The following is a 144,179-nucleotide window of genomic DNA, read 5'->3' as shown; positions in this document are numbered from 1 at the left end:
AAGACACTTTAGACATATTTAGGGTTTAGAAAAGAAACTTTTGCAGAGAAATTTGAATAGGATTTGAATTTGAATTGAGTTTGGAGTGAATTTGAGAGAAACGAAAAGATAAGGTTGAACAAGAATAGGAGTAGATAAGAAATTTGAATTAGGATTTGGGTAGAATTTGAGAAAGAGGAGTGATTGGCTTTAAACAAGAATTTGGATAAGATTTGAATTGAACTAGACAAGGATCAGGTATAATCAAAAATTGAATAGATGATGAATTCAAAGATTTTGATTTCCAACCATTAAGATCCTTAACTTATTCACTACTGAGTTTTGTAAAACCTTTTCAAAATCTTTTTCACTCAAAACACCAAAGAGAAATAAAAGGAACTCTAATGCATTTACCTGGCTCCTAACAAAACTCAGCATGCAATGCACAGAAAATAATAACCTATGTTGATTGATTGATTAAGAAAATAGGTTTTAAACCTATACTACTAGTGAAGCTATTCAATACTCTTGGAAAATTTTAGAAATTTGAGAAATCTGAAAATCAGGATGTTACAAACCTACCCCCCTTAACGGAATCTCGCCCTCGAGATTCGGGCAGATCGAAAATGAGATAAGGGATCTTGATCTTCAAGTTTTCTTCTCGCTTTCCAAATTGCTTTTTCTTCTCAGTGTTAACCTCATTGCCCTGACATACTCTGCTCACTTTGCTTTTGACGGCTTTTGCAACTGTCTCGACAAATCTTGATTAATTACCTTGAGTTTGTTGGATTTTCTCGAATATTCCATTCCTGTTATCTTCAACAGTTGTAGTTGTCTCTGATGTACTATTCTAACTTTTTTGACCTGCGTCATATAGGACCATATACTTTGCTACACCACTCTTGTTTCCATATTACTGATAACAATCCTTGAGATCATGATACATCTTAGTGCTTTCTTATTCCTGAGAATTCCGTAGCTTTAGCACTCCTGATAAGTTTTTTTTTTTAAGGATCTTCTCATCTGTTGATTGACCTTGGCAGACCTTCTTATCCTTGATGATTTAGTAAGCCATATCCTAATTCCGAGGAAAGAGTACTTATTCTTAGCAATCACTTCAGTTGTTGGAGTGCGGCTTCCGTATACTGTCCTTCCTTTAGCACGCTTTATTACCTTATTACCTTTGCTGACTAGCCGTTTCTAATATCTGTCTTGAGGTTCCAGAACCAAGAGATTAGCTAGGAAGACTACCCCCCTTAAAAAGGAGCGGACTTCTCTTACTTATATTTCCAGTTCTTGAGAAGTAGATAGACATGTAGCCTTTGACATGGAATATATCCTCTCTTTTTTTTTGTGTTCCTACTGAGCATCTGTGTGCTTGATGGGATCTCGTCGATCTTAGCTATCTTGAGTTACAACTTGAAAGTCGTGATAGTCTGAATGTTGAACTGAGATCTTCATATGGGGTTGACGATTGATCTGATTCTGAGCAAGAAACTCCTTGGGACATCTTTTGACCCAGCGTGTAGGTTCTCCAGAGTGGACACACACCTTCTTATCGTTAGGTACAAGGATCCTCAGGGGACATCGATTGGCGTAGCGTCTTTCTTCTTCATAGCAAAAATATACCTTCATTGTAGGGGTACTCTATAAATTTTCTCTCGACCTATGAAACTTCGTGGTTGACAGAACAAAGTGCTTGTTCAAGAGTGGAACGTAACAGATAACTGTTGTTTGCTTGATGTCTTCAAAGACTTTCTTCTTCTTGTTGTTGTTGTCTTGCTTTCTATGCTCATCTTCTGCACTCAGAGCTTCAACGGTCTTTAACAGACTTTCCATATTCTGAGCCATGCCTTAAATGATCCGAGTCTGTGTCTCCAAAAATTGTTCCTTGTGGCATCTACTGGATGTTGTTGTTATTGTTGTTGGTATCTTTACCAGGCCGATCTTTCTTTGTGTTTACCATCTGATCGGGATTGAGGCAGAAGGCTGGGGCAAGAAGATAAGGGACTAGAAAGAGAAAACCCAGCTATACTATCAACTATAGAGATATATAAGGAATGCAGCTGTTATCAGATGCTAAAGCATCACACAACGCATTCCAGCACTCAAACAGAAAAGCCGAATCACACAAGGCACACAACACAAGCACACACTACTAACAGCGCTCTAACGATTCCGAAGATTGGGGAAAATCCTCCTATGACTCAAAGAACTAAAACTGGGAGCGGCGCGGAGGTAGACCTTCATGTCTTCAGTGTTGTGGTAGATGAATCTTCCTTGTCATGATGGATCTACATCTTTATCATATAAATCTTCACTCAAGGTAGGAGCGCCAAGAGATCTTCAAGTGCATCCACCTCGTGCAGAGTAACTGGGATGGTTCAACAACTAATAGTTTGAACAGGGGAGTGTTGGAAAATCATTTTTCTCAAAAGAGTAAAATAGGTAAGTAGAGAGAGAAACTGAGAGGTCAGAAAAGCACAGGGATGAGTTTTCAAAATAGGATTTTAAAATATGACCTTATCACAACCATTCTATCTAGGCTTGCGTCCTACAGTCAGTATGGCTCTGATACCACCTCTGTCACACCCGGTTTTAACGGCCAAAACCAGATGCGGCTTATGTGTGCCCAGGATGTTCAACACACATAAGGACGTCACAGGTGAAATAACAAAAGCAATACTTTTATTAAATAAACGTTAAACTCTTACAGCAATTGACATATATTGTCTTCTATGAAGATATCTGCAGCGGAACAGAAGCACTGGTGCCCAACAACACCGCAGACAACTGACCGGGAGACACGCGCCTAGAACGTCACAACTTCGTCTTGATAGTCTTCAATATCTTCACTCACTGAGCAGCAGCATACATATCGCATGGTATAGGGAAAATAGCAAGTGTGAGCACATAGAGTACTCAGCAAGTGGGGAAAAGTAATGATATGCAGGCTTATATCAAGAATAGGCTAACACAAGGGTTTATTTGCGTAAATGCGAGTAATGAAAACATATTTGGACTCAAAAGCATTAAGCAATTATTAAGTGAATGTAACCCACACAATCCAACACACAGCATACAAGGCTCCCCACCTTGCATACCATAACCGCCTAGTACTCCCTGTACTATCACCAAAACCATCTAGTACTCCCTGTACCAGAATCATAACCACAACCATCTAGTACTCCCTGTACCAGAATAATAACCACAACCATCTAGTACTCCCTGTACCAGAACCATAACCAAATCCATAACCACAACCATCTAGTACTCCCTGTACCAGAACCATAACCACAACTAAATCCATAACCACAACCCAACTAATCATGTGAGGATCCAAGTCTCTCATAACCGTGAGCACGGCTGTTATAACAGTTTTACACTCTGCAGAGGTTGTCCAACTTTCCCCACGAGTCAGTGAATTCCATGTTGCCCTGTTCGCGAAACACTTAACACACGCCAGTGGTGTGCCGCCAAGAATCACTGTATGACACTTTCCACTAACCAGAGACTAATCCAGTGCATGTCTGCCCACTAGGTTTCACCGCCAGGCTTTACGCAAGCAACAGCTCCTACCCAGAAGCCCCCTTTTGTGCTGACCCAACACACACTGGACAGACTCTAATCAGTATGTCACACTTTACCCATATTAGCCTCGTGGTTGGTACGTTACTTCTTGGGTTGTCGCTCCACGAACCGGTCCTTACTTAGGTTACTTGAGCAGACACTAAACCAACATCATAACCATGACAACCATCAAAACTAATTTGCTCAAGGCCTAAGATTCCATGTTGCTAGACCGTTAACAAATTAACCATCAATGTTGTATATGTTCATTACTCAAGATTATGACACTTCTTAACATCCCAAAAGCATGGCTAAGCAATCTACCCATAAAAGACACATAACCATAAACCATCTAGGTTCCAAGGGATGATAAGTGAAAATCTAGGGAAAAACCCTAACATAGGTGACTACCCATCATATTGACACTGCATGCAATTTTGTAAAACAAAACATTTAAAAACATAGGTTCAATATGATCAAGGACACTTGCCTTTTTCCCAATGCTGCTCAGTGTTATCAAAATCTTGGTCTTGAAGTCCCTCGAACTGCTCTGGAACGTTATCGACTAATCGCGAGAACTACCGACAAACAACACAAAGGAAACACTAAGAACAACATACCAAACATCATCAAAACACTTTAAAAATACTATGGTTGGATAGGGATGATTTTAGAAACATTTAGACGCAAGGATCGCCTAAATCGGAGTTAAGATAAAAAGAGAATGACTTTCGGGAGATGGATTAGACTGAAAAGGAAAAACTACTTTACTGGAGTTATCTTCCTATGGGAAAAGAGTTTATTGCACAATCACTGTGTTAGGCTTGACAACGTCATTGCGTAAGATTCAAGAAGTGTATGGCAGACCAGACTTCGCTGACTAGGCTAAGGAGAATAATGTGGCTCTGACTTGGCATACTATGCAAGTACCATCTTGGATTAAAGAAAGGATACGCTGAGATCCAGTATCGATCACCTATGATGGATCAAAAAGGCTAAAGGATGTGCTTCTAGGTTAAGGATACTACTGGTCACTCTATGTAACGGTGGTGGTTCGGGTTTCGTCGGAGATGACGATCGGGCATGTGGTCACAGACATCAATGTCGGCTTCAATGGTGTTTCAGTGAAACGAGGGAAGCATGGCGTAGAACGCAGAAAGACTAACTCAGCGGTATGGTTGGTTTTGGAAGGGGTCATCCGAGATAGCGGCAAAACAGCGATGACTGCTTCTAGGTTTGGTGGTGACCGCGAACAGATGTAGGAACGAAGACACTCGCGTTCCAGGAGATTGGCTATGAAATTTGAGGAACCGTTTGAACAAGGATGTTCATATAACCCGGGAACACAATGCTATGGCATGGGTTTTGGTAGATCATCCACTAAGAGGAAGATCGATCAGCACAGATGAAACGGTTGATGGCTGTGACATACTGGGGTTGGCATTGGCGTCCTGGTCATGTCGCTGCACAAACGGGGATGGGCTCCTAGGGTAACGTAGAAGACTCCATGGGACACGTCGTGACACGGTTGGTGCATCCATACGGCTTTCGGGTTGACGGGGAACGCGAATGCAAATCCAGTGCGCGTGCTGAACACGTGCAGAAACCGGACAGCGGGTATGTCAACCTTGATTGCGGTAGTTTGGCTAATCTACTGGCCAAACGGGTTGGTGAGGGCGTGGGGAACATCATGGGGCATGCACCGGTGAAAGGGCTTGGTGATTTGACCTCTGATCGGTCGGGAACATCGATGCCAATCAGCTACAGCGCGGCTGTTTTGCGGCTGTCCGCGACGGTGACGACCATAGCGGCATAGATCGGGCTTTGATCGGGGCTAGGGCTTTACTAGGGACTTAGTATGATGCTAAAACAGTAGTAAGGGAGGAGAAGAAGAGGTTCTCATGTTGCTTTGGTGGTCGAGGAAGAAGAATTCGCGGAGAAGACGACGTAGCGCATCACGGGCGGCGGCGGCGGCGACTCCGGCGAACGGCGGCGCTCCGGCGACTCACGGACAGAGCAGCAGCGACTTCTAGGGCTTGGGAACATGAAATAGAGGTAGGAGAGGGTGTGCAACTCATATATATAGGGCTAGGGACGGCTGGATGAGGTAGAGTCCAAACCGAACACGAGTTGGATTCGAGTCCGAGTCGGTTACGATTCCTTTTTCGCAGCTCTGTATTGCGAGGATGATATCTCCGTCGTCCGGACTCCAAATTGGACGTTTCTTGATTCTAAATTGTAATACTCGAAAAGATCTACAACTTTGGTAGTCATTGGAACTTCTGAAAACGTCATCTTGATTTCCAAAAATGCGCCACAAGATAAACTGTCTCAACTCGGACTTCTCTGCGCAGCACTGATTTCGGGGGCCATAACTCCCAGCTCTATTATCCAAAAGGTGACTTCCATAGGTTCAAATCGAAGCTCTCGATGAGACCTACAACTTTGGTATTGTCAAGATTTGTATTTGAGGCCGTTTTGAACTCCAAAACGTCACGCGAAGATGAGACTGTCCAGGAGTCCGCGAAAATTTACTGATTTCGTGGATCCTTTGTTGGGCCATCTAGAAGACTTGGCTAAGGGTTTGGACTTGAGCAAGATTGAGCCCAAAGACACTTTAGACATATTTAGGGTTTAGAAAAGAAACTTTTGCAGAGAAATTTGAATAGGATTTGAATTTGAATTGAGTTTGGAGTGAATTTGAGAGAAACGAAAAGATAAGGTTGAACAAGAATAGGAGTAGATAAGAAATTTGAATTAGGATTTGGGTAGAATTTGAGAAAGAGGAGTGATTGGCTTTAAACAAGAATTTGGATAAGATTTGAATTGAACTAGACAAGGATCAGGTATGATCAAAAATTGAATAGATGATGAATTCAAAGATTTTGATTTCCAACCATTAAGATCCTTAACTTATTCACTACTGAGTTTTGTAAAACCTTTTCAAAATCTTTTTCACTCAAAACACCAAAGAGAAATAAAAGGAACTCTAATGCATTTACCTGGCTCCTAACAAAACTCAGCATGCAATGCACAGAAAATAATAACCTATGTTGATTGATTGATTAAGAAAATAGGTTTTAAACCTATACTACTAGTGAAGCTATTCAATACTCTTGGAAAATTTTAGAAATTTGAGAAATCTGAAAATCAGGATGTTACAGTAAGGCCATTGTACTATCTACTATATATGAAAGCTAGGCTAATTCTAGCACTTGCATATTGACTAATGTGATTATGTTCTTATGTTGTCAATGGTTAGTCACAATTTCTTGCTCTAAAATATCATTGAACACATCCAAAAAATTTCATTGACTAATGTGATTATGTTCCATATCATTATGGATTTTTGGTTTTGTGAGCGATGGCTTAATAGTACATTAATAATTTGTAATGTTGTGGACGGCTTTATACTGCATATTGTAAGACAATTTTGTTTTTTTGAATGGATATAAAACCATGATAATTGATACTTGATGCATGCAATACCATTTTTTTGTTAGCTGGTCCATATTATTTTTTAACTAGCTTATGAATCACATTAACTGGTTTACTGCATATTATTTTTTAACTAGCTTATGAATGCAATTGCATCTATGTTTTGGATAAATAAACTTTATTATTCTGACTAAATGAGACACGTGTAGGTAAAGTTTTCTGGTAACATGTTACTCATGTGCATGGCAATCAAGATTAAGTCCATGGTTGTCTGTGCTCGTGTTAGTTTTTTTTCTATGGAGTTTGGTTTATTAATTCTAATAATTAAGAAGTGGCCGGTTAAAATTTAAATCTTTCTCAAGTCTGGACTATATGACCACTGTACTATATATTGTATATGAAAGTTAGGCTAATTCGAGCACTTGCACGCGGAAAATAAATGAATAATTATTGAAACTTTTAGAACAAAAGAAAAATTGAAACTATCAGAATGTGAGTACAGACTAAATCCAAGATATGAGATGTTGTACCCTTTCTGGCCCAAATCAACTACCCTATTGTTTTTCCCTTCCATCTTGCTATTTTGCTATCTGAATCCTTGACATTTGCTGTGTTCTTTTGGGGCCTATGAGATTATGTGGTCTGTTTTTGTACAAACATATAGCCCTATGGATCTTAGTCGAAAGAGAACATATGCAAACTTGTTTCACCAGACAGTGGTGCCTAGGTGCATTTATATTTACCTATCAACATGTAGCTAAAATAAATTAAAAACCAAATAAGGCTAACATGTAATTTTATATAGATTCAAATTATTCGATGACATTGAATATTTGGACTTGGAGAGATTATGGAGTGTTGTTGTTACGTTAGATGTCAAGTTCTCGATCCTCTCTCGCCATCGTGATAGCTAACACTTCATTAGTGACGTGTTGTAATCTTGACCCGTCACTAATGACTGATTTTGCCAAATTTTGTTGAGGGTTATAATTTACATATAAAGTTTTTCTTCATCCATATTTGTACAAATATTTTATGAATTTCTGACTATCTCATCCAAACGATCGCAATTTGATAGGAGACCTACAGTGCATTCAGTAAAATGGGCATAACTTTTGCATACCGACTCTGATGTTAATGTTTTTTTGACTCTACGGACATCTATAGAAAAAGTTACATCTGTTTCTCTTCTACGTCATAGGACCACAAGGCAAGCGTTAGCACGACATATGATAATCGGCTCATTCATCTCATAAGCGACTATGTAGAAGTACATAAAGTGCTAAAGCCAATGGCACCAACAGACAGTTCTTAATCGATTCAAGCAAGCCTATAGCATCCGAGACTCCCTTCTCGAGCCATCCCTATCACCCGCCCAAATGTCACCTCATCATCACAGTCTCATACATCCCAACATCATCATTACCTTTGTGAACATTAATAAGCCCTAAGCTCACAAACAATAGTCGAACCACTGCTCGACTTCTACCAATGACCTATGCATTGCTAAGTATTTTGGATACCTTTTAAGTTTGATAGCAACCCTATGATACCCAAGTGACAAGGATAGTAATCATCAATTTCAAGGTTGGAACAATGCATCAACATAGGTTCTACCCACATAACCCAACCTTGAAACACTAACATGCATAACATACATAAAGCGATAACTTATCATATTGACTCTCCAAAGTATATGGTGAAATATGCTTAGATGCCTGCCTTGTTGCTCTGATGCTTCGCTTACACACGAGACCGGTTCGAAGTTAGCCTCGATCACTGGAATAGTTGGCGCATCACTCGCTAGACAATTCAAGAATGCATCCCATAAACAAACGAATGACAAAAATGTATGTTCATGATGCATGCTCAGGAACAATGTTAAGGGAGTCGTGCTTCAAAAACATTTGCATAAGGATGCTAGGCGATTTGGGTTAGAAAAGTTTTGAACCTCGAATACGACAACCTAAGCTCACAAAGTTCTGAGAAGCTGGCAGTCAGACTGGACCAGGCGGCGGTCACACCGTCAGGCAACAGAGAAGAAAAATAGTACTGGATAGGTCTGGTGGTCAGACCGGCCAAGTGGTGGTCTGAATCCTAATTATGGACTCTGAAACAAGGTTTGAACCGACCTAGTCTCAACTAGCAGTTAGACCGGCATAACAGTGGTCAGACCACTGGACCTTGTCGGCGCAACCTCAGCTAGGTCGTAGTGAAGGATCCGGCATTGCCTTCGACCATCAAGGGTACCAAAATCCTCAGCAAGACTAGAGGAGTGTTTCTAGGGTGGTTTGGATGACATGCACCAGGTCAAACTCGAAAAGCTCCATGGATAAGATCTAAAGTTAGGGTTGAGCTTGGTCTAAATGAAACAAAGACCGATTAGAGCTTGGGAACAACAAGAAAATGGTAGGGGAAAGCTCACCTCAGCGTGAGGAAGCTTTGTATTGGATTCGACAACTCTGGGGAAGCTCTGATTTATAGATCGAGCTCCAGGGTGGTTGATGGCCTCGAGGTGGGGAAACTCGCATGAAAACATCTCCAATGATGGATATGAGGGGGAGGAACTCGAGGAAAGCTTCGAGGAGTTTGGGAAAGTCCTCTCTGTCGATCTCTAGCTGTCGGGGACGTCGAGATGGTCTCTCCTTCTCTCTTGGGTTTGGGTGTGGAAGAGTGAGTGAGAGTGAAAAAGAAATGAGAGAGATAAACTACGTTCGGTCGGCGGGCTTTAAGTTAAAAGCCTCTATGCTCTGGCGATCAGACCGTGGGGATTCCTAGTCAGACTGCGGGAATGGTTCTTGTGCTGGAAGCCTCGTTCTTTTTCCCGTTTCTTCCTTTTTCCTGTTCTTCTTCTTTTTAGAGCTATGATTATATATATTATATATATATACGCATCAATCCATAATGTATAATTTTGAAACATGTTTAAATACTCAAATCAAAATTCATTCACGCAAAACATGAGGCATGATGATTATGCATGCTTAAAGATGAGATTAAGATTTTGGGGTGTGACAACCCTCCCTCCCTTAGAAAGAATCTCGTCCCGTGATTTGGTGACTCAAGGGGGAAGGTAATGACGACTCAAGGGGGAAGGTGATGGTGATTATACATCACAAATGATGATTGATAGAAACCGTGGTACCTCTCTATGCTATGGCGGATAGACTGTGGATCACATCGGTCAGACCGCGGCACAAAGGTAGTTGGACCACGATCATGGTGGTTAGACTGCCAATCGTATAGAGAGTTTTGGCTCTGAAAGATCTTCATAGTCAGACCCCCTGGGGACATAGACCAAAATTGGTATGGCACGCTTTTGGCGGTCACACTAGCATGGGTCCTGTTGGACCGCCAGGAGTGTATTTTCCTGGTTGAAAATGGTTTTTAAGCGTGATCCTTACGGAAGAAAATTTCCAACTAGCAAGATGATGCACAACAAACATATGAGATGCCCATAGATGCAGAATTGGAACGATACTCATAAGTTTTCAAAAAGATCAGGGAAATCGGAGTGGATTCGATCATCACGCTCCTAAGTAGCTTCTTCTCCTGTGTGGTTACTCCATTCCACCTTTACAAATTTAATGGAGTGGCGTCTAGTCTTGCATTCTACTTCGTCCAAAATTCGAATTGGTCTGTCGCAATAAGATAGATCAGGTTGCAAGTCTTGGTTTCGATTTCAATGACTTCAGTTGGGACTCGAAGATATTTCTTTAATTGCGAGACATGAAACACATTATGAACAATAGAGAGGGATGGAAGTAAATCCAATTGATAGGCAGACATAGCGAGGTGCCAACATTCCTTTAACTCGAAAGCATTGCAGCCCTTTGAGAGGGGACACCTTGAGGTAGACAAAATCTCCAATTTTGAACATTAGCTCTCGTCGGCGATGATCGGCATAACTCTTCTGATGAGATTGAGACGTGAGAAGACACTTGCGAACAGTTAGGACATATTCTTCTGCCTCTTTGACCAAATTTGGACCCAAGAAAGCTCTTTCACCGGATTCAGACCAATTCAAAGGCATTTGACATCTTTTTCCATAGAGAGCTTCAAACGGAGCAATTTGGATATTGGATTGATAACTATTGTTGTAAGAGAACTCTGCAAATGGCAAGCAAAGTTCCCATCTCTTCCTATATGTGAGTGCACAAGCCCTTAACATATCTTCCAGGATTTGATTTACTCTCTCAGTTTGGCTTCCAGTTTGGGGATGAAAGGTTGTACTATGGAATAGTTCGGTTCACATAGCTTCGTGAAGGCTTCTCCCAAAGTGAGAAGTGAACTGAGTGCCTCGATCAGAAACGGTCTTCTTTAGAATCCCACGAAGGCAAACAATTTGTGAGAGATTAAACTTAGCATAGTCCTTTGCACTATATTGAGTCTTCACATGAAGAAAGTGTGCATACTTTATGAAATGATCCACGATGACCCAAATAGAGTCATCACCTTGAGGATTCTTAGGTAAACCAATGACAAAATCCATGTTGAACTCCTCCCATTCCATGATAGAACAGACAATGGTTGCAGCATACCAGCAGGTTTGAGATGATCTATCTTCACACACTGAAAGACATCACATTTTGACACACAGAGGAAAATTTCCCTCTTCATGCGATTCCACCAAAAAATTTGCTTGAGGTCTTCATATATCTTGGTGCTTCTAGAATAGATAGACAACATAGATTTGTAAGGTTCATCCAATATCTTCTTTCTCAGCTCAGAAACATTAGGAACCACTCGATATCTTCTGAACCACAAACTTGGTCATCCATGAAAAAACATCTAGCTTTCCCTTTCTCAATCCTGTCATGAATTTTCTTCATGCCGAACTCTTCTTTTTGTGCCTCCTTATCTTGGTCGAGGAGGGTAAATCTTATCTCCAGGTTGGAAAGGAATCCCTCCTGAACCATCTTGAGTCCAAGCCTTTGGAAATCATCACAAAGCATGGTAACTCTAGGCTTGAGCGAAAGACAATTGCATTGAGCAATCCGACTCAGTGTATCAGCAACAACATTCGCCTTGCCAAGATGATAATGAACTTCCAACTCGTAGTCCTTAATCAGTTCAAGCCATCTCCTCTGTGTCATATTCAGATCGGCTTGGGTGAAGATGTACTTGAGACTCTTGTGATTCGTGTAGATATGGCAAAGGTTGCCTAGTAGGTAGTGACGCTAGATCTTCAGGGCGTGCACAACTACCACAAGCTCTAATTCATGAGTTGGGTAATTCTCCTCGTGTCACTTCAATTGGCATGAAGCATAAGCCACAACTCTGGCTTCTTGCATAAGGACACATCTGAGACCTATGCGAGAAGCATCGCAATAGACGTCAAAACCATTGTCCATTTTAGGTTGAGCAAGAATGGGAGCGGTCATGAGCAGACTCTTCAAAGTTTGGAAAGCTGACTCACATTTTTTGGACCACTTGAATGTACTTCCTTTCTTCAGCAGCTCAGTCATGGGATCAGAAATTTTGGAGAAGTTCTCGATGAACCGGCGGTAGTAATCCGTAAGCCAAAGAAAACTTCGAATGTCGGTGACACTCTTGGGTTGAACCCAATTGAGAACCTCTTGCACCTTGCTCGGGTCAATGGCAACTCCATTTTCATATAGGACATGATATAGGAAAGTGACTACTTTGAGCCAGAACTCGCATTTGCTAAACTTGGCATAAATACAGTGATCTCGAAGTCGTCCAAGAACAACTTGAAGATGCTCTGCATGTTCCTTTTCAGTCTTGGAGTAGATGGGAATATCATTGATGAAGATTACGACAAAGGAATCCAGCTCTTTCATGAAAAATATGTTCATTAGGTACATGAAATAGACTGTCATATTGGTCAAACCAAAAGACAGAAGGCCATCTTAGATATGTCTTTTGACCGGATCTTGATTTGATGATAACCTAACCTCAAGTCAATCTTGGAGAAGACACGTGTACCAGTCAACTGGTCAAACAAAATGTCAATACGAGGAAAGGGATACTTGTTCTTGATGGTGATAGCGCTAAGTGGACGGTAGTCAATGCATATCCATAAAGTGTCATCTTTATTCTTGACAAAGAGAATAGGGCATCCCCAGGGCAAGGAGCTTGAGAGGATAAATCCTTTCTCTAGCAATTCATTCAGGCTTCTTTAATTTTACTAACTCGTTGGGAAGCATCCAATATTGGAGCTGTCCCAGGCATGAGCTCAATAACAAACTCGATATCCCGGTCGGGTGGCATCCCCCAGAACTCTTCTGGAAAAACATCAGGAAATATGCGCACCATAGGAACATCTAGTAGATCCGGGGTTGTGACACTTGTCATGGAATATAGGTGGGGACCACCCTCTCCAAGGTGAAGGGGAATTCGCACACCACTTAGATTTTTCAGAGAAATAACCCTCTTCGTGCAATCAATAAGAGCACTATATTTGGTCAGTCAATTCATTCCCAAGATAACATCAACTCCTCTAGTATCAAGCACAATTAAGTTCATAGAGAACGAAACTCCTTCAATGAGGATCTTGATCATACAAATGACTCGATTAGCTTTCAACTTGGTATCAGGTGCATCATGTGAAAGGAAGAAGGTAGGGTCTCGGTGACCATATTGTGACACAAGATGTAACCCTCCTTGATGAATGAATAAGATGCTCCCGAATTTAAAAGTACAACTACAGGGAGAGAATTCACGAGTAATGTACTGACGAGCACGCTGTCATCCTCTCGAGGTTCTTTAGTGGTGATATGGTTCACTCGGCCATGCTTGGGAACTTGTGTGGTCTTGGAAGCTTGATGAGGGGGTTGCACTAGTAGTGATGGTTTTGGAGCAATCACTGTAACTCTCAACGTCAAAAAACAACATTCTTGCGCGAAGTGACCGACACACCGACAATTGTAGCATGGGCCTTCGGGGCCACTAGTCACGCTCCCTTGGGATCATGTTGGTCTTGGAGGTTGTCCTTGCAAAGAGGAAGACGGTCATCGCACCACTCACATCGGTCGTGGAGCAACCAAAGTCAAAACATGAGATGGAGGGTGATTCTCTGTACGCAGACATTGGGAGTTCCTTCTCACCGAAGGTAATGGGACCCCCTTGCGCTTCTTCTCCTCCCAACGGTTCTTCATCTTGTGTTAGATTGTGAGAGAGGTGTTCACTAACTTGTTAAAGTCGGCAAACTCATGAGCCGATAGACGATCTTGCATCTTGGAGGAGATATCATTCACAAAATGGTCTTGCTTCTTCACGCTGGTATTAATCTCTTCCAGTGCATATTGGGCCAATGGTTGAACACTTGCACGTACTCCATGACAGATTTGCCTCTCTACTAGAGGTCTAGGAATTCCCGCTTCACAGAACTCTGCCCAAGACACATGGTGATTGGTGGCATGCATGGTGAGATAGTTGGTCCACCAAATGCCAACAACACCCTGAAGCTGATGGGCATCAAAGAGAGCACACTTGCAGTCCTCACACCTAAGAAGCACTAGCTTCTGCTCAATGATAACGAAGCCAGTGATCTGTGTCGAGGGGATCCTTAGCATGCATGAAAGTAGGCAGTTAACTTTGAAGGAAGTTCGAGAAGTCATCATGGCATACGGCTCCACCTCATCCACGAGGGGCTGTATTGCACACGAGAGCTTCAAGAAGAGCGGTTTGATCCTAGATGTTCTTCTCTATTTGCATTAGCACATTTGCCATGCTCGGTGGTAGAGGCGGTACTGGATTGTTCTCGTGGGAACCCTCAGGAAGATCACCTAAAAAATTGGTGCAGGTCCTCATCCTACTAGAGTAGGCAAAGATAGAAGAAGACTAAAGGTCAACTCCACTTTGCGGAAACAACATTGGTCAGACCAAGGCAGGTGATGCACACTAAGGCATCATATAATAGGGAAAATGCATGAGCAAAGGTATGGTACAATGCGGGTATAAACGAAGCCTAGGTCACTGCTCTCAAAGTGTTATGTAGTAGTGTCATTAGTCAAACCATAGATTGGCGGTCAGACCGCATGCACCGGCAATCGTACCGCTGCATGATGGTCAGACCGCTAGAAGGTCTAGCACAATTAGTAGCCTATCCGCCACATTCCAGGCACAATGAAACTTATTAACCATAACATCGACTTGATTCAACATCCATGATCGTCATCTTGATAAGTTTACATACACATTACACTTAGGGGCATAATATTGCTAATTCTATCATTCAAAAGTTTACAAAAAGAAGCTACACCCTTATTACACGAGTCATAACTTAACCAATGTAGAATCACTTGCGATACGGATCCCGAACAAAGTCCCCTAGAAATTCATCCAAAAGATGAGCTTGAGGAGAGCCCATATCATCAAGGGCAGTGGGGTGCATGAGATGATGTGATTCACCTAACAGCATTTCCCTCATGACATCCAAACTATGGAACTAGGGCACTTGCAATACAAGGGATGCTCTTGCACCTCGGCCATGGGGACGTGGTACGCGTGTGCCTAGCACCACTGGGAAGTGATGAGACTGAGGTGCCATGTCATACGGCATCATATCGCCCTCTCCATACAACACCTCACGGTTCACTAGTCCGTGGTGCACTTGCAACTCCATCTCGTGTTGCAGCTTGTTGTATCACCCACACACCTCCCAAAGTTCAACCACCACACAATGGTACGATTGGTCCAAAGAGCGAACCAACTCCACCATGCGGTGCTCATTCAATGGGGCCGCAACCAGAACATCTTCAAAGTTGTTGATGTTGCTACCCCATGAGGAAAAATAGATAAAAGGTCATCCACGTAGAATTCACAACTCACCACGAAGGGTAGCCATCGTCTTGTATGCCACCACTTGAACTACATTTCCTCTGAAGTTCCAATTGCCTCAAAGTAGTGTGGGTTGGCTCCTCCTTCAATGATACATGCTCGAAAGTCCATAGTTGCCAAATAATCTACCAAGTTAGGCCCAACTCCTCAAGCATACACTGCATACTCAGGCGCAACGGTGAAATTTGCGTGCCACAACATCTCATGGAGGAGTGCATGAAAACCTTCCACACCCTCGGCACGAGTAGCCATCACCATAGCAAAAGAGATCATCCTTAACCCATTAAGAAGGAGACGAGTTAGAGATCAAGATTAAGCATGTTAACAACTAGAAGGGGTATGAAAAGCTCTAAGACAAGGTGAGGAATAAAATAGAGCAACACTTAGGATCCAAATATAAACTTTAGTGGTTTGTTTAAGTGAGGTTGACAGGTTTTATTAACCCATATCCTATGTGTTTTAGGCTACTTCACTAAACCAAGCTCTGGTACCACGCTGTGAGGAACCGTTCAAATTGTATTCTAATTATTCATTAGGATGATCATTCACATAATCACGATCAAAATGATTAACTAGAATCAAATTCTGGTAGTCCCGGCAAGTGTTTTATAACCAAGATCGGAACACAAGCCCTTACAACATGCTTCATCACATCAAGGCATAATAAAGAGCGAATAATGAAATTATATTACAAGTCTTTAAGTGAATACAGTTTTTCATCCACTTACCATAAATGAATGCTAGGAGGACAAATGATAGCTGCACCTCCTAGCCATTTAGAGATACTATGCTGCGAAAAATAAAGTCTATTAATAACAAGAGATGGGTGGATCCATTTTCTATGAGACACCACCCCAAAACGACATCCCACGAGTAGATAGCACAACTCTTTCCCATCATCAACATCGACAGGCATGAAGTAACTGAATTTTAAATCTTCCTCACCGGCAAATCTTGTTAAAAGCAAATGTGAGTACGAAAGTACTCGCAAGACTTAATCCATATTGGGTACATATAATAACCTGACTCCAAGGATAATGCATTTGGATGAATTAGTAAGGAATCGACCACAAGGTTAAGTGAATTTGTATGTGAAAGCAAAATTTGACTCAAGTGTGTGAGCATCTACACTTAACCCATTTCACCCTATCCTGAGATCAAAATAACCTGAACATAGCTGTAACTTGAACCATATCAATTCATCATCAACCACTTCCCAACATACCATAAACTCAACATCGAAACTCTACGACTGATGCGGATGAACAGTTTCATTTTCATAACCAAGAGATCAATACAAGACAAACACGATATAGAGTTATTATCCTAAGGGAGGCCCAAACCTATCTAAAACCCGTCTGTGTGTTCCTTTGATTCATCTACTCGAAGCATCCCTCATCTATTCTACAAATTTGTAAGATTGGTGGTTCACCAATCGTTGACAGTTGGCGTCGTTTGTGGGGATCATGATAATAGGCCTTGAAGATTATACACAGAATATGCCATCGACTTCACCCAAGCTTGCAACGAGGACCGATTTTTTGGATGAGGGATTCTATGACAACTTCACCCCTCCCACTGACAAGCCAGTGATTGATTAGGTGAACTTCGACTAAGATCTTTCCAGCAACAATTCTAGCGATTGGGTAACTCACTTTATGGATCAATACGCCAAGGACTATGACATCGAGTTCGAACCATTCGACTACCAAGACAACCGTGAACATCCTATTCACCGCAAGTCAGGATCTTTCCTTGTAGCTTCTAACAACATAGATTGTTGTGACACATATCCGGGAAAAATCCAATGAAAAATCCCTCCTCTAGGGAGGTTACCCCTAAGATGTCTTTGCCATAAAAGATAGGGGTGATGATCTGGACAATCGTGATAACGACCCTGCAAATGTGCAGGGCCCTCCTACCCCAAGTTCGGGTGATGGCCAGCAACTGCTGAGCACACCTCCGTAGAACCTAAACCCTAATGGAGCGTAGGGTTTCCCGTCTCCTAACCATTAGCAGGGGGCTCAACGCCATAGATCTGCAATAGCACAAAAAGTTCATCCTTCTACAAGAGGCTCTAGCCCTCTGACTACAGATATGAGACCCCCCCCCCAGCAAAGACTGGATGAACTCCATGACTGGCATGACCAAAGAGGTTCTTGTCCAAGCCGAGAATTTTCACTTGGCCCTCAGTGAGAATAGGTCTAATCAAGAGAAGTCGTGCAACCCTCCTTCTTGAGAAGGATCAGACTTAGAGATATGTGATCCCTAGAATAAGGCATCCTGGGACGACAACCGAGTGCCCAGCCACCACAAAACCTCGCCAGTCAAAGATCATTCGATCAATGACTTGTGTGAGGTTATTGATCGATGGAGGCGCCCGATGACACCGAGATGGCATCATCTGCCCCTAAGTAATTTGATCAGAGGATGTCCCGACACTGGTCAAGCTGAGGCCGATCACTAAATCTCATGGTTAAAACAACCAAGACCACTGGGACCAAGCACGACACCATCAAGGGGTTCCTGGCCTTTTCTCCGGATCTGCAAAACATGAGCTAGCCAATAAGGTTCTACCCCATGTCAATTGAGAAGTACAATGGGAGTACGAATCCTATTGAGTTCCTCCAGATCTAAACCACGGTCATCCAAGTGGTTAGTGGGGACGAGAAGGTAATGGCAAACTACCTCCCCATAGCCCTTAAAGGGGTGTCTAGGACATTGTTGACCAATCTATCACCAGGGATAAAATACTCGTGGGAGCAGCTTCACTACTGGTTCCAAGCTAACTTACATGGTACATACGTTCGCCCTGGCACGAAAAGTGATCTCTAAGCAAACGAAGAATGAAACCATGCGTGTGTTCATGTGCCGCATCAACAACACCTGAAACACAAATCCCCAAGTTCAGCGACTATGATGTCATTCAAGCGTTCACTTGGGGGCTTAAAAGCCAATGATGTGTTAAAGACTTCACTCGAAAGGAGCTCGAGGTGGTCAAAGAGCTCATGAAGATTGTCGATAAGTCTGCCAAAGTTAAGGGCACGCTCCTCTTCATTAAGGAAACAGCCTAGGGCATCAAGCGTCCTCAACCCAAGCTCGACGGTGACATGGTTAAGAGCAAGCGCAAGAAGAACACCAAGGGATGTAAGGGGAAGAAAGTAAAATCTGATGAAGCTTTTACAGATCTGCCTGAAACCCATCCCGACAAGCGCTCAGGTCCTTCTTGGGGCAAGAGCTTTACACCAGGCTCTGGCGAACGCAATGTTAAGCCTTGGTGCAACCTCCACCAAATTAACAATCGCAGCCTCCATGAGTGCCGCCTCTAGAAGGAGATGGTCAAAGCAGAGGTCGCAAAAACATCCAAAGGAAAGAAGACCCAAGTAGTAGCCTAAAGTAGGGACTCCAGCTCTGGCGGTAGCATGGATGACATGAACCTAATGTCATTTTAGATGGATGAGAGGATGGTAGACAACATATTTGGTGCTTCTGCTTCCTACAAGTCCAAGAGGCAGAACAAGATGGTGGCCCGAGAAGTCTTAGCTACCGTCCCCAAGGGTTGTCAGGCCATCAAGTGGTGGAATGTCGAGATCTCCTTTGGCTAGAAAGGATGACTACCTAGAGAACTTCGTATGGCCAGAATGTTTTTCGATAGTTGTCGAGCCTAGATCAACAACTGTAGGGTCACAAGGGTGCTTATCGATAGAGAGAGTTCCCTGAACATCCTCTTCGTGGGCATGCTCAAAGTGATGCAGATCTCCTGATCTGCCATCAAGCTAATTACACAAGCCTTCTATGGCATAGTACCTAGATCTTTGATCACTTCCATCGGCTAGATATCACTCCATGTTACCTTTGAAAAGCATGACAACTTCCAGATAGAGAAAATTTTGTTTGAAATGGTTGACTTTGAGACAGCGTACAACGCCATCCTAGGACGGCCAACTTTGGCCAAGTTCATGGTCATCGCGCACTACGCCTACCAGTGCATGAAGATCCCAAGACCCGAGGGGGTCATCACCATCTTGGGTTCCTCCAAGGTAGGTCTCCGCTACGACAAGAGGAGTCTCAACATGGTAGGACAACACCAGCCAAATAAGGAACCTAAGAGCTCAAGGATCAAGGTGAACAAGAAGCCTTAATCATGACCACGACCACAGTGCCTCGAGGCACAAATCTAGAAACCCAGGGCTTGGTTCCATGACTAGTTCAGAACCCTTGTAGCAGCCCTTACGCTACCCCTGAAGTAACATGGTCCCTTCCTGTCAACTTAATCCAGTCTGTGTTGTTTAAGTTTAAGATATAATGTCTACAATAGTTCATGGGTCATCAATAAGCTCTGTAAGTCCTAAGTGTAAGTACTAAAAGTACCTTTGTAATAATAAAGATCATATTGCCTAGGAAGTCGCTTGAATTCTTTTCATGCCTTACTTGTCTTTCTATGCATCCTCATTCCCGATAATAGAATAAGCTACTTCTTGGGTTCTTCATACCAAATGAGTACCTGGGGCGGCAAAAATCTTTTCTCAACCCAAACTGCCTACCTGGAAAAAAATATTTCTAAGCAGACAGTTGGGGACTTAACAAGTACTTGGTACTGGAAACCAAAAATGACATATTGTGTGCACTCTAAATGCCGATTCTAACAAGAAGGGAAGGATCATAATGTTGCAAACCCAGGGTTGTAAAAAAGGCTCCTTATCACATTCCATGAGTGACTGGGAGCTATGACGTCTTCCACTCAAGCAGACCTAAGGCTGGCCATAATAAGCATTCCGACTAGTGACTAATGCATCTTGAACTAATCAAAGGAGGAAGTAAGTAACGAAATCACGATGTATTGCCGAATGCATCAAGCCTCGAGTAGTTCCATCGAATGTGAAAAGTATTTAAGATAACAATTTCCTACGAGTCTAACAAAGCTACCAAGTTCTTTATTATAGATTGCATGGTGAAACAGTAACTGGTAGGGGAGTGGGTTTGGCTTGTTGCTACAGTACCAGGTGGGGAGTGGGTTGTCCCCGATGCTACAGTGTCTGAGGGGTGGGTTGGGTCAGATGCTACAGTACCACGGGGGGAGTGGCTAGGTTGTTTTATTGGTCGGTTGGGTTAGACCAGGTTGGGTGTTGGGCTCTAGTGTGTAGAATACTATTCTACACTATAAGTCTATGCCCAAAAGGAAGAGAAGAGTTTGAGCTTCGTATCTGTAATAGTGGTTCTCTCCCATGGCTTGTTCCAAGCTTGGGGAGGAGCCCTCACCCTCCTTTCTTTTAGCTGCAATTTTGTCTTTTCAACAATTGTAATTTGCCCGAGCTTAGAACCTAATGCTAGCAACGAGGTAAAGATTTAAGCTTTGGGAGGTTGTTTTGGCATTTGCATCATATGCAATGCTTCGGGACCTAAATGTTTTGTGCAATACTTAAATGCTTTGATTCGAGTCTTGATGATGCCACTAGCTCTTTTAGGCCCCACGGTGCAGAGTAGATAGGATGGTTTAATTGTTTTTCATGATAGTTTCTACTAGCCTCTGAACTTATCTTATTTATCATCATGATACTTTGTCTTGCTTTGTATGAAAAACAAAAAAAATGCATAAGCAAGCAATATGGCAACAAAAAATTATGAACCAAAAATAAGCAAATTGACAACAAAGACTTGGCAATAAAAAATAATATATGTCTTTTCATGCTAATGGGAAAAATGCAACACTTGTCTAATCGAAATGGTTGAATGAAATGCATGTTAACTCTCCAAAGAAGAGGGGGAACCCACAACCGACGATGAGTGAAGGCAAGCTGTAGTGATGACACTACCTTGCTACTAATATGTCACGCCTAGTTTTAAGACCAAACTTGCCTTCTTTTTTTTCTTTCTTGACCATGAGGAGAGACTCCCCTGGGCATTTTTTAAATTTAAGGTAGGGAAGTATTGAACCTTGGCTGGCTAAGGAACTTGCTGAAACCAGTTTCTCAGGGAAATACCCATAAACCAGTGCACCTCAAGTTCGATCCCAAGTGGACTTCCTCTCTACTAGAGGCACTAACCAACTGAGCTACTACTTAGTTCACAACTTGCCATCTTGCTCAGCGGGTTCTTTAAATTCTTGATTCAGCGTCTAATCCCCAGAATACAGCAAGGTAAATAAACACTAAAAGCCAAGACAGAACCAAATCACTCTCAAAGCAGCATAATTAATTAATTCAGGATTTTTGGTGAGTTTTTTTGTGAAGATACTAATTAAAATGGAGCTACTATGACAAAGATATGGCTTTAGGGATATGAAACAAGGCAAATAGAATAAAGGACATATATTATATAAGAGATATGAATTTTCTAGAATTTTACGTAGTGGTTGAGGATTTTCTGGATTTTGTTGGGAATTAAACTGATTTATTAGTAATTATAAGAGCTTTAAAAGAATTAGAAAAGATTAAAAAATATTTATTTTATTCAGGAAAACATTTATGAAATATTCGCAGAATTATTAGAGGGTTTTCCTAAATTTTTCCTATTACAAAAAAACCTTATTTTATATTTTAAACTAACCGAGTTGTTTTCCTATGACATCAGCGAGTCAAAAGACACATAAGCGCTAACCGAACAGAGATAAGGCTGCCACATAGGATGAAAGGGGTGACATGGTGCTGACGGGGTAATCTGATTGGATTAAGGCTTCATTAAATATGGAGTGTCAGATTTGGATTGGGCGGCTAGATTTTAATTGAACAAAGGGGTACAATCTTTCTAATCTAGACTGTAAGTGAGAGATCGGTTGATATCTCTTTTACCTAGCTAGTTTCCAGTGTGTTGTGGTGGCGACGATTGCTGCTTGGGGTAGCGCATGGTCAAAGAAGATGGATTCGACATTACCACGGCAGGGGATTTGTAGCGAGCGGCTAGACACGACGTGGACGCGGTGGCATACTCCTATGGCTCAGATCCAGATGATGGGATGGCTTGTAGAGGCACGACGATGGTGAGCAACTATGGTAGGCTACAGTTGTCATTGGGAGCGTAACTTTGGTGGTAGATTGTCGCCAAGGATGCCCAGAGAGCCTTCTTTTGTCTTCTTGATGCAGTGGAGCCCCAAGGTGACTTCAGTGTGGCTTTTATAGTGGAGAGGGTGTAAGGATCGGTGACGTCCTAAGAGAGGGGTGAATTAGGACACTTAGAATTATTCTAGCTAAAAAACAACACAAGAATTATTCTGGCTAAAAAACAACACAAGATAAAGTTATATCAATTTCTATCTAAATGTACTCTAGGTTTATCTAATATGTCTACTCTACCGATCAAAGGGGTTGCAACCTATCTAAGAAGGTAAATTGCAACTAAGTAAATGCGAAAACATAAATAAGGTAGAGAGAGCAAACTCGGCACAAGGATTTTTTTTCCCGCGGTATCGATGGCATGAATGCCACCCCTAGTCCACATCGGAGCTTCACAAAGAATATGCTCCTGGTGGGTATCCGGTCACAACCTTTGAGCCACCAAGTCACAAAGACAAGGCTTCCACCCAGATGAGCCATAAAGTCACCAAGGCAAGGTCTCACCACTAGCCTCTCTTCCGGTTTCTCATCGCCATGATCACTTTGGAGCTTGAGCCACAATGGCAAGGGTTTCGAGTCCCCGCACAATTGCCTTGCCGCCACTCCACACCAAATCGGAGGGTTAACAAGTTTGCCGGTGAGTCACCAAGAATCTAAGGTGTCGACGTACCAAGAGGTACACTATTAGATCACTCCTTGATCCACTCTCTAGGCAGCAATCACCTAGCAACTCACTCCCTAGACCTATAACCACTAATCACTCAATAATCTTATGCTTAATCACCTTGGATGATCACTTTAAGCACTTTAGTGGCTTGGATGTCTTCTCAGGTATATATGAACTTCTCTAGACTTCAGCACACTCAAATGACTGAGTGGAGGGGTATTTATAGCTTGAAACCTGCCAACTAGTTGTTAGCCCAACGGTTCTAAAAAGTTATTAACACTGGATGATCTGGTGAAAACAATAGTATAAACACCGGATTATCCAGAAAGTACATCCTCAGAAACTAGCCGTTGGAACCCCACTCAAACCTCTGTGAACACCGGATACTCCGGTGTATACTTCATCTTCATCACCGGACTTTCTGGTGAGTATACCTTAGCCATCTGAGCCAACATCTTCTCTGTGTAAATTGCTCTAGTGCCTTCTCCGGTGCTTATCACATCATCACTGGACTATCCGGTGGGGTCACTTCATTCTCCCATTTGTCAACAATGCTCCGGTTCCGGTGTGTTCAAATCAATCACCGGACTATCCGGTGGGGTCTCCTGCTTCTTTTTCATCTTTGCACTGTTCATTGTCCGATGTTGCCTTGCTTCATCACCAGACTATCCAGTGAAAAAGCTTCTATCCCCCTTAGATTGAGATGCTCCGGTGAGTGCAAATATCTGGAGCACCGGACCATCCGGTGTAGTCATTTCTCCTAAGACTTTTTCAATTCAACCAAACTTTGTCCTGACTTCAGTGGCTTCTTCATGTATTGCATCCATGAGACTTACCAACATATATTCTTGACAAACATGTTAGTCCCAATGACTATGTTATCATTAATCACCAAAATCACAATCATGGCCAAATATGGCTATTTTCACTACAATCTCCCCCTTTTTTGGTGATTGATGACTACACAACCAAAGCAACTAGCAAATAACAAATGATTTCAAATGTAAAGATCATAATGAGCACAAAGTCTTACCATATTGCTTGGATGCATATTCTTACCCTTTTGTTGTGGCTCCCCCTTTCTCCATTGTCACTATCTCCCTTGGTTTGACCTAAGCAAGAGCATCTCCCCCTTTGTTAACCTTAATGTATCTTGCACTTGCTACAATCTCTCCTTATTTTTCATCTTGCATTTCTTGTTTTGGTCATCAAAGTTCTCCCCCTTTGTCAACGATCTCCAAAAAAGACTATGTGCACATGTTGTACTTAAAGGGAAAAATATTAGAGCACATGGGAGAGAGCTTCACAAATCATGATCCAATTAAAAAGATACCAATTGTAATAATACCAATTGTAAGAATCTCACTACAAAAGAATGATACCAATTGAAAGCTACGAAAGCACATGGATCATAATTCATGAAACTCACATAATATAGTCTAAACTCCCCCTATATGTGTGCATATATATGATGAAAAAGAAACATATGCATAACTAGATAATATGTTAAGATAGGAAGTTTAAGCTATATTATGCATGGAGGTAGTTTAAATGAACAAAGATTTAACAATGATACCAATTGAAGCGTTTGAGCATTGCATACCTCCGGGGACATATTGATTGCTCCATGAGACTACAAAAGATATCACTAGCAGCACATGTTAGTCTCAAAATCATAACCTATAGGATATACTCCCCCTAAATGTGTGCATACAAGTGTTGGATACTTGTGAGACTTATCCTATAGATTGGATCATGGTACATAAAAGATATCAATTGTAAAAGTAGTGCTATAAAAGAAACCTACCACTAATAAACCATGTAGCTTGCTCATGGATTAGAGATAAACACAATCAACCTACCATATAAAAACCTACATTAGGCATTGCAATAAATTGAAATAAGCACAAGCAATCCTAGATGAGGTAAACAAGAATAATTAAGAGGTTTTTTGCATGTAGCTCATTTACCTTAAATACCTTTGGATGGGGATTTGGGTATGTGATGATTATAATCTTTATCAATGCACCCATATTCTACATTTGGCTTCTTTGCTTGAATTTTCACTTCATCTTGTAAGCTAAGCCTCCAAATGCCCACAGCCGCTTTGAGCTTCAAGTATTCTTTGAAACCCAAACCGATTGAGGCCCCTTCATGTTGGTGATGACTTACTTAAGCACCCAAATGGATTGGTTTCACCCCCAATCCTTTCTCTCAATCATGTGTGCAACCACCTTACCATTGTTCTTCTTCTTGAACTTGTAGTGGTTGATTTTGATCTTATTCTTGTAGTTGGGCTTGGTATAGAGGTTGGAGGTCTTGTTGGAGAGGTTTGCCATCTTTTTCTTCTCCTTGGTCTCCTTCTTAACTTGCTTGCATTACAAGGACTTGTGGCCTTCTTGATGGTATTTGAAGCATATCACGGTTGACCCCTCCGCAAGCTTCTTCACCATGAAAGCACGATTATCTTGAAAAGGTTGGACATGTCCTTTGCCCTTTAAACACGCTAAGTCCTTCTTGAGTTTCTCCACTTCATACTTGAGCTCATCATCTTCTTGTGCAATAAGGTTGTTAGATGATTCTACAGCAACATTCTCAACACAAATCTCATTGCAAAGGTGTGAACTAGATAAATCAATTAAATTATCACAAGAAGTGAAAGCATCTACCTTATGATTGTAATTAAATAGAGAGCTAGATTACTTCAAAGAGACCTTAGTTTGAGATTCAATGCACTCAAATTTAACTTTAAACTCTTCATGCTCCTTGTTTAGCAAATTAAATTTGCTCAATAATTGTTCATAATTAGAAACAAAGGTAGCATGAATATCATTAAGTGCATTAAATTTATTAAGCTCTTTTGATTGTTTTTTAAGGGTCATTTGTTGCTCATTGGTCAAACGAAGGAGTTCATCACAGGAAGGAGAATCCTCATCGGATTCCATCACTTGAGCTTGACTCTTCATCATCGCTCACCCATATTCCTATGCTTGCGAATGCCTTGGCTCTTTCCCTTGTCTCCCTCTTATTCTTGGTCTTCTTCTTCTCCTTCTTTATATGATCAATTGTGTTGACCAAGTCTTTAATAGAGATAGGATGATCAACTTTGGCATTAATCTTCTTCATGTTCTTCTCTAACTTTGAGAAGAGCTTGGCCATCTTAGGATCAATTTCTTCATCACTTGATGTGCTTTGATCATCCTCTTCATAGGTCTCTTCATCTTGATCACCATCATCTTCGCTTGAGCTTGACTCTTGCTCTTGCCTCCTCATCTTCGCCTTCATGTGTGGGCATTGAGCTTGCTTTCTTGTGAGAGCAAGGTTCTTGGTGTCGGATGAGGAAGAAGTTTCCACCCCCATGTTCATTGTCATCTCATGGGCGGTGATCTTGCTGAGCAATTGACTTGGAGTCATCTTCTTGATATTATTGTTGTTGTAGATGATGGAGACTGTCAACTTGTACTTCGGAAGAAGAGTTTGAAGTATTCTTCTCACCACTTGATCATTTTTAATTGACGTCAAACCTAACCTATTGATCTCATTAACAAGAATGTTAAAATGAGAATATATATCATTAGTACTTTCATGGGGTAGTTGCTTGATGCTATTGAGCTTAGTAACAAGCACATGATATTTCTCATTGCGCACATCCTTTGCACCTTCATGTATTTCAATGAGACTATTCCAAATATCATGTGCATTGGTGAGAAAATAAACACAATTAAATGCATCAATACATATAGATGATAAAAAGATACTCTTGGCCAACGCATCTAATTGACATCCCTTCCTCTGTGACTCTCCAAACATCCAACCCTCAGGCTTGCAAATAATAAGACATTAGAATTTTCCAACATGGGAAAATTTGTGTCATCGAAAAGTGGAGCACTATGAAAATCCATCCTAACCCCGAACGTCACAACTCATTAGACGGTGAAGCCTAACCGATCACAATGAGACTAAGGCTCAAATGCCACATGAATTGGCCAAACTTTGTGATAGATGTGAAGCTCTCATACAAATTGAAGAGCTAGATGTGAGCCCTAGCTCTGATACCAATTGTAAGGATCGGTGACGTCCTACAAGAGGGGGTGAATTAAGACACTTAGAACTATTTCGGCTCCAAAAACAACACAAGATAAACCTATATCAATTTCTATCTAAATGTGCTCTACGTTTATCTAATGTGTCTACTCTACTGATCAAAGGGCTTGCAACCTATCTAAGAAGGTAATTTTAAGTAACTAAATGCCAAAACGTAAATAAGGTAGAGAGAGCAAACTCGACACAAGGATTTTTTCCCGTGGTATCGATGGCATGAATGCATCCCTAGTCCACGTTGGAGCTCCACAAAGGATATGCTCCCGGTCGGCACCCGGTCACGGCCTTTGCCCACCAAGTCACAAAGATAAGGCCTCCATCCGAATGAGCCACTAAGCCACCAAGGCAAGGTCTCACCACTAGCCTCTCTTCTGGTTCCTCACCGTCGTGATCACTTTGGATCTTGAGCCACAAAGGCAAGGGTCTCTATGTCCCCGCACAATCGCCTTGCCGCCGCTCCACACCAAGTCAGAGGGTCCACAAGCTTGCCGGCAAGTCGCCAAGATTCCAAATTGCCGACGTACCAAGAGGTACACTGTTGGATCACTCCTTGATCCACTCTCTAGGCAGCAATCACCTAGCAACTCACTCTCTAGGTCTATACGCACTAATCACTCACTAATCTTGTGCTTAATCACCTTGGATGATCACTTTAAGCACTTTGGTGGCTTGGATGTCTTCTCAGGTGTACATGAACTTCTTTAGACTCCAGCACACTCAAATGACTGAGTGAAGGGATATTTATAGCCTCAAACCTGCCAACTAGTCGTTGACCCAACAGCTCTAAAAAGTTGTTAACACAGGATGATCCGGTAAGAACAATAGCACAAACACCAGATCATCCGATGAGTACTTCCTCAGAAACTAGCCGTTGGAACTCCACTCAAACCTCTGTGAACTCCGGATACTTTGGTGTATACTCCATCTTTATCACCGAACTTTCCAGTGAGTATACCTTAGCTATATGAGCCAACATCTTCTCTGTGTAAATTGCTCTGGTGTCTTCTCCGATGCTTATCACATCATCACCGAACTATCCAGTGGGGTCACTACATTCTCCCCTTTGTCAACAATGCTCCGGTGCATTCCTCCGGTGTGTTCAGATCAATCACTGGAATATCCGGTGGGGTCTTTTGCTTCTTTATTATCCTTGCACTGTTCATTGTCTGGTGTTACCTTGCTTCGTCACTGGACTATCCGGTGAGGCTTTCATGCCTCTGTCCCCCTTAGACAGATATGCTCAAGTGAGTGCAAATATCTAGAGCATTGGGCCATTCGATGTAGTCATTTCTCCTGTGACTTTTTCAATTCAATCAAACTTTATCCTGGCTTCGGTGGCTTCTTCATGTATTATATCCATGAGACTTACTAATATATATTCTTGACAAACATGTTAGTCCCAATGACTATGTTGTCATTAATCACCAAAATCACAATCATGGCCTAATAGGGCCATTTTCGGTACAGAGGGGTACGGCGATGGCATAGTCAATGGAGAGGGTTCAGTGAGTATCGAGCGACATCGGGCAGCAATGGTTTCACAGTTCTACAATGTGGAGGAGTGGCGGTGTGCTATGAGAATCCTTTGTAGGGGCTCACAGGCTCCTTTTATAGTGAGAGAGAAGAGGCAACCGAGCCCCTCTGGTTTCTCAGCGATGCAACTTTCCTCAGATTAGTTTCCAAGCTACAGTGCATGATTTTCACAATTGATTTAGGGTTTTACTACGGAATTGATTTTTGGGAATTTAGTGCACTTGATTTTGGTCGAAACCAAGCGAGATTGGTGTGGGGAAATTTGTTTGCGGCGGTGCTCGAAGAAGGAAGAAGCAAATCTATAGGTAAAAGATGCTTCTGACGAATGGGCCCCGCATGGTAGAGAGAGAACTGAGAGGGGCATGAGCCGTTGGCGAGTTGGGCTAGGGTGTGTGTGGGCCGAGGGAGAGGACAAGCAAGGTGCAGCTCAAAAGCGGGACACGGTGGCCAGCAGAGCGGAGGGAGAGCAGGCCGAGCTACACATGCCGAGAGAGACAGAGAGAGAGAGAGAGAGAGAGAGAGAGAGAGAGAGAGAGAGAAGAGGGGAGGGGATTATTCGTCCTGGGGATGAAGGAAATTTTTGCTTTCTCTTCTCTATTTTCTTGTATTCCTTTATATACTTGTACACATGTATACATACAACATATACGTATTATTTGCACACTATAAATCCAACAATATATTTAAACAAATCATGCAACTAAGAACCAAGTATTAGCAACCAATTTAAAAACCTTTTGTACATATATGTAATCATTAGGTTTCACTTGTTCTATTCCTTTATTTTCCTTTGTTTTCCTTCTTTCATTTCTCTCATTTTCTTTCTGTACATCATTTAGTTTAGTTAATTGATTTATCTTCAATTAGAAAACATTGGTCCAAGAAACAACTGGTTTATATAAATAATTTATTACTTGTTTTCCTCAAAACTTTTACACCAGGTATTTTCTATGAAAATGGGTTATTACATAACATGATAATAAGCCAATCCCAACCTTTTCTGAAATTTCAGGAATAAACTTTGGCAATGCTTCAATGGTCGGTTTAATTATTTATTTTGAGCACTATCGCTATGCCTCGGACCTAAAAAGTCATAACAATAAGCCTAGGATAAAAATAATATGATTTTCTTTTTGTTTTCTCTTTCTCCCTTTGGCATTGTTTGACATAGAACACTAGGGTTGCTCATATATTAGTTGTTACTTGATGGAATGCATGATAACTTTATACCAAAAATCTCTAGTGGTATAGAAGATAATGAAAATCTTGATAACTGAGCGATTGTCATCTTGTACATGTTCATTATATTTTTAAATTCCAGCATTTTATATTTCAATAATTTGATAAGATCTCACATTGTGATTTCTTGTTCTTGCCCAAGGGCGAGCAAGGTTTAAGCTCCAGGAGGTTGATGTGCCCAAAATATGTACACATCATAACTATGCTTTTAATGTAAAATGCTTTCATATGCCCCCTTGCTAAATGCGCTTTCATAGTATACATTGTTTAAATCTCAATAAACACGTTTAACACATTGAGCATTGCATATTTTATTATTCTTATCATATTTGAATAATTTATAACTTTTTCTCTAGAATAAAGGTGTCCGTGAACTCCCAAGGATGAACCACGATGAAAGACCCAACTCGGAGCCAGACAAGAGTTACATATGTCCAATACACTATCTGAAGCTTATATTGCTTATTTGGGCATCTAAACGACTTCTAATTGTTACACCCCAAAATTCCGGTTTTGGGTTGTGACCATTTTAAAACAATAAAATAACATTTGTCCTGAAATTTGAAAGCTTTTCCAAAAACATTGAAAGTTTAAATAGAATTTTTTTTGTGTGATGAAAAATGTATTTGTAAAATATTAGAATAGGTTAAGGAATCTCAAGGTTGGATAAATCCTTGTTCTATTTTCCCAATATAATCCAAAATCTCTATATCAATTTCTTTCATTTTATATCTTGTCATCATTTCTCCAAAGCTCCAAAGTTCTTTATCTTTATTTCTCCCTAATTTCTTCCCATGCCTAAGATGGCCCAAGCTACCCTATCCCTTCTTCCATCTCCAAATCAAGAGGAGGACATGAACAACGCCATTCACCTTCCCGACTTCATGATTACTCATTGGAGCTCCCAAAACCGATGAATTCATTGAGCACACATGTCGTTTAATTGCCAAAATTGAATATGCTGTTGTCCTCATTCATCCCCTCATCAATTACCTCTTTATTTCCCTCAATTCAAGGTCATAACCAATGCTTTAATTGTCTCTAATGGCCATTACTCCAGCTGCCAGTTACTCCTTGTCGCCCAGCCTCATCTTCTCATGAAGTTTCGGAGTTCAACACTGCCTCAAATGCAAATCTTGACAATACCAAAGTTGTAGGTCTCGTTGAGAGATTTGATTTGCACCTATGGAAGTCCCCATTTGGATTATGGATCTAAGAGTTATTGCCCCTGAGATCAGTGTTATGCAGATAAGGCTGAATTCAAATAGTTTATTTTGTGACACATTTTTGAAAATCAAGATGGTATTTTTAGAAGTTTCAATGAATACTAAAGTTGTAGATATTTTCTAGTACTACAAGATCGAGCCCAAAAACGTACAATTTGGAGTTCTAACAGTGAAGTTATCATCCTTGAACCTATGTTGTCCATTTCATCCTCCTACACCCGTTCGTTTCGTCTTCCTACGCCCGTTTGTTTCATCTTCCACTATCACCATCCTTTCACCTCCCCTCATGGATATCTCTCTCCCTCGTTGCACCTGTAAAAGACACCCTCTAGGTATCTTCAAGCAACACACCTCTTCCCCCACACCGAAAGGCTACCAAAATGCCTCCCCAACACCATCTACCCCAAGTCCAGCGGAGTGCCACCCATGCTCGTTCACTGGTGACCCTTGCGCCCCATCCTCACTTCCAGAGCATCAAAGCAATGTGAGACACTATCCTATGTCCTCATCTCCCCTCCCCATCCACCGGCGAAGCACAATGCTGAGACTCTTCGCCGACCACCGTCGAGCTCCGTCGCGCCGGCTCCTCGCCGCACCTCCTACCCGACCGCGCCCGCCTTCAGCTTCACAAGGGCGATGTGCTACCGAGGCATCTACTACTCGCCACCCCCAAGTCCTCTGTCATCAACACTGCCAAGGATCCTCTCCACAACCATGCCCCACTAGACTGTGTCGTTGTGCTGCCACTGTCGGTGTCGTCTCATCTCCGTGAATCCTTCATCCCCGATCATCGCAGCAAGGTGAGGACCCCGGACAAGCCCCTTCCCCTCCTCCTCTCCCCTGTATGGATGCCATTTGTGATCCCTAACTGAACCCCCAACCCCGGCCAAAGCCCAATCTATGCCACCACGCTAGTCACCATCGCAGATAGGTGCATCGTCGTGGATGGCATCGGTGTTCCCCAGCCAATCAGATCTTGGATCGCCATACCCTTTGACCAGCACATGCCCCTAGATGTTCCCCATGCCCACACTAGGTAGATCTGCTATTTGAGCCTTGAAGCCACCAAGATCATAATCGGCATTGCTGCTGTCCCTATCTAGATAAGTTTTGCGCATGCAATGTCGGTTTAGTCTACATTCCCTGTTGATCTAGCGACTGTATGGGTGCACCGACTGCATCACGGCATGTCCCATAGAGTCTTCTACGTGACTCTAGAAGTTCTTCACCGGTTGTGCAGCGACACAACCGGAACGTGGTTGCCAACTGAAGCATGTTGCAGTCATCACCCTTCCCATCCCTGTTGTTTGATCTCCTTTTCAGGTGTATTGCTATCCAAACCTGCACCCTAGCATTGTGTTCCCAAGATATATGAACATTTCTATTCAATTGATTTCTCAAAGTTCACAGACAATCTCCGGGAACACGAGCGTCTTTGTTGTTGTGTCTGTGCGCGGCCACCCCCGAACTTGTGAACGCTCGTTGCTGTTTTAACGCTACCTCAGAACTCCTGTGCCAAAAGAAACCATAGAATTAAGCTTGTCTTCCCGTGCTCTCCTTGATTTGTTGAAACACCATTGCTGCCCAACGTCAACATCGGTGATCACCGCCGCCGTCCCTATCTAATCGTGCACCTCGCTGCCATTAGCTCACCGATATGCGTGTCTTTTTGTACCGTAGGTTAAACTGAGTTCTCCATGAGTTCACGGCTGTGCAGCAACCCCGTCTACGCCATCTCCATCAACCCCAGGCCTTTCCCCCATCGGTGACGCCGAGAGCCCACCACCGGCCGACTCCACCATGCCAAACTCCCTTGCTCTGCTCTCTGATCTCTCTCTCTCTTTCTCTCTCTTGGTGAGAATCCCAAACAACTAGAAATCTTTTATTCCTATCTTTACTTTCCTGTTTAGGATGTTTACAGGTTATCCCTTGCCTTCTATAGTTAATTTTGTTCCAACTCTTATAATTCAAATAGAATTCATCTTTTCAAATCTTGTTCAGCGAATTTCATTCAAATCCAAGCAGCACTCCTTGGTTCATCTAATCTCTGTTTGATGTACTGTTCTTAGTTGTTTATATTTTCTCTTTTGTCGGTTGTTCCTGTGAGTAGACAACTACGTTCTGAAATAGTACGAGGATCTCTGAGAGCAACAGTTTGAGATAACTGAGCAACATCATGAAGGCAAGTGTCCTTGAACATTTTGCACCTACTTTTATAAAGTTTTGTTTTACAAATTGCATGTTCGTCAAACATGATATCCCATTAATAGGGTTTACTAGTTTTCCCCCATTTCCCTTGTAGCCATAGAATGGTGATCATGGTTTGGGTAGAAAATTCTTAGTGTCACTTACTCATGGGTAGAATAGGCAAATGATGCTTTGTTTAATAATGCATGATGATAACCTTGGTAAAGATGCTTAGACTCATGGAAGTTAGGGTCTGGGCAAGTGTGGCATGATGGATGGCATGTGGATGTGTTCTAGGAAGATTGTGGGCTTTGTCGGATATTGATTATCTCCCTGTGTTGGTTGATGGCGGTCTTGCCAAGACCATATTAAGGACTGGTTCATGGAGCGATCACCCATGAAAATAGTATAACCACAAGCCTGGTATGGGATGAGCCTAGCTCAGTAATTCGCTTTTCTCTCAGCATTGTGAAGATCATTTGGTGGTATGAGGATGGAAGGGTGTACTTCCTGGAACCGTAAGGCGCAAGAGGGGGCTTCTGGGGTGGAGGGTGTACTCCACTTATGTACGCAGTGAAACCTCAGCGGTCAACATGTGTTGAGAGAGGCATTGGAAAGGCTTTGTAGTGGAATCCTGGCCGCACACCTCGGAAGTGTGTAAGTGTTTGATCGACACGGGCAAAATGGAGGACACATCTTGTGCGTAAAGTGTATGACCTCTGTAGAGTGAAAACTGATATATCACGTGTCCTCTTGTGCGTAAAGTGTATGACCTCTGTAGAGTGAAAACTGATATATCACCCGTGCTCACGGTTATGAGTGGCATGGACTCCTCACATGATTAGTCAGGTGGTTTCTGATGGTTTAGATGGTGTTTGGTTGTTTTGGGTGGATCACAATGGTGGGAACTGTGATTTGACCTTAGGTTTTTGGATAGAGGTGGATGGAACCTCAGATGAGAAGCAAGGTGGTTGGAACCTTGGCTCAAGTTTTAAAAGATCTTTCACATAGTAAATATGTTGCTTTTATAACTGTTTTACTACTAAAATGACATTTATGCAAACAACCCCTGAGTTAATACATTCTTGATATTGGCCTCATGTCATACTTTCCCACACTTGCGAATAGGATATGTACTCACACCTGCTATTTCCAATAATAAATGCTGCTCAGTTGGAGAATACTACAAGGTGATCAAGTGTTCTAGGTCGTGTTGCCCCCAGTCGATTGCCTGTGTTGTGCCCAGAAGATCCATAGAAGTCCTCTTTTGTTCTTCCACCGCTATCTTGTAAACTCTGGTATTTATTTCAATAAAGTTGTTTTGCTCAATATAGAACTGTATATCACTTATATGTCATCGCATGTATGATAAAACTGATCTTGGCATACATGTGGAATGCACCTAGTTATTCTTTTGAAAAATTGGGCGTGACACTAATGCATCAAGTCACAAGAGAAACATTGTAGATCTCATCGAAAGCTATGGTTTTCATACAAGGATCATCCCCATCCAAGGTGGTATGAATTTTCTATCAATTTCCGAAGACGAGTTGCACTGAGAAAAACTTATGCATTGTAGGATCGACTAGATCCTTCTTCTTAGGCAGAACTGGCTTGAAGTGTGCTTACACTGGTGTTCACTATTTTCCTCAATTCCTCGGGAGTTTCTTCTAGCTGCTGAGGTGGTGCAGACATCTTAGGTGGTGCCTGCTTCTTAGATGAAGTGATTTCTGAGATGAAATTAACTTCTTAGACGGTGTAGGTGCTGGCAGTGGAGGACTTGGACTTATAAGTGGTGCAAATACTGGTGGTGGAAGACGCAGACCTCTTGTTGGTGCAGGTGTTAGTGGTGGAGGAGTTGGAGATCTTTTGCGTGGAGGCAACTCAAGGGTCGGAGATCTTTTTGGTCAAGGGAGGTATCTAGATGAGTCCATCTCCTCTTCTTCATCATCTATGTCTTCGCTAAATAATATGTAGCGCTTGTGCCACATGTCTAACTTACCAATATTTGCTCCCAGTTTCTTTTGCCATGTCTTTCCAAGGATATCCATGTCCATTTTGTGGTACCCTAGTAGTCACTATCCACTTGGACCATGACGTATCTCGGCAGTACCGGGCGATTGTTGAACAAAGCCCTAGCTTCCACGCATAGTCAAGCCAAGCCCAAAGCCACCTTGGTGGTAGCATTTGCAGTGGGCATGACAAGCTTGTGTTGTGTGATTTCTTTGATATTGTCCATGGGATAATGGCATAATTCATCTTTGGGAATGCTCGTGGATGTGCAGCCACTCCGACAAGCACCAGGGCTATGGAGAATGTCAGCATTGTCTTGTACTTGATGTTAGATGATGGCATCTTGTATGGCTTGCCGTATACGGGCTACCACCATCTTTCTCTCTTGCTAGAGTTCTTCTCATACAAGAGATAAGACATCTTGCATTTTTTTTTTACTTCTCTTCTGACCCCTACAACTCTCGGAGACGTATTGGAAGGAGTCTTTCCAAGGCCCCAAACCTTGGACTTGCGTGCGGCCAGGGTGCTCCTTGTTTCCCAGTGCCAAGGTTAGCTCGTCCTTCTCCCTATCTACCATGAAAGAGCCTTGTGAACTCTGGTAGTGGGCATCCATGATACTTTGCCTCACTTCTTGATCTTTTTTGTTTCTAAAGCATAGTTGTCCTTCATCTGAAAGAGTCATCTCCTCGTGTACAAATAATGTTTTGTGGAATCCACTAAGTTGTCATAGGTATAACACTGTTGCAGGCTAGTTCTTCTTCCTTCTCCCAGATGGGTAATTTTTTCATGTAACCGTGCGTACCTAGTCTTTGACGGTAAATGTTCTTTTTGGAGTTGGCCTTGTTTCTCACTTTGCTTAATTGCTTCCTTTGATTTCTTGTACTGCATGAATTCCTTACAATAATCTTACAACTTAGGGTAAACATTAAAGTTTGGTGTTCAATATACCTTTGAAATTCCTCACATAACATCTGTACAATATACCTTTGAAATTCTTAAACGAGTTAGCCATTACGTTTAATGCACAGGACTTCACTCGCTCAAGGTTGCACCATTTAGGGAACTCGAACTTATCTATCAACTTCTCCCACAAAAGGTTCTTGATGTCATTGCGAATGACCCATTGGCCACCTGGGCAGCCCCTCTAACTTCTATAGCTGATTGGAATATGATCCCTGACGAGAACCCCACATGTTTTCATGTATGGTCCTATTATATTCAATGGCTTCAGAGGCTCCCCAACTCCATTAATATCCATGATGACAAAGCGCCCCGTATGCAACTTGCTGGGACTTCAACCATGCCTTATCTGTACTTGAGATGTCTAACCATCTGTAGCAATAGTCGAGGTCTGAACCTTTAGATCGTCAAGGTGATCCAAATTGAGGTACTCACTCAGGCTTTCACTTCTTGGGCTCTCATTTCACGTATATACCATGTTCACGTTCCCATCTCCATTCAAGATTGCACCCTAGTTCGAGGAGGGGTGACTTGTTTTTGGAGGTGCCATTCCTACATACAAATTTTCATCTTATGGACTACTTCATGATAGCAAAAAAAATACATTTATAAAAACAAAGACCAAGGATTGACACCACAATGTCGACAGGGAGTTTCACTTGATATATGCATGCCAATGTGTTAAATGTGAACATAAATTATAAATATGAAACTAAGACCAAGTATTGACACCACAATGTTCTTCACTTTGTGAATTGTACAAACTAAGCATCACATTTGAAGACAATTTCAGATCTCTAATTCAATTCTCCAAGTTTTTTTGTACAAATTCTGTATTAAATTAAATTCTTAATGAATGAGACTTGTACAGACTAAGCATCACATTTGAAGACAATTTCAGATCTCCAATTTAGTTCTCCAAATATTTTTGTACAAATTCAATATCAAATTAAATTCTCAATGAATGAGACTTGTACAAACTAAGCATCACATTTGAAGACAATTTCATATCTCCAATTGGGTTATCCAAATTTGAATCACAATGAACTTAGTGAATCACATTTCACACAATTCACATCTTGCCGCGCGAAGGGAGGACATCTTGGTCGAAGCCCACAAAGAGAAGAGGCCTCACCTGATGCATGTTTGCTCAATCTTCCGAAGGTAATATGATAAGTCGGTTGATGGAGTTTCGACGTTGATGATCCTAAGTCTCTGACCATAACAGACTAAGAACTCTCGCAACCACTGCACCACTACTCCGTGGTTATCAACCGCGCCAAGACGCGGTTGAACTCACCAAGAAGGCTTATCCTGAAAGCGAATCGAGAACACAAGCAAAAACAAGTAGATGCAATCTGAATATTGCTAATTACCAATAAAATGCTCGAGTTGGGGTTCCACAAACCGAACAAGTGGCGAAACTATATAAAATAGAATAATCTAAGAAAAACCTAAGCCTAAACTATAACGGCTACAGTGTATATATAGGGGACGTGACGACGTTGACCTAGGGTTGTGCAGCCATGGAAAGAGGCATGCACAACCTGGACTCTGACCCCGACACAATTACAACACCCAACAGTGTCCAAAACAGTGACACAACACCTTATTCCTTCGACTCTGACTACACTATAAGGAATATTTGGTTGAGCTCATATACATTAGAAAGGGCTCATCGTAGGCTGTCCAGAATGTCAAATATCACCTAAAACAGTCTTCGTATGAGAGGTATGCTCATTTTACTGATGTATTGTCCTGAGACTCAACCACAACCACGACCACGACTTTGACCACGGCCATGACTAGAGCTCAGCCTCGAGTCCAAGTAGACTTGACCTTCGAAGGGTGACATCCAGATAAGGTTGTGGTGCTTCTCACATGTTCCTAAGCAATAAAATATCATAATAATTTAGTGGTAATCTATCCAAGGAAGCATGAATAGTAAGATACGAGTTCACCTGGTAGTCTAATTATCGTGCATGTGCTCTTATAATTGAACCTTGTATGATTTGAGGAATATTAGTAGCATTGATCGTATCTGAAGGAGCCACAGGCTCATCATCACCGAAATCTTGCAGGGGCGAAGGAGAGGCAATTGGGGCGGCGGTGGGGCATTAGGGCGGTGGGAACCGGAGAGGCAGTGCGGCGGCGAGGCACCGGGGCGGTGGAGCACTGGTGCGGTGAACGATGGGGTGACCAAGCACCGGAGCAGTAGCGGTGAACGGGCGTCGAGGTGACCAGGCACTAGGGTGGCGGATAAGCGGCAAGGCACTGGGGCATCAAGGCGGTGAACGGGCGAAGGAACATGTCATTAATTAATACAATTTAAGCAAATCCTTAACAAATACATCAAACTATTTTCATTTAATGATTAGACCTTCATTATGATCATGGCGTATGTAAGTAGATTCCTCAATGTCTTCTATTTGACTTAGGTCGACATTCTCCAAAAGGAGGGAGGTCGTCGAATTTACTACAGTCTTCCTCATCGGTAATATTTTCAACTTCGACAATCCTTCTTTAACCTTGAAGAACCACGTGGCACTACTTGTCAGTCGGGTCCTTTACATAGAAGACTTGTGTAACAATATTAGCAAGTATGATTGGTTCTTCTCTGCAACCGACAAGTTTGAGGTCCATGTGGTGCTGCTTGTTAGCACCGTATGCAGCTTTGTGTGCTCATCCTTACAGTTTAGGAACAAGGGTGTTTTAGAGTTCTCTATCATACACTGTAACTTTTGATGTTGTCTCTCACTGGTGTAGGGATCGATAACATCCTATGAGGGGGGTGAATTAGGACATTTAAAAACTAACCTAATTGGCTCTAAAAACTTCACAAGATAAACTTATATCAATTTATATCTAAATATGCTCTAGTTTATCTAGTGTGTCTATTCTACCGCTCAAAAGGTTTGCAACCTATAGCCAATCCTAGCAAACTACTCTAGGAAATTAAATGCACAAAGGTAAATTGCGAGAATATAAATGCGGAAGCATAAAGACAATAGAAAAAGCAAACTCTGCATAAAGGATTTTTATCTTGTGGTATCGATGGCAGGAATACCAACCCTAGTCCACTTTGGAGCTTCACCAAGGATACGATCACGGTTGACACCTAGTCACAGCTCTTGAGCCACCAAGGCAAGGCCTCAAGACGGATGAGCCACCAAACCACCAAGGCAAGGCCTCACCACTAATCTCTCTTCTTGTCGTTTGCCATCGTGATCACTTAGGAGCTTGAGCCACCAAGGTAAGGGTCTTCGCGACCCTGTACAAGTGTCTTGCCGTCGCTCCACACCAAGTCAGATGGTCAACAAGCTTGAGAAACTCTGACTCAAGTTGCCGGCGAGTCACCAAGACTCCAAGGCGCTGGCGTACCACTTGGTACAAGCTAGGATCACTCCTTGATCCCTCCTTCAAGCTGCAGCACCTAGCTACAACTCACTCTAGGCCTATAATCCCTAAGCACTCTCTAATCTTATGCTTACTTACCTTGGATGATCACTTTAAGCACTTTGGTGGCTTGGATGTCTTCTCAAGTGTCTTTGTGTTTCTCTGGACTCCAGCACATTAAAATGACCGAGTGGAGAGATATTTATAGCATCAAACTCGCCAACTAGCTGTTAACTCAATGGCTCAAAAAAGCTGTTAACGTCAGATTGTCCGGTGAAAATAGTAGTACAATCACCGGACAATCTGGTGAGTACACCATCAAGAACTAGCTGTTGGATTCCACTCAAAGTCATCATGAACACCAGACACTTCGGTGTATACATCATCTCTATACACTTCGGTGAGTACATTTGAGCCATTCGAGCCTCTGAACCCTCTCTGTGTAAATTGCTTCGGTGTAAGCCTCCGGTGTACATAGCACCTATCACCGGACTATCTGATGAGGTATTCTTCGATCTTCAACTCTTGTAAACGCTTCTGTAGGAAATACTCTGGTGTGAAGCATCCAGTGTACAACACAGGCACCAAACCTTCTGGAGAGTTGATCTTCATTCTTTTGTGCTTGGATTCTTCTCTGCAAGAATTAGTTCAGCGTGATCCTCCGGTGATAACCGGACCATCTGGTGAAGCCATCTGCATTCTCCTCTTTGTCAACATGCTCTGCTACTTCTGCCCATTTGACACCAGACCATCCAGTGAGGTAAAGCTGCCTCTGAATACAAAGCTCCAATGAGTACAATTCTTTAAGTACCAGACCATCCGGTGAGAATATTTTTCTTGAGACTTCTCCAATTCAATTAAGTTTTGTCCTGGCTATGGTGGCTTCTTGATGTATTGCATCCGTGAGACCTACTAACATATATTCTTGACAAACATGTTAGTCTCAATGAATATATTGTCATTAATCATCAAAATCACAATCATAGCCTAATAGGGCCATTTTCACTACAATCTCCCCTTTTTAGTGATTGATGACAACACAACCAAAGCAAGTGGCAAATAATAAACGATACCAATTATAAAGAGCACAAAGCCTTACCACATTGTTTGGATGCATGTTCTTACCACTTAGTCCCTCTTTTGTTGTAGTTCTCACTTTCTCCGTTGTCACTACCTCTCACTTAGTCCCCCTTTTATTGTGGCTCCCTATTTCTCCATTGCCACTATCTCCCTTGAATGACCCATGCAAGAGTTTCTCCATTTGCATGCTCTTGATGCCAAATATAGATAAGTCACCCTTTGTCAATCTTAGGCTTCTCCCCCTTTATGAATCTTGGCATCTCTAGGCATCTTCTTTCTCCACTAGGCATGCCTCTTGATTATCTTGTTTCTTGCTTTGGTCGTCAAACTTCTCCCCCTTTGTCAACAATCTCAAAAAGAGCTACAAACACATGTTGAACTCGAGGAAGAGCGTTAGAGCACATGGGACAGAGATTCATCAATCATGATCTAACGAAATAATACGGATTGAAAAGATAAACAAAAATCATAATTCATAAAACTCACATGATATAATCTAAACTTTCCCTATATGTGTGCATAAATATAATGAGACTCACTAGTGAATACCACTTGTAGGAATGTAGCAATATATGCACATCTAGACAATAAATAGAGGTGGAAAGTTTAAGTCATATCGTGTATGGAGGTAGCTTAATATAGAAATGAATTGACAATGTGTAACACCCTGATTTTCATATTTCTCAAATTTCTAAAATTTTCCAAGATTATTGAATAGCTTCACCAGTAGAATAGGTTTAAAACCAATTTTCTTAATCGATCAATCAATATGGGTTATTATTTTGTGTGTATTGTATGCTAAGTTTTGTTAGGAGCCAGGTAAATGCATTAGAGTTCTTTTTCCTTTTCTTTCTCTTTGGTGTTTTGAGTGAAAAAGATTTTGAAAAGCTTTTTACAAAACTCAGTAGTGAATAAGTTAAGGATCTTAATAGTTGGAATTCAAAATCTTTGAATTCATCATCTATTCAATCCTTGATTATACTTGATCCTTCTCTAAGTCAATTCAAATCTTATCCAAATCCTTGTTTAAAGTCAATCTCTCCTCTTTCTCAAATTCTACCGAAATTCAAATTCAAATTCCTTATCTACTCTTATGCTTGTTCAACCTCAATTTTTCGTTTCTCTCAAATTCACTCCAAACTCAATTCAAATTCAAATCCTATTCAAATTTCTCTGCAAAAGTTTCTTTTCTAAACCCTAGATATACCTAAAGTATCTTTACCTCAATCTTGCTCAAGTTCAAACCCTTAGCCAAGTCTTCTAGATGGCCCAACAAAGGATCCACGAAATCTGCAAATTTTCGCGGAGTCCTGGACAGCCTCATCTTCTCATGATGTTTCGGAGTTCAAAACGGCCTCAAATGCAAATCTTGACAATACCAAAATTGTAGATCGCATCGAGAGATCTGATTTGAACCTATGGAAGTCCTCTTTTGAATAATGGAGCTAGGAGTTATGACCCCCGAAATCAGTGCTGCGCAGAGAAGTCCGAGTTCAAACAGTTTATCTTATGGCGCATTTTTGTAAATCAAGATGATGTTTTCAGAAGTTCCAATGACTACCAAAGTTGTAGATCTTTTCGAATACTACAATTTAGAATCAAGAAACGTCCAATTTGAAGTCCGGACGATGGACATATCATCCTCAGAATACAGAGCTGCGAAAAAGGAAATCATAACCGACTCGAACTCGAATTCGATTCATGTTCGGTTTGGACTCCATCTCAACCAGCCACCCCTAGCCCTATATATATGAGTTGCACTCCCTCTCCTACCTCTACTCCATGCCCCCAAGCCCTAAAATTCGCTGCTTCCCTGTCCGTGTGTCGCCGGAGCCACCGCCCGTGATGCGCTACGTTGTCTTCTCCGCGAATCCTCCTTCTTCGACCATCAAAGCAATGGGAGGACCCCTTCTTCTCATCCCTTACTACTGTTTTAGCATCATACTATGTCCCTAGCCAAGCCCTAGCCCCGGCTAAAGCCCGATCTATGCTGCCACGGTCGTCACCATCGCGGACAGCCGCAAGACAGCCGCGCTATAGCCGATTGGCATCGATGTTCCCGATCGACCAGAGGTCAAATCACCAAGCCCTTTCACCGATGCATATCCCATGATGTTCCCCACGCCCTCACCAACTGGTTTGGCCAGTAGATTAGCCAAACTATCAAAATAAAGGTCGACATACCCGTAGTCCGATTTTTGGACGCGTTATGCACGTGCACCGGATTTGCATTCGCGTCCCCTGTCAATCCGAAAGCTGTATGGATGCACCAACACGTCACGACGTGTCCCATGGAGTCTTCTACGTTACCCTAGGAGCCCATCCCTGTTTGTACAACGACACGGCCAAGACGCCATTGCCAACCACAGCATGTCACAGCCATCACCCGTTTCATCTATGCTGATTGTTCTTCCTCTCAGTGGATGATCTACCAAAACCTATGCCATAGCATTGTGTTCCCGGGATATATGAACATCTCTATTCAAACGGTTTCATAAATTTCATGGCCAATCTCCTGGAACGCGAGCGTCTTCGTTCCTGCATTTGTTCGCGGTCACCACCAAACCTAGAAGCAGTCATCGCTGTTTTGCCGCTACCTCGGATGAACCCTTCCAAAACCAATCATATCACTGAGTTAGTCTTTCCGTGTTCTACGCTATGCTTCCCTCGTTTCACTGAAATACCACTGAAGCCGACATTGATGTTTGTGACCACATGCCCGATCGCTGTCTTCGACGAAACCCGAACCACCACCGCTACATAGAGTCACTAGTATTATCCTTAACCAGAAGCGCAACCTTCGGCCTTTTTGATCCCTTCTTTAATCCAAGATGGTACTTGCATAGCATGCCAAGTCAGCGCCCCATCATTCTCCTTAGCCTAGTTAGTGAAGTCTAGTCTGCCCTATACTTCTTGAATCTTGCATAAGTGTGTTGTCAGCCTGACACAGTGATTGTGCAATAAAACCTTTCCCATAGGAAGATAGTTCCGCAAAATCAGTATTTCCTTTTCAGTCTAATCCATCTCTCGAAAGCTGTTATGTTTTCATCTTAAGTCCGATTTAGGCGATTCTTATGTCTAAATGTTTCTAGAATCATTCCTATCCAACTATAGTGTTTTTAAAGTATTTTAATGATGTTTGGTATGTTGTTCTTAGTGTTTCCTTTGTATTGTTTGTCGGTAGTTCTCGCGATTAGTTGATAATGATCTGGAGTAGTTCGAGGGACTTCAAGACCAAGATTTCGACAACACTGAGCAGCATTGAGAAAAAGGCAAGTGTCCTTGAGCAGCATTGGGAAAAAGGCAAGTGTCATTGATCATATTGAACCTATGTTTTAAATGTTTTGTTTTACAAAATTGCATGCAGAGTCAATATGATGGGTAGTCACCTATGTTAGGGTTTTTCCTAGATTTTTCCTTATCATCCCTTAGAACCTAGATGGTTTATGGTTAGGTATTCTTGTTGGGTAGATTGCTTAGCCATGCTTTTGGGATGTTAAGAAGTGTCATAATCTTGACTAATGAACATATGCAACAATGGTTATTAATGTGTTAATGGTCTAGCAACATGGAACCTTAGACCTTGAGCAAAGTGGTTTTAATGGTTATCATGGTTATGATGTTGGTTTAGTGTTTGCTCAAGTAACCTAAGTAAGGACCGGTTCATGGAGCGACAACCCAAGAAGTAACGTACCAACCACGAGGCTGATATGGGTAAGGCGTGACATACTGATTAGAGTCTGTCCAGTGTGTGTTAGGTCAGCACAAAAGGGGGCTTCTGGGTAGGAGCTTTGCTGCGTAAAGCCTGGCAGTGAAACCTAGTGGGCAGACACATACTGGATTAGTCTCTAGTTAGTGAAAAGTGTCATACAGTGATTCTTGGCGGCACACCACTGGCTTGTGTTAATATTTCGCGAACACGGCAACATGGAATTCACTGACTCGTGGGGAAAGCTGGACAACCTCTGCAGAGTGTAAAACTGTTATAATAGTCGTGCTCACTGATATGAGAGACTTGGATCCTCACATGATTAGTGGGTTGTGATTATGGGTTGTGGTTATGGTTCTGGTACAGGGATTACTAGATAGTTGTGGTTATAGTTCTGGTACAGGGAGTACTAGATGGTTGTGGTTATGATTCTGGTACAGGGAGTACTAGATGGTTTTGGTGATAGTACAGGGAGTACTAGAAGGTTATGGTGTGCAAGGTGGGGAGCCTTGTATGCTGGATGCTGAATTATTTGGGTTACATTCATTTAATAATTGCTTAATGCTTATGAGTCCAAATATGTTTTCATTACTCGCATTTACGCAAAAATACCATTTGTTAGCCTATTCTTGATATAAGTCTGCATATCATTATTTTTCCCACATTTGCTGAGCGCGTCATGTGCTCACACTTGCTATTTTCCCTACACCATGCGACATGTATGCTGCTGCTCAGTGAGTGAAGATGTTGAAGACTATCAAGATGAGGTTGTGATGTTCTAGGCGCGTGTCTCCCGGTCGGTTGCCTGCAGTGTTGTTGGGCACCAGTACTTCTGTTCCGCTACAGATATCTTCATAAAAGACAATATATGTCAATTGCTGTAAGAGTTTAATGTTTATTTAATAGAAGTATTGCTTTTGTTACTTCACCTGTGACGTCCTTATGTATGTTGAACATCCTGGGCACACATAAGCCGTATCTGATTTTGGCCGTTAAACCGGGTGTGACAGAGGTGGTATCAGAGCCATACTGACCGTAGGACGCAAGTCTAGATAGAATGGTCGTGCAGTAAGGTCATATTTTAAAAGCCTATTTTCAAAAAATCATCCCCGTGCTTTTCTGACCTCTCAGTTTCTCTCTCTACTTACCTATTTCACTCTTTTGAGAAAAAAGAATTTCTAACACTCCTCCTTTCAAACTATTAGTTGTTGAATCATCCCAGTTACTTTGTTCGAGATGGATTCACTTGAAGATCTCTCTTGGTGCTCCTACCTTGAGTGAAGATTTATATGATAAAGATGAAGATCCATCACGACAAGGAAGATTCATCTACCACAACACTGAAGACATGAAGATCTACCTTTGCGCCTCTATCAGTTTTAGTTCTTTGACTTATAGGAGGATTTCCCTAGTCTTTAGAGACGTTAGAGCGATGTTAGGTCGTGTGCTTGTGTTGTGTGCCTTGTGTGATTCGGCTTTCTGTTTGAGTGCTGGAATGCGTTGAGGGATGCTTTAGCATCTGATGACAGCTACATTCCTTATATATCTATATAGCTGATAGTATAGTTGGGTTTTCTCCTTCTAGCCTTTTCTCTTCATGCCCCAACCTTTCTCCTCAACTCCGATCAGATGGTGAACTCGAAAGAAGGTCATCCTGGTCAAGGTACCAACAACCAGTATGCCACCTCAATTCAACAAGGAACAACTTTTGGTGACACAGACTCAGATCCTTCACGGCATGACTCAGAATATGGAAAGTGTGCTAAAGATCGTTGAAGCTCTAGGTGCATAAGACGAGCATAGAAAGCAAGGCAACATCAAGAAGAGGAAGAAATCTTTTGAAGACCATCAAGCAAACAACAGTTCTCGGTTACGTTCCACTCATTAACGAGCACTTTGTTCTGTCAACCAGGAAGTTTCATAGGTCGAGAGAAAATTTGCAGAGTACCCCTAAAAGGAAGGTGTTTTTACTGTGAAGAAGAAAGACGCTATGCTAATGGGTCCCCTAAGGATCCTTGTACCTGATGATAAGGAGGTGTGTATCCACTCTAGAGAACTTACGCGTTGGGTCAAAAGATGTCCCACGAAGCACCCCGCACAGAACTGGATCAACCCCAAATCCCATATGAAGATCTCAGATCAACATTGAGACTAACACGACTTTCAAATTGTTACTCAAGATAGCCAAGATCGACGAGGTCCCATCAAGCTCACAGAAGCTCAGTAGGCACACAAAAAAAAGTGATATATTCCATGTCAAAGGCTACATATCTATCTACTTCTCAGGAACTGGAAATGTAAGTCGGAGAAGTCCGCTCCTTTTTAAGGGGGGTAGACTTTCTAGCCAATCGTTGGTTCTGGAACCTCAAGATAGATATTGGAAACGGCTAGTCAGCAAAGGTAATGAGGTAATAAAATGTGCTAAAGGAAGGACAGTGCCAAGAAGATGCACTCCGACTACACAAGTGATTGCTAAGAACAAGTACTCTTTCCTCGGAGTTAGGATATGCCTTACTAAATCTTCAAGGATAAAAAGGTCCGCCAAAGTCAATCAACAGATGTGAAGATCCTTAAAAAAATAAAGGAAACTTATCAGGAGTGCTAAAGCTACAGAATTCTCAGGAATTAGAAAACACTAAGATGTACCATGATCTCAATGATTGTCATCGGTAGTATGGAAACAAGAGTGGTATAGCAAAGTATATGGTCTTATGTGACACATGTCAAAAAAAAGCTAGAATAGTACATCAGACACAACTACAACTGTTGAACATATCAACAATGGAATATCCGAGAAAATCCAACAAACTCAGGGTAATCAATTAAGATTTGTTGAGACAGTTGTGAAAGACGTCAAAACCAAAGTGAGCAGAGTATGTCAGGTCAATGAGGTTAACACGGAGAAGAAAAAGCAATTTGGAAAGTGAGAAGAAGACTTGAAGATCAAGATCCCTTATCTCGTTTTCGATCTGCCCGAATCTCGAGGGCAAGATTCCTTTAAGGGGGGTAGATTTGTAACACCCTGATTTTCAGATTTCTCAAATTTCTAAAATTTTCCAAGATTATGCACTTGTTTTTTTATAACAATAGGGATTTATCCTATAGATTGGATCATGACACATGAAAGATACCAATTATAAAACCGGTGTCATGAAAGGAATCTACAACTAATAAACCATGTAGGTTGCTCATAAAAAAGAGACAAACACAAGCAACCTACCATATGAAAGACCTACACTAGGCATTGCAATAAATTAAAATATGCATATGCAAGCCTAGGCAAGGAAACTAACTAAATGCAACACAAAATACATGAACAAGAATCTAGTTAGTATTACCTCTTTTACCTTTGGATGGGGATGTTGGGTATTTGATGATCTTGATTTTAATCAATGCGCCCAAACTTGTATATTTGGCTTCTTTGCTTGAATTTTCACCTCATTTTGTGTGACAAGTCTCCAACTCCCCTAAGCCAACCCTTGGGCTTGAAGTCTTCTTTGGAACCCAAATCAATTGGAGCCCCTTTATATTGGTGATTACTTTCTTGGGCACCCAAATAGGTTGGTTCCACTCCTATTCCATTCTTCCAATCTTATGCGCAACCACCTTACCATTGTCCTTCTTCTTGAGCTTGTAGTGGTTGTTGTTAGTCTTGATCTTGTAGTTGGGATTGATATAGAAGGTGGAGGCCTTGTTGGAGAGGTTCATCACTATCTTCTTCTCCTTGGTCTCTTTCTTGACTTTCTTGCATTGGAAAGACTTGTGGCCTTCTTGATGGCATTTGAAGCATATCACAGTGGACCTCTCCACAAGCTTGTTCACCATGGTAGCACAGGTATCTTGAGGAGGTTGAACATGTTTTTGTCATTTAATTTTGCCAAGTCCTTCTTGAGCTTGTACAGTTCTTGCTTGACCTCATCATTTTCTTGTGCAATAATTTCATTAGATGGTTCTACAAGAATATTCTTAACACATATCTCATTGCAAAGGGGTGAACTAGATAAATTAATTAAATCATCACAATAAATGCAAGCATCTACCTTATGTTTTAAATTAAATAGAGAGATAGATTGCATCAAAAGGACCTTAGGTTGAGATTCAATGCACTCAAATTTTGCCTTAAGCTCTTCATGCTCCTTGTTTAACAATTCAAATTTGCTCAACAATTGTTTATAATTGGAAACAAAGGTAGCATGAATGTCATTAAGTGCATTTAACTTCTTAAGTTCTTTAGATTGTTTCTTTAAGCACTTTGTTGCTCATTGATCAAATCAAAAAATTCTTGTTCAGAGGAAGAATCCTCATCGAATTCATCATCACTTACATCGTTATCCATACCTTTTGCTATGAGGCACTTGTGTGATGGCTTGCGTGATAACGACCTTGAGGAAGAGCTTCTCTTGGAGAAATAGGTGGCGAAGCTCTCATCACTTGAGCTCAAATATTCATCTTCACTCAACCATCTTCCCATTCTTACAAATTCCTTGTGTCTCCCTCTTACTCTTAGTCTTCCTCTCTTTCTTGATATGATCAATTATTTTGACCAAGTCTTTCACGAAGATTCGGTGATCAACCATGGCATTAATCTTCTTGATGTTCTTCTCTACTTGTGAGATGAGCTTAGCGACTTCGGGATCCATCTCTTCTTCGCTTGAGGTGTTTTGCTCATCTTCTTCATCGCTCTTTTCATCTTCATCTTCATCTTCATCTCCATCATCTTCGCTTGAGCTTGACTCTTGATCTTGTCTCCTCCTCTTCGCCTTCATGTGTAGGCATGGTGTTTGCTTGCTTGTGAGGGCAAGGTTCTTGGCGTTGGATGAGAAAGAAACTTCCACCCCCATGTTCATGATCATCTCATGGTCGGTGATCTTGCTAAGTGCTTGACTTGGAGTCATCCTCTTGATGTCGTTCTTGTCGTAGATGATAGATACTATCAACTTGTACTTTGGAAGAATAGCTTGAAGTATTCTTCTCACTACTTGATCATCTTCAACTTGCATCAGACCTAACCCATTGATCTTACTAACAAGAATATTCAAACATGAGTACATATCATTATCATTTTCATAGGGTAGTTGTTTGATGCAATTGAGCTTAGTAACTGGCACATGATATTTCTCATTGCGCACATCCTTTGTGCCTTCATAAATTTTAATAAGACTAGTCCAAATATCATGTGCATTGGTGAGAAAATAAACACGATTAAATGCATCAAAATTTAAAGATGATAAAAGAATACTCTTCGCCAAAGCATCTAATTGTCTTTCCATGTTAGTGATGCATTGATCATCCCTTCCTCGGTGACTCTCCAAACATCTAGACCCTTGGCTTGCAAATAACAAGACATTAGAATTTTTCAACAGGGGAAATTTGTGCCATCGAAAAGTAGAGCACTCTAGGTGTTGGGGGAAATAGACTAGCCTAAGGATAATGGTTGATGATCGCTATCAAAGGTCCCTCCGGAGCCTTTAACCTCCTGACTCACAACAGGAGGCTAGCCCTCAGAGGCTGCGGACCCCTTCGGACCACCTCTCCGACACATATGTGGCCTTCTGAAAACTCAAAGCTACAGCAAATCCCTTCAGAACCTTCAGCCTTCGGACTCTCAGCAGGAGGCCTGGCCCTCAGAAGCTGCGAACCCCTTTGGACCACCTCTCCGGCACATATGTGGCCTTCTGAAGACTCGGAGCTACAGCAAGTTCCTCCAGAGCCTTCGGCCTCCAGACTCTCAGCAGGAGGCCTAGCCCTCAGAGGTTGTGGACCCCTTCGGACCACCTCTCCGGCACATACGTGGCCTTCTAAAGACTCGGACTTACAACAAGTCCCTCCAGAGCCTTCGGCCTACGGACTCTCAGCAGGAGGCCTAGGCCTCAGAGGCTGTGGACCCCTTCAGGCCACCCCTCCGGTGCCCATGCGACCTTCCGAACCCTAAATATGCAGCCGGCCTCCAGAGATAATATCAGCGAAGAAACTGACACCCCCTGCAGCCAACCTGACGTGAGGTGATGGGCCATTACTGTCAGTGCAAGTGGTGCTTATCCTGACACCCCAGTGTGATGAAAGTCGTCCTGACACCCCCGACAGTACGGCGTCGGGCCGCAATTGGCAACTGGCTCACCCCTCACGGGGCAGGCACCACAATAGTTACCACGGTAGATATTTATCTTCTCTGTAGAGTAAAAAGTAGTTATCTAGGATAAGGACCAGTAATTCGACCAGGTCCTAGATATTTGTACATCGTGATAACTTATACACTAAGCTACATACCACCCTATAAATAGGGGGCAGTGGTCATCTAGTAAGATAGAGGTCACAAGGAGAACGCTCAAGGCAACACACAACCCAAGCGCTAAACCATGCTGTGGTACTCCCCCGCAGACCGATCCATTTTTCTACTATCAATATATATGTTGTGTTCCTTCCTCTCAAACTTCGTCTCCAAGCTTGAGTCTCCTCCTTAGAAAAACTCTCACCGTACTTGTTGGGGCAAGATGAACTCTTTCACCAACAGCACGCCGTTCTTGGAGATTCGAACACAGAAGTGCTAAAGAGAGGTAGGAATCCACCAGAAAAACCACCAACGCGCTAGCCGTCATATCCACCATTTCAACCATGCAACCATATGCGTGGTTGTCTCAGCCATGCACACCACGTGTACCCTCTAGCCCCACTGTCGTATGGGACGGCGTTCCTCCGGCCTTGACTGACCCAGAACCTTGGGTCGGTACGGAAACTCCAGATGGCACGGAGCCCTTCTAGCCTCTGCTTGGCGAAGACCTCACGGCACCAGGAGGAGGTCGCGGCCGAGGTCGTAGCCAGGCAAGCCGCTTTCCAGTGGTTCTGAGCAGTCGAACCCAAGAATGTTCCCACCTGGACTTGGTCCCAAGGTATCTCCTTCGACAGCACCTGGGATGCCCTGGGCGAGCCAACATCTTCGGAGAATCTGTCTACCCAATGTCCTCCTTGGGCCCCTCCGGTGAAAGAGGGTTCTAAGGAGGCACAAGACTCCAGAGTGCGCAGACCCCACCAGCGCCCCTGACCAGCCCTCATGACGCCAACCGCGCGTAGGGAACCCAAAGTCCACCTGGTCCAGGGTGGCGTAGTAGGAGCCACTCCAGCTCTGAAAACCGTTCACCAGATGAACTCAACGGTCTCCCCAAAGGCAAGGAGGCCCTGGGGAAACCACAGGCTCCGGGGCACACGTCCCTCGGCAGCGACCTCAACGTCAACCACAAGCTCATGTACCCCCAGAGGCATACGGGTGTATCCTGCATGGACCAAGGCGCGACCAAAACACCAACAACTACCGAACCATCATGACCTTCGGGAGGAGTACCTCGAAAGGGAAGCAGGATACCTGGCCATAGAGGGAATCGGTGAAGGACGGCACAGGAGTCGGAAGCCTAGAGCAAACTCCTAGGCAAATCACTGACCCTCCGACTGCTCCGTTGCCACCAACCCCACCACGAACAGTGCAATATCCTAGCAACGAGGATTGAGTCAGAGAACGCCATCGCCAGGCTCCGACGGATTACCTCCGGAGCCAGGCAACGGCTAAGGGTTGAGGGGGTCAAGGACCACCTCTCCCGACTAGCCTTCGGCTCCACCTCCGACACACGCCGTCACCAGGCTCAGGACGGATTACCTCCAGAGCCGAGCAATGGTTAAGGGACGAGAGGGTCGAGGACCACCTCTCCTGGCCTAGGCGTAGGCTTCGAGACCTTTAAGCCTCATAATAGAGGCCTTATTCTGGCAAAGGTACGCCCACTACTACCTATCAATAGTTTACCTAGCTAGTCTATCTTTCATACAGTATGACCAAAATATGTTGGAGGCCTCCAACCTTAATGCTAGAAGTTTTTACAATAGATATCCATTAGATAGAAATGGTAGATCAAGATTACGTCCCTGTTTGGAAGTAAGCATTAGAACTTAAGTTACATCCTCATTTGACATGAGTTCTGAATAGTCACGTGACCTAGCTATGTCTTACACTGCAATTAGCTGCTTATTCCCAACAGTAGACTGCAAAACTTAACTAGTACATAACCATGCAAAACCCACGTCTGTAGCCATGCCGCATGCCTAGCTCACCCAGAGGGCAGAGTATGCCAAGGTGTCCTAAAAGGCATTGCATAGTCTCCGTAGTGTTGAAGCCACGCCCCGGGGGATGTCCTTGGAGGCGGACATGCGATGCTCTGACGAATGCTATCACAAGGAATCCTCGTTGCACGACATGCCTACACACCGCGGGCACAGCAAGCCTAGGTCACCGCAAAGGCAACAAGCCTAGGTTTCCTGGAAGGCGTTGCATAGCCCCAATAGTTATCAAGGGACTTCCTTGGTAATGTAATTGCGGTGCCCCCGAAGAATTTCTTCAGGAGGCGTGACACGCCCACGCACCTGTAAGCATTGCTTGCCTAAACCTAAAGTCACCTAAAAAGGTTTCTCAGAGGGTAGGCTTTGCCCTGGTAGGCAGTGGACCCCACACACCTACAGCAGCACAGCGTGTCTAGGTCACCTAAAGGGCAGATTATGCCAGGGTGTCTTGGAAGGCATTGCGTAGCCTCGATAGTGTGGACATCGCATATCAAGGGATGACCTTGATGTGAGGATGCGGTGCTCCGAGGAATGCTGTCGCAAGGAATCCTTGTTGCACGACATGCTTACATACTAGGAGCGCAACACGCCTAGGTCACCGTGAAGGCATCAAGCCTTGGTTTCCTGGAAGGTATTGCATAACTTCAGTCATATAAATGCCACGCGCGAGGGCACACCCTTGGTGTACAGTGTTGCGGTGCACTCGGGGCGTTTCTTCGGGAGCACGACAAGCCTACACACCGCGGGCGTAGCATGCCTATGTCACCTAGAAGGCAAGACTGCCTAGGTTTCCTGGAAGGTATTGCGTAGCTCCGTAGTGTGTAGGGCCTTCAGCATTAATACATGCCAAAGGGGATACAAAACCTCTGGCAAAAACGGAGAGATCAACAAAACCTCTGGCAAAAACAGAGAGACCTACCAAACCTCTGGCAAAAATAGAGAGATTTACAAAACCTCCGTCAAAAACGGAGAGACCTACAAAACATCCGGCAAAAACGGAGAGTCTTACAAAACCTTCAACAAAAATGAAGAAACCTACAAAACCTCCAGCAAAAACGGAGAGTCCTACAAAACCTCCAGCAAAAACGGAGAGTCCTACAAAACCTCAAACAAAAACGGAGAGCTCTACACAATCTCCGGCAAAAACAGAGAAACTTGCAAAACCTTTGGCAAAAATAGAGAGTCCCGCGAAAGCTCAAGCAAAAAAGGAGAGTCTTACAAAGCCTCCGACAAAAATTGAAGACTTTCAAAAACCTCCATGAGACAGAGTGTCTTACAAAAACCTCTACCAAAATGGAGAGCCTTACCAAACCTCCGCCAAAACGGAGAAAACTTCCAAAACCTCCGCAGAATGGAGAGCCTTGCAAAAAACCACTGCAAGACGGAGAGTCTTCAAAAATAACCCCGCGAATGGGGATTTCTTCCAAAAAACCTCCACCAGACGGAAAGGTTCTAAAAAGACCAATCGAACAAAACCCCCGGCATCTTGAAGGCAGACGCCTCCGTGCCGAAGAAGTACAAAACCCACTAGCCTCCGAGAAGCATAGCCAATAGATCAAAGGGGTATAGATCCACTCCCAGCGGGAAGAGGTATGGCCCGCGTAACTCAAACACCTATGGTAAAAGGTAAAGTCATTTACCCTATAGTCTCATCTAAGACACAATTCATACATTGTTTATGAAGATCATGCTAATATTAAGTAAAAGCCCACTCTGCGTGTCACAGGAGATAGTATGGAATCCCCAACTATTCATTACAGGGGCAGCAGCTTCCGGCACACTATCGCCAGGCTTCAGACGGATCACCTCCAGAGCCGGGCAACGGCTAAGGGACGAGGGGGTCGAGGACCATCTCTCCCTTCTGGCCTTCAGATTTTCCACTGATGCTCCGTCGCTAGGCTCCAAATGGATTACCTCCAGAGCCGGGTAGCGACTAAGGGCCGAGGGGGTCAAGGACCATCTCTCCCGTCCGGCCTTCGGCTTCGCCTCCAACGTGCCGTCACCAGGCTCCGGACGGATTACCTCCAGAGCTAGGCAGCGGCTAAGGGCCGGGCAGGGTCGAGGACCACCTCTCCCGTCTGGCCTTCGGCTTCACCTCTGACACGCTGTCACTAGGCTTTAGACAGATCACCACCAAAGTCGAGCAGCGACTAAGAACCCGAAGGGTCGCAGACCACCTTTGGAGCTTGTCCCCATAGGTTCCAGATGGACTTCATTGGGTCAGAAATCTAAAACAAATTTGGAAGAATGCCCTACCAACATCGAACCCGAGGAGTACATGATGACCAGGAATGATGAGGTTGTCGCTGCTTCACCCAGCCCTCCTTAGTTACCCTACGTGTCTACCACTACCAGATTCCCGAGGCCACCTCTCCCCTGGAAGGAACGAAACTAGCTATGATCTATGCGAAGGCTCGGTATCTCGGTCATTCGAGAGACTAGCCATCGCTTACGAAGGGGATGAAGAATTGTGGCACGAAGGCACGAAGGCACACAGACATGCGCTCACCTGCTCGAAGGATCCCCTTACACTTCTACCCAAAAAGAGATGCAATCGCCCCCAAAGGTCCAAATTATATCATTAAATAAATTGTGCATCTGGAGGACACGTATAAAGAAGCAAAAGTACAAAGGCCGCTATAGACGAAAGAGACCCTGAAAGAGCAAACCAGGGGGAGAAAGAGTACAAGGTGGCAAAAAGGAAACTATGGCCCGCAACAGGGCCATAGTCGAACGGCAAGACAAGGATGTCCACCAAGCACCGCCGAAGGCCACCTTCGCCTCCTACGGATCCCGACAGGGGCCGCGCATGGAGCAGCGTATACACTTCATCCGCAACCTGCTGCCATAGAAGCTGATGCAATAGCCGACCCCCGAGCTATTCAAAGACGAAGAAGAAACTGAATGAGAGACCATCGGGGCCTCCTCCTGCTTCTTCCTAGCCCCCTCCCTCGCCGCTGAAGCTTGCTCCCCCTCGCCACTCTCCCTCCGCAGGAGATCCCAGTCAATATCCTCATCGTCATCGAAAATATCGATGATCTTGACAGGCGTGGTCTCCCGTCACCAGGGGTTGGGCAGGGCCGGCAGGCAGTTGTCCACCCCGCAAGGATGGAGGATGAATGGCCACTGACGCCACCGCTGGTAGCCAAGATGACCCAACCCCAAAAGAAGAGGATTGGGAGGAAAATGATGCCATATTCAAAGTCAAGGTTGAGTACTTGCTCGTGGGGCAATGGTAAATCCAGCCGGGTGACCCCAACTTTATATTCGGGCCAAGCGGCCACGTACGCCCGAGAGGTGAAGCGAAACCAACGCGGTGTCGCTCCGTGGTGTCCCTCAATACTCTCTGGGGGCCCGTGGCCATATCCCGGTCGTTCCACCAACACATGGAAACATCCCATGGTAACACATCATTTTCTTGCACGAACATCCCATCACGTTAATGGCATAGACTTCTTTAAGCGCATGCCAGGGGCATGGGCACAAGACCCTAACGAACCCACGCATTATCCAGTTAGAACGCGCCAGTGACACATCCCATCCTACCGTCCACAAATTGGCTAACGTGGGGATTCCCTGATCCCACACATAATCCCCCACTCTGACGAACTCAAATGGCGAGAAGACCCATCACCAAAAAAGTCTAAAGAATCTAAATCGTTCTCAGCACTAATCCCGGAGAGCGTCACCTCCACCGACGCTTCTCCGACCTCGGATCCCGATATCGCACACACCAACTCCAACAGGCTCTGAAGCGTGCCTCCTCTGCTAATACGTCTTCAGTCTTCGACGTCGGCTGCACCTCCGACCTCAGTATAAGCTCAGGGCGTGTCGCCACCACCAATGCACCATCAGCCTTGAGCTTCGCCATCAACGCTCGCAGTTTCGGCCAAAAAAACTCCTCAGGGACAGGGAATGGCCTTTGGGCATTCTTGTTACAAGACCAGGCTGGAGTTGGTTTTCCTCTACATCCTCTCACCCCTCCAAAAGTCGAGGCTAGAGAATGAGGGGGTACTGTTGGGGGAAAATAGACCAACCTGAGGATAATGGTTGATGATCGCTATCAAAGGTCCCTCTGGAGCCTCAGAGGCTACGGACCCCTTCGAGCCACCCCTCAAGTGCCCATGCGGCCTTCCGAATCCTAAAGATGCAGCCGGCCTTCGAAGAAAATATCTTGGAAGAAAAGGACACCCCCTGCAACCAACCAGATGTGAGGTGACGGGCGATTACTACCAGTGCAAGTGGTACTTATCTTGACACCCCAATGTGATGAAAGGCATCCTGACACCCCCGGCAGTGCACCGCAGGGCCGCAATTGGCAACCAGCTCACACCTCAGGAGGCAGGCACCACAATAGTTACCACGGTAGATATTTATCTCCTATGTAGGGTAAAAGTAGTTATACAGGATAAGGACCAGTAATTCGGTCAGGTCCTAGATATTTGTACATCGTGATAACTTGTACACTAAGCTACGTACCACCCTATAAATAGGGGGTAGTGGTCATCTGGGAAGAGAGAGATCACAAGGAGAACACTCAAGGCAACACACAGTACACAAAGGTGTCCAAGTGCTAAACCACGCTGTGATACTCCCCCCCCCCCAGACTGATACATTTTTCTACAATCAATACATTTGTGGTGTTCCCTCCTCTCAAACTCTGTCTCCAAGCTTGAGTCTCCACCTTAGAAGAAACTCTTATCGTACTTGCTATGGCAAGATGAACTCTTGCACCAACAATAGGTATCCATCCCAACTCCGGATGCCACAACTCGCTAGATGGTGAATCCTAACCGATCAAAATGAGATGGGATCTCACATGCTACATGAATGGCGTGTCCTTGTGAAAGGTGTGAGCCTCAGCTCTGATACCAATTGTAGGGATTAGTGACGTCCTAAGAGAATGATGAATTATGACATTTAAAAACTAACCTAATTGGCTCCAAAAATATCACACAATAAACCTATATCAATTTCTATCTAAATGTGCTCTATGTTTATCTAGTGTGTCTATTGTACCGCTCAAAAGGTTTGCAACATATAGCCAATCCTAGCAAACTACTCTAGGAAAGTAAATGCAAAAACATATATTGCAAGAATGTAAATGCAAAAGCGTAAAGACAGTAAAAATAGCTAACTCTACACAAGGGGTTTCTATCTTGTGGTATCTATGGCATGAATATCACCCCTAGTCCATGTTGAAGCTCCACCAAGTATATGCTCCCGATCGGTACCCGGACATGGCTCTTGAGCCACTAAGCCACCAAGGCATGGCCTCAAGCTAGATGAGCCCCCAAGCCACCAAGGCAAGGTCTCACCACTAGCCTCTCTTATGGTTGCTTGCCGCCATGATCACTTCAAAGCTTGAGCCACCAAGGCAAGGGTCTCTGCGTCCCTGTACAAGCATCTTGATGCTGCTCCACACCAAGTTGGAAGGTCAACAAGCTTGAGCAACTCTGACGTAAGTTGTCGGTGAGTCACCAAGACTCCAAGGTATTGGTATACCACTTGGTACAAGTTAGGATCACTCCTTGATCCCTTCTTCAAGCTGCAGCACCTAGCTGCAACTCACTCTAGGTTTACAAGCACAAAGCACTCTCTAATCTTGTGCTTAATTACCTTGGATGATCACTTTAAGTATTTTGGTGGCTTGGATGTCTTCTCAAGTGTCCTTGATTTTCTCTGGACTCCAGCACATTCAAATGATTGAATGGAGACGTATTTATAGTATCAAACTCGCCAACTAGCCGTTAACCCAACAGCTCAGAAAAGCTATTAACACCGGATTGTCCAATGACAACAGTAGTACAATCATCAGACAATCTGGTGAGTACACCATAAGAAATTAGCCGTTGAATTATCCTGAACACCGTACACTCTGGTGTATACATCATCTCTATCACCGGACTATACGGTGAGTACATTTAAGTCATCCGAGCCTCTGCAGCCTCTCTCCATAAATTGCTCCAGTGTAAGCCTCCGTTGTACATAGCACCTATCACCGGACTATCCGGTGGGGTATTCTTTGATCTATAACTCTTGGAAACGCTTCTGCAAGAAATACTCCGGTATGAAGCATTTGATGTGTACAACATAAGCTCCAGACCTTCCGGTGAGTTGATCTTCATTCTTCTTTATTTGGATTCTTCTCTGTAAGAATTAGTCTGGCGTGATTCTCCGGTGATCACCGGACCATCTGGTGAAGGCTTCAGCATTCTCCTCTTTGTCAACAATGCTTCGCTGCTTCTGCCCATTTGACACCAGACCATCCGTTAAGGGAAAGATGTCTCTAGACACAAAGCTTTGGTGAGTACAATTCTTCCAGCACTAGATCATCCGGTGAGAATATTTTTCCTCGGACTTCTCCAATTCAACCGAGCTTTGTCCAGGCCATGGTAGCTTCTTGATGTATTGCATCTATGAGACATACTAACATATATTCTTGACAAACATATTAGTCTCGATGACTATATTGTCATTAATCACCAAAATCATAATCATGGCCTAATGGGTTCATTTTCACTACAACTGCTGAAGTCCCTCTCCCCATCGTGCAACATTTGATCAATGTCATCTTCATCATCGTGGACCAGCCAAAGTATCTTCGAACATTGGAATATCATTATCTTCATCAGCCATTATATCATTGCCACTATCTTCTTCAATAGTGGGTTGCTCTTCATGTTCAAATTCCTCATCTTCACCATGTTTGGTCCAACGGGTATAGCCAGGCTTGAAACCTCTCCGAATCAAGTGTGCACAGATCTACTCTATGCTTGAAAATTATTCTCATTCTTACAATCAGTGCATTGACAACATATATAGTCATCACAATTATTTGACTTGTACGCCGTCGCAACACTCAAAAAAAGCTTCCATGCCGTTAAAATACTCTGGGTCGTTACGGTCAGCATTGTACATCCAAATTCGGTCCATCTGCAATTTTATCAATTATTATAAATCCATTGAATTAATATGAAATAATTTTTAATTTAATTAATTATTATCAAAAAAACAGATTATAATGCTTAATAATGATAAATAAATTCATACCTAGAATATGAAAACCTAAAATCGATTATTTTAAATTCATTAAGTCAATTGTAGCTCTAGCTCCCTCAAAATTCATCATCATGGAACAAGCATCTATTTTCAAACTCTAGAGCAATCTAGTAAGTAAATCTAAGTACAAATAAAATGTAAATGAACTTACTAACCCAGATATTGTATACTAAAATCAATTATCTTAAATTCACTAAGTCAATTGGAGCTCTAGCTCCTTCAAAATTCATCATCATGGAACAAGCACCGATTTTCAAAATCTAGAGCAATCTAGTAAGTAAATATAAGTACAAATGAAATATAGATGAACTTACTAACCTTGTAACACCTATATCACATGGATTCCATCAAATTTTGAAGCCTCACCGCGCAAGTTTTCCACAAAGAATCATCGCACGCCGAGCAGAACAGAGCTCCTCTATTCTACTCGGGCTTGAGGGCTAGAAAAATGACTATATACTGTGACACATCATTGCTGGTTTTAGGAACCAACCGACAGTGATACTTCTTTACCACTATCGGTCCATGACACCAACCAGTAGTGATTCATCACTATCGGTTCTTGGAACCAACCGGTAGTGATAACACAAGTATCACTGCCGATCCATTACACTAACCGGTAATGTTATATCACTACCGGATTGTAATAAAAACCGTCAGTGATAGTGCATATCATTGTCGGTTCTAAAAGGATTGATGATTGATCGGCCGTTGGACCTTGTAAACTGACAGTGATACCTTATCATTACCGGTTATTTTTAAACTGGCAGTGAAGCGGAGGTACAGATAACCCTTCTACAGTAGTGTAAGTTGGTAGACCTGTATTGTCTTAGGACTGATTCCGTCTACCACTGAAAATTTGTGAAATCCCTCAACGTGTCTTGCTCTCCATCCTTGAAGGTAAATGTTGACAGGGCTACTGATTATTGGGATAGTTCCTCATATGCCACTGGATAAAATCTAAATTCTTGATATGCCCCTATCAGTGCCTGAGGTGAGCCCTACACGTCATATACACACTGATAGTATATTAAGGATTTGTGAGTTTTTGCGGTGGCATATAAGGAAATGCCCCCTAATTATTTCGTATTTACTTAGCAGTGAAGTTGTTAGAGTAAGTATTTTGCCTAACAATCTTGCAGAGAAAGAAGTTAGAAAGTAAATGTCAACCACCGTATGCTCATATGTTGGTATCATTTAGCCTTAGCTTTCACATCAAATTCTCAACCCCCAGAAAGTATGTTTCAGTGTGTTTGCTTTCACTGAGCAAGGCTTGTCAAGGAGCGACAAGCCATTTGTTCTTCATCTTCATCAACTTTATTTGTGTGAGATTGTCAGGGACGTCTGCTACCACCATGATTCGGTAGTGAGGAGCTTCATTCATGCAAGAACTAGTTTTGGCGACCAGAAGGTTGACTCAAGCTTGATCTGGCAGCAGGGAGTTTGTTGGTGGTGGTGGCTTGAGCTTATGAAACATATGTCTGACAATTGCGGGGTTAGGGAAAATATAAGGGAATTACTCATGGTCAGACCACTGAAAATGGTAAAACTTTCAGTCGATGCAAGTGGACCATCCATGTAGATCAAATGACAAGCCCTCTTTCTTCTCCATCAATCATCTTCAACCTCCTAGCGTTATTGCACCTTTCTCTCTCTCTCCGTCCAACTGCACCATCACCTCACTCCCCCACCCCGTCCTCCTCCACATCTCTTGCAACATCCTTGCCACCGGAGCCACCACCGCCACCAGCCATCACCACACTAACCTCTCGCTTCTAATCACCGGTCACTAACCCCTCCTATCTACGGTCGTCTGCTGCCCGGCTAGCATCCACCATCCGTCTCGCTGTCCCACCCACCAACTGCAACCTCTTTCGGTCTTGCCATCACCCATGACCTTCCCTCCAAAGCTGAGAGTCACCACAACCCCGAACCCAAATCACTAGGAGGATGACAGTTGCAATAGCCATCGATTGAAATTGCTCCATTGATACTGAGACATTCCAAAAATAAAACCATGTTTTGTTCTGGTTAGGATCAGTGACATCATTAGCCACCAGATTTAGTAGTGGCACCTTGGAGGATTATCGGATCCGAAAGCATCTCAGGACACAATCAACGGCCCAAATGATATGTTCATATATAAAATCCACATTGATTACTACCTTAAGCATATTTGTTTTAACTTGTAGATTGATAGTATGATGATAATCTACAAGCATAAATAAATGTGTTGGATTGTACAATTCAATTCTAATATTGTAACAATCTAGCAATCAGTCTTCTTCTAACTTCTACATATTGTACAATCTAGTTTTTATAATCTAGCTTTCACAATTTAATTTTTTACAATCTATAACCTATTTTTCACACTTTACCACTAAAATAAATAGATCTATGTCGGGGGTAAAAATCCCTGACAGTGATTCCAGGGTGTATCGGATGACGGGTGCATGATTTTTGTTCAGAAAGTACCTACTGAATTTGTTTGTGTATGTGCAACTCAAGAACACCAAGGAGTATCCAGGTTCAGGCCCCCCTCAGGGTAATAACCCTACATCCTATGTATTATTTTCTTGTGGTCTAAGTTGGTTACAGATATGTTCTTGCCAAGCCTTCTTCTCGGCCCTCTTCCAGGATCCCTTACAAGCCTGGTACTCATCCTTTTATATATCATAGGGAGAGAGGATTTACACGTAAGTCACGACACAGACCTAGGCCTAGCTGGAGCTTCCCACTTAGGCCCATCATTACTAAGAGAAGACGTATCCCACTTGCTCTACGGCATGCTACAGCGCCTATCCCATCACTCCACCGCCTACATCATCGCGGTCATCTGGACTGCCCTGTCCCGTCCCCACGCGCCGCCTACGCACCAGCAAAAAAGCTCCTGACATGCTTGTCAGGCCGTCCCGTAGCATTTAATGCTATGAGATAGGACACGGTAGCTCTGCACCGACCACACCTTAGTCGACCAGAAAGAGGACCTGGGGAAGGGAAATACTCAAGTGAAAAGGCATTTATTGTGATTAGACTGTTTAGACACATACCTACCCCGCGACCAGAGGAGACTGGTCGCGGGGTTTGCTCCTGCGACCTAGTGACTGGTCGCGGAGCTTGGTCGGAGAGCCTGGTTGCATGGTCGTTGTCTGGTAGCATGGTTGCTGGCTGATCGCGCGGGGTGGCCACGGTTCCAGACAAATGTGGCATACAGTACGTACTGATATCTTACCGACATGAATCCACCCACGAAAAAATCCCACTATTCTTTACAACGACAACCTAAATAGTCCAACTTAGACCAACTCACATTACAGCATAAAAAACACTTAAGGACAAGCAAACAGCACACCAGGAGAGAAAGTCAAGATTCTTTTAACCGCTCCGGTCATCAGCAACAGCTTGTCTTGTTTTGACGCAAGCAAAAAGATACTATGTAACGCAAGCAAAAAGATACTATGTAGCTCACACAGAGCCACAAGGACCGTGACGCAACAGTTGCGAGTGCTTTTTTTGGGCAGTTCCATCCATGTTACCAAATTCTCCTAATTCGGTTTAAAAATTGTTTATTTCAGCTAAAGATTATAAAAAATAGTTTAGAGATTTGAGATTATACAAAATTAAATTATATAATTTGAAGAAGCCGATAGAATTCAAATTGCTAGATTATTATAACCTAAATGTTAAATTGTGATGAAGACCAATTTTAACTTGTAGATTGTGAATCACGTTGTAAAATCTTTAGCCGAAATAAATAGGGCTAAGCCAAATTGTACTGCTCAAACACAGCCCACATGCCCCGGTTGCACCCTCGACCTCCGGCACCTCCTCCTCCACGGTGGTCGCCTCAGCCACCGAGCCAGCCGCCTCCACCGCCTCGTGTGGACATCGTGCAAACACTAGCACAACGGTACAAGCGCTAGCAGAATATGAAGTGTTGTGGACCGGGGGAGACCATCTTTTCAAGGTCAGAGTCTCTGACACCTGCCTAGCCCTTGCCTGCATCCGCGACCACTTCCCAGACCTAGACCTCTTGTCGGCAATCGGCGTCAGTTTTGAGGGCACTTGGATGATCGCGGAGGAACTCGGCGTCCAGGCTTATTCCTTTTTGTATGTCGTTTGTTCCTATCTTTGGACCGTCCGGTTCAACCCTCTCAGGGGTATTTTTGGGTTCTAGGAGGAATGTCGTAGGTTTGTCTAGAACCAGCCCCTGGGCTTTGCAATGACAGGCATTGGCCTTTATGTGGGTCTTCTCCGTGTTTGGATGATAAATAGCCTTCAAAGTGCCTGTATCGCTTAGGGAGGATCGCATCGAGCCGCTTGCGAGCAACATTCCTGATGCTGAGGGAGACTCTTAGCACGACGAGCATTTCGGTGGAGACCAGCACTCGACCCGATTTAGGACTTGTGGCCTCGTGGTCGTTAACCCTTAGACGCCTTTACCCTGTCATCGTGCCAGCGGGTTAGCTTTGGATATCATCCTATCAATACGAGCGAGCGGTCTAAACAAATCTTGGAATTTTGCGGGAGACCGCGTTTGTCTGTGGAGTCCTGCAACATAAAGAGTTCGATTATTTGGATTTGGAAAAACTTACAAGTCATGTCCACTCTCATTCGAAAGGTCCTACAAAATAGACAAACATGCCTGTCTTCGAGCAGCCTCTTACACAAAGCTGGCGCTCCGTGAGCTGTATGGTCGACGGCCGACCACCCTGGCAAACCCGACTGCGTGAGGCCAGTAAACTAGAGGTCGTCAATGACCTACGACCAGTTTTCGCGCGTGGTCACAACCGTGCCTGAGGGTAGGAATTTAGGACTACCCGGGGCTTCAAAGAATGATCCCACGATGTCCAGCCCCCAGACAGTGAAAATCCGAGAGAGTGGTAGGGTTTGCAGTGCCCGGGCTAGTAGGTTGGTATTCTGGTCGTGGTGCTGGCACGACCCGCGCCTTTTCACCTGCTCGTGAGCATCCTGTAGGGCGGTGGGAGGTTCGTCCTCCACGTCTGCCTTCGAGGATGTTAGGGAGCATTGTGCTCCCCCCATCCTGAGCGATGTATTTGAGTAAAGAGTCGTTGTTCTCTTGGTGGTAGAGGCGTCCCTCTACCAAGGAGGATTCTCACGGTTAGCCCACATGACCTTTTCTGCTGACACATCATCACCAGGGGTTGCTTGATTTTGAAGGTAGTCCGAGATCTAATATATCCAGGTCGTACCTGAATCAAGCAAGGCGACCACATGATGGCCACCCGAGGTCGACGGCACCGAGGGAGGCGTTGCCTCCAAAAGTGTTACCTCTGGTGTTCCATTTACACGCGGAGCATCCCTTCCACGTCGGCCCGAGACCGCAGTGGGTAGTTGTGTGAGTCTTTTTCTCAAAGACTCCGACTAGGACAGGTTCGCGGGAAGAGACCAGACAGGCCAGCCCTTCGGCCAGGGAATAAATCCTTACGAGGGACGTGTATGACTTCTCGGTCGGTGGAGTGTTGCTCTATCTTTCTCACTTTGGAGAGGTATGTCGTCATTGTCCGGTCCGAGTACTGAAAACCCATTGGCGACAGGGTTACACCTAGTAGCAAGTCCCTCATCGCTAGTAGGCGTTTTCCCTTGGCAGGTGTTTCTTGTGTTTCAGCTAAGAGGCCTTCATACTCCGCTTCGTATTTAATAACTGGAAAAAACAGAATTGAACCATGTACCTGACGATGCATTGTCCTGTGCTCGCTCGTTCCTGGTCCAGGGAAATCAATGCCTCACTTAGCGACCAGTACCGCGTCCATAACCCTTTGAAATTCTGCAAGTCGGACAAGGATTCCCCCTTCTGATCGAAGGATGGTCAGCATCGGGAAGGGAGAGGGCACCTTTCTGAGATTCTGGTAAGCTGCCTTCCTTACTAGTACCCTATAGGGAGTAGTCGTTACTCATGCCAAAAGTTTGAGGTGTAGACCCTTCTATTCGTCCTTGGCTTGAACCTGCTCGAAGAAATGACACACGCGATTAGTTCCCCGATATTCTTTTGCCGGATCGAATAATATCTGCCCGATGGTTTCGGTTCACATCACGGTGCTAGGGGGTGGCAATCCTGGCGTGGTGAGCACTCTTCCAGGTGGGGCTGCCACCGAAGAAGCCAGTTCCCCCAGAGCTTGTGGTCCGTGAGCTCTCCTTAGTGCCGGGAGCATGGATGCCTCTGCTGCCTCCCGTCGCCTCCTAAAGCCTTCAGATCCTGATCTGATATCCTGAGTTTGGGACATATCGGCTCCATCTGGGTTGTACCCAACGAAGAACACCTTACAGCAACTCGGATCCCGAACTTAGAAACGTGCCCCCCTACCTAGCGTGCCAAATGTCGGGGGTAAAAATCTCTAACAATGATTTCAGGGTGTATCGGACGACGAGTGCGTGATCTTTGTTCGAGAAGTGCCTACTGAATTTATTTATATATGTGCAACTCAAGAACACCGAGGAGTATCCAGGTTCAGACCCCCTCAGGGTAATAGCCCTACATCCTATGTATTCTTTTCTTATGGTCTAAGTTGGTTACATATGATGTTCTTGCCAAGCCTTCTTCTCGGCCCTCTTCCAGGATCCCCTTACCAGTCTGGTACTCCTCCCTTTATATATCAGAGGGAGACAGGATTTACACACAAGTCACGATATAGGCTCAGACCTAGCTAAAGCTTCCCACCTAGGCCCATCATTACTAAGAGCAGACGTATCTCACTTGCTCTATAGTGCTACAGAGTTTGTCCCATTGCTCCACCGTCTGCGTCATCCCGGTCGTTTGGAGTGCCCTGTCTCGTCCCCACGCGCCGCCTGCACACCTGAAAAAACCTCCTAACATGCTTATCAAGCCATCCACGGTAGCTCTGCGCCAACCACGCCTTGGTCAACCTGAAAGAGGACCTAGAGAAGGGAAATACTTGAGTGAAAAAGTATTTATTGTGATTAGACTTTTTAGACATATACATGCCCCGCGATCAGAGGAGACTGGTCGTGGGGTTTGCTCCTGCGACCTGGTGACTGGTCACGAAGCTTGGTCAGAGAGCCTGGTTGCGTGGTCGCTGGCTGGTCGCGCGGTCACTAGCTGATCACGCAGGGTGGCCATGGTTCCAGACAAACGTGGCATACAATCCTTGCTGATATCTTATCGGTGTAGATCCACTCGCGAGGAGATCTCACTATTCTTTACACTGATAACCTAAATAGTCTACCTTAGACCAGCTCACATTACGGAATAAAAAACACTTAAGGACAAGCAAACAGAGAGAGTCGAGATTCTTTTGACCGCTCCGGTCATCAGCAACGGCTTGTCTTGTTTTGACGCAAGCAAAAAGATAATATGTAGCTCACACAGAGCCACAAGGACCGTGACGTAACAGTTGCGAGTGCATTTTTTGGCAGTTCCATCCACGTTACCAAATTCTCCTAATTCGGTTTAAAAAAACTATATTTTAGCTAGAGATTAAAAAAAACAGTTTAGAGATTTGAGATTATAAAAAATTAAATTATATAATTTGTAGAAGCCGATAGAACTTAAATTGCTAGATTATTATAATTTGAATATTAAATTATGATGAATACCTATTTTAATTTGTAGATTGTGAATCACGTTGTATAACCTTTAGCCAAAATAAATAGGGGTAAGACAAATTGTACTGCTCAGACACAGCCCACATGCGACGTGTCGTACTTGTAGTTTTATCTCACATGATTAGTTACTAGTTAGCCTACGCGGAGTCTCATCATAGTACTTGATCTTTCTCGTGCGTATCGCTGCGTTTCGGGTTTTGAATAGGCTAATATGCAGACTCCGGGTCATCTTTGCTAATTTTGGTATTTTACTGAATTGTGTCGTCTGTCGGGACCGTTGTTTACCGGGATAGAGGAGGTGCCATACGGTGAACAGTCGGTAGATAGCTATCTACTGAACACCCTCTCAACATTTCTAAGAACCTATATACACTATTTGACGACTAGCAATGGTTTTTGAAACCGAGTTCAACAATTTGAAAAAAGCTGACAACAATTTTGAAACATAGTTCAACAGTTTTGAAACATGTAAATAAGTTCTAGAACATATTTCGACAGTTTTTAAAAATTTCTTTAACTATTTTTTAGCGGTAGCAATCTCCTATGCTTTTGGACCATGGCAGGTGGTGGTTCCTGCGTCTACATAGGTAAACTGCTTAGATTTTGAGTTTGCACAAACCACTTTCATTTTTTCTTTAAAAAGAGAGAGAGACAATTGACCTACAAATCGATGTGAGAATCATGCCACCCAGCCCGGCCATTTCGTTTCCTCCCAATTTTACCTAGCCAGTGAAACCCTTACTCTTGGAATAGTTTGAATGTGCAGAAATTAAACACAATCTATTGTGGGCAGCAAAGAAATTGAGCAAGCGCTTGAATCTGAAGCAGATTGCATTGTATGGTCAAAGCGCATGTCCGTATTACGTGAAGTTAGGTTTCTAATTTAGTTTAGATATGTACTATGATGCAGTCACGTGGATATACATGGGCGTGCATTGTGTATCAACTTTTATTAGCAAAAGAAAATGTAAATTTTCGTCGACTTGCATTCATAAATAATGTAAATTTTCTTCGACTTGTGAGGAGAGAGCCCAACTTCTTCTCAGGTCCAGGGCCAATTTACATGTACTTCTTCAACTTGTATTGCTAGTCTTTTCAAGTGTATTTAAGAGTTGAAACCAAATATTCTTCCAGGACCTCTGTGTTTGGGTACTCAGCTTCGCTTGAGACTAATTATATTTGAAGCTGAGTTTTTTTGCCCAAACAATTTATAGAAACTTGAAGTTGGACCAAATATGAGCCATATCTTATTTGGGAGAAAATAAGCTCTTGTCGACTTTAAATCTAAGCCACCCTGCTTATTTGAACTGACATTATTATTTTGATGTGCCAAGTGGCAATGATCGAAATTGCCGCTATAGCAGTTGCATGGTCATGGACTCCAAGTTAAGGGCCAAAACTTCGCTAACACGGCTAAACCACAAGAGTGGAAAAAACTGTCTGCTATAATGCTTAGCGAGCAGAAGAAATAGCAGCCCCTATGCCACATATAGTAATTTATTTTACTTGATAACAAATGTTTGTAACATATATTCATGCTATGATTAAGTCTTTGGTCAATTGAAATTAGTTTTTCAACACAAAAGATTTGCAAAGTGTTTCTTTGTGTCCCTATTATAAATAATGTAAAATTTTAGCAATTGAGTAGAGAATTTATTCCAATTTAAATAGTTTAAAATAATATTTTTCCATGAGAATTAAATTTCATGATTATGAGGCTTTGAAATTTACGAGTTTGGTTTTATCTCTGAGTTTGACTCCTAATTTTAAGTATAAACCTAACTTTTGCGAATCTATATTTTTAGCCGCATCATCACTTTTCAGTTACTCTTCAAGAAACCAAACAGCTGAACTACGCTAAATATTCTCCACCTAACACTGGGAGCACAAGGACAGAAAAAAGGTGAAAAGTGCATCAAGCAACATTTAGAAAAAGGCAAAAAGAATATCTTGGCGACGTATGGGAGGCTCGATCAACGAGCAGTAGTTGTACTTGAATAAACATGGCACAAACCCCTCGTCGTCGGCTTCCCTTCCTCCATAAAAATAAATCCAACGCCAGACTGTACAGTGGCTCTGCTCCCCAAGCTCTCATTCCTCCTCGTCTCTCTCTGCTCTGCTCTGCAATGGTTGCTCCGCTTGCTGTCCCTGCTGCTGGGAGTACTGAATTACTGATGCAGCCTTTCCTTTGAGCATTCAATACACCCAGAACTGCAAGAGGGATCAAAGCGCATTCAATACTCCTTGGCGGAAACGCTCGCACTGGAACCCTGAGCCGAAAGGGGACAAGGGAAAGAAAGAGAAGAGGCGACGCCATTGGTGCTCCTGGGTAGCTCCGAGCGCCGCCATTTCCTCCTTCCTTGGAGCTGCTGATTTCTAAGAGGGGCTCTTTTATCGTCCTTGGCGATGAGGGGGCATGGGTGGCAGCTGCCTTACCATCCTCTCCAGGTCCACTTCGTGCTTGGTGCTTTTTTTTTTATTGCTACTTTCCTTCCTGTTCCTAATGTATATTGCTTCCCTGTTGATGTGTGCGAGTGTTGCAGGTGGTGGCGATTGCGGTCTTCTTGGCTCTGGGTTTCGCCTTCTATGTTTTCTTTGTGCCGTTTGTTGGGGGAGAAGTGGCGCAGTATGTGGTCATGGGCCTCTACACACCACTGGTGAGCAGCTGCATCTTTACCTCTTCCTGTTTCAGTCAGTCCGTTTCTTCAGAGTGGTTCTATCTGTATTTCTTTTGCACTATTTCCTGGTGCGTTTTAGTTGGTTAGCATATATGTGGAGCATGCTTCGGAGATATATTTACCGGTAATCACATATGGTGTACAACATAGGAAACACAACGGCAAGGAACGTATACCTTCTGCTTCAGATTATGTTGAGTAGCAACTGTTCGTTTTCTCATACTAGGGTAGTTTACCTCGACTAACCTAGGAGGAACTACGTGGCTTTGTAAATAAGAAGAAATAGTCACCTAAATTCGAGCCGAAGAGGACTCAGAACTTAGATGGTCTAACCGTACTCTATCGAATTAGCTTATATTTGTTCTACAAAAAAGAACAATTCTTTTATTTTTGTTCCAAACCCTCAACTCAGTTCCTCGTACCAAGGTAGTTTACGTGGGTATAATCCGGTACAGGTAATGACACATTCTAGAATCAATTGTCTTTGGAACTGGGAGTATAAATGTATAATGTTAGCATTCCAAATCTACAGTAAGCAAAAAAAAAGGTCTCCCTGTCAGGATTTAAAGAAGAGTTTTCGTTCCTGGAATCATTTCAGTTCCTGTAAAAACAAATATTCTGGTTATCCCACGCTCAGCAATGTCAAATTCTATCAAGGCTTACAAGTTGTCATGGTGAAAGTTAATATTTGATGGGATTAGCGGGTGGCTATAATGTGCCTATGTTTTGCCAATGCTATTTACATGGCAGAAGAGTGATAACAATATATTCTATTGTCTGAAGCACCAATTCTTATGATGCAATAATTCATATCATTTATGAATTGTAGCTTCAACCATCGTAAACGAAGTCTTTGTGCACTGAATCGGATTAATACACCATGAACACTGTTAAGGATAAACAGCTTAATCCGCATAATGATAATTTCCCTTGCTCTTGTATAATATAGAACGACTATAGGCGCAATCATAAATGTTCCATATTTTTTGTTGTGTTACTTTTCACTGCATTTGATATTGCGTTCAGCAGCACAAGTTGGGATAATGGCCCTATGCTGCACTTGATATGCCCTCATATTTTCAAATTAATCTTATCAGCTAATATGTGTGCTGACTCGGAAAGTAACTTTTTGCTGAATAACCGATAATCTCTTTTGCAGATAACATGTGTTGTCATGTTATATTTATGGTGTGCTGCAACAGATCCTGGTGATCCAGGCATTTTTAAATCAAAAAGACACCCAAAAACTAGAAATGGAAAACAAACGCAAGCAAATTCAGATCATGAACCATACCCAGAAGGGAAGTCACTGAGTGATGGTTGCAGTACTCTTAATAACAGTGAGAAGTTAAGCAATGTTTTCGAAGGAAAGGATTCATCTTCTCACCCTGCATTTGCCGGAGTTCTTTGCTTGATATGCACCCCATTTTCTTGCTTATGCAAAAGATGCTTCCACTCATATGATCAATCCTCAGAACAGCATGGGAGTGAGGAAGGCATGTTTTTCTGCAGCTTATGTGAAGCAGAGGTATGTTATTAGTTTTTTTTTTCTCTGCTCCAAAACTATTTAGGTGGTGAAACTTGTTATTTGAAACTTCTCTCTTAAACTACTCATCGGTGCTTTACTTTTGAAAGCTGGTTCTGTTGTTACTTAATGTTTGTTATGCTGTACTCTGCACGTTGAACTGAGTTTCCCTCCTGTGTGCTCGTGTATCGATGTTAAAACTGTGAATGTTTCAGTCCTTTTTAAGTAATAAAACCAGGGCATATGTCGAAAACACTAAAACCTACTAACTGAGCAGTTCTCCGCTACTCCTATTTAGTTAAGCTATGTGACCATGATTAAGTATGTTGATGCCAGAAAGACAGGAACACTACACTTAATGTTTTGCTCATTTGAACTTATAATTGAATGCATGCATGTCATATTGGCAAAAAAATTATTCTTCTTCCAGGGCAATAAATGCAGGTTCCTTTTACTAGCTTTATATATTGTGTCAAGAATTTTTGTGAGCTTTGCTTCAGTATAGCTATAAATGCTGATCCAATCTTAAAATATTGCTGCAGGAATTATTTTTATGAGTGCATTTTAGATTGAAATGTCAACAAAATGATGCTATACCCTCCGAAAGCCACAGAGTATTCATATTTGTACAGTTTTGTGAGGTCTGACTTGTGAGTATTAATTGTCTATCATGTAGGTCTTGCAGCACAGTAAGCATTGCAGAGTTTGTGATAAATGTGTAGATGGCTTTGATCACCACTGTAGAGTAAGACTTCTTTCCCTAATGCTAATTTTAAACATTTTTGTTCCTGTAAAGAAATATATTCTTAGCCCTCCTGTATTGATTTTCATGTAGTGGCTCAACAACTGCATAGGGAAAAGAAACTACAGAAGATTCTTTATTCTAATGACTTCAGCTGTTCTCTTGGTAAGTACAGACCATCATAAAAGACTTGATGAGCCTTAGGATTTAAACAGTTACTCCATGAGTGTTCCTTGTGTCTTTGCAATATTACTCAAGAAACAACAGTATAAAATCTGCAATTCAGTAGGCACTGCATGTAGGTAGCTTTGCTGTCCCGTGTCCATTACATTCTAGTTGATCATTGACAGTTCTCCATGGTTTGTACATGGTCAGCTTATAATGCAGTGGCTGGTGGGTGTTCTTGTGTTGATTCTTTGCTTTATGAGGCGAGGGGAGTTTTCTGGGCAGATCGTCTCAAAGCTTGGAAGCAGCTTCTCGACTGCGGCTTTTGTAGTTGTTGTGGTGAGTTTGTTTAATAAAGAAAGTTTCACACAACTGTTTAAGTATCTTCATTCGTATATGGTACCGGCAAAGTATTCACAGAATCTCTCAGTAGTCAGTACCATAGATTACCACCCGTATTTTGATATCTCAACTGTATTAACTTTGCCGATTTGCCCATTGCTCTTTCCACATACTATTGAAACCCAGCCGAGATGTATATTGTTTGAGCAGAAGCTGTTGTTTCATTTAATGCTTTGTATTAAAACATAAACTAAAGAAAAGCATTTTGGTTAAGAACTAGGGCTCACATGTGCTTATGTGATCTATGTGCTGGTTTGTATTATAACATTAAAATGTATGGAATATGTCTAGTATACAGTACTATTTACTAGTTTAGAACAAATTGTACTGCATGCTAACATAGAATTACTTTTGCAGGTGACATGTACGTTACTAGCAATGATTGCAACAATACCACTCTCACAACTTCTGTGCTTCCACATTCTTCTTATCAAGAAAGTAAGCCCCTCACTGACCATCCATTTATCCTGTAAATGCTATGTTTGAGAAATTAGAATGCCTTGGTATTTAATTATAATATTACGATTGGCTTCTTTCTCCAGATATTTTCCCCTATCGATAAATCTGCAGATTGTTCCTATCCTAACCACAGTTAGTCAGATACGCATTTGCTGCTTGAGAAATAGAGAGCAAACTAAAAAAATACATTTAACTTGCTAAAAGTATAGTAGTTTTTCAAGTCCAATTCTTGGAGAGAAGACTATATAGCCTGCTGTACTTCCTACAGTTCATTGCGAGATGTGATTCTTTTGTTTAACCTACATATGCTTAGTCCTTCAGCCTTCAGGTTGCGTTAAAATTAAAAAAAATGATTATATTGTACTTGTTCACATGTATGCAGGGAATCAGTACATACGATTACATTGTAGCTTTGAGAGAGCAAGAACAGCAAGAGAATGCTGAGCACCAAAGCCCGCAGATGTCCATCATTAGCTCTGTCACGGGATTTAGCACAACTAGCTCTATTGGTCCGCTTCATCGTGGGTCATGGTGTACTCCACCAAGACTATTCCTTGAAGATCAGGTATGCACTGCTACCACATCAATCTACCAAGACTTGTATGCAAAATTGAAAGGCTTCACTTTTAAAAGTTTTGTAGTGGTGCACAGAGATGCAAATTTCGTGTTTGTGACAGCATGTGAGCTTACATAACAGAACATGCTGTGAGGAACAGTGACGTCTTAAGAGGGGAATGAATTATGACACTTAGAAACTATTTGACTCCAAAAACTTTACAAGATTCTATCTTAGTTTCTATCTAAATATATTTTAGATTTATTTAGTGTGTCTATTCTTCTGCTCAAGAGGATAGCAACCTACTATAGCAAGGTAATTGCAAGTATGTAAATGTGGAAACGTAAATAAAGTAGAGAGACAAACTCGGCATAAAGGATTTTTATCTTGGGTATCGATGACATTCATGCCATCCCTAGTCCACGTTGGAGCTCCACAAAGGATATGCTCCCGATCGGCACGACTCTTTCAGTCACAACTCTTGAGCTGCCAAGTCATCAAGACAAGGTCTCAAACACAATGGCCACTAAGTCACCAAGGCAAGATCTCACCACTAGCCTCTGTTTCGATCACTTGCTATCGTGATCACTTCGAAACTTGAGCTACCAAGGTAAAGGTATCCGCGCCCTCGTACGCGTGGCTTGCCGCCACTCCACACCAAGTCGCAGGGTCAGCAAGCTGGAGCCACCAAAGCCAATACCAGTGAGTCACCAAGACTCTAAGGTGCCGACGTACCACTCAGTACAAGCTAGAATTACTCATTGATCCCTTCTTCAAGCTGCAGCACCTAGCTACAACTCACTCTAGGCCTATAAGCACTAAACACTCTCTAATCTTATGCTTAATCATTTTGGATGGTCACTTTAAGCACTTTGGTGGTTTGGATGTCTTCTCAAGTGTATATGAGCTTTCTCTAGACTCCAGCAGCGTACCACACGTCAAATGACTAAATAGAGTGGTATTTATAGTCTCACCCACAAAAAATCTATTAATACCGGATGATCCGGTAAGAACATTAGTACTAACACTGGATCATCCGATGAGTAAAAACTCACAAACTAGCCGTTGGAACTCCATTCAATACATCTGTGGATACCGGACATTTCGATGTTCCTTCAAATCCATCACCAGACCTTCTGATGAGTTATCTTGAGTTAGACCGCATCACTTCTTCTCTATGTAAAATGTTCCGATGCATTCATCTCTATGATCATCGAACTATCCGGTGAGTTGATTTTTATCTTTGCACTTGTATTCTTCTCTGCAATAAATGCTCTCGTGCTATCCAGTGCAGATCACCGGACTATCCAGTGAGGTTCTCAGCCTTCTCCCCTTTGTTAGAAACGCTTCGATGAGTTCAACACACAAAGCACCGGACTATCCGGTGAGGCTATTAGCATCTGTGCACAATGATCCGGTGAGTACAAACTTTACTGCACCGGACTATCCAGTGAGGTCAATTCTCCTGAGACTTCTCCAATTCAATCAAACTTTGTCCCAGCTGTGATGGCTTTTTGATGTATTGCATCCATAAGACCTACTAACAAACATATTAGCCTCAATAACTATGTTATCATTAATCATGAAAATCACCATCATGACCTAATAAGGCTATTTTCGCTACACATGGCCACTTCTCAAACTAAGTTATGAGGTACGATGAATTAGTTCCTTGTTTCATGTGATCTTCTACTTTACAACTTATTTTTGTAGGTCGACGTAATTCCACGTAATTCCATTGACTACTAGTGTTTTGAATTTAGGAAGATCATATGTCAAATAACTAACATATTTCGTTATCAGGAAATCCTTGGAAAGTGTGTAATAAAATCTTCTAACTTTGACCATTAATTCAAAAAGGACTTTTTGGATGGATCATGCGGAAACAGTATATTTTCATAATATAATAATTTTACAATTTTTTATTATCATCATATAAAAAGGTAATGGTCAAAGTAACACATCATAGACCATGTTGATGTCCAAAATGTCATATATTTAGGACAGATAATAAAACTGAATTTTTCTCTTTCTTTGTTGCCACTATTCCGTTGCCTCCATTTTTTGTTTTTGCCATCACCACAATTTAAATTGTATCTGATTGTGCAAAAGCATGCTAAATTTATGTAAAATACCAAAATACCCTCCATTGGCTGACAACCCACCCTAAGCGTAGAACACTGACATTAACTACCACTGGACCCATATTTTATAATTTGAAAGTGGTTCTCTTGTGACCTGAACTGATGGAGCCTAAAATGGCAAAAAGTGGTAAAAACAAAATAGTGGTAATGGATGAAATGGCGGCAAAAAAGAGAGATTGAAACAAAAATTTCCCTTCGTTTCATCACAGTTAGCACGTACATGAATATACTGGTTTTCCCTGTTCCTTCGTCTTGTGGATACTCAATGCTCATGCCATTTTTCTGCAGTATGTCTCTCATCCGGACATGCCACAGAATTGCGCAGGCAAGAAGACAAAGGAAGATGAAGGAACCAAAAGAAAACCTCCCGGACATGTAAAAATCAGTCCCTGGACACTGGCCCGCCTTAACGCGGAGGAAGTCTCAAAGGCAGCTGCAGAGGCAAAAAGGAAATCCAAAGTTCTTCAGCCAATCACAAGACGGGAGGTTCTTAAGCCTGACAAGAGGAAACCTGACAGAAGAGGACGTTTTCTACATGAACAATCTCCTGATCCCCTTGCAAGGACATCTGCCAGTGGAACTGACAGCAACTTCAGCGGCATGGCCATGGAAACACCGGACAGTTTAGCCCCATTGCAGCAAGAAGCAAGGAGCGTCTTCCAACCCAGCGCTGTGTCGTCCATCAGAAACCTTGCTTCATCACCCGAGAGTAGCCTGGACTCACCCGATCTCCATCCCTTCCGTGTCTCTATGTCGGGAGCTGACGAACTTCGAAGCTTTATGTCACTTGCAGCTTCGGAGTCCACTGCTCAGAAGAGCGTCGTGCTTTCCAGGTCGACAAGTGGCGGGTATGAGGCATCGGGAGGCGAGGACAGCGACCGCATCCCCTCGAGGATCGTGCACCGGTCGTCCAACTGGGCCAATGTCATTCTGAATTCTGGTCGGCGGGAAATGGCGTCCCATCTGAGCATGCCCACATCTGGAGGGTTTGTTTCTAACACTAGGCAGACCTAGCTGAAGATATGCTCTATTGCTAGTCGTGCATGCCTAAACGGTAAATGGCATGAGCACTTTGTGACCTGTTACTCGTTTATGTGATGTGATCTTGCATTGGTTAGGAGCAGTACTGGAAAGGCATTTCCTAGTTTTGGGTTTAAGACTTGTTTATAACGCCATTCCATTCTTCTTCACCTATGCTACAAATACTCCAAGTTGACTGTGTACCATGGTTTTGTGTAGCTCATGTGGTATACACTGTAACTTCATCCAAATTTACTCCACATAGCTAGGTTTGCTTGAAGTTTTCCTGATTCAATGCACGCTTTTGCTCTCCATATAATAATTATAAGATTATGTTACAATTAATATATATTTTGCATCATATAGTTGCTGCGATCAGATCTGACAGTTTATTGCAACAAACAAATATAAATATGAAAGAAAGCCTAAGTTTCCACTGTATCCTAATATGGTCTGGGGTCACCTCTTAACTATCTTCAACCATTGTTGTGAATTCTTTTCCCTTCCAATGTATGCCTGTAGGCGTTCAGCTATCTCCATTTGTATGTCAACATGCTCGATGTAGCTTACAAATCCAGTAGTGCGCGACAATCAGAGACCTCATGCTATACCACCAGAAGACTCCAAAACAAGTCACCTTATCTTAAACTGGCATATGACCTGCTTCATTAATCGTGCCAAAAGTTCAGTAACATTTTGTTCTTCAAGCAAATGTTGGCAGCGAAGTCCGTGCTAACATCAAAATGATCCGTACGATGCTAATTGAAAAAATATCATATAGAAACACGAGGAGCATTTGCTTTGTATTTCGGAAAGACAGGTTCTAAACTTTTAATCCTCAGATTTTACCAGAACCTATGAGCTAGGACAGAATTTCGTTGTACTATACCAAGGCCTCATCAAAATGACAGGGTGAGGGCAATATACAGAGAATAATCTTGTCTCCAGACACGATCATTTGTGGTCATGAGAAGACCACAGGTCACAACATCAGAATGAGACTTCGAGTAAGAAGAGACTACACCGGAACTCTTTTCCCCCGGTAATGGTCAAGGAACTGCAAACAAGAAATTTTGGTCTGTTAGAATAAGCATAAGCAAAGTTTCTAGAGAGAATGTTTGGGTGTTGTGAACAACATACCGATGTAACAAATGGTTGCTGAAATATCCAACCAATGATAGGAATCCTTTTCAAGAAAACCACAAGAGTTGGCCAGAATCCACTGCAATGACAGATATATTGTCAAGCAAGAAAGAGTAAATTTCAAAAATCTACAACTATTTTAACACATGTTGTAAAAAACTACAATTTCTAATGTTTATTTTAAAAACCTACAACTATTTTGATACATATTACAAAAAACGACAATTTTCTCACCGTGGGCCTACCTATCATCCTCTGATAACAGGTGGATTCACAGTTAATTCTTCTATTACATGCTATAGAGGATGAAAGATAAGCCTACGGTGAAAAAATTATAGTTTTTTCAACATGTGTCAAAATAATAGTAGGTTTTTGAAATAGATACTAGTAGTGGTAGTTTTCTGTAACATATGTAAAAATAGTTATAGGTTTTTGAAATTTACTCAGCAAGAAATGGTCTGATACAGCTGAGGTTCGTTGAAACATAAGCATTTTTGTTGTGTTATCTCAATATTAGTAAGTGGATTGATCAAGTGAGGAATGATGAGAAAACAGACCTGACGAGTACAATAAAACCATATGCCTCTAGAATCATGCCAAAAAAGGGCCATCCAATAAGCACAAGGAAAAAGCCAGCACCAAATGACATGGCACCCTGTTAACCACAGTAAGAAATGAGTATATAATTACTTATTACGAGGCTGATAGCTCTGATGAATTATTAGAGAAATTTTGCAAACCTTGTAGTTCTTAGGCTTAGCGAAGAATAGCAAAGTTGATTTTAGTCCAATAGTCAAACCCAAACCTGATAGAAAGAGAGTCTGAAATGTTCCACACGTATGCACATTTCAATTGCTTAGGAGCTCAATAATTCAGCAGAAAAATTAGGGAAAACTTGCATTGCCATTGCAATCAGCCCCTTATCAAAGAAGAAAATTATTCCCAGAAATGAAAAGAATACACCAAAGCCTGTCAGGCCTATCCCAATCTCTGCAATATGGGATTCACAGCCAGCAATTATAATGGGTCGAGCGACAGCACAGCATAGCCTATAAGCATTAAAGAACATCCAGAAAATGAAACACATTCGGTTGTTTTTATTTATATGGAGGTCACAGTATATTTCTCTCGAACTTTTTTTTTTTTGGTTTTGCAATGTAGCGCAAGAAAAGGTCACCACTTTCTTGATTCATCTGTCCAAATACCTACCACGGTAAGGAATATTTCAGAAATATAAGTCAAATAAGAGAATGAGGTCCACAATCAGCATGTCAGTTCATTACCCATCGAGCCAAATATGACTATTTGAGGATTAATCACCTAAATTCTTACTGCAAAATAAAAGGGACATGATATTTAAGAAATGGCCCATGCTTGTCTGTAACAAACTATATAATATTGCATCAGAACTTCAGAAGCAGGGTCGTGCAAAACAAAATATTTTCAGCAAGGAGAATAACAAAGTCCCTCCAGTGCAAGAACAATATTATAAATAAAAAGAACTTTTGATTGAAAACGAATAAAGGAGAAACTTCTGCGTGCCAAAAGATATAAATAATTATCTAACATGGTTGAATTGCACAATTATCTAACGGACTGTTGTGATTTGCACCTTTGTACTCCCAGGTAATTGCAAGAGGAAACAATAATGGAGCTGAAGAAATTTCAGGCTCAGAGCAAAAACAAAGAAAGATAGTATCTATGTGACGATGAGCCACATTTGTTGTGTGATTACACTAAAGTCTTCTTTTGTCTTAGAACCCAGAGTTTTTTTAAAAAAAATCAAGAGTTGAATTACAGGATAGCATGAAGGGGGAAAAAGCATAAACCATCAAATCCTGATGTGTGTTGCATTCTTGACATACCAGTACTAGACTAATTATTTCATCTGAGGAAACAGTAAACTAACCACTTAATCCCAGGAAGGGCGCATTCAGCTTGGAAATTTGGAATAATGAAAAGATTTGCAGTATATGGAACACATGATGAAAAAAACAGTCTTTTATGCAAATAAAAGTTAAATAGGCGTGGTCAATGTCACTACCAAGCACCAACATTACAAAATCTAACCTTGTGCAAACAAAGAAATGTCTAAATGGTAGGGACAAAATGATACAAAAATTCTGGCATATGGGTAACTCTATTGCTATTTCATAGAATATGGATAACTCTATTGCTGTTTCATAGGGATAGAAACTGAAATATCTGATGATAGGAAGAATGGTGTCCGTACTTTTCATATCATTCCTCTCAAAGGAAGCCATCTTGCTGAACGGAAGGCAACAACAACTTGTACAACGATGAGCAGAAAAGCCTACTGCAAAGAAAAGTCTGCATGAGATCCAATAAAATAAGGAACTGAGGATATGTCTATTAGGAACATAGAGTCCTTATCCATTACGTGTAGATTAGGTTACTAGAGTTCTTATCATATATTCCTCATGTACTCCTCAGAGTGCCGCAACTTGCCCAAAACCCTAAAAAAAATCACCATCGGCTCTCTCTCCTCGTCAGCTCTCTACTACCATGTATCTCTTCACAGCCGATCTGATCCCATCTGCTCCTCTGCTTGGCTCGTCCCCGAGCCGCCGCTCTTCTTCCTCACGACATGCCACCTTCATGCTGGGCGTCGACTTCACAACAGACATCGACACCATGCTCCTCTCCCCTGCCGTCCGCCTCGTCTCGGTGGTCCACTCGTCTGGCAGGATCCACCCCGAGGACATCCCGCACCATACCGCAATGGCCATCGGGTCCTCCTACGTCGCCGAATCTCGTTTTAGGCTATCCGCCGCCGGCTCTCTCCGGGTCCTGCCTGGATTTGGCCTCATTTTGCGCCACCACTGGGGCCTCCATCCGTGCCGCCACTGGGGCCTGCACCACCGGGTCTTGAGTCGTCCTCCGCCGGCTCTCTCGCTAGGGCCCACCCAAATTCAACCTCCTCCGCTAATGGCTCCGCTCGGTCGTTTTTGCCCATCGGTGGTTGTAGGATCCGCACAATGTGCCACTCGCCTGTCTTTGTCGACTGTGGCGCCTCTCTCCACTACGCCTTGTTGCTCGGTGATGCCATGGGCTCTATCAGGCTCCATCTTGGGTCTCTCATGGCCGTAAGATCCGTTGAGCTACAATGGGTGATAGCAGTGCTATCATGGGCTGCTCATTTTGTGTCACACATTATTTTGTTGCCCGTCTTGTCATGTGGCTGGTGTGCTGCGTGCTAGCTTTTCCTTTGTTGCCTCTATTGTTGCTATGCTAGGCTTGCGCTACTAGTGTATCCCTGCGTAGCTTTTATCTCCACTACTAGTATCCTTACTGATGCTTGTGTCTACTCTTGCTAGTCATGGAGCTTCCACCATCGTTGCTAGTATCTCTATTTTTTGTTTAGAGTATTTTCTTTTGCTACGTTCATCTAAATTTCAGTCTCTCTTTGAATTAGAATACGCCGTGCGAGTCCACATATTCCTTCATCAATCAGTCGATTTCTTTCCCGCGCCATTGATGCAACTTAGCCATCTAGATCTTTCCATAACGCAACTGACAACTTCTTTTGTTGTCTTGCTACTCTTCATTGTTTTGTTCGTAATTCTTGATCTAGGGTATTCTTATGTCACCTGATCTTTCCGTAGCTCCAGTGACAATTTTGTTTGTTGTCTTGCTACTCATCATCGCTTTGTTGCGATTCTTGATCAAGGGCATTCTTTGTTGTCATCATCACGACTACTCATTTGCTTCGTATTGCACTTCTTCGGCTTGATTCAACAAGATTACAAGACTCCACTCTACGACAGCTTTAAAGAGACAGTTGTTGGATGTATTAGTCTAAACTTATTACTTAGTGTCACCTCTTTCAAATGCAACGCTATTGCATACACCTTGTATTTGAGAAGGGGTGTTAGGAATATAAAGTCCCTATCCATTACGTATAGGTTAGGTTACTAGAATCCTCCTCATGTACTCTTTATATTGCCCCTAGGAGCTACTATTGAATACAGGTTGCTATCTTATATTTACTAATTGGAGGCTCCTTTCGGTGCCTCCACGTTAATCCTAAGAAAATCCTAGAAATTTCCATAAAAAAGCAAAACATCCAATCGTCGAATTAATTGATTGACTAACTTTAACCATAAATCAACAACTAGACGGAACAACATAGAAGATTAAAAAACAAATCATAGAGTCCAGCCTCAAGACTACTTCTTGTCTTGTCTTTCCTTCTTCTTTTTTTGTTGTAGATATTATTTGTCCAACAAGATTACATTAGCAAACTACAACTTAGTTACGTTACCAATCAACACACTTTTCGAAATCAATTATAACCAAATATTACAAAATTAAAACAACAGAACGCAAACATATTACGAATTATCACATTTGGTTGTGATAATTCGTTGTGATAATTCGTAATATGTTTGCGTTCTGTTGTTTTAATTTTGTAATATTTGGTTATAATTGATTTCGAAAAGTGTGTTGATTGGTAACGTAACTAAGTTGGAGTTTGCTAATGTAATCTTGTTGGACAAATAATATCTGCAACTAAAACATAAGTATTAAACGCGGTAATATTAATTATAAATTTAAGATATAGAAATATAAATATTTTATAGAACCATCGGTAATATTAATCATTAAATACAGAAAATTGACTACACCGAAAGATCTGTACTTAGAGGGCTATATACATCAGAGTGTTTTTTTTGTTAGAAGAAGATAGAGAAGTTTTTATACACCGAAAAGTCCGGTGCTCGGAGTTGAAGACAAAAATGCTTACATCGGAGCATTTGTAGCAGAGAGGGTACAACAATGGAAGATCAAAGATCAATACGCCGGAAGGTCCGGCGATGAAGATATGCACACCGAGAATTTCACCGGAGCATTTAACAGAGTGTGTGAAATATCCCAAAAAGATTGTGTTGGTAATATTAATTATAAATTCAAGATATAGAAATATAAATATTTTATAGAACCGTCGGTAATATTAATCATTAAATACAGAAAATTGACTACACCGGAAGATCTGTACTTAGAGGGCTATATACATTGGAGTATTTTTTTTTTTGTTAGAAGAAGATAGAGAAGTTTTTATACACCGAAAAGTCCAGTGCTCGGAATTGAAGACAAAAATGCTTACATCGGAGCATTTGTATTAGAGAGGGTACAACAATGGAAGACCAAAGATCAACATGTCGGAAGGTCTGGCGATGAAGATATGCACACCGAGAGTTTCACTAGGGCATTTAACAGAGTGTGTGAAATATCCCAAAAAGATGATGTTGTACCGGAAGGTCTGACGATCAAGATTGTGAACGCCGGAGCTTTTTGCACAGAGAAAAAGTGGCACGATCAGACTGAAGTCAATACACCGGATAATCTGGTGATGGTGTGAAGGTTACACTGGAACATCCGGTGTTCAAAAGAGTTGCTAAGTGGAGTTACAACGGCTAGTTCTTGATTGTGTACACACCAGATGATCCGGTGAGTATATATTGTCTATATCGGACTATCCGATGTTTACAGTAAAGTTGAGCTATTAGAGCAACGGTTAGTTGGTGGGTTTGAGGCTATAAATACCCATCCACTCGATCATTTGAAAATGTTGTAGTCCAAAGAACCTCATACACACCTGAGAAGATATCCAAACCATCCAAGTGCTTAAAATGTTCATCCAATACGATTAAGCATAAGATTAGAGAGTGATTATTGCTTATAGGCCTAGAGAAAAGTGTTGATAGATGCTGGAACCTAGAGAGTAGATCAATGAGTGATCTAATTATATATCGAGAGGTACGCCGGCGTTTTGGAGTCTTTGTGACTTGCCGGTAATTTGTTGACCCTCTGACTTGGTGTGGAGTGGCGACAAAAAGATTATGCGGAGACGTGGAGGTCACTGTCTTTGTGACTAAATCTCTGAAGTGAAGACGACGTACAAATTACCGGAAGAGAGGTTAGTGATGATACTTTAGTGTCTTGGTGGCTCATCGTGCTTGAGATCTTGTCTTGTTGACTTTGTAGCTCAAGAGCTGTGACCAAAAAAAAATTAGCGACTGAGAGCATATACTTTGTGGAACTCCAACGTAGACTAGAGGTAGCTTGTGTGCCACCAATACCATAGGATAAAAATCTCTTATGCCGAGTTTACTCTCTCTACCTTATTTACGTTTCCACATTTATATACTTGCAATTTACCTTGCTAGAGTAAGTTGCAATCCTCTTGAGCGGTAGAGTAGACACACTAGATAAACTTAGAGCACGTTTAGATAGAATTTGAGAATATTTATCTTGTGAAGTTTTTGGAGTCATTAGTTTCTAAGTGTCCTAATTCACCCTCTTATGACATCATCGTTCCTCATAATTGGTATTAAAGCCTCGTGCTCTTGATAGGCTTAACATCCTACAGTTATGATGTTCGGGGTTAGGATGGATATCCATAACACTCTACATTTTCATAGTATTAATTTCCCCCGTTGAAAAAATTCTAATGAGTTGTTATTTATAAGCTAAAAGTTTAGATGTTTGGAGAGTCATCAAAGAAAGGATGAGATCATGTGTCATCAATAAGGAGAGGCAATTAGATGCAATAGAAAAGAGTATCATTTTATCATATTTATGTGTTGATGCATTTAATCGTATTTATTCTCTCACCAATGCACATGATATTTGGACTAGTCTCATTGAAATACAAGAAGGCACAAAGGATGAGCACAATGAGAAATATCATATGATAGTCACTAAGCTCAATGGCACCAAACAATTTTCCTATAAAAATGCTAATCATATGTACTCATGTTTGAATATTCTTGTCAATGAGATCAATGGATTAGGTTTGACACAAATTGAAGACGTTCAAATTGTGAGAAGAATACTTCAAGCCCTTCTTACAAAGTACAAGCTCATTGTCTCCAACATCTATGACAACCACGACATGAACAAGATGACTCCAAATCAAGTTCTCAACAAGATTACAACCCATGAAATGACTATGAACATGGGGGCTAAAGCTTCGACCTCATCTGATGTCAAGAACTTTGCCTTCACAAGCAAGCAAGTAACATACTCACATATGAAGGCAGAGATGAGGAGACAAAAGCAAGAGCCAAGCTCAAGCAAAGATGAGGGTGATAAAGAAGATGAAGAGAGCGAAGAAGAAGATGAGTAAAGCACCTCAAGTGATAAAGAGATAGATCCCAAGATTGCCAAGCTCATCTCCTAATTGGAGAAGAACATGAAGAAGATCAATGCCAAGATTGATCATCCAATCTACATGAAAATCTTGGTTAACACAATTGATCATATCAAGAAGGAAAAGAAGACCGAGAATAAGAGGGAGACAAGGGGAATAGCCGAAGTATTCGCAAGCATAGAAAGAGGATGAGCGAAGGTGAGAGTCAAGCTCAAGTGATGAAAGCCTCACCATCCACTCCTCCAAGAAAAACTCTTCATCAAGGTCATCATCACGCAAACCATCATCTCACAAGTGTTCTATGGCAAAATGTATGAAAAGCGATATAAGTGACTATGAATCCAATGAGAATTCTCCCTCCCATGAAAAACTTCTTGATTTAATAAACCAATAAAAGGCCTTAAAGAAATAATCTAAAGAACTTAAGAAATTCAATGATTTTAATGATATTCATGCTATCTTTGTTTCTAATAATAAACAATTGTTGAACAAATTTGAATTGCTAAATAAGGACCATGAAGATCTTAAGGAAAATTTTGAGTACATTAAATATCAATCTAAGTTACCTTTAAAGCAATCTACCTCTATTTAATTTCAATTCTAAGGTAGATGTTTCCACTTTTTGTGATGATTTGATTGATTTATCTAGTTCACTCCTTTGCAATGAGACATGTGTTGGGAATATTATTATAACATCATCTAATGAACTCATTGCACAAGAGGATGATGAGCCCAATCAAGAAATGAAGAAGCTCAAGGAAGACTTGGTAAGATAAAAGGGCAAATGATATATCTAACCTCCTCAAAATAATCGTGATAGCATGGTGAACAAACTTGCAGAGAGGTCCACCATAACATGTTTCAAATGCGATCAATAAGACCACAAGTACTTCCAGTGCAAGAAAATCAAAAAAGAGATCAAGGAGAAGATGATGATGAAAACCTGTCCAATCAGACCTCCAACATCTATACCAAACCCAACTATAAGATCAAGATCAAGAGCAATCACTATAAGCTCAAAAAGAAGAAAAATGGCAAAGTGGCTGCACATATTGTTAAGAGAAAGGACTGGAGGTGGAACCAATCTATAGGGTACCCTTTCTATTGTTATCAAAAACAAGTGCATATCTCTCACACATATTCAACACTTGTATGCACATATTTAGGGGAGCATATCCTATAGGTTGTGATTTTGAGACTAACATGTGTTTCAAGTAATATCTTTTATAGTCTTATGGAGTGATCAACAAGTCTCCAAAGATATGCAATGCTTAAAGGGTTTCAATTAGTATCATTGTCAATTCATTTTTATATTTAAGCTACATCCATGTATGATATGACTTAAACTTCATACCTCTACTTAGTGTCTAGTTGTGTATATATTGCTATATTCCTACAATTGGTATTCACAAGTATGTCTTATTATATGTATGCACACATTTAGGAAGAGTTTAGATTATATCATGTGAGTTTCATGAATTATATCCTTGTTTATCTTTTTCAATTGATATCAATGCCTCCTATCATTATAATTAGTATATCTTTTCAATTGGTATCAATTTCTTATAATTCGTCATAAGTGGTATCATTCATGTGGATCATGTTTTATGAGGTTCTATCTCGAATGCTCTAATATTTTCCCTTGAGTTCAATATGTGTTTGTAGTCTTTTTAATATTGTTGATAAAGCGGGAGAATTTTGAGACCAAAGCAAGATACAAGAACTATCTCAGATAGATTGTTGACAAAAGAGGATGCATCTCGGGTTGACAAAGGTGAAGAAACTCTTCATGGGTTGATCAAGGGAGATAGTGGCACCTGAGAAAAGTGAAGAACTATCTACATGACATATACAACTAAAAAGGGACATAATATTGAGGAAAATTGTAGCAAAAGGGAGATATAATGTTGATAAGAACATGATTGTACTTATAATTGGTATCATAATTTGTTCTTACCATGCATCCAAACAAAGATGTCTGGTCTTGTAAACTTTTGAAATTATATAGTTTCTTAATTGTTATCATTTGCCTCTTGCTTTAGTTGTGTTGTCATCAATCACCAAAAACGGAGAAATTATAGCAAAAATAGCCCCATTAGGTTATGATGTGATCTTGGTGATTAATAACAACATAGCTATTGGGACTAACATATTTTTATATGTTAGTAGCTCTCATGGATGCAATACATGAAGAAGCCATCATAGCCGAGACAAAGTTCAGTTGAAATGAAAGAAGTCCCAGGAAAATTAACTACACTAGAAGGTCCGGTGCTCAGAGGGTTATACACACTGGAGCATTTTTGTCAGAAGAAGCCAGAGAAGTTTCTATACACCGGAAGGTCCAGTGCTAGGAGTTGAAGACACCGGATGCTTACACTAGAGCATTTGTTGCAGAGAGAGTGCAACAATGGAAGACCAAAGATTAATACGTCGGAATGTCTGGCGATGAAGATATGGACACCGGTGGTTTCACCAGAGCATTTAACATAGTGTGTTAAAAAATCCCGATAAGATAGTGCTGTACACACCGAAAGGTCCGGCAATGAAGATTATGAACGGCAGAGCTTTTTGTACAAAGAAGAAGTGGCTCGGTAAGGCTCAAGTCAATACACTGGATAGTCCAGTGATGGAGCGAAGGTTACACCAGAACATCAGGTGTTCAGAAGAGTTGCTGAGTTGAGTTACAATGGTTAGTTTGTGATGGTGTACACACTGGATGGTCCGGTGAGTACAACTGTCTACACTGGATCATCCGATATTCACAGTAATATTGAGCTATTGGAGCAACGACTAGTTGATGGGTTTGAGGCTATAAATACCTAACCACTCGGTTATTTGAAGGTGCTAGAGTCCAGAGAACCTCATACACACCTGAGAAAGACATTCAAGCCATCTGAGTGCTTAAAGTGTTCATCCAAGGCTATTAAGCACAAGGTTAGAGAGTGGTTAGTGCTTATAGGCTAGAGAGAAGTGTTGTTAGGTGCTACAACCTAGAGAGTGGATCAAGGAGTGATCCAATCGTGTACCGAGAGGTATGCTAGCGTCTTGGAGTCTTTGTGACTTGGTGTGGAGTGGCGACAAGAAGATTGTGCAGGACGTAGAGGCTCTTGTCTTTGTGACTAAAGCTCTAAAGTGAAGACAGCGTACAAGTGACCGAAAGAAGGGTTAGTGGTGAGACCTCGACTTAGTGTCTCATCATGCTTGAGGCCTTGTCTTGGTGACTCAATAGCTCAAGAGTCATGACTAGAAGGACTTGGCAACTGAGTGCATATACTTTGTGGATCTTCAACGTGGACCAGGGATGGCTTGTGTGCCACCGATACCACGGGATAAAAATTTCTTATGCCGAGTTTGCTCTCTCTACCTTAATTACTTTTCTATATTTATATACTTGCAATTTATCTTGCTAGAGTAGGTTGCAATCCTCTTGAGCGGTAGAGTGAACACACTAGATAAAGCTAGAGTACATTTAGATAGAATTGGAGATAGATTTATCTTATAAAATTTTTTGAGCCATTAATTTCTAAGTGTCCTAATTCACCCTCTTCTTGGGAGTTACCATTCCTCGTAGCATTATTTGGCATGATGGCAGTGAAAAGAACACATAGTCTTTAATGGTCTTCAGTTTGATGTGATGAGTTTGACCATTTGCCTTAGGACTATTTAAAATCTCAACGTAGTCTGTATTTTTCTCTTTTTTGTTGTTATGTTTGTAATCTGGACATTCTTTCCTCATGTTTAATTCTCAGTCCAACAAAATGGTAGCTAATTTTTCTTCTAAAAGTTGTCATACCATTCTGCACATAGTAATAAGAATTATTATCTCTAGATTATGTAATTAAGCATGAAACAACTTTAATTGACTAACGCATTTAATTGAGCCTCTCGTAGGCACATGCATTGTCAGTGCTCAAACATCCAAGCATAGATTCAAACCAAGGGGAATCAATGAAGCTGCTCACTAATGTGCTTGGGGTCCTCTCCGCACTCGCAACAAAAGGCGTAGTGCAAAGAAGGAATGTGCGGCTTCCATGGATCAACTCAAGGTAGGCAACTATAGCATTGGAGAACATAGGTCTGGCAACAGAGTGAGTTGGGGCCGGGTACAACGCGAATGCACCCGACCCAAAACTCAAACCAAAAAACACGTCCCGCCCCTGAAATGCCTAACGAGCGAAAAATGGCTCCCGGCCCCGAACCCGGCGGGGACCCCACGGGTGGGAGCTGGGTGCCAGCAGTGTGCCGACACCGAGGTGGGTGTGGGCGCGGGGGACAACATGGCAATGGTGGGATGGAGGTGGACGCTGGTGGCAACGGGCGGGAGTGGATAGTGACAACGGGTGCGAGCGACGGCAACGGGCAGGCTAGGGTTAAGTGGGTAGTGCCGGTTGGGGGGCCCGTGGACGCCCATGGGCGAAACAATGCCCCCACGCCTGACTCGAACAATTATCGGGTCCCTGACCCATGACCCCCCACAGGGCAAATTTCCCAACTGCCCTCACCCCCACCCTCACCGGGTCTAAAATCCATGAGGATCTGACCCGCCCTGCCTTGTTGCCAACCTTAGGAGAACCTGAGCCTACCAATAGATCTGATTTCGAGCAATAGGACTCGAAAGGTGGTAGTGGAGAAAATACCTGATCTGGAAGGGGAAAACAAAGGGGCCGACGATCCACATTGACCTCGACTCATGTGTGGAGGTGTACCAAAACCAAAGGCAGCAAGAGGAGCATATCAGCGGAGGGTGGGATGTAGCAGGCATTACAAGAGGATGACATGCCCGGTGGACGTTGGTCGAGCGGGAACGGTGAAGGGGACAGCTTGCGACGAAGGAGGTGGAGGAAGAAGGGAGTATTGGTGAGGGTGTACGGATTTGGTGGGGAGCAGGGCAGCAAGCATGATTTTGAAGAGGACAGAGAGGTAGTGGAGAGCGCGGATTGTGTGAGGAGACTGAGGAAGAGAGAGTGAACGGAGATGGGAATAAGGGGGATTGGATGGGCGTGGGCAAAATGTAAAGAGTAGATTGCACGAAATTGATTGCATGCATTATTTGATTGTGATTTTCTAATTAGCGTGTTTGATGGTGGTCTCCAAATTGATTTGGAAGGAACGATGAAGGAAAAAGCAACCATATGAGGTGCAATTAGCGATTCGAAGGGGAGGGACAGTGCAACCACGGCCTTTGGATACAATGACACGAAATCAATCGAATCTGGATCGTTGGATGTGTAACATTGTTTACAGATTGATGATGCTGGTTGTCTCGTGTGTATTTTTGGTAGACATATGATTGTTTGTGTTCACTCTTTGCAATATAGATTAACAAAAATAACTAGATGGTAAACACTCTCAACAGTTTTAACTGCACCACAGTAAAAGCTGAAATGCGTTGTTTCCGTCGATGTGAAGTGAGACGCAAGGATTGGCCTGGGTGTGGTCATTGGATATTCATCAGGTTGTAGCTTAGCGCTATTTGCATTTACTGTCTCATTCACTCGAATTGCCTCGAGATTCATGCCCTACAAAAACAAAAAACTAGTACTCCTTCCGTCCAAATTATAAAGGCGCGAACATCTGCAAGAACTTTTGAAATGATCAAAGTAACTATTTAAAGATTTTTTAAATATAAGTTAGATACACATACACATACACATCATACTCATATCCACACACTCATATAGGTATATCCTATAAATATCTAAATAAGATTGTAGGTATAACACCACATAGCATAGACACATATTTTGACCACCACACGTAACTTCATATTCATTTATTATTTTTTCAGGATTTAATCTTAAAAAATATGAGTACCGTGACGTGGTACCGATAGACTTAATGTTTTTAATTCCAACATGCATTCATATAGTCATGAGAAATGTTTGGTCAAAGCTGATTTCAGAAGACCATGACAGGTCAAATATTATTGCGCCTTAAAATAGCAGTGGATAGAGAGAGTAGATTCAAGTAGTGTATATATTTGGACGAATTAAGCGTGTGCGCGACGCTACGAGGGCATCAAGAGCAAAACGTTTCCCTGGTGGCAGTGATAAGTACGGGATCTCTTTTCTTTTTTTATGTGAGACTACAGGAATCTCGAGCAATAGGAAATTATTGTCTTTACATATATATATATATATATATATATATATATATATATATATATATATATATCTTATCATGAATATTTATTTATGTTGAGATTCATATTAAAGAAATATGTGAAAAAATTACGATGTAGACGAGAAACATTAAGTGATAGATGGTGAAAGAGATGTACTACTAAAATAAGCTATGTGTGCACAATTGTACTTTCTCCGACTTAAAATAGATGATGCTTTAGAGTTAAGCTCAAGTATTGATGTGAATGATAAAATAATTATTTTACTCTTTTTTTAATATGAGTAACTGTATGAGAAATGAGATATGTATGGGAAAGAAAGTAACTTAATAAAATTGTAAGATTAAAAATTTAGACTAATATTATTTTAAAATTATAGAACATTATATATTTTTAAAATTATAAAAGTTGATAAAACATCATCTATTTTAAAATGTAAGAGTAAGTGATTTTGTATTTCTCGGATCTCGAGTGAACCTCCAGACTGAGTATCGATCTAGTTTTCCAAGCCTAGGGAATCAAATCGATCGGACTACTCAGGCAGCAAAGTGCATCGTCCGAGACATGGAATCAATGGCGTGCGTGCGAAGTCAACAAATTGCATCGTCCGAGATATGGAATTAATGGAGTGCATGAGATGAGATCGAGTAGCGTTCATGCAAGTGCCAATAGAACATTAAATATATGTGGTGTACTTGCACTGATTATATAGCTTCTCGCTCTTCTCATACAGGCCTGGAGTATATGCAATAGACGGGTTGTGTTCTGCATGTCATGTAAGGTTACCTCCGACAACCGTTCATACGAAAAAAGTCACTCCGCCGCAGGCACGACCCGTATCAGCGGAGAAGGCAATGCACAAATCCAGCGCCATTTCACGGCCTTGCTTCCTCGTCGTCGCCGCCGCGGCACTGTGGGCCTTAACACTCTACTTCCGCTTCCACTTCCTCACGGTCGTGCTCAATGCGGACATCCTCCGCGCCACGTTCACGGGGCGCGTGGCGACGTCGCTCGTCCCGGACTACGACTACGGGCGCGGCAGCGGCAGCGGCGACGACGATCCCTGCCGTGGCCGGTACGTCTACATCCACGACCTGCCCTCGCGGTTCAACAGCGACATCCTCCGCGGCTGCGGCACGGCCCGCTACCAGTGGCCCAGCATGTGCGACGACGTGGGCAACGGCGGCCTCGGCAGGCCGCTCGATGGTGGCGCGCTCACGGCCGCGAACGGCTGGTACGCCACGCACCAGTTCGCGCTGGACGCCATCTTCCACGCCCGCATGCGGCAGTACGGGTGCCTGACCAACGACTCCTCCGCGGCGGTCGCCGTGTTCGTCCCGTTCTACGCCGGCTTCGAGTTCGGCAGGCACATCTGGGGGCAAGACGACTCGGTGCGGGATGCCGCCTCGCTAGACCTGCTGCGCTGGCTCGTGCGACGGCCCGAGTGGCGCAGGGCGGGCGGCCGCGACCACTTCCTTGTGGCGGGGCGCACGGCGTGGGACTTCATGCGTGACATCCACCCCAACTCAACCTGGGGCACCAATCTCCTCTTCTTCCCGGCCGCCAAGAACATGACCGTCCTCGCCGTAGAGACGGCCACCCTCGGCTCGGGCAACGACTTGGCCGTGCCTTACCCCACCTACTTCCACCCACGCACAGACTCCGACGTTCTGAACTGGCAGCACAGGATCCGGAACTCCAGCCGCAGGTGGTTCATGTCCTTCGTGGGCGCGCCGCGGCCGGGGGACCAGCGATCGATCCGGTCGCAGGTCATTGCACAGTGCCAGGCCACGCGCGCGTGCGGGCAGCTTGGGTGCGCCTTCGGGAGCTTCCAGTGCCACTCCCCGGGCGACATCATGGCGATGTTCCAGAGCTCCACCTTCTGCCTCCAGCCGTCGGGGGACTCGCCGACGCGGCGATCAACATTCGACGCGATGGTCGCCGGCTGCATCCCGGTGTTCTTCAGGCAGCGGTCGGCGTACCAACAATACAGGTGGCACCTTCCGAGGGACAATGCCACGTACTCGGTGTTCATACCGGAGGACGGCGTGCGCTCGGGGAACGTGAGCATTGAGGCGGAGTTGAGGAAGATACCACCGGCAGTGGTGGAGAAGATGCGGGAAGAGGTCATCAAGCTCGTCCCAAGGCTGGTCTACGCCGACCCGAGGTACAAGCTCGAGACACTCAAGGACGCGTTTGACGTCGCCGTGGACGGTGTATTGGAGAGAGTGGTGGAGATTAAGGGCATCGGCAAATAGGATGCTATCGGGAAATGGTGAATACGGACATGTGCCTTTTGCTTCTCTTCTTTGCACGCGCAGTCGTTGGTTCAGGAGAAGAAGGACATGGATCAAGGTTCTGAGAGAGTTTTTCATCAGAAGATCTTATAAGATTTCCTTCCGGTGAACACCGGTCGAGCCAATGACAGACAAGGATTATTGTCTTACAATATTCTCCAAATTATCTAGAGAATTTATGAAATAGTTGAGAGTATAGTCTAACTTTTACATTTCATAATGTTTGAAAGCGAGATATCTTCATTTTTACTCCTTCAAATACTCAGTTGACATAAATGGTCCGTTTTCATTCTACCACATCTACTCCTATAAAAAAGGGACCTACAAGTGGGACAATTAGAAAAATATGGCAAACATGTTGAATATTTAACTATGGAGTATATGCGCATAAGAAGTACATCATATACTGACAAGGTATATATGAAGCATATTCGGCAGCTCTAGATATCGTAGAACCGAATCAGTAGTACCTAATACACCCAGAATCAAGTAAGTACATACCGAGAGGGATTAAATTGGTTGCCCAAACCAATACGATCTGTATTCAAAACAGGTATATCTACTTGAAAATCAAGAAAAACAACTCTCTATCGACTACGACTGGATAAGAGTCGGTATCTCACCCCTATATAAGGCGAAAAGGCTGAGGGAGAAGGCAACGATAACTACAATAACGAGAACCAGACACGAATAAGGATTAGTAAGCAACATAGAAGGCAACAATAGAGGACTTACTCGACGACTTGAGCCTTAGGATAGATTAGATCCAATCAACTCCTTGTAATTGTCTTAGCCACCTTGCTCATACTCGGGATCATCAATACAAGGTAGCAATACCCCCACAGGATGTAGAGTATTACTCCAATCAAAGGCCCGAACTTATATACGTCATTTTATCTCTCTTCGTGATTAGTCCCTACTCTCGAAGGCACCCAGTCAATTCAAGGATATATTGTCGGGAACTAATCTTCGACAGATGGCACGCCAGGTAGGGGTCGAACCTACGGCCTTCTGCTAAGGAAACAAATCGATGTTGCGGTGAAAACAAGTACAAATGGGAGTGGGATCTTTTAATGCCCACCTGCCCACTGGTTCGAGTTCAATCGATACTCATATTGTAATCAAAACCATAACACTTAGGGCCTTGTATTCTCGAGTATTCAGTCGAGAACGAGCCTCACTCTTCGACCGACTCCGTTATTGAGTACATGGTTGAAAATGAGCCTTACTCTTCGACCAACTCCGTTATCGAGTACATAGTCGAGAATGAGCCTTACTCTTAGACCGACTCAGTCATCGAGCATATGGTCGAGAAAGAGATTCGGTCGAGTACAAAGTTCTGAGATATAACACCGCTCTCCATTCAATGGTACAGATATGTCTTTTTCTACTCTTCGATCGAGTAATTTTCTTCCTCGATCGTAGAGTCGGGGACTACATTGTAATACCATATTTCTTTTATACGTTTTTTGCGAACTTTTATCAATTTGTGCATTCGATCAGCATACGAACATGAACTCAATAGAGAGCACACGTAAGACAGACTAGGACTTCAGAACTCTTTTGGCCGTTAGGCGTGAGATGTCTGACAATCTCTGTGCCGTTATGCCTCCTGAGGTATAGTTATCCGTCATCGACCCAACACATGCCTTCGTTGGTTCTATTTATCACGATCAACGTAGAGCCAGATAAAATTTTGCAAAAAAATGCATAAAAAAATGGTATTACAATGTAGCCCCCGACTCTACGGTCGAGGAAGAAAATTACTCGATCAGAGAGTAGAAAAGGAATACCTGTACCATTGATCGGAGAGCAGTGTTATAGCTCAGAACTCTGTACTCGACCGAATCTCGCTCTCGACCATATGCTCGATGACTGAGTCGGTCGAAGAGTAAGGCTTGTTCTTGACCATGTACTCGATAACGGAGTTGGTCGAAGAGTAAGGCTCATTTTCAACCATGTACTCAATAACGGAGTTGGTCGAACAGTGAGGCTCGTTCTCGACTGAATACTCGAGAATGCAAGCCTCCGAGCGTTATGGTTTTGACTGCAATATGATTATCGAGTGAACTCGAACCAGTGGGAAGGTGGGCATTAAAAGATCCACTCCCATTTGTACTCGTTTTCACCGTAACATTAATCTGACGCGTCATAATGGCCGCCCATCCCTCTTTGCAGAGACTAGACAAGCCATAATGCCATCATGATTTCCACCAAATGTGCTACACGCCCGAGGCGACACCATCGTTTCAGATCTTGACGACCATGTTTACACAATACAACCCATTTCCCCCGCTATAAACAGAGGGAACTCGAAGCCGTTTGTCAGTCGTCTCCTTTGTTTCCATTACCCATTGCCGCCTAGGACTCGTAGAGCTTGAAGCTATGGCCTCCACTCCATCTCCGCCTCTTGAGCCAATCCCAGAAGTCCTTTCTCTTAGGCCTCTCGCAATGATACCTCCTGAGGTCATCATCATCCCATCCTCCGATGACGAGGACTTGAGTAGCGGGCCTCAGAAAGAGAGGGAAGAAGCATCCACCGTGGATCGTCGCCGTCCCCTCACTCAGCGTGTTCGCCATTACATCAAGACCTATGCTTCAGCGCAACGCTCTGCACCGGAGAGGAATGAGGGATGGTGGTGATCTCGACCGGATCATCGACCAAGCCGCCATTGAGGTCTTCGACGGTGGAGCCCCCGAGTCATCGCCGGTGAAGGAGGCACATTCGCCTTCTCCGTTGACAACCTCCAAATCGCCTTCGCGCCAGGCAAAAGACCACTCGGCATCACCGGCACCGGTCATCAGCTCCAGGAAGACCTTTGCCTCGGCCACTTTTCCTGGCCCTTATGCTGGTCGGCGGTCGATTCCTAGGGTGATCAGCCGCCGCCCGAGGGAGGAGTATAGAAGGTTCCTTGACTCGTTCAAGGGAGAATGAGGATCCATACGCTTCCAAATTTTCGGAAGTGGTGGATCTTCACTATTTTCTAGAGCTAGACAGATCATTTCTGCTAATTTTGCACTAGCCACACGGATTAGAGGAAAATGAAAAGATTATGTAATCAAGTAGGTAACCGAATTGAATGTAATCGACTTACCTGTAACCTACATTTTCTATGAATAAAACTTTCAAAGTTGGTCAATGTTCCATGAGTGCTTGAGTATCTCACCGTTCAGAGTAGATAGCCCTACTGACTCAAGTCGAGTGACTTCGACTACTATGTAAGGTCCTTCCCACTTAGGTGATAACTTGTGGCGTCGGGCCTGTTTCTGCACCTTTCGTAGGACAAGGTCCCCAGCAGCGAGTTCTCTAGGTTGAATCCTCTGGCTTTGGTACATACGCAATGCCTGCTGATACTTAGCCGCTAGAATAGATGCTCGATCTCGGTACTCCATGAGTAAATTCATGTCATTCGCTTGTAGCTGCTCTTGGACTTCTTCGAAGTAACTTTCCACTCGAGGTGACCCGAACTACAACTTAGTTGGGAGCATCGCTTCCGCTCCATAAACTAAGAAGAACGGAGTTTCATCAGTGGCTCTATTGGTCGAAGTACGAACGACCCATAGTACCGAGGGAAGTTCTTTCACCTAGCGTTTTGAGTAGGCTTTTTGCCTGTCGAAGACCCGAGTTTTGATGCCCTGTAAGACTATTCCATTAGCATGATCGACTTGTCTGTTACTCTGTGGGTGAGCTATTAAGGCGAAACGAGTTTTGATACCGAATTCTTCGCAGAACGCAATAAAGGTCCTGCTTCTAAACTGGCTACTGTTATCCGTAATTATCCGATGCGGAATGCCAAATCGAGTAATTATATTCCTCATGAACGTTTTGGCCGCTTTTGCAGTTATCTTTCCTACGGGTTCGGCCTCTATCCACTTCGTGAACATGTCGATAGCCATAAATAGGAACTTGTAACCGCCTGTGGCCCTTGAGAACGGTCCTAAGATATCCAAGCCCTAGACGGAGAAAGGCCAAAAAGAGGAATTGTTTGTAGAGCTTGGGCTGGTCGAGTGGTCTGTCTTCCAAAAAATTGGCAGCTCTCACACTTTTTGACCAGCTCGGAAGCATCCTGAAGGACAGTCGACCAATAGAATCCCTAGCAGAAAACTTTTCCGACCAAGGTGTGAGAAGACGCATGATTACCACACATGCCTCCATGGATATCGAGCAGTATTTTACTGCCTTCTTCCTGAGTGCTGCACTTTATTAAGATTCCGTTACTCCAATTTCGGTAGAGCTTGTTGTTTACCAAAATGTAGAGCTTGGATTTACGAGCAATTTTCTCTGCAGACGCATCACCATGAGGGATGTTTCGACCCTCGAGATAGGCTTGGTACGAAGTCATCCAAGTCGGGTGGTGTTCGAGTAGTGCAGCATCCGTGTCTGCGGGTTTTGCCTCACTGACCTCGCCAGACTATTGGTCGAGTTGGGAAGCATCCGTTCGTCAAACTATTGGGACAGATGGTGTAAGGAGTTTCTCAACGAAGATCCTATGGGTATCGGTGCTCGAGAAGAAGTGAGTCTAGCAAGTTCATCCGCACTAGAGTTATCACTCCTTCTGATGTGCGTCACTTCTGGCCCTTCCACTTTCGCTCAAGCTTTTGTACCTGGAGTAAATAAGTCGTAATGTTGTCATCTGAGCACTGGTACTCCTTTTGAACTTGGTTCACATGAGTCTCCTTTCACAAGAAATCATTTAATTCCAAGCGACGCAGCTATGCGGAGCTCGTTTACCAGTCCTTCATATTCTGCAACACTGTTAGAGGCTTTACAATTTAATTGAACAACGTACCTGAGTTCGTCGCCCTTTGGATAACGCCAGCCCCCGCGCCCTGGAGCGTGAGCGATCCATCAAACAAGAGCGTCCAGTGATCTTCGACCATGTTTGGCCTTGCTTCTTCAACGCTTGTCCATTTGGCGATAAAGTCCACTAACACTCTGGATTACACGCTCGTGCGTGGTGCGTAGCTTACATCAAACTTATTTAGTTCTATTGCCCATTGCGCGATTCGTCTAATAGCTTCCTGATTGCGTATTACATCCTTCAACGGGTACGTCATCATGACGGTGAACCTATGCGCTTGGAAGTAGTGCTGTAATTTCCGGGAAGACATCAAGACTACATATATCAGCTTCTGTACTTGCGGGTACCATAGCTTAGCATCGTGTAGAACCTCGCTCACGTAGTAAACAGGTTTCTGGACATTGACCTTTCTCTCGGGACATTCCCGTTCGACCACCAGTACCGTGCTTATAACTTGTAGGGTAGCTACAATATACAAAAAGAGCTCCTCTTTTTGTTAGGCGGTGTTAGGATTAATGGAGATGATAACTTGTCCGACGTTCTTCCGTCCATTCGAACCGATCTTGTTTTTTCAACAACTTGAAGAAAGGCATCCCTCGCTCGCCCATCTTGAAAATGAATCGACTAAGAACAGCAACGCAACATGTCAATTTCTGGATCTCTTTCAGTGTTTGAGGTGACCGCATCTGGTCGAGAGCCTCTATTTTGCGTAGGTTGGCCTCAATGCCTCGACTCAACACCAGGAAGCTGAGAAGCTTGCCGGACGGCACGCCAAATGTGCACTTTTGGGGTTGAGCATCATGTGACATTTCCGGAGGTTGTCGAATGTTTCTTTGAGATCGTCAACCAATGCGCTTCCGGTTTTCGATTTGACTACAACATCATCGACGTACGCTTCTATATTACACCTAATTTGGGGTTGCAGACAGTTTTGAATACACCTTCGATATGTAGCACCAACATTTTTTAAAACGAAAGGTATCTTTACATAACAAAATACACCGTAAGGAGTAGTAAAACCAGTTTTCTTCTCATCCTCTAATCCCATGCTAATTTGATGATACCCCGAATATGCATCTAGAAAACATAACAATTCGCAGCCTGCCGTAAAGTTGACGATCTGGTCGATACGCGGGAAAGGAAAAGGATCCTTGGGGCAAGCCTTGTTGAGATTGGTAAAGTCGACACACATTCTCCATCTGCCATTGGCCTTCCTGACGAGGACGGGATTCGCAAGCCATGTAAGATGATGTACTTCTCGAATGAAGCCCGCCTTTAGGAGCATATAGACCTCCTCCTAGATGGCCTGCTTCCTATCTTCTGCAAATCTTCGCTGCTTCTGTACCACAGGTTTGGCATCGAGTTTGACAGCCAATCTATGCTCGATCACCTCCCTAGAGATCCCAAGCATATCAGACGGTTGCCATGCGAACACGTCTTAGTTTGTTTGGAGGAAGGTGACAAGCTCGAGTTCCTATTCAGGGTCGAGGTTGACCCTAACCTTAACTGTCTTGGATGGTTCAAACGGGTCGAGGGGCACTGCCTTGATGCAACCATTGGTCTTTTTGTTGCTAACGCTGTCGTGGGTCATGCCCTTGGCGTCATCAGATTTGGTAGCGCCAGTAAGACTTAAGAGCCTGGAGTCTTTGGTCTCGACAACACCTTGCTGCCTTTGACGCTTAGAACTTGCGTCCTTAGGAGCGATGGCCACTCGACTGAAGTGTTCGACCATATCCAGGCTTTGCTTGTCGCATCTGACCGCTACACGCTGATTTCCTTTAACCGTAATGGCCCCGTTAGGACTTAGGATCTTAAGCGCTTGGTAGGCATAGTGAACTACCGCTATGAACTTGCCCAACATTGGACGGCCTACGATCACATTGTACGCCGTCTCGAAATCCGCGACATCAAAGGTCAGCTTTTCTGTGCGGAAGTTATCGGGCGTGCCAAACGTGACTGGCAGCTCGATCTGGTCGAAGGCATAGTTGATGAGTTATGAGTTATGCCGTGGAAAGGCACGACTCCAGCTTTAAGCTCTGACCTCTGGGTTCCCATCTTGTCTAGAGTTTTGGAGAAAATGAGGTTGAGTGAACTACCTCCATAGACCAGAGTTCTGGAAACCTTGATGTTAAGTATGGTTGGCTGAACTACGACTAGGTATCGACCAGGATGTGGTACCGTAGCCAGATGGTTGGTTTGATCAAAGGTGATCGGCTGTTCCAACTCTGAGTGGAGTTAAAAGAACTCAACTAATCGATACCTGACTCCGAGCAGAGTTAAAAAACCTTTCAAAATTTGAAACGGCGAGTATGGTCGCATTTAATGCGGACAAAAGGGTGTGCAGAGATTCACACGTTGTCATCGTCCCTTTTTTCGCGCCGATTGAGGCGTTGCAAAGGTGTGAGTAGTTGCCGAAGCAAAATCAATTTCCAATTTTAATTTGGAGATAATGCCTACTTATACTTTCAAAGAGAAACTCCATCACCTCATCTTTTCCGCCTTTGCTAAAACCTTGCCTTTAGATCTCCTCTCCAAAGTTTTTCGGCATCATCTACTTTTGTTCAAGGACTTTTGTCGCCCTCTCTGAGTCTCATGGCCGAGAATCCCGATTGGGCTGCTCTGCCATTGGGAGTACTAAATACCATCTCCAACAAACTGCTGGACCCGGAGGATTTCGCTTTCTTCCGCTGTGTCTGCATTTCTTGGCGTGAAGTGCACATGGTGGCAGAGTTTGCACCATGGATCTTGAAAGGACAATTTGTGCACAATGATGGCTTGGTCAAGGTGCATCGTCTGGGGAGCAAAGTAATTTTCGATCTTCGTTTCTGAGGTTTAGTCGGTGACAGTTGGGAGATAGTCGGGGCCTCAAGCGGGCTCTTGATCATCATCGAGTGAGGGTGCCAGGTCAAGGGCAAAGTAATCAACCCAGTGACAGGATGGTTCTCCGACCTGTCATCCGGGGGCTTGTGGTCCACAGTGGCGCCAGTTGGTTGTGCTGTCAGATCAGCAAGGCGGACGGCCGATGTTCTTTCACCAAGGATTTCCTGTGGCTTACCAATGTTTGGAGTCCATTCTTTGATATAGGCAGGAGAGGATGGTGGTTCCGTGCTCTGGTGTGCAGCTCGGTGGATAGGTGACCACCAGATGCTGCCAAAACTGAAGAGGAAGAACTTGAGGGTTCTTGTTGTAATTTCTATGTTACTCAGGGGCCCTTTCATAAAAAGGGATGTATTGTAATCTCTGGTACCTTAATATAATGATATCCCCCCTTTCAAAAAAACCCACCCCCTCCCCTGCGATGGTAACTAGTTGGCTCCGATACACCGTGAGGCTGTCTTGCTCCAACTGCACCAGATGGAGTCCCTGATTGTAAGCAATGTAATGGAACAAAACAGTAGCGGAAACAAGACCAAGCACCAGCACAAGATTGCCCACCCGCGCGAGGAGGGCAACACGCCTCCATTGCAAGTAGGTAAGCATTAAATCCAACAAACCTCCTCTATTGTTCATAAATAGCTCAAATCAGCTCTACGATTTTAATACCCGTCACAATGCAAGCAAAAGTCTCTAGAATCCAGTCAAGCAAAGAAAACCAAGAAAGGGGAAGTGCATGAATTTACTAATGCAAAGAGGAAAGGCAGCAGCTCAGAGCCAAGACTAGCTAGCCATGTCCATGCTCTACACGGATTCCAGGCTACCTTATGCAGAGTCGTCATCTGCGGCAGAGAGAGGGGCGCGAGGAGAATAGGAAAAGTTCACGAACATTGAAGAGTAGACTACAGTAAAGCCAAAATTCTGGTGGAGGAAAGATGGTTCACATTCAACTCACTCCATGAGAGAGCAACATCCAATGTGCAACTTACTGAAGCGAGACCTCAATTTAAGAAGATTACAAGGCAGATGTTTCAATTGCCTGGCAAGAGATCGTGTAGATGAGTGCAGAGACCCAACAAAATATTGGAAGTGTAGAGGATCATGCCATATTGCAGCAAAATGGTCTGAAATCCCAAACACCTCAAGATCAAGCAATCCACAGCCAAATCCACCGCCAACAAAGAAGCCTTTCGTATGTTCAAGTGCTGAAAAGCAACATCCAGCATCAACACTTTGCTTCAGGAACAAGTCCAGGAAACAAGGAAGCCATGGCGACCTTCCTTGGTGACCCTGCGGCCAGACCTTTGCACGAACACTGCAGGGACACTCAATTGAGGCATCGCGTCAAGGATGACGGTGACGATCAAGACTGGTGTGGCTGGCCGGTCATTTTGGTCCCGGGTCATGCAACCTTGTCAGGACATCCGCGAGAACATCACCCCTGCTTGGGAGGGGAGGGAAGGAGCATTCACGGAGACTACGGGCGGCGCCATCATCACACCAGCCCCACCTCGAACAGGAGCCCCAAGGAGAGACTTATAAGGGAGATAGCCTTATCACCCAACAATCAGTAGTCACCACCAAGATCCCCTCCGACTAAGCTGGCGCAGAACAAGAACAAGAGGAGGGTCAACTTCGCATCACCAATCGGAATACTGCTAGATGGACGACAGATCGCGAAGCAGCAGGAGGACCAGCAACAGCAGGGAGCGAAAGAAGTCATTTCAGATTTCAGTGCGTGGGTACTACTACCATAAAACCACACTAGTGATGTTATGCAGATGCTGACCAAGCACATTGATCCCATGTTGCATGAGGCTACAGCTACCCCACTTTTTTCAGGCCATCACATCTCTATGCAGCCTTTAGTCGGTGACCTGATGAGCCCCGCCATCTCGCTGGAGTACATGCCGCTAGAATCGACATTGAAGTGGTTGCTCAAAAGCCAAACATCCAGTGAGGTGGCAAGCTTGGGCGGCTCAGCAAAAGATGACTAATTCAACACCAATGCAATCGATAGTGCTCAACCGATGAATGCGGTACTTCAGCTTGATTAATTTATTCATGTTGTAACTAGGCCGTTGCAATCAGCAATCTTGCCAGTTGCCCATTCATCACCAATAAAACTAGCCAGGAACAACGCTATTGATGGAATGGCCGAGCTGGTGGATCATCTCCTCCACTCGAGAGCTAAACCGGTTCACAAAACTATGGACATATCCAAGGCGCAGGCCAGCAGTGAGAGGGCGATCGTGTCAGCCGTCCTTCCAATTCTCGAGGAGCCTGATGCAGACATGGCGTTGATTCCCAACACTCGAGGCTGCTACAAGCCCAAAACTTGCAATCATGTATATTCTAGGAGGACTTGTGAATCTAATGGGGCTGGGACATCTGATCTTACTGCTGCTGCATCATCAAAGGGGCCTAAGCATTCAACTCTGTCTGCTTTCTTGGCCAAGATGTCCAAGCCCGTTGAAGCCCTTTTGCCTATGCCTGTCGTTCAGATAAGAAGAAAGAAGACCCTTCCGCCGAACTTCAACCCAAGGCGTAGCCGGCAGATCACTAACCGTTCGTGCATTAGCTCCTCGAACCAGTAGGCTCCGATGCAAGTGATGCGTAGGCTAGGGTTCCTCGGAGAGCAAGAATAGATCACACAGGAAGCTCAAGACAAGTACATGAAGCTCTTCGACAAACCATTAGGCCGAGCGCACATTACGGCACTAGCAACTATTTTTTGTTGGTCTACATCGGAGAACTCTTAGGCGATGGTGGCGGAGGCAACATCTGCTACTTGTTGATCGCTGATGGAGTTCCCTTGGTTGGTTATATTTTGTTTAAAATGAATGCCTCCAATATTCTAATTTGGAACGCCCGCGAATTGAATTCCACCATTAGGAGGGATGTTGTACGAGACGTTGTTGACTCATGTCGTCCGGATATTATTTGTCTTCAAGAAACAAAATTAACCTATATCTCAACCTACGATATTCTCTCTATCCTGGGTCTTGATTTTGACAAGTTTGTTTTCCTTCCTACGGAAGACACAAGGGGGGGAATCCTGACTGCATGGAAGGCTTACAAGTTTGAAGCAATAGCTTGGAGAGTTAACCGCCACTCTGTGCCAATGCAATTCAAACCACATGAGGAGCCAGTTTGGTGGTTTACTGGTGTGTATGGCCCACATCAAGATGCTGAAAAGTTTGCATTTCTCAAGGAGTTACAGGTGGTCAGATCGCTTTGTTCTGGCCCCTGGATGGTTGCCGGGGATTTTAACTTAATCTACCAATCTGAGGACAAGAACAACCACAATGTGAATAGAGCCATGATGGGGCGTTTTCGACAATTACTGGATGATCTAGAGCTCAAAGAAATTCCACTACTCGGGCGTCGTTACACATGGTCGAATGGGCGGAAAGCACTGACGCTTGTGAAACTTGACCATGTGGGAACTCTTATACCTAGGTTGCCTCCTTCAGGGCCATGGGACCTCTATGTTTGATCACTGTCTTCTCATTTTGGGCCTCAAAGATGGTGTCAAGTGCAAGCGTTGATTTCATTTTGAAAGCTTCTAGCCCAAGCTTTCCAGATTCTATGATGTGGTTACTGATTCTTGGGCAGCACCGGTTAATGTCACTTGTCCTCTCAAGCGCTTCTCCATCAAGCTCAAGTGTCTAACACATGCTCTACAATCTTGGAGCCAACGACAAATTGGGCATATAAAACAACAACTGCAGCTAGCCAAAGAAGTGCTTCATCGCCTGGAGATAGCATAAGACTTTCGGATCCTCTCCCCAGATGAGGAATGGCTTAGGTGCGAGTTGAAGCGGCACTGTCTTGGGTTGGCCTCTCTAGAAAGAACTATCGCTCTTTTGCGTTCCCACATCTGTTGGTTGAAGGACAGAGACGCCAACACATCTTTCTTCCATGCTAATGCCAGGGAAGTTATTAGGCATCATCGAGGGCTGTGCCAAGGGGACCCTCTGTCCCCCATGCTGTTTATCCTTATCATGGATGTGCTAAATGCGCTAACCAGCAAGGCAAGTGCAGAGGGGTTGTTACAGCCTCTGACCACTCACTCCACGGGATACCGGGTGTTGTTATATGAGGATGATGTCATCCTCTTCCTACGTCATGTCACTTGTGAGCTGAACTTGATCAAAGAAATACTTGCTCTTTTGGGGATGCATTCGGTCTTAGAACCAATATACAAAAGTGCTTGGCGACCCCCATCCATTTGCCAAGAAATTGATCTGGTGGTCATCCAAGCAGCATTACCGTGTGCAGTAATGGATTTCCCATGCAATTATCTAGGACTTCTTCTCTCAATTAAGAAGCCAACTAAGGCTAACCTGCTGCCATTGATTGACAAAGTGGCTAACAAGTTGCTTGGTTGCAAGGCTGCTCTTATGGATAAATCCGGAAGGTTGATACTGGTTAAATATGTCCTCACCACCATCCCCATATACTAATTGATGGCCATGAACCTCCCCAAGTGGGTAATTGAAGCAATTGACAAGAGGCGTCGAGCTTTTCTTTGAAAAGGGCAAGAGCAAGTCAATGGCGAGAACTGTCTTGTGGCTTGGAGCAAGGTTTGCAAACCACTTGAGCTTGGTGGACCTGGCATTCATAATCTGAAATGCTTGGATGGGCGTTTTGCATGCAATGGTTATGGTTGAAGAAAACCTAGTTGGGCCGTCCTTGGGCAGGACTTCAAGTGACAGTTCATGCTAATACTGCAGCTTTGTTTGCAATCTCAATGACCACTTAAGTGGGTAACGGCCAGACGACGCTATCCTGGACAGACCAGTGGCTCCATGGCCATTCCATTGCGGAAATTGCGCCATCCTTGATCACCACAGTTCTGAGACGCAACCTGAGGCAACAGACAGTAGCACAGGCCTTACAAACCCGTCAGTGGGTGCAGGACATAAGGGGATGTCTATCTGTTGATGTTTTGGTAGAGTTCTTGCAGCTATGGGACACCATTGAAGGGATCATATTGCAACTAGAAATGCAAGATTTACACATCTAGACATGGACAGGATCGGGAGCTTTTCTTCCAGATCGGCCTAAAGGGCCTTATTCACTGGTGCTATTGGTTTCAAGCCATGGAAACATGTATGGAGAACTTGGACGCCTTTACGGTGTAAATTTTTCATTTGGCTGGCGATTTGTAATCGTTGCTGGACAGCTGACCGATTGGTGAGGCGTGGCTTACCGCATCCGATGTTCTGTCCCTTGTGTGATCAAGATGACGAGACAATGCAATATCTCCTCACTAATTGTATCTTTGCTCAGGAGGTGTGGTTTCAGCTATTAGGGTGTGTTGGGCTGCAGAGCTTCGCACGTGATCCCCATCATCTGGTGTTTGAGGACTGGTGGCATCAAGCTCATCAAAGTATCGATAAACAACGAAGAAAAGGATTCAACTCTCTTTTGATCCTTGGAGCGTGATGGGTATGGAAACATCGTAACGTTTGTGTTTTCAATGGAGCCTCGCCACAAGTTCAAGACATTCTCTGTGACATAGCTAACAACGTTTGGCTATGGTGTTTAGCTAGGGAGGAAGGGCTGAGTAACCTGTGGCCGGATTAGATCCTAGCTAGAGTGGTAGTTGTAATCCCATAACGGGGGCATAGGTTAATCTAGTACCCAGGGGTGTGTGTGTTGGTGCTCTACCTTCGGTAGAGTTTGTTTTGGGACCTATTCTTCTTTCTTTAATATAAAGATATGCAGCTCTCATACGTGTTCGAGAAAAAAAAAGAATTGTTGCTTTTGCCCCAGCACCACCCATCTGCAAGCTGAGTACAGCTGCAAACTTCATGCCAGTAGCTTTTTCTAATCCATTTTTCTGCGGCGTGGGTCTTCTTTCAGGGCAGGTACATTCCATGATCGTTTCATTTGCTTTAACTACATGGACATTGTGGTTTAATGGACTGTTCAAGGATAATGTGAAGGATACATGTCCTGATTTGTTCGCAGAGATCTTGGTGACAATGACCTGCTGTGGATTTGAGTCGAAGTGCTCTCTAGTGTACTGAACTTCACCAACATTGTACGTGATCCATACAATTGCAGTATGTAAATCAAGCTCTCTTTTGTACGAACTGCACTCCTGATGGGATGTTTCGAACTCTAGGTTTATGTCTCCAAGAGATTGGTAGACCTTCATCAAAGGAATAAATATGAAATATCTTTTCCTTATAATCTACATGAAGTTATGAACATCTATATCAGATGATTATAAATCTGAAAATGCACGTACAGTGACTCATTATATCATTCTACATTTGTGGAACACATTAACCGAAGTGTTGCATGAATAATATTCTCAATTCGAAAGTCAACAACAATCGTGATTCTTTAAAATATGAAGTACCACATAAGTCAAGCAATAACATGTAGAGTTTTACTTTGTATCACACACACGTATACTTTTAATTCATTGCCAAATAGAGGCTAAAGCCTTATCGTGAGGGCAATTGAGGAATACCTACAGATTTGGGATTTGATGGAAGGGATTTGTTCTCCATCAAAGCGTACATGACCAACACATATGGAAAATATCAGGATTTGGGGTCTATTCAAGTAAGTCAGCCTACAATGCATTCTTTGTTGGCTCGATTAGGTTTGCACCATTGAAGCGGGTGTGGAAGTCTTGGGTGCCATTACATTGCAAGTTCTTCGTATGGCTTGCAATCCTTAATCGTTGTTGGACGGTGGACAGATTGGCCAAGCGAGGGCTACCACTTCCGGCGTCCTGCCCTCTTTGTGATTAGGTTGATGAATCAATCCGACATTTGCTGGTGTCATGCGTGTTTGCTAGACAAGTGTGGTTTGCTGTCCTATAGAAGGTCAGGCTGCAATTGGTGACTCCGCACTTCTACAGCCGGGAATGGCTGTGTTCTCTATCTAGTGGTGTCGAGTCCTCAAGATGGTTGATAAAGCAACATATTAAGGGCTTCAACTCTCTCATAATCCTTGTTGCTTGAGAAATTTGGAAGCACCTCAATGGTTGTGTATTCAATGGTGATGTGCCAAATGTGAGTTTGGTCCTGAGGATAGTAGCAAATGAAGCCACACTGTGGTGTGTTGCCAGAGCTAAAGAACTCCGAAGTCTGCTTGGGTAGTCTAAGGTCCCTTTCTAGTTTTCCTTTGTCGGTCGTTTTTACTTTGTTTTGTTTGTGGCGCGTATTTCTAAGGTTACAGTGGGTGGTTTGATGCTGTACTTGTTTACTCTTTCTTCTTTAATAAAATAACACGCAACTCTCCTACATGTTTGAGAAAAAAAATAGAGACTAAACATATTCTACGTAATGAAGTAAAGGAGCTAAGATCTATGGGCTGCATATGAGTGGTAGAGTTAATTGAAGATTCAGAGCACAGAACCAAAGAATTTAGCTACAACCCTATCACTAAACAGAAGTTTTTAAGATCACTGGCTGTAGTGACATATAATTGTTACAACAGTCTAAGATGGAAAATGTTCAAGTATAAATGCTATATTTTTTATAAAGGTATAATTGGTCCATTGCAAGGCTTTGCATCACCATAACAAAATAATCAATACATTGCATCAGCGCAACAGAACAATCAGTAACATGTTCTGCTGCGCAAAACAGAACACAATGACAACTGGCAAGCTCACATCATGCGTACCTCGTTCAAGCCACCGGTAAGCCCCGAGGCTGCGGCGGTGGCTTCAAGGAACCTTCCTTCATCAACCAGCTTCCTGACCACCGCAAGGGCAGCAGGTGCTTTTGTATCAGTTTAGTCTCCAGGCACACCGGTCCATAAAGAGCCATCTGCAACAACAATTCAAGCCGGCACGTTACAGATACGATCTTGAATTGTCTTGTGCCAACAAAATAAAGGGTTGGTGCGTATGTATCCTTTCGTTGGGGCATTCCGTCGAACGCCTGCTGGGCGCTGTTCTTGGAATAACGCCACAGCACTTGATTAGCCGATCAAATGAAACAAGAAACCGGAATGAATGGGAGATCAGGACAGAGCAAGCAGACGTCACTTACGGTTGAGCTGGAGCTTTTCGGAGGCGACGCCGCCCCAGACCATGGCGCCGAGGCTGCCGTTTCCGATCGGCGCCGCGTCCGTGAAGTGCTCCGCGGGGGACTCGAACGCCACCTTCAGCGGCCGCTCCTCCTCTGCCGCCCCGCCCCCGTCGAACCCTGGTCCGTTGGAAAGAGAGAGATAGAGTGACAGTGGAAGGAGGTATGAGATATGGAAGGAGCAGGGGAGGGAGGGAGCGCTTAAAGCTTTGCAAGCTTCCATTTTTGGTTGGTTTCTGTTTCTCGGTGGGTTTGGGCGCTAACGTAGGGAGACAGCTTTGCAAGCTGCACGCTTCCGGCTTCGGTTTTCGGCTCTTGCGTTCCCGCTCCCATCTTTTCAGCTCTGTCCCTGCTTTGTTAAATTTTAAGACTAGATAAGTATCCGAAAACTCCTAAATTTCTTCGTGATGAAATATCTGAGATTCCAAGTTATGCAATATTCTCACTGTGAAACTGCTATTCATTGCAATCCTCCACCGTGTGGCATCCATGGTATATAATCCGTCCGACCTGTATACCTGCAAAAAGAATATGGTGCCTGCTAGTATGAGTATCTATCTGCCGAAATTATGCATCTCAAATTCACGACTATGTCAGTTTTGTCAAAGAAGAGCACCATCCACTGCACCCTGATACTAACCACCCAATAACTGTTTTTTAATTTCTAACTCTTTATAAACTAATATATTAAAAATAATCCTATACCAACTAATTTTTTTTAATTATAATCCTTTTAGCCACGTCAACGTAGTGATATGGCACGACAACATTGCCATATCACACATTGCATAAGGTTCCTGCTTGTCACACAATCCTGTGTGGAATGAAAAAGTTTTACCATGCCACTTGGGGTCTAGGTGCCATGGCAAGTTGTGTGTGTTGGAATTGATCTCGGCCTTATCCCTGACGTGACCGAGATAAAAGGAGGACCGTTTGCCCTCCATACGCTCTGATCGGGAGCTCCAACCAACAAATGGTGGTGGTCTCACCTTGTGCTGCGCTTGATATAAACCAGGGGGGGGTCCCGTAGGGCATGTGACCAGATTTTCGCATGTTAGGCTAATCTTCCCCCCACAAACTCTAATCCGATCCTAAGAGAACGCAGTAAACAAGGTGAAGGCTACTGCCGCCTCTTCATCCACTATGTGCTGGCAATCAACTACATCGGTCAAAGCCTCTTCCTCACTTCGGCGACCACTTCACCCTCATCAGATGGTGTCACCGAACTCAGGTAAACACCTCACGCTTCTGCACTTAGGGTATTTGATCTTAGGGCTAGCAATTATGTTGATCAAGTGAAGCTTTAAGGTCTCACAGTGTGTCAGTTATGTTTTTTTCCAGCATGGCACGATGTCATGACAAAAAGATTAGATCTTGGAAATTTAGTTGGTAAGAACCTAATCAATGGTGCTTCATCAACCCAGTCTCCCTCGAACCCCCTTTTCCCTGCTCAATCCAAGAAGTCCAATGATAGGTTGATTGTTTAAATATCCAACAAAAAGTTTGCAATCTCTCTTGTTTGAAGTTGTATTCTGAGTTGAAAGTTCAAAATTTCATATGAAAACTCCTCCTATTCCTAATTGGAAATTTAAATTCCCATCGTTGTTGTTTGAATTGAAGTTGCCGGCATAACTTTTTGTTGAAAGTTTTTTCTTTTGCTATTTGAGAGTTCAAAATCTTGTCCAAAATTGAAATTACCAATTCGAAACTTTACAAAGTGGGATGTATTCGCGACTGCGACGTTAAACAAAATATGAATGCTCCCTGAATGAGAATAAACTCGAGTGGACAACCTTTATTGATGAGGATTGAGTCCTATATATAGAGTACAAGGATGCATGTACACAACAGAGTACATCAGAGTTATTGGAGATATCTATTGGTAGTTGGTACATGCAATGATCGGGTGACGTTGTAGGAGCTCCGTTGAGTGATAGCCAGTGTTGGTTGAGCGACAAGACCGGAGTGGTTGATTGGACTCCCTGAACATGCACCATTCTGTGGCGTAGGAATAGGACTTCCTAACACCCCCCCCCCCTGCAGTCTGAATTCTCCTTGATGTGTAGGCTGTCACGAAAGTCTTCAAACAACGACCGAGGCAACCCTTTAGTGAACATGTATGCGTATTGCGATGAGGATGGGACATGAAGGACTTTAACATCACCTAGGGTGACTCCACGTACAAAATGAAGATCAATCTTTATGTGCTTAGTTCTTTGATGCTGGATTGGGTTAGAAGATAAGTACATCACACTCACATTGTTGCAGAACACCACAATAGCTTGCCTCGGTGGATGATGAATTTCTTGAAGCAATTGTCGCAACCAGCAAGTTTCTGCCACTGCATTGGCAATGCCTTTGTACTTTGCTCCGGCACTTGAACGAGACATGGTAGTCTGGCGTTTAGAGGACCATGAAATTAGGTTATCGCCTAGAAAAACGCAATAACTAGATGTGGACCTCCTTGTATCAGGGCATCCCGCACAGTCTGAATCAGAGTATGCCATGAGACTTGTGGAGGAGGAGTGGTAAAGGTGCAGCCCAAAAGTAGATGTGCCACGGAGGTAGCGAAGGATTCATTTGAGAAGTTGAAGGTGAGGCTCTCGCGGATCATGCATGAATAAACATGCTTGTTGCACCGCATAGCTAATGTCCTGCTGAGTGGCAATTAGGTACTGAAGGGCTCCAGCTAGCATTCGATATTCAGTTGGGTTTGAAATGGGACGGCCTGTAAGACCTGAAAGTTTTGATTTTGTGTCTATTGGTGTAGAGCACGGGTTACATGAAGACATGTCGGCTCAGTCAAGAAGCTCAAGGATGTATTGTTGTTGGGACAAAAACAAGCCAGATTGGTTTCAATGGACTGAAATACCGAGAAAGTGTTGTAGTGGGCCAAGGTCAGTCATGGAGAATTCGCTGTGAAGTTTGGAGATGACGTGAGTGAGGAAGGACGAAGAATTGGCTGTGAGTATGATGTCATCCACATAGAGTAACAAGAATGCAATATGTTTGGTGTCCTTGTAAATGAAAAGGGAGGAGTCGGACTTGGAAGCACGAAAGCCAACAGTGGAGAGAAAAGAGGCAAACCGAAGAAACCAAGTCCTAGGTGCTTGTTTAAGGTCGTATAAGGATTTGTTGAGTTTGCAAACGTGTGTGGAACATGATGGATCGATTTGGGGTGTGAAGGACATTATGAAGAAGGAAGTTGGAGGTGGGGGAGGGTAGCGTGACAGTGCCGATGCTATACACAGGTAAAGACGCGTCATTACCGACAATGACATGAGAAATGGGCACTGAGGTGGGAGAAAGGGAGGAATGTGTATCGTGAGCTCCAGACATGTGAGAGCTAGCTCCTGTATCCATGAACGAGTCCCCGGTGGCAAGAGGCTAACTCATGGAGGTGGAGTGCAAAGCCTGAATGAGCCCTTGAACGTCTTAGGACAGAGTGCTGGGTGCAGGAGTTGATGGTGGAGGCTGTTGTAGCACCTACTAAGCATGATTGTAGGTGGGAGGACAAGCGCCAAGGACACCAGGGCTTGTGTCTCCAATCCATGGTGGGCGCCAGTATGCACCTGGCGGGATGCCCTATGGCGCACCCCATGTGTTGGCCCACTGAGGCGGACCATTGGATTACTGCGGAGTTGGAGGCTAATGCTGCTTTCCACGGCCTCCAAAGGACTGGCCAGAGCGGCTGCCATGGCTGCGATTGGCACGTCTGCACCTGCAATAAGGGCCCTGAGTGGAGCGATCATCGGATTCTTGACGAGACAGAGGTGTCCTTGGAGCCCAAAGTAGCACCGGCGGCGATGAACGTAGTGTCACTTGGTGGCTTGGTGTTGCCGGCCTGGGACTGGGAGTTCTCTTCCAGTGCGAGGTGATCACGGGCCTGCAAAAAAGTGGGGAAGGTGGGCAGTGCAGGCATGAGGGTTTTGAGAACGTTAAAATGAGGGCGCATGCCACGAATCAATTGATGAATGAGGGCTCTCTCAGAAATAGGTTGGTCACAATCTGCTAGGGCATTGGCAAGTGTTTGGAGCTTGTGACAATAGGCAAACACCGAGAGATCACCCTGAGTGAGAGAATGCAACTCAGCCTCGAGATGGGCAGCTCTACTAGATTTGTTGCCAGAGAAAATGGTATGGAGATGGGTCCAAATGTCGTAGGTGATGGCTGATGGTTTCATGACCATGTCAAGGAGCTCTTCTGAAATGATGGCATAAATCCACATGAGCACAGTAAGGTTTTCCTTGACCCATGCAGGATCGTCATGGCTGGGTTCGAGATTGGCAATATGTTCCTGCAGATTGAAGCGGCCAAGGATGATATATGTTAGTGTGAAGAATAGTGGGGTCCCTTGCGGGTGGACCCACACCGGTAAGATATCAGCAGATACCGTATATCACGTTTTGTCTGGAACCGCGGTCCTCCTGCACGACTAGTCAGCAACCGCGCGGCCAGCCAGCGACCACACAACTCGACTCTTTGACCGGGCTCCGCGACCAGTCCCCCAGGTCGCAAGAGCAAACCCCGCGACCAGTCTCCTTTGGTCGCAGGGCAGGTATGTGTCCAGGTAGTCTAATCACAATAAATGCCTTTTCACTTGAGTAGTTCCCTTCCCCAGGTCCTCTTTCCGGTCGTCCACAACGTGGTCGGCGCAGAGCGGCCGTGACCCGTCTCGTAGCATTAATCACTACGGGATAGCCTAACTGGCATGGCAGGAGTTCTTTTTGCAGGTGCGTAGGCGACACGTGGGGACAGGACAGGACAGCTCGGGCAACCAGGATGACGCAGGCGGTGGAGTGATGGGACGGGCTCTGTGGTGCCGTAGAGCAAATGGGATACGTCCGCTCTTAGTAATGATAGGCCTAGGTGAGAAGCTCAGGCTAGGCCTGAGTCTGTGTCTTGACTCACGTGTAAGTTCTCTCTTCCTTTGATATATAAAGGGAGGAGTACCAGGCTTGTAGAAGAAGGCTTTTTGGGGCTGAAGAAGTAGAAGGCAGGGCAAGAAGTCATGGGTAACTGGTTTAGACCATAGGAAGAAGAATACACAGGATGTAGGGCTATTACCCTGAGGGGGACCTGAACCTAGATAAACCATGGTGTTCTTGAGTCACACACACAGCCGGATCCAACATACGCATCCCGAGCGAAGATCATGCACCCATCGTCCGATACACCTCGGAATCACTGTCAGGAATTTACCCTCGACAATATAGAAGAGAGTACACCATTTGGTGTAGTTGTTGGACTGTAGGTCGAGTGTAAATGGAATGAGAGATTTGATGTTGGCACTGAAAATGGCTTGGGAAAGGGGCACGGGATTGGCCGGAGGAGAAGAAGCTAGGGAAGGTGGTGTTGGATTGGCCAAATGAGGATTAGTCGTAGGAGGAGAGGTGATACTGCCTATGGTAGGAGAGGATTGTTGGTTGTTGTTCATCATGGAGAAGAAATTAGGTCTCCAGGAAGGAGATCGCTGATACCATGAATGAGACTAAACTCGAGTGGATAACCTTTATTGATGAGGATCGAGTCTTATATATAGAGTACTGGGATGCATGTACACAACAAAGTATATCAGAGTTGTTGGGATATCTATCGGTAGTTGGTACATGCAATGACTAGGCGACATTGTAGAAGCTTTGTTGAGTGATAGCCGGTGTTGGTTGAGCGGCAAGACCGGAGTGATTGATTGGACTCCTCGAACGTGCAGCGTTCTGTGGCGTAGGAATTGGACTTCCTAACACTTCCAGAATACTTCTCCAACCCTTACATTGCGGGCATTACTTGCCAAGTACACGGACATATATTACACATCCAGAATGAGTGTACGAGACTCCTCTATAATCATTTTGTCGAGGGCAGAGTGCACATATATTACACATCCAGAATGAGTGCACGCCACATCGCTGCTGATTTGTCGAGGCACGGCTGATGCCCACACTCTGCTGCAGTGCATTCCAGACAAGCGTGTTGCAGCTATTGCATCAAATGACGAACAAGACAAACCCAAAACGATCAATGTGCCAGCTTTGCAAGTTAGGATGCCGAGTGTACAAGTTTCCCAGATGAGACAGACATGATCGTACAAGCAGCAATCCGGACCGCTCAAGTTCTCATATGAAAAGAGGTGAGCAGGGCAACATTTAAAGCAAGGAAGCACATTTGTTATTCATCGACCCGTTCAGGAAATGAGCAGTACCAACCGTCAAAGGATTCCTACTGGAATTTCATCACATATTACCTGGTCACTTCCAATGTAGGCTAGCAGTATTCGCAGCCGATACAATGCCAACGGATCGAAACAACAGGTCAGTGTTGATCATTGTGGTGGTGTCCAAATTGCCAAGAAATAAGGCCACTAAAGATACTTTGCAGAGAAATGTTTGTAACTCGCATGAAAGAGAAACTATCAACTATAGACAATAGCGTGTTGAATGAAGGAAACTAAGATGGGCGATGAAGGTGTGAGGCCAACAGCTAGAGAATCTTTCATCAATTAAGGAAGCAAGGAACCAGACTTACGCCAATTTCATCTCTTACCTTTTCTGCAGCTTGTTGTCGTCTGATGAAACGCTGACAGAATACAGATGCACAGTATATGACGGGCCAGAGAAATGTATAAAACTGTAGACATTGAAATGCGAATAAACACAATGTTGCTCAAGCGAGCGATGAAATACACAAAAAGAAAGAAGTTTGATATGTGCAACGATTTATTGAGACTGATTATTTGCTGGTTTCTCAAAAAATTCTTAAATTTTCCCCACAACATATTCTCCCTTCCGATTGCAGCAGATGCACGTTCTCAGAGTGACCAAGCCTTGAAACACTTCAAATCCCTGCTGAACCTGTAAACTTGGCCGGGCGAGAGGCTGATGGTGGTAGTCTGGTCTCCGTAGTGCAGCCTTGCAAGCGAATTCTGGTCGCTGCTAGACCACAGTAGAGCTTCATGAAGGCTCCCTTCTTTCCAGCAGATGTTTACAGTCACGCCACCTCGGGCCTTCAGGCCTTTAACACATCCATGAGGCCACTTGTTACGCGGTAGAGAAGGGAGCAGGTACAAGTCGTTCCCAGTGCTCTGCACCAGCATTTCCGATAATGCAGCTGGGAATCTGTAAGAGAAGACCATTAGCACATGGACTTAGCTGATAGTAAAAAAATAGAAATGAGACTATTGCAAGGGCTATTTTTGAGTGGCTAATGGTTCTCAGTGTTTCGCAAGCCTCTGGCCCTCCCCAATGTGGTTGTTTTAAAAGGCCTGTGGAACCGAGCTGCAACTCCATGATGCAAGGGTTTCATAGTAAATTTCACGGAACTACACATAGTTTGAATAAGCTATCGCGAAATTGAAATCTTATAAGCTGTCATAAAACTGCAATCTTAATGGGTCATTTTCACAAAACTACACTTATGTGACGTATCTATCGTAAAGATAGACTTCTTACAAATTTCCGTTCCAGTCAACAGACTCAGAGCAACCGCCACATGGGCCAGAAGCATCAGCTATGACCTACTGGTTGACATGGCAAAGGTGTGGGTGGAGTAGCCCAAGTATTTTTGGTCCCCCTTGGTGTCATGCCATTAATGATGCTGCATAATTGATCAGTGTCGCATCTTCTTCTTAGACAACACGACCAACAGAAATTACCATTTACCACAGGTAGGTCCAATTAATGAAAATCTGTTGAATGGAATTAGAGTTTCGAAAATTTAGATTTCCGACAGGTATGCCATAGAATGTGTAGTTTTGGTCAAAGCCCATTATTAAATGTATAGTTTCCTGATATTTTCCTTAAAAGAGTAGCTTTCTGATAGTTTGGTCAAACAAGTTTAGTTCCATAAAATTACTTAGGAATGTAGGATGCATATCTGGATTCGTACTGAGTGATCATGTTTACCCAAAATTTGCATCAATTTGGAATGGTGGATGTGCCGTGAACAGATTGCTGTATAGACCTCCTTCCTTTGAAACCTCATGTTTTGGATCTACCAATGTGATTAGCTGCAGAATCATTTTGTATGCATGCTCACTGTTGTGAAGATGGGCCCATAAGGCCATCTTCCACGAAGTAGACCACCCTGGGCCTTCATCACCTACACAACGGATAAGTTAGCATTTATGGTAGACAACACAGATTGTGATAAATTTGTAAATTGGCTGTCATAGAATGTCATTACAAGTAAAAAAATGTGATACTGTAGGAATATATATATATATATGGTTAGAGTCTATTCTGCGTTTAGGCTCAACTCTAATTACCGTTGCACCACCCCGAGTTACAACTCAAAAAACTATCAGTTACAATTCACTAGATAGACCAGTTACAACTGTGCGTCCAGAAGTACATAATTGTAACAAGCGAAGCTAACGAGTTACAATCAATTACAATTATAAAGACTGGAGTTACATTTTATATTGTATTACGATTACAACCGTGTTCTTTAGGTTGTACATCATTAGACAATTGTAACTCTCTGTCTCACGAATTGTAACTCTACTATTTTTTAGCTTGTAACTAATATAACACAACAGTAACTAGAGTTGAACTTAAGCACATTATATATATATATATAGTATACATACATACATACACATATATACACGTATGTACATACATATATGTACGTACATATACATACATACATACATATATACACGTATGTACATACATATATGTACGTACATACACACACACACATATATATATATATATATATATATATATATAGTAAAATTAGTCTATACTCCTGGGAGTACATAATCCATACTATAATATACCACATAAATGAACTGGATATACTCATTTGTCACTATGAGTATACTTATATACTCATTCTAAGATATTCCGATGTGAACTACATGAAAAATAGAAAAGAAGTCCATCAATTTTATTAGATTTTGATAATATCTTTGTATTTGTACATAGAATGTAATACACTTAAAAAAAATATGTGCAAACCACCTAAAAAAACTATACATACCACTTGGATGATCTTATATACTCACATGCTCCATATATATACTATTTCATCACACAAGATACTCTCTATGTAATGAGATACGTATGTGGGAGTACATACTCGCAGGAGTACCAAATATGTATATATATATATAAGGTTTATATGTTACTGAAATATGAACATGTCGTCTTGCAAGAAGAACCTCAACAGGTGTCACACCTTGATTTTCAGATTTATCAAATTTCTAAAAAATTTTAAGATTATTAAATAGCTTCACCAGTATAATAGGTTTAAAACCTATTTTCATAAACAATCAATCAAAATAGGTTATTATTTTGTGTGCATTGCATGCTAAGTTTTGTTAGGAGTTAGGTAAATGCATTAGAGTTCTTTTTCTTTCTCTTTGATGTTTTAAGTGAAAAAGTTTTTAAAAAAGTTTTACAAAACCCTGCAGTAAGCTAGTTAAGGATCTTGATGGTTTGAATTAAAAATTCTAGAATTCATCGTCTATTCAATCCTTGATCATACCTAATCCTTCTTTAGTTCTGTTTAAATCTTATCCAAATCCTTGTTTAAAGCCAATCTCTTCTCTTTCCCAAATTCTACCCAAATCCAAATTCAAATTCTTTATCTACTCCTATTCTTGTTCAATCTCATTTTTTGTTTCTCTTAAATTCACTCCAAGCTCAATTCAAATTCAAACCCTATTCAAATTTCTCTGCAAAAGTTTCTTTTCTAAGCCCTAGATATACCTAAAATGTCCTTGGGCTCAATCTTGCTCAAGTCCAAACATTTAGCCAAGTCTTCTAGATAGCTCAATAAAGGATCCACGAAATCTGCAAATTTTCACAGAGTCTTAGATAGCCTCATCTTCCCATGAAGTTTCGGAGTTTAAAACGGCCTCAAATGCAAATCTTGATAATATCAAAGTTGTAGGTCGCATCGAGAGCTTCGATTTGAAGCTATAGAAGTCCCCATTTGGATAATGGAGCTAGGAGTTATGGCCACTGAAATCAGTGCTGCGCAGATAAGTCTGAATTCAAACAGTTTATCTTGTGGTGCATTTTTCAAAATCAAGACGGCGTTAGTTCCAATGAATACCAAAGCTGTAGATCTTTTCGAGTAGTACAATTTAGAGTCCAGAAACGTCCAATTTGGAGTCCGGACGATGGAGATATCGTCCTCAAAATAGAGAGCTACGAAAAAGAAAATCCTAACCGACTTGAACTCGAACCCGATTCATGTTCGGCTTGGACTCCACCTCAACCAGCCACCCCTAGCCCTATAAATGAGTTGCACGCCCTCTCCTACCCCTATTCCACGCCCCCAAGCCCTAAACGTAACGCTGAAGCCGTCGCCGCCCGTGATGCGCTACATCGTCTTCTCCACAAATCCTCCTTCCTCAACCATCAAAGTAAGGTGAGGACCCCCTTTCTTCTCCTCCCTTAGTACTGTTTTACCATCATACTAAGTCCCTAGCCAAGCCATAGCCCTGGTCAAAGCCCGATCCACGCCGCCACGGTCATCGCCGTCGCGGACAGCCGCGCTGTAGCTGATTGGCATTGACGTTCCCGGCCAACTAGTGCACCGTTTGCCAAGCCCTTTCACCAGCGCATGTCCTATGATGTTTCCGACGCCCTCACCAACCAGATCGGTCAGTAGAGCAGCTAAACCACTGGAATCAAGGTTGACATGCCTGTTGTCCGGTTTCTGGACGCGTTTTGCGCGTGCACCGGATTTGCATTTGCGTTCCCCGTCAATCTGAAAGCCGTATGGATGCATCAACCGCGTCACGGCGTGTCCCATCGAGTCTTCGACGTGACCCTAAGAGCCCATCCATGTTTATGCAGCGACACAGCCAGAACGCAAATGCCAACCACAGTATGTTACAACCATCACTCGTCTCATCTCTGCTGATCGTTCTTTCTCTCAGGGGATGATCTATCAAAACCCATGCCATAGCATTGTTTTCTCAGGATATATGAACGCCTCTGTTCAAACGGTTTCTCAAATTTCATAGCCAGTCTCTGGGAACGCTAGCATCTTCGTTGCTGCATCTGTTCGCAGTCACCACCAAACCTAGCAGCAGTCATCGCTGTTTTGTCGCTACCTCGGATGACCCCTTCCAAAACCAACCATACTGCTGAGTTAGTCTTTCCGCGTTCTACGCTATACTTCCCTCGTTTCACTAAAACACCACTGAAGTCTAACATCGATGTCAGTGGCCATGTGTCCGATCGCTGTCTTCGACGAAACCAAACCACCACCGCTACAGTCACCAGTACTATCCTTAACATAGAAGCGCAACCTTCGGCCTTTTTGATCCATCATAGATGGTCGAGACTAGATCTCAGCGTATCCCTTCTTTAATCTAGCGTATCCCTTCTTTAATCCAAGATGGTACTTGCATAGCATGCCAAGTTAGCATCACATAATTCTCCTTAGCCTAATCAGCAAAATCTGGTCTGCCCTACATTTCTTGAATCTTGCGCAATGATGTTTTTAAACCTCACGCAATGATTGTGCAATAAAACCTTTCCCATAGAAAGAAAGTTCCGGTAAATCAACATTTTCTTTTCAGTTTAATCCATCTCCCGAAAGCTGTTCTCTTGCATCTAAATGTTTCTAAAATCATCCATATCCAACCATAGTGTTTTTAAAGTATTTTAATGATGTTTGATATGTTATTCTTAATGTTTTCCTTTGTGTTGTTTGTCAGTAATTCTCGCGATTAGTCAATAAAGTTCCGGAGCAGTTCAAGGGACTTCAAGACCAAGATTTCGACAACACTGAGCAGCATTATGTAAAAGGCAAGTGTCCTTAATCATCTTAAACCTATGATTTAAACTGTTATGTTTTACAAAATTGCATGCAATGTCTGTCAATACGATGGGTACTCACCTATATTAGGTTTTTTTTCTAGATTTTCACTTATCATCCTTTGAAACCTAGATGGTTTATGGTTAGGTATCTTTAGTAGGTAGATTGTTTAGCCATGCTTTTGAGATGTTGAGAAGTGTCATATACCTTATTAATGAACATATACAATAATGATCGTTAATGTGTTAATGGTCTAGCAACATAAAACCTTAAGTCTTGACCAAAGTGGTTTTGGTGGTTGTCATGGTTATGTTATTGATTTAGTGTTTGCTTAAGTAACCTAAGTAAGGACCGGTTCGTGGAGCGACAACCCAAAAATATCGTACCAATCACGAGACGTGGTATGGGACATGCCTGGCCTATTAATTAGTGAATTCCAGTTTTTGTGCATGCCAAACGGAAGAATGGATGTGTGAGGACGGCTAAGGCCAGAATCGTTTGGTTAGTGGTATGACATATGTAGTGGAAGGAAAGGGTGAAAACTTTCTGTAAACTACAAGGCGCAAAAGGAAGCTTCTGGGTGGGGCGAAAACCACTTTTGGCGTCGGTGGAACTTAGCGGGTATGTACATACTGGATGAAACTTTGTAACAGCTTTGAAGTGACTTTCCGGACGACACACCACTGGCGTGTGTTATCGTCTAGCTAACACGACAACAGAGAAATCACGACTTGTGGGGAAAACTAGACAACCTCCGTATAATGTAAAATCTGATATATAAGTCGTGCTCACGGTTATGAGACTAGGATCCTCACATGATTAGTGGGTTGTGGTTATAGGTTTGGTTATAATTTTGGTTATAATATAGAGAGTACTAGACGATTATGGTATACAAGATGGGAAACCTTGTATGCTGGGTGTTAGATTGTATGGGTTACATTCACTTAAGAATTGTTTAATGCTTTTTGAGTCTAAATATGTTTTCATTACTTGCATTTACTCAAATATACCATATGTTAGCCTATTCTTTGATATAAGCCTGTATATCATTATCTTTCCTACACTTGCTGAGCGCATCATGTGTTCACACTTGCTATTTTCTCTATAGCATGCGACATGTGTGCTGCTGCTCTGTGAGTGAAGATGTTGAAGACTATCAAGACGAGGTTGTGACGTTCTAGACGCGCGTCTCCCGGTCGGTTGCCTGCGGTGTTGTTGGGCACCAATGCTTATGTTCAGCTGCAGATATCTTCATAGAAGATAATATATGTCAATTGATGTAAAAGTTTAACGTTTATTTAATAAAAGACGTTTATTTAATAAAAATATTGCTTTTGTTACTTCACCTGTAACGTCCTTATGTGTGTTAAATATCATGAGCACACATAAATCGCATCTGATTTTATTCGTTAAAGCCGGGTGTGACAACAGGCCATCATCTAGCAAACTCTTGTTCGAAATAAAGACGCTCTTACTAATAATTCCCCAAGCTAAAGATGTTCGTTTTTGTTGGAATATCTCCTATCCAGGCCTAGCCGACTGGACCCATCCTGACCGAATGGAAAGGATCTCCATATATAGAAAGGATCCGTATGTATAGAAAATATCTTTATATATAGAAAGGGTAGTTGTAGTTTCCTAGTTTAGAGAGATTGATCTCTAACCATGTATAGCTCATCTCTTACCATCTCTTACCTAGTTTAGCACCCTGTACATCCATATAAGCCATTCGACTCTATTGGGAATAGTTATGTCGAGTATTCCCCTATCTCATATTCTTTCATGGTATCAGATTAGGATCCGGTCTTGTGTCTCCTCCTATGCCATCCTTCAGGTTGGTGCTTCCCCCCTCCTGCGTGCTCCACTGCAGGTCAACACCCTCCTTCCCTCTTGCGCGCCCCACACCTCCTGCAGGCCGTCGCCCCACCTCATCCTAGCACCGAATCACGTCCCCTATGGCCAACCCACAAGATTTTTTTCTCTCCACCATAAATGTGCACACGCACATCCCCTTCTAACTCAAGCTTCACCTGCCGAACTACTCCCGCTAGCGTGAACTGTTCCAAGTTCGTGTTGGCAAGTTTGGTGCCAGAGGTCACATATATGGCTCTTCCCCCAAGCCGAACACCAAAACAAGGACCAGCGACGCCATCTCCACTTGGGACTCAACGGATTATGCCGTTCTCTCTCTGCTCTACGTGTCCATCTCTGAGGAGACACTCTCCATCGTCATCGTGCTCGGTGCTTCTGTGCACACCGTTTGGACTATGGACTAGTCTAGAGGGACTGTTCTGCGACAACAGAATGGCGCGTGCCCTCTCCCTTGAGGCCGAGTTCCGCAACTTGGGCGACCAGACCATTTTGGTGTACTCCCAACGTCTGAAGTCCTTCGCCGACGCTCTCGCTGACCTCGACCAGAAGGTGTTCGAGGACACTCATCCTCACCATGTTGTGCTGTCTGTTCGACCCCTTCCGCAACATTGCCACAGTCATCAAGACCAAGGCGTCCTTCCCAACGTTCCTCAAAGCGCGCTCTCTTCTCCTTCTTGAGGAGGCAGATCTCAAGATTGCAACGCGAGCCGGCTCCTCCACGGTACTAGTGGCCACCACCAACACCAAACCCGCTGGCACCTTTGGCCACTCAACTGGCTACGGCACTGGCACCAGGACCTCCAACGCCCCCTCTGGAGGAAACAACAGCGGCAAAAGGAACAAGAACAACCGTCGTGGTGTCCGCGGCAACAACGGCAACGACACACGTGGCTCTGGCACCCCACTCTTCCCCTGGTCCTAGGGCGCCATGTGTCCTAGGGCGCCATGTGGCCTAGGGCCGGCCAAGGCATCCTCAACCCTCGACCCCAGGCTTTGTTGCACCTGGCGCGTACAGTCTCCCACTTCCTATAACTTTGTCATGGGATCAAGCCTCCCTCATCCAGGCCATGAACACCATGTCCATACAGCAGCAGGCACCCTGGTTCATGGACTCAGGTGCCTCCTCCCACTTGTCCGCCGATCGAGTAACCTCCACCAACCTCTTCCCACTCCTGAAAACCAGAACACAGGTCGTTGTCAGTAACGGTTCCATTCTTCCCGTCACCGCCTCCGGCTATGCTGAATTTCGCGCAACCAAACCCCTCACTCTTTCCAATGTTATGATTTCCCCTAATCTTATTTCTGTCCGTAAATTCACTACTGACAATTTCTGTTTGGTCGAGTTTGACCCCTTTGTGAAAGATCTCCGCACCAAGAACGTGATTTTTAGGTGCAATAACTCCGGTGACCTGTACCTGTTTTTCGCGCCACTTGTTCATTGTCATCACGCCTTCATCACAGCGTCCACCGACACCAGGCACCAACGGCTGGGTCATGTCAGCAGCCAACCCCTCTCCAGCCTTCGCGCTAGCAACGTTACCGCTATAAATAAAGCGGCATCATCCCTCTGTCATGCATGCCAGCTCGAATGATATGTTCGTCTCCCGTTTGTTGCTTCAGTTTCTAGCACTAATAAACCTTTTGAACTTCTTCATTGTGATCTGTGGACATCCCCTGTACCCAGTATTTCTGGTTACAAATACTATCTTGTAATGCTTGATGATTTTACAAATTATTATTGGGTTTTTCCTCTCAAGCTAAAACCAGTCTGCCATACGCAATTTCCATGCTTATGTCACTAACCAGTTCCACAACACAATTCAAAACATCCTGTGCGACAACGGCCGAGAGTTCGACAATCATGACGCACGCTCCTTTCTCACCTACGGCATTCATCTCCGCCGCTCGTGCTCCTACACATCCTAGCAAAACGGAAAAGCCGAATGTGCCATTCGCACTATCAATGACGTCCTTCTCTCACTGCTCTTCCAAGCCACCATGCCTCCTCGCTACTAGGTCGAGGTACTCCACACCGCCACCTACCTCCTCAATAGGTGCCCTACAAAAGCTCTACCTTCCTCCACACCATACCAGGCCTTGTTTGGTCATCCTCCCACCTACGACCATCTTCGTGTTTTCAGTTGCCTTTGTTATCCTAACGTCTCCGCCACCATAACACACAAATTAGCACCTCGTTCTATCACTTTGTCTTACTCGGTTACCCGGAGAATCATAAAGGTTATCACTGCCTCGATCTGGCGCCAAATCGAGTCATCATATCTCACCATGTGGTGTTTGATGAAGCCACCTTTCCATTTGCTTCATGAACACCGGCTTTGTCTAGCACATATCATTTTTTTCAATACAGACACTAATCTTTTAACAGGAGGCCCTCTAACTGGTGGTACATCTACAAGTAACACGTTGGCGGCCGGTGTTGTCCCGGGCGTGACAGCATCTCAGCTTCGCGTCTACAGCCAACGGCCGCGTGAGGTGACCGATGGGCTGCCGACTCAGCATGGCCGACGTCCTCCCTACCGCTGCAGCGGCGGCTCTCTCCGTGGCAGCAACAGATCCACCTCCACTCTACGTCTGCAGTCGGCGACCACTGGGCCAACGACTCAACCCGACGCGATGGTCGGCACGGTTGCCGATGCGGCACCCCTCCAGGTCGGCGTGACGCCCCACTTTTACGTGATGCCCTCCAAGTCGATGTGGCGCCCCACTTCTTCACGGCGCCCCTCCACAACGTGACGTAGCGCAGCGACCGATAGCATGGCGGTCAGTGCAGCCACAGGCACGGCCATCCTCTAGGGAGTAGCCGCTGCTGCAGTGACCAGGGCCACCGACATGCCCAACCTGGCTCCCATGATGCGACAGTCAGTTGGCCACCCCATGGTTACGCGGTCCAAAGCTCGCCACGCTCTCACTGCATCCATCACTACCATGTCGCCAGTGCCAAAGACGTACCGCGACACCCTCAACGACCCCATCTGGCGAGATGCGCCAACAACACCTGGGACCTCGTGCCTCCACCGTGGGCCAACATCATCTCTGGTAAGTGGATATTCCGTCATAAGTACAACTCCGAAGGGACTCTTGCACGCTACAAGGCGCGTTGGGTTCTATGTGGCTTCTCCCAGCAGTCCGGCATCGACTACGACGAGACCTTCAGCACCGTCGTCAAGCCGACCACCATCCGTGTTGTTCTCTCCCTCGCCATCTGTAGCAACTAGCCCATCAACCAACTCGACGTCAAGAACGCCTTCCAACATGGCAAGCTCGAGGAGACAATCTTCTACCAGCAGCCCTCCGGCTTCGTCCATGCCGACAAGCCAAATCACGTCTGCCGGCTCAATAGATCGATCGCTCTAAGGCCTAAAGCAGGCTCCCTGCACATGGTACATCCGCCTCTAGACTTTTGTGATCTCCATCAACTTCCGCGGCTACAAGATGGACTCCTCCCTCTTCGTCTTCCACGACAGGACCAATCTATTGAGCCGGCCTACCTCCTGTTGTACGTCGATGACATCATCCTGACAGCGTCAAGCACAACCCTGCTTCAGCGGATCATCACCGCTCTCCGGAACAAATTCACAATGACCGACTTGGGCAACCTCCACTACTTCCTAAGCATCTTAGAGCGTCAGGACTCCCACGACATTTTTCTCTTAGGAAAAATATGCCGCAAAAATTCTTCAGCGTGCCAACATGTCTATATGCAACCCGTGCACCACACTGATCAAAGCACGCTCCAAGCTACGACAACATCAGTACTGTGTACCTCTCCACTAACCCAGTACAACATCAGCGGACTAAACAAGTGGAGATTGATCTGCACTTCGTGCGCGAACAGGTGGCTCTCGGCGACATCCGCATTCTCAATGTCCTGACGACCCTTCAGTACGTGGATATCTTCACCAAGGGTCTGCCAACCGTAGTGTTTCAAGATTCTCACTCCAGTCTCAACATCCGTGAAGCTCCAAGTTGACACTGCGGGAAGGTGTTAGAATATCTCCTATCCAGGCCCAACCGCCTAGCTGACTGGACCCATCCTGACCGAATGGAAAGGATCTCCATGTATATAAAGGATCCATGTGTATGGAAAGTATCTTTATGTATAGAAAGGGTAGCTGTAGTTTCCTAGTTTAGAGGGATTGATCTCTTACTATGTATAGCTCATCTCTTACCTAGTTTAGCACCCTGTACATCTATATAAGCCATCCGGCTCTATTGGGAATAGTTAAACCGAGTATTCCCCCATCTCATATTCTTTCAGTTTTAAATGGAAACTAAATAGAAAACAACTGTTAAAATCTAGTAAATGCTACTTTTGTATAACAAAAGCGCACCTCTTTTATAAAGACTATTGGCAACAGCTTTGCAGAGGTCAGGTGTTTGGTCAAGTGACATAGTATGTCCAGGATAAAGACCAAACAAGTGAGATACATGTCTGTGATGAACTTCAGCATCCTCAAAATCTTGTGCCTGCCCATAGAACAGAAGTATTAAGAAACAACCGCACCAAGGTATACATCAGTGATATAGACTGATAGACTAAAGAGCATCCACTGACCCACTCCATGATTGAACCATCTCTAGCAATTTTTATAGGTGGGAGACTCGGTAGTGCCTTTTTGATTCTCTGAACCACATCAGTGTCAGATTTCCCTAAAATCTGACGATAATAGCATGAATGTTATCAATGCATTATTAATATGCAAACAACTACAGGCTCTAATGACAAAAACATAAATCAAGAAATTAAGTTATGATCCATATCATACTATTTTTACAGCAAAATATGCTTTATTGCATGTCACAAAAGTATCTGCATGATAAGGAACCAGTTTTCCTTTCAGAAAAATATGAAAGACTTACATCAGCAGACAATAGAACAGCTGAGAAAACTTCCCGTATAATTGACATGTCCATAGTTGTTGAGTAGCTCACACAAGCCTTCTTACCATCCGGAGCGATGAAATAATGTTCCGGAGAAGTAGAAGGATTGGTCTCCAGATATGCCCCATGTCCTTCAATCAACCAGTCCAGTAAAAAGGAAGCAGATCCTTCCAAAAGTGGATATGCCGTTTTCTCCAAAAATTGCTGCAAGGAAAGAAATAAAATATTGCAGCTAATGTACTCTCCATCTTGTTTAAATTGTATGCATGTTCGACAATTTCAGGGAAGGTGACCTTGCAGTTTGTGCAATCAACATAGAATTCACCAAATTATATCATCAAGGGAGTATTCATATATTAGCACATAAAGAAAATAAGGGACAAATATAGTTGGTGTAGAAGCCGGAACATGTTTCCATTATCTAAAAATAAATAAATACAGCTGGTGTCTAAATCTTCTAGTGCAACATTCAGGATAATGTTGAAGAGTAGCATGTGCAACTCTTGAGCATCTTAAACACACTGTTTGGTGAAACTAGTTGGCGCACATAATTAAACGTGCTACAGAGTACAAAACTTTGTTGCTAGCACATGTCATCTGATAAGGAAAAAAAGAAACCACGCATCTTTCTGATGCTACACATCTACCTAGCTTTTGTCCTAACACATTTTCCTAGTAAAGTTTCCTGTGTTACACTTTTATACTTCATATGAAAGTGTGCCGGCAAGATAGAAAGCATTTCTTACAAAATAATAGTGGGCGTGCTTCCAAACTCATAGTAACACTATGCCTAGGAAATGGAAGTACCATCGAAACATTGTCAAACAAAAAATGTGATGACACTACTGTTTTCATATTTGCATATGAAAGTATATAGAATTCATTATTTTCATGGTGATAAACTTAAGTAATGCATATAAGTATTCCATGGCACTGAGGAACACAATGTTGTGCCTATCTCATTACTCTGTCCATCGTAAAACTGTAGTGCTCCCAGAGGTGTGTGGCCAGCCAAGGCCCACCCATTGGCCATAAAGCCCACACAGGATCACCAGCATCTGGCGATGTTTTTGCCCACAAGTCTGTGACTTGATGACTGACCCAACCGCTAGCTTCAAAATTCACCTGCCAGGGAAAAATATCTTCCATCAGATGTGGAAAAACATAAAATCTTTGCCTGAAAAGTTCCTTTTAAAATAGGAGGCTCTGCTGAAATTGGGGATTGATTCTGCATTGTCCATCAAGCCGCCACACAACTTTTATTGGTAGTGTTAGATTACAACAGCACACTAATATGGACTCATTAACTTCATCAACACTTATACTGACGCACAGTACAGACTCAGTCTCCTATAAGACCCAAATACTACCTCACCAACGCCCATCTTGTGACTCATTAACTCCATCAACACTTCAACTCATTAACAATGCCCATCATGTTACATATTGCAACATCCTCACTGGGAACTAGAACTTCACCAAATACCAAACTCACAGCGAAGATCTCCACCACTAGTGCTGATGCAATAACCACCACTAGCACCCTACAAGTACCACCGCCTCCACTGCATTCACCAGCAGCAAAATCACCTACACCACCACTACTGCAGCCAACACCAGCACAACCAAATCCACCTTAAATATCTGCCATCTTACCATGGCCTCAACCCTCCACCTCTACCAGGCAGTACCAGCAGAACCTCACCCCCCCCCCCCCATCATCTCTGCTGTTAAGGCTATACTAGTCAAGGGTATGTAGCCCATGAGGGCAATATATAGAGTACATGAGGGAAACCCTAGACTAGGAGATTACCATAATTACCCTTGACTATTATACCCTTAACATCTGCCACTTCTACCTGCATGCACCTGGCCACTGCCACCTCTACATGCAATCCCCTGGCGACCTCAGCTGCCAGAAGAGTTGTTTGGACTATTTATATAAAATATGAGTGACCTTTATTCACCTTTATTAACAGGTCCAGTAAGTTGTTTGGATGATTTACTTAAAAGATGCAAAAAAAACATGACATAGAAGATTCTTAGTGCTTCTAGCCCCAGGCTACATTGCTTCAAATGCTACATTCCTTCTGTCAACAGGATGGAACACCCACTTTCAGGTATTTGGAAACATACAGTCCAGGTGCAGAAAAATCATGCATGCTAAAAATCACACTTTTCATGTTACTAACTGCATTATAATTCGTGTTATAACTTGTTACATTCCAAGTATATGCTTCCTAACTATTCAACCACAAGTGCCTGCAATTAAAACTTCAAACTCTGCATTCAGATTTACAGCGTCATATTATAAGACATTATCAACACGAATTGAGAAAAATCTCTGCCATCCAGATAGGGTTAATGATCCAAACAATGCTTCATTCAGGCAAGTTGGTAATTTCACTCGAAAGTAGAAAGAAATGTTGGTTTTCAAAGTGACATGCAAGGTACAAAATTGCAAAGTTTCACATAATGCTTACTATGTTGAACTTACTTTTGCTGTCTTAGCCCCATTGACTGAGAGGGATCCGATAAAGTCAAACAGCGGTTCTTGGCATTCGCTAAGGTTACAAGGAAGCGCTGGCCAGTAATTCATTTGGAGATTTATATTTGGATGGGGAGCTGCACTGGAATGTAAAAACTTATAAAGTTCAATCAAATATGGACTGGTAGAAAATAGTGAAAATAAGAATTCCATCAAATGTGCAGAACTCAGATGATAGTACCAATTATGTATATATTTTACTAAAGACATATAAAAAACATCTTGGTCAGTTGGAGTTGTTGGTGTAATAGTACCCAACATGGTTCAAATCTCAATTGGGCATCTTTGACACAGGAATGCACTTGAGTGGGGAAGTTTGCACATGTGCTCCATTGGGTTGCGGATTTACCTGGCCTCCACAATTTTAGGAGTGTCCTAGGAGATATAGTTTGGGAGGTACCAATTTTTAGTACCTCCCAAGTTATAATTAGTGGTACCTCTTGCTACCTTTCCAAGGATGGTAAAAAGGCTCATAACACAAAGGCAAGAGAATCAGAACCATCATCTGAATCCAATCCTTATGAAGAAGCAGAAGTTTCCCAGGTTCTGATATAAGATGGCTTCTGTAGAAGCCACAGTTATCCTAAAGAGGACCTAAGGTTCAGTTGTAGTTGTTGTGCTATGCTTATTTTAGATCTGATGTGGAGAAGCAACTCCGAAAAATTTATCAATTTCTTTGTCAAATCAGGCTAAAGTTGGACATTGGTTATCCATGGTCATTCCCCTCCTATCTCCGTTCATTTTGTTTTGTTATTTGGAACACTACAACATCTCTTTTTGCAACTTGACTTAGAAAATAACGCTTAGCCAAATAGCAGAACATATAAAAGAGGTCCCACCAAATGATATTATCATAAGTCACCACAATGCCAAACGGGCACTCAAATACATGGTATCTGATTGGTGACACTTGACAAACTGTAACCCAGATAAAAGTAGCAACTAGGAGGGTGGATTTAGGGAGAAAAGTTGTCTGCTGATCCTGTTGTTTCCCGTTGAAAGCTATAGAGTATATTATTGCAATAACGGCATAATTAAATAAGGCAAAAATAAAGCAAAACAAAACATGTTGTAAAAACATACTCCCATGGTGGTGATGTGTCATTGCTCCATATCCCTTGCAGATTGGAAATCTGTGTTCCAGGCCTCGAGCATGAAATGAGTAGATAGCGACCAAACTGAAACAGAAGTTCTACAAGAGAAGGATCTTCATTGTCTTTAAAAGTTATAATTCTGTCTACGGTAGGCTTCACAGAATCATTAAGGTCTGTTGATCTGGAGCAGTTAACCGTTTGAACAGCACAATCAGATACAGTAGTATCCTGGGAGCTATTAGAGCCTTGTGAAAGTTGCAAGGAAACACGGTGGAAAAGACTCTGGTAATCATCTATGTGGTACGCTTTTAGCTGTGAATATGATATACTCCTAGCCATATTTAATGCTGTAAAAGCAGATGCTCTCGGATCCAATTTAGATTCAGAAGGCTTGACAAATGGCCCTTCAAATGAGGTAGCGCCTGCAAGGAGTAAAACAGCAGAATCGGCACCATGAAGTTTCAGCATCTTATCATTTAATACTTGGACTGTGGCGTTGGCACCACTCATCTGCAAGTAAAGAATAGCACAAAATTTAATTCCAATGGGATGATCAGAGGCATTGTAGTCTTCATGAGGCCTTTCTCCTGGACAGCTACCCTCCATGATTATCTCATTTGCATCTGTCACATGAATCTGGTGGTCTAGTGGAGTAGCTAAAGACACTGTGAAAGAGACGTTTCCTGGTTTGTTTGCTGAGATTTCAGTCGCAATGACTTGATGTGGATTTGAGGAGAAATGTTTCCTTGAGTAAACTACCTCCCCAACAGTGTATGTGACATTTACTGTTGCTGTATGAAGATCTAGCTCTCTTTTGTAATTTGTGTACTTGATATGCTCACCAAAGGCCAGATCAATATCACCGAGAGGTTGGTAGACCTTCAGTAAAAACACAGGTAATATTTCACCTCAGGTAAGTCTTTGAAGAGGAAAGTTTCAATCTTTCTATCAACCAAAAAATACAATATATACCTGTGTTTGATCACCTGACAGACCAAAGGCAACATCTGTGGCTTTAGCATACTGTCCATTGTCAACAAGGTTCCTTACTTTAGAAAGAACAGCAGGTGCTTTGGGATTTGTATAGTTACCAGGTCCACCTGTCCATAGAGTGTCAACTGCAGCAACATTTTTTCTGAGGTGATCAAAAACAGTTTCAATACGAAGCAACAAGCTCTAATAAAACTCAAAGATAATTACAAAGAAAGTCATAGAACTGTGATATACAGATTTTAAATACAATCTTGTCAGCACTCCACTCTTAAAACTATGAAGTTTGTCACCTCCAGAAATAGGACATCACAAACCATGCTTTCTTCATTCACAAAGGTATAAACAAACCTAGCAATGTTCAATTTTTCCCTCTTTTTTTTTAAAAAAGGCTCATCATGCAACACAATTGACTGATTAAGTGATCCTGCACAATCATTTCAGTAATTAGTAGTGACTTATGTAGCGAAAATGATCCTATTAGGCTATTATTATGATTTTGGTGATTAATGACAACATAGACATTAGGACTAACATGTTTGTCAAAAATATATGTTTGTAGGTCTTATGGATGCAATACATGAAGAAGTCACCGAAGCGGGATAAAATTTGGTTGAATTGAAAAAAGTGGTCCGATGCTCAGAGTATTTGCACTTACCGGAACAACTCTGTCAAAGGGGGACAGAGCCATGAAAACCTTACCGGATAGTCTGGTGACGAAGCAAGGTAACACCGGATAATACATCGGATAATGAATAGTGCAAAGATGAAAAAGAAGCAGAAGACCCCACTGGATAGTCCGGTGATTGATTTGAACACACCGGAGGAATGCACCGGAGCATTGTTGATAAAATGGAGAATGCAGTGACCTCACTGGAAAGTCCAGTGCTCTGAAGATTTGTATACCGGAACATATTTTCCAGAGAAAGTTACATTGGCTCAGCTGGCTGAGGATAACGCACCGGATGGTCCGGTGCTCTGAAGTGATGTGCACCGAAGAATATACCGGAGCAATTTACACAGAGATGATGTTGGCTCCGGTGCTCTGAAGTGATGTGCACCGAAGAATATACCGAAGCAATTTACACAGAGATGATGTTGGCTCAGATGGCTAAGGTATACTCACCGGAAAGTCCGGTGATAAAGATGGAGTATACACCGGAGTATCCGGTGTTCACAGAGGCTTGAGTAGTGTTCCAACGGCTAGTTTGTGAGAGTGTACTCACCAGATGATCCAGTGTTAATACTACTGTTCTCACCGGATTATCCGGTGTTAACAGCTTTTTAGAGCCGTTGGGTTAAAGGCTAGTGCGCTAGTTTGAGACTATACAATCATTTGAGTGTGCTGGAGTCCAAAGAAGTTCATTTACACCTGAGAAGACATACAAGCCACCAAAGTGCTTAAAGTGATCATCCAAGACGATTAAGCACAAGATTAGTGAGTGATTAATGCTTATAGGCCTAGAGAGTGAGTTACTAGGTGATTACTGCCTAAAGAGTGGATCAAAGAATGATCCAACAGTGTACCTCTTAGTATACTGGCACCTTGGAGTCTTGATGACTCACCGGCAAGCTTGTTGACTCTCCGACTTGGTGTAGAGCGGCATCAAGGTAATTGTGTGGGGACGCGAAGACCCTTGCCTTTGTGAATCAAGCTCTAAAGTGATCACGACGGCAAGGAACCGGAAGAGAGACTAGTGGTGAGACCTTGCCTTGGTAGCTTGGTGGCTCATCCGGGTAGAGACCTTGTCTTTGTGACTTGGTGAATCAAAGGCCATGACCGGGTGCCGACTGAGAGCATATCCTTTGTGGAGGTCCAACGTGGATTAGGGGTGGCATTCGTGCCGTCGATACCACGGGAAAAAATCATTGTGCCGAATTTGCTCTCTCTCTACCTTATTTACGTTTCCGCATTTACTTACTTGTAATTTGTAATTTATCTTCTTAGATAGGTTTCAAGCGCTTTGATCGGTAGAGTAAACACACTAGATAAATCTAGAGCACATTTAGATAGAAATTAATATAAGTTTATCTTATGTTGTTTTTTGAGCCGAAATAGTTTTAAACATCCTAATTCACCCCCTTCTTAGGACGTCACCGATCTTTACACCTTAATTTTGGCAGAACAACAGGTTAAAAAACTGAAAATGCGAATATAGTGAGTATTAAGCTACATGCACCAACGAACTCATCCAAAAGCCTAAGCTGATGGGAAGGCAATTCACTTATACTTCAACACTCCCCCTCATGTGGAGGCTCCCTCATGCCTCAAACGTGGAAATAGGAGCCATCTGATATTTTTTATTTAATTGCGCCTGCCAAGATCCGAACTCGAGAACTTTGGTTTTGATACCATATTAAACTGCATGCACCAGCTAACCCACCAAAAAACCTAAGTTGATGGAAAAAGGTGAGCAACTCATTTATACTTCAACAGTGAGAACACATGAAAATATACAAGTTCTCATAAATTCTCAGAAAAATACCTAATGTAAGTGAGGGCATGATTTTGATAACTGAAAAAATTTAAGATTAAATAATGGTATTAGTGAGATATGAAACGCTTAGCAAAACATTTATTGCATTGTTCCACTTAGCAACTGTAATGGTGCTTCATTTAGTTTCTTTCAGTTAACAAATTGAATGGTATTTATATGTTGTAATAGCTCACTGTTGGATTCAAACCGAAGATTCTTGGACTTTTGGAGTTGCCGGTGTGCATTAATAGTAGAGCATTGACAGTGTGCTATGCTTATGCATGACTGGACTGCTTCAACGTTAGTTTCATATAAGAGTTGAGCTGTACTACTCTCCACTAATCCTGTTTGCTATCAGACAAACACTCCTTTAAAGGATCCTAAGGGCACATAAATTCCTTGGTTCTAATACTCCTAACAGGAACTGTTTCCTAAGTTTTTTTTCTTTTGCATGTCACTAATGCATCGAGTATTACTTTGAAATTTTGCATAAATGTAGATAATGCTCTCCACTACCTCACGTAACTTTTCAAGAATTTTAGAGGCATTCACATTTGATTTTACACGAGAACTTTCACTAGATTTGCAGTTTCATCCGGTATGGAGCCATATCTTTGCAGCATGATACTAGCAAACAACAGAAATGACAGCAGAACCAGATATGCAATACTTTGTGGCAAATGCATTAAAACTGCTCCCAGTCTGATAATAAAACCATCAATTCGATTATTCCAGAAATCTTTCTTTTCAGCAGGCCTACTCATACTATAAGCTTTGGGTACATACATTTTGTAGCTTGGTCTAGGATCAGTGTTGCCAGGACACAAGTGTCCGAAATTTTTTTCCGGTGTCAACGTGTATCTGCGCATCGACTCGCATCTGACACGGCGCGACACACATCCAAAACACCACGGCCGTGTCCGGAGAGGAGGAGGAGGAGACGACGGTGGCGGAGGGGGGAGAGGAGGATGCAACGGCCGCGTGGGGGGGGGGGGGGGCGGAGGAGGCGGCGGCCTCGGAAGGGGTGGGGGAGGAGGAGGTGGTGACCGTGGAGAGGAGGTGGCGGCAGCCGCGGATCTCAGCCTCAAGCTCCACATAGCGCCGGCCACTTGCGGATCTCAACCTCGACGTTGGGGGAGAGGAGGAGGCGGCGGGGGCGAGAGGGAGTTGGGGCGGCAAGAGAGAGGAGGAGGCAACGGCTAGGGTGAGGGGAGGAGAGGTGGCAGGCGGCAGCTGTTGCGCTCGGGAGGGGTTAGGTACGAAAGTAACGACTGGATGGGTTATAAAATGACAGTCCAATAGCTCGTCTAATCCTTTATTCTTTTTTCTTTATTTTTCTTTTCTTTTCTTTTTATTAACCATGTGATACATTTGCATGTGGATTTATGTGGTTCAGTCATAAATTTTTTTAAAAAATAGTAGTTACAATGCAAAATTAGTTACACAACATATTTTCTCTAAAATGAATTTTCTTTTATAAAATTATATATATATATGTATATGTATATGTATATATATGTATATGTATATGTATATATATGTATATGTATATGTATATATGACCAATTGGAGAGTCCTGTTTTTAGAATTTACCGAATCGAACGTCGGCACCCCTATCCGTGTAACACTATCTAGCATGCTCTTCGTGGCTCCCAAACTTACAACTCAATGTCCCATCATCCTGGAAACAACCAGACCACTGCCCATAATGAAATGGGACCCAGATCATCAGTTAATTACCCACATTGCTATACCCGTTAACAGATCCCAAGATTGGATGGATAGATCCATCTCAGAAGACGAAAAAAAAGAAAACACCCGATAGAGAGCAATGGACCCGAAGATTTTCGAACTGAATTGGAGACTAGACGAGCAGAGCGATTAAGCACGGAGCGGGCGGGGGGGGGGGGGGGGGGTGGAGATACTCACGGTTGAGCTGGAGCCTCTCGGAGTCGACGCCGCCCCAGACCATGGCGCCGAGGCGGCCGTTCCCGATCGGCGCCGCGTCGGTGAAGTACCTCGCCGGCGACGCGAACACTACCTTCAGCGGCCGCGCTTCCTCATCAGCCGCCGAGACCCACCCGCCCGCCGCGGCAAAGACCTCCGCCTCTGACGGCCGGCGCACCCATACCCACTCGGCGCCAGCATCGCAGTCGCCGTCGCCGTCGATGTCCATGGGGAGTGAGGAGTACAGCTACAAGCAACTGGTGAGTAGTCGTGTGTGGCCAGCGAAGCGGCGCGCGGCGAGCCGGCGACACCAGAAATCTTATTCTGACGACGCGGGGGGCCCACGTACTACTGTCCCGTGACAGCCCACTAGCGAGCCGGCCCACGACAGCCAACACCAGTCAAGTCGTATGTAATTTTTTCTCAAAAGTTTTAATAAAAAAGTTTTTTACAAAAGTTTTGCAAAAAAGAAAATGAGTGGCCTGGTTGGATAGGTGAGAGCAGCCAACTTGCGCACACGAATTAGCCAGGCTCCAACAACCAGGGTTAAAAAACCGACGGTAACTGAGAAAAATCATAATCACTGACCATCTCGATTTGGTTCGGTTTCAGAAACCAAACGGTAACCGAATTTGAATTTAAAAAATTCGAAAAAATAAAAATTTAAAAAAATCTTAAAAACTCTAGACACAATTCTAAGACCTTCCGCAAAAAAATTTCAAAACTAATGTCGTTTGCATCATATATTCTATAGGGAGGAAGTTTGAAAAAAATGAAAAAATTGAAGCGTGCGGCTCAGTAATTAACTCATGTTAAGAAAAAATTTAACATGCAAACACATATTTTTCTTGTGTAAAACGTATCTTAAGCGGATCTGTAAAATTAATTTCACTTTATTTAGAGTTTTATTAATTTCTCTATGATTTTTACAAAGTTCACAAACATAAAGTGAATATGTTAAGAAATAGCATTGTAATTAACTTTTTCATGTCTACTATTATTTTTTCTACATAAATCATAATATAAATAAACTAATAAAGTGGTTTCACTAATTTTTTAGGTGTGATGGGTTAGTTATGAATTAATCTAGTCGCAACATATTTACACAATCATGTATGTTAAAATAACTAATTCACGAGTTTATGTATTTTTAAAAGATATAGGATCATGTAAGAAGACTAACAAAATTAGTTTCATGATTTTTGGATTAGCAAAGAGTAAACTATGCATTTAACTTGGTTTAACAAATACATTTTCTCACAGAAAATTTTGAACTTTTTATGAGTATAAATACTTTTATCATGTAGATAATATTACAAGGAAACCAACAAAATTTGTTTTACTTGATTTGAAGCTAAGATGAATTAGTTATTGATTTTACAAGATTGAGATATTTTTTGGGTTTTTTTTTGTTGAACTTCACTGAAAATCGAGAAAACCACTCGATAAATTGAGAAAACCGAGCGGTTACTGAGAAAACCGAACAGTTACCGATAATGTGAAAAATTCGAGAAAACCGCTTGATAAATTGCAAAAACCGCTTGGTAGCCGGTCCAAACCGGTTACCGAGCGGCTAAAATCGCGATTTTTTCCCTAAATTTCAAATTTTGCCAAATGAATTTTGTCCGAATTTTTTTTTTAATTTTTGACTGGTTACCGCGGTAATCGTGACTTTTCGGTTACCGCCAGAGCTTGGTAATGAGCTTCGGTCGGTAAGCCGAACCCTGCCAATGACACAGGGAGGGAGGCTGCTAATTCGCGCACGGTTAGCAGGACCACTCGCAAACGAATTCAGACAGAAAATGACAAACGCACTCACCAGGTCGCCCGCCGCTCGTGCACATCTCGGATAGGCTGTTTTTTAGAAACTTAGAGTTTCACAATTGATTGTGGACTTGTTTCGATCTTTTGAAAAGATTTGATTTGATTTTTTAAAAGCTTTTATATATAACACTCCTCATTGTAAATAGATGAACAAAAAAGAAAAAGCTTTCCCCTATATTGTGTCTTCTTTTATAATTATTCTCTCGAGAGATCGTTAGACTACATCCAGTAGTAGTAGTTTCTCAACACATTATCAGCACAAAGCTGATGAGCAATGTTGGCCTGATCTTCTGATAGGTAGCGATAAGTCGGTGGGTGGAGAACTCGACGTTGATGATCCAAAGGCTTCGACCCAAACAGATCGTCTCCCTTGCAATCACTACACCACAGCTCCGATGGTTATCAACCGTGTCGCGCGGTTGACCTCGCCAATCGTCTCCCTTGCAATCACTACCGAGAACACAAGCAAGAACGTAGAAGATGCAATCTAAAATATTGCGAATTGAATTCAAGCACTCGAAGTCGGGGTTCCACAAACATTTGTGGCGGCCTAGTCGGTCCGGAACAAGAGCGAAAATCTCACAACTGTGTGTAGATCAATATCTAAGCAAAATCCAACACTAATTAGGGCGGCAGCTACTGTATATAAAAGACTAGAGTCGGCCAAGGACCCCTGGACATGTCCCTAATGGACTCCAATAGTTACACGGCCCAACGGCCCAAAAGATGGTGGTGCAGCACCCTGACAGATTCTGGACGTCGCCTTGTTTCGATGATTCCTGTTGACTCAGAAAGAATTTGGACATGGGACTAGTTCTGTTGGAAAGCTTATCTCCTTAGCTTTCCAACCATGTGTAGAACGTCGAAAACGGAGTCCGTATGCGTCCTGGGCGACGATTTTAGTGCAGGCTGGTCCTGGACTCCGAAACGGACTCGAACTTGATTGAACCTCCACCTTGGCTTGGGCGCCCTTGCTGTTCTTCTCCCGTGTTCCTAAGTAATAATACATCACAATTATTCAGTAGCATCCCATCCTTATCAAAATATAAAGGAACACTAAGGAACGAGCTCACCTCATGATTTAGTTGACGTGCACGAGCTCGTGTCAATGGATCTATTGTTGGAGGAATACTCGGTGTGTGTGTATCCGAAAGAGTGATGTCCTCATCAAAAGCTCTGTCGGAAACTAAGCTAGCGGAACAGATCTGCACTGCATCGACTTCGTCGTCAAGCGGGTAGGTCATGGCCTAGCCTATATATCTTACGCGGCATGAATTTGCCATGACATGAATAGGCTACGGTATGTGTATGATGAACAAACATATCGTTTTGAGAAATAGATCTGTTTGCTAGATCGCGACTTGTATGCAATTGATGCCCATGAAGAAGGGATCAAGCCTCTGTGTCGGCCCCACCGAGCCAATTCTGCAGTTTGGCCGCCACTCGTACATGAATGTCCTGAGGTAGAGGAATAGAACCGACCGGAGGCCTTGCTGCTGCTGCACATGGCGCTGAACGGAGACTAGCCTGTAGCCTGTAGCTGTGTGCCCCTTCCCGCTAAGGCTGCCGCCCTGCTGCCTTCTCTCCATTGGGCAGAGAGCCCTGTTGGCCGGAAGCCAAGTGCATGGCATCTTCCAAGAAGATAGATGACAAAAGTCCGGTGTACGAGTTGCACTCACTGGAGTATTTTTTACAGAGAAGGTTGTAGCTAATTGAAGAATAAAGATCCACTCATCGGATAGTCTGGTGATCACAGAGATAGTTTCATCAGAGCAGTTCCAGGGAAAAGAAGAGAAAGTTTAACTCACCGGATGGTCCGGTGTGAATAGAATGAACACCAAATAAATGCATCGGAGTATTTTACATAGAGAGGCTGCAAAGACTCGGATGGCTCAAGATTACTCACCGGAAGATCTGGTGTTGGATTTAAAGGTACGCCAGATAATTCAGTGTTCATAATAGATTTGAGTGGGTTCCAACGGTAAGTTTCTGAAGATGTACTCACCTGATGATCCGATGTTAGTACTTCTGTTGTCACCATATCATCCGGTGTTAACAACTTTTCTGAGCCGTTGGGTTAACGTTAGTGCGCGAGTTAGGCTATATATACCCTTACACCTAGTTATTTGAAGGTGTGGTATATTGCTGGAGTCTAGAGAAAGCTTATGCACATTTGAGAAGACATCTAAACCACCAAAGTGATTAAAGTGATCATCCAAGGCGATTAAGCATAAGATTAGATAGTGTTTAGTGCTTATAGGCCTAGAGTGAGTTGTGGCTAGGTGTTGCAGCTTGAAGAAGGAATCAAGAAGTGATCCTAACTTGTACCAAGAGGTACATCGATATCTTGGAGTCTTGGTGACTCACCGGCAAGCTTGTTGACACTCTGACTTGATGTGGAGTGGCGGCAAGGTGAGTTTACGAGGATGCGTATATCCTTGCGTTTGTGGCTCAAGCTCCGAAGTGATCATAGCGAGAAGTGACCAGAATAGAGGCTAGTGGTGAGACCTTACCTTGGTGGGTTTATTGCTTATCTACCTTGAGGCCTTACCTTGGTGACTTGGTGGCTCAAGAGTCATGACCGGGTGCTAACTGGGAGTATATCTTTGGTGAAGCTCTAATGTGGACTGGGGGTGGCGTTTATGCCATCGATACCACTGAAAGTGCATCTAGCCCTTATGTGTGATTTTGATAATCAACGACAATACCTATAGACTAACAACATTGTTGAGATTTGTTAGTAGGTTGTTTCATAGATGATGCATGGATGAGAGATATGAATGAGCTCTAGGTAAATGGGAAAATTGAAAGTGCATCAAGATGAATGAGCTCTGAGTGATACTAGGTGATGCTTATGAGGAGAAGGAGAAGCTCAATAAGATTGACAATATGCATGAAGGCTAATAAGTTAGTTGTAGAGATCAAGTAACTTAAAGTATAAAAGTTATCAATTGAGTTTTATGGACTAACGCATGTACTTTGTACTTGAGAGTGAGTTAGGGTTAGGATCCATAAGAAGATATGAGTTGAGTTGAGATATTTTATATTTCAAGAGTGAAGAAAAATATTGGACTCTATATATGATAAAGTAAATTTTTTTGAAGATGTCGAATACAAAGTGATTTTCTATAGCAAGACAGTGAAGGGCAAACAAGACGCGGCTGTGATGGACCATCCGATAGTGAAGGGCAAACAAATGGCATGGCGCCGAAGGACCACAGCGGTGGTGAAGAGCGAGTGAAGGCTTTGCGCCTATACCGTGCGAGGTCATTTGAAGCTACCAGTGATTCACAGCAATCACATGAAAAATCAAGAGGAGATAGAGTGATGATGATATAAAAGTTAGCAACCCTCTAAGTTTGAAGAAAAGAGGCGATACTTGAAAGTATTCAAAGGCTCAATGTGATTCAAACGTGTTCTATCTTTGAAATTGAGTATAGGTATGCCGTACTATTAAGAGGGATACAACGTGATCTATTTGTCGTGTCTCAGTGCTCAAGAGTTTTCTAACCTCTTAAGGAGCCCGGTGCGGAAAGTATGAAAGTGTTTGAATTTTGTTTTGGAGTGTTACTAGTTTGATCCAATGCATTTGAGATCATGAATTCAGTTGGGATGTGTATCCCTCTGAATAAGTTTTCCATAGTTTCCAAAATCATTGAAATTGAACTTCAAAATCAAAAGTTATCGTCTTTTTCAGTGGGCCAGCTGTGCTGAACTCGGATACTCCGAGTTGACACGGATACTCCGGGTTGTCCGGAGTCTCCGGGTGAGGTTCCGACCCGAGTGGTATGTTAGGGCCTAAGTGTTTCACCTGAATAATCTTGGTTGGCCCGGAGATTCTGGGTTCTAGACCCTCTGAGTTGTACTGTGGCCAGGGCTCTCGATTACGCATTTTAGTGCCAACTCGGAGAATCCGGGTTGACCCAGATACTCCGGGTCAGTAAAAAAGGTGTGTAACGGCTAGTTTTTTAGGTTGGGTATATATACCCTCTCACCTCCATTCTTTGTTGCTACTGCTTGGACATGAAAGAAAAATATTCTAGAGCCAAAAGAACTCCTCCCCACTCCATTTTAGTGAGAGATTTGAAAAAAAAAAGTGAGTTGGGTTAAGAGATTGAAAGATTGAGTGCAAGTGAGCTAAAATCCATCTTGAGCACTTGAGTTCATCGGCGAGAAGTTCGCAAAATGTTTGTTACTCTTGGAGCTTAGAGCTTCTAGATGGCTAGACGTCGCCAGCGAGAACCTAAGGTTGTAGTGTGCCGCAGGAAATTTGTAAAGGTTTCGATTTCACCTCCGGAAGGGAAGAAATCAAGACTGAAAACCCAAGCTCAAGTGCGACCGAGCTTGGCGAGGAAAAGAGTTGAGAAAGACCCAACTCATGTGTGATCGAGCCCCTCAATGGAGACGTGGGAACCTCTAGAGGAGGTGTCCGAGCTTCGGGAAATAAATCGCATGTCTCCTCTCTTGTTTTTATGTTCTTGTGTTCTTGCTTAATATTTGTGTATTTTTATCGATCTATTTATTTGTGTGCATTTGATTGTAAGTTCTCTATGGATCTACTTGGAATTATCACTTAGAACACACGACTTTACTGCTATTTAATTTCAATTTTGAGTTCATTCTCTGTTGAACCCGAAGGTTCCGGATTTAACTCAGAAATTCCGGATACTGTACAACCAGCTCTAAACCCAAAGTATCCGGGTCAACCCAGAGTCTTCGGTGAACAATGTTTTCAAGATTTTTCAATTAATGTTTTCTTGCATATCTTTTGCTAGATTTGAGTAATCTTTGTCACCCAGAATTGTAACCTACACACTTATTTAGGGTGATTGTGCATTAGTTGAGCCTAGCATATTTAGGATTTTCATTTGTGAA

General features: G+C 43.2%; 5 protein-coding genes across 9 annotated transcripts; 2 read left to right on the top strand and 3 right to left on the bottom strand.

Annotated features, from left to right (window-relative positions):
- Nucleotides 1-69,772: 69,772 nt before the first annotated feature.
- On the top strand, nucleotides 69,773-77,665 carry LOC133907527 (probable protein S-acyltransferase 22). The gene is made up of 9 exons (XM_062349582.1): nucleotides 69,773-70,146; nucleotides 70,242-70,355; nucleotides 71,536-71,904; nucleotides 72,578-72,646; nucleotides 72,737-72,808; nucleotides 73,019-73,147; nucleotides 73,568-73,648; nucleotides 74,052-74,234; nucleotides 76,658-77,665. Exons 1-9 carry the CDS (start codon nucleotides 70,105-70,107, stop codon nucleotides 77,381-77,383), a joined length of 1,785 nt encoding a protein of 594 aa, XP_062205566.1. The 5' UTR covers nucleotides 69,773-70,104; the 3' UTR covers nucleotides 77,384-77,665.
- Nucleotides 77,666-77,763: 98 nt separating this feature from the next.
- On the bottom strand, nucleotides 77,764-109,499 carry LOC133908042 (vesicle transport protein GOT1-like). Its single transcript, XM_062350174.1, has 7 exons — nucleotides 109,463-109,499; nucleotides 80,766-80,849; nucleotides 79,428-79,522; nucleotides 79,273-79,353; nucleotides 79,090-79,187; nucleotides 78,530-78,611; nucleotides 77,764-78,446 (listed from the first exon to the last, which is right to left on the bottom strand). Exons 2-7 carry the CDS (start codon nucleotides 80,794-80,796, stop codon nucleotides 78,408-78,410), a joined length of 426 nt encoding a protein of 141 aa, XP_062206158.1. The 5' UTR covers nucleotides 80,797-80,849; nucleotides 109,463-109,499; the 3' UTR covers nucleotides 77,764-78,407.
- Nucleotides 92,591-94,110, top strand: LOC133907810 (xyloglucan galactosyltransferase KATAMARI1 homolog). Its single transcript, XM_062349902.1, has one exon. It carries the CDS (start codon nucleotides 92,685-92,687, stop codon nucleotides 94,086-94,088), a length of 1,404 nt encoding a protein of 467 aa, XP_062205886.1. The 5' UTR covers nucleotides 92,591-92,684; the 3' UTR covers nucleotides 94,089-94,110.
- LOC133908041 (alpha-L-fucosidase 2-like) lies at nucleotides 109,290-110,228 on the bottom strand. Its single transcript, XM_062350173.1, has 2 exons — nucleotides 109,834-110,228; nucleotides 109,290-109,608 (listed from the first exon to the last, which is right to left on the bottom strand). The coding sequence occupies exons 1-2, from the start codon at nucleotides 110,090-110,092 to the stop codon at nucleotides 109,574-109,576; spliced, it is 294 nt and encodes a 97-aa protein (XP_062206157.1). The 5' UTR covers nucleotides 110,093-110,228; the 3' UTR covers nucleotides 109,290-109,573.
- Nucleotides 110,229-116,484: 6,256 nt separating this feature from the next.
- On the bottom strand, nucleotides 116,485-137,782 carry LOC133907538 (alpha-L-fucosidase 2-like). Of its 5 annotated transcripts, none has more exons than XM_062349593.1 (10): nucleotides 137,463-137,782; nucleotides 133,039-133,184; nucleotides 132,056-132,945; nucleotides 130,922-131,054; nucleotides 129,391-129,549; nucleotides 128,404-128,628; nucleotides 128,099-128,200; nucleotides 127,875-128,010; nucleotides 117,768-117,963; nucleotides 116,485-116,981 (listed from the first exon to the last, which is right to left on the bottom strand). In XM_062349593.1, the coding sequence occupies exons 1-10, from the start codon at nucleotides 137,707-137,709 to the stop codon at nucleotides 116,675-116,677; spliced, it is 2,541 nt and encodes an 846-aa protein (XP_062205577.1). In that variant the 5' UTR covers nucleotides 137,710-137,782; the 3' UTR covers nucleotides 116,485-116,674. The 5 variants fall into 5 exon arrangements, 4 of the variants coding, with proteins under 4 accessions (XP_062205577.1, XP_062205578.1, XP_062205579.1 ...); XM_062349594.1 differs by having other exon boundaries at nucleotides 133,039-133,166; XR_009907980.1 differs by lacking the exons at nucleotides 116,485-116,981; nucleotides 117,768-117,963 and adding exons at nucleotides 119,223-119,849; nucleotides 119,932-122,899.
- Between the last annotated feature and the right edge of the window lie 6,397 nt (nucleotides 137,783-144,179).

Source organism: Phragmites australis, chromosome 24, assembly GCF_958298935.1.
Source record: "Phragmites australis chromosome 24, lpPhrAust1.1, whole genome shotgun sequence".
NCBI lineage: Eukaryota > Viridiplantae > Streptophyta > Magnoliopsida > Poales > Poaceae > Phragmites > Phragmites australis.
The sequence above is the reverse complement of the archived record's forward strand: the minus strand, read 5'-3'. Positions and strand labels throughout refer to the sequence as shown.

Excerpts from the sequence above, each read along its gene's own strand:
- LOC133907538 (XM_062349593.1), bottom strand. The coding sequence starts at position 137,709 with ATGGACATCGACGGCGACGGCGACTGCGATGCTGGCGCCGAGTGGGTA. Across the intron at positions 128,201-128,403 it reads CTGTTCTATTGTCTGCTGAT|ATTTTAGGGAAATCTGACAC; the intron begins GTAAGTCTTTCA and ends TATTATCGTCAG. Across the intron at positions 116,982-117,767 it reads CAAATTGATGCAAATTTTGG|ATTCCCAGCTGCATTATCGG; the intron begins GTAAACATGATC and ends CTTCTCTTACAG.
- LOC133908041 (XM_062350173.1), bottom strand. The coding sequence starts at position 110,092 with ATGGAAGCTTGCAAAGCTTTAAGCGCTCCCTCCCTCCCCTGCTCCTTC. Across the intron at positions 109,609-109,833 it reads CGAAAAGCTCCAGCTCAACC|ATGGCTCTTTATGGACCGGT; the intron begins GTAAGTGACGTC and ends TTGTTGTTGCAG.
- LOC133907810 (XM_062349902.1), top strand. The coding sequence starts at position 92,685 with ATGCACAAATCCAGCGCCATTTCACGGCCTTGCTTCCTCGTCGTCGCC.
- LOC133907527 (XM_062349582.1), top strand. The coding sequence starts at position 70,105 with ATGAGGGGGCATGGGTGGCAGCTGCCTTACCATCCTCTCCAG. Across the intron at positions 70,356-71,535 it reads TGGGCCTCTACACACCACTG|ATAACATGTGTTGTCATGTT; the intron begins GTGAGCAGCTGC and ends TCTCTTTTGCAG. Across the intron at positions 73,649-74,051 it reads ACATTCTTCTTATCAAGAAA|GGAATCAGTACATACGATTA; the intron begins GTAAGCCCCTCA and ends ACATGTATGCAG.
- LOC133908042 (XM_062350174.1), bottom strand. The coding sequence starts at position 80,796 with ATGGCTTCCTTTGAGAGGAATGATATGAAAA. Across the intron at positions 79,523-80,765 it reads TGAGAGGAATGATATGAAAA|AGATTGGGATAGGCCTGACA; the intron begins GTACGGACACCA and ends CCCATATTGCAG. Across the intron at positions 79,188-79,272 it reads CTAAGCCTAAGAACTACAAG|GGTGCCATGTCATTTGGTGC; the intron begins GTTTGCAAAATT and ends TGTGGTTAACAG.